Below are 143,015 nucleotides of genomic sequence, written 5' to 3'. Positions count from 1 at the left end.
AATCCCAACCCAACTTTATCATAAAGAGGTTTTTGACTAACAGCCAATAGTTGATTTAAATTTTCTGAACTTTGAGCAAAGGTGGCTAAGTCCTCTTTGAGTCTTTTTACCTCTTTGAGCAACTTCTCATTTTCTTTAAAACAGTTTAAAAATGCAACCACAGAATTCTGTTTTTCACGCCCTTTTATTTTAGCTTTCAACCGCTTGTTTTCCTCAACAAGATCAACAGCGGTTTCAGCTTCTCTCAATTTTTCTTTTAGAAAACCATTTTCAGCTTTAAGAATGGTGATTTATGATTCAAGATCTTGGTTCTCACTTAGGAAGCATCTAATATTTTCAGAAAGGTGATCTATCATGAGATGAAGATCTTCAGTGTCAGGGTTATGAAATACTACCTGTTCAACGTGATCTGCCATGAGACATAGTTGGGACTTGATTTCTGATTCTTCATATTCTTCTGAGTCATTTTCCAAGTCTTCCCAAGAAGCCATCAGTCCTTTCTTCTTTCCCTTCTTTGGCTTCTCCTCCTTCTTCAACTTAGGGTAATCGGATTTGAAATGCCCAGTCTCTTTGCAATTGTAGCATATCACCTTGCTGAAGTCTTTCTTTTGTTTCCTTGAGCTGCTTCCCTTGATTCTTTCCTTTAGTTTCACCATTTTTCTGAATTTTTCGACAAACAAAACAAATTCATTTTTAGAGGAATTATCACCAGATTCATCATCCAGGGGGTTCGAAACAGATGTAAGAGCTATTCCTTTTCTTTTTGAATCTTTTTTCAAATATGTGTTTTCAAAACCAAGTAAATTTACTCTCAAGTCATCATATATCATGGAATCAAGACCACTACTCTCAGATATAATTAATGCCTTAGTTTCCCACTCTTTTGTGAGACTTCTCAAAACTCACCTCACAAGCACAGATTCAGGATACGTGATCCCCATAGCATCCAAGCCAACAATGATGATGTTGAATCTTTCAAACATTTCATCTATTGATTCTCCTTCCTTCATTGAGAACATTTCATACTCTCTGTTCAGCATGTCTATCTTGGTCTTCTTTACTATGGTTGTTCCCTCATGAGTGATTTGAAGTTTGTTCCAGATTTTTCTTTGCCGTTGTGCATCGTGATACCCGTCGGTATTTCTCGAAACTGATTGCACAGTTGAGCAAGTTGATAGCCTTGGCGTTGAGCTCCACCTTTTTTCTGTCTTCTTCAATCCAACTGGCTTCGGGCTTGAGAGCGACTATTCCTTCAACACTTGTAGTGGTTGGAAATTGAGGACCTTCTAAGATTATCTTCCAGAGTCTGTAGTCTACTGCTTGCACAAAAATCTTCATTCTTTCCTTCCAATAAGTGTAGTTCTTTCCATTAAAGAGAGGAGGTCTATTACTTGACTGTCCTTCTGTCAGATTATAGGACACCAGGTTTGAGCCACTGTTCCCTACCATCTGGATCTTTTCTCCAAGCTGCAAAGCTTGATCTCTTTGAGACCAAGCTCTGATATCAATTGATGGTTATCAGTGGCTAAGAGAAAGGGGGTTGAATCTTAGCCCCTTTTTTGCTTAGTAACACTTGCTGCCTTTTGAACTAGCTTCAGGAGATATTTCTTATTTTTGTCTCATGCTTAGTTAAGAGACTTTTTCTTTTTGTCTCGTAACCAGCCAAGAGATATTTTTCAATTTTGTCTCCTTCAAACAGAATCAGAAATGGAATAAGAGAGAGAGAATCACACCAAGAAATATCCTGGTTCAGCTGCCAAGTGCAATGCAGCCTACATCCAGTCTCCATCACAACAATGATTGAATTTCACTATAATCATCTTGATTACAAACATCAATTCTCCCTAGGAATTACCCTTCCTATCCGGGACAAGTCCAGAATCTAACCCTAATCTTAAACTTGACTTGGTCACCTACCAAGCTTTCAACTGCTAAGCGCTAACCCAACTTGTAAGGGGATTCCCACATAATCATGAAACACAACATAGATGTACAAAGGACCTCTAAGGACATCTATGACTTTTTCTTTTAATTTTGTATACTCTGCCTTTTTTCACTCTGTGGCTTTTTCATACAAACATCACTGTTTGCCTTTTTCCATGAGACTCAAGACAGACAAAACTAAACAGAAAAATACAACATGAAAAATATTGAAGGAGAAGAACTTCTGTTAGCTTGGGTAACTATGAGAACTCTATGATTTACACTCTTTTCTCCTTGCTTCAATCCATGAATGTTCTCCCTTATTTATAGAAGGGGAAGCCTCCAAGGTTGAAACTGCTGAACCGAGCTAATCTTTTTCTTCTTCAAACCAAAAACCGGTTCAGCCAAAGAGAGGAGAGGGGAAACCGAATGCTAAAACCAACATGCAATTACCTATGTGTCATCCCTTCTCACCAAGCTCCATCAATCCGGGCCTTCCATCTTGACTTGCTCCCCAAGAAGGATTCCTAGCCCTTGATGAGTCCTTGATGCTTGACAGCTCCTCCTACTCTTATCTTCTGCCTCTTCCTCCACGTAGCTACAGTAGCTACCTCCTGTGGTGGTTGATCAAAAGTAGAGACAAACCATGCTTCCAAGGGATCTTCTTCTCTGACCGAGTTGGATCTCTTCCATTTTTAGGTATGGAGAGCTTGAGATTACTTCACCACATCTTACCTTTAGTGGCAAAGATCTCAGCCACACTATACTGTTGATTTTCTTTTTCTTGATGCCATCATCACAATGGCCTCTTCTTTGCAACTAGCTTCTTCTTTTTGCTTCTGATAGCTTGTTTTTTCTTCCATTTTTCTTGTGAAGTGACAACCAAATAGAGAAGAAAGAGAAGAGAGAGAATGCAGAAAAGATTTCAAAATGAATTAAGAAAGTGAATAACATTGAATTAAGTTTACACTCCCCATGCCTAGTAGCGTGTAGCTCATTAAGGGCAATCAAATCAATTCTATTTTCTCTTTCATGTTTCCAATGCTATTAATGCAAGTTAATTAAATTTTGAAATCCATCAAAAGAGGGGGTGTTATCCGTGGAAGCATGAAACTTTGCTTTCTTCCAATATTGGTTTCGGACCAAGCTTTGGTTGTAATACCCGGTCTAACCGAAATTAATTAAATAATAAGTTAAATAGGAACGAATATGTTTGGAAAATTTGGCAATTGAAATTTGATGATTTAAATATGATATTTGGATTCAGTGAATTTTTTCGAGTCAGAAAACATAGTTTTCTGCATAAAAGCGCGCAGTGGAATTTTGATCGGTAGTACCGGCTGAGACCTGTCTGGTACTGCAGCTGAAAAAATTGATTATGAGTAAATAAGATTAAGAAATGAGGAATTATAATTAGGGAAGGTAGAAATATTTAAAGTGCGATTTAGAGCACTAATCTTAAAGGTTTTGGCCCAAAATTGGGCCAACGGACAAAAATAAGTGAACTGGGCCTAAGTGGGCCCAAGATTCAACATATATAAACATTAGTTATGAGCATTTCAGCTCATTTTGCCCTAAAGAAGGGGTGTTGGGCGCTGAATTGAGAAGAGAGAAGAGAAGAGAGAAAACCTAACTCTCTTTGATCTTCAAACCACCATAACTTGAGCTACGGAGCTCCGATTGACGAGCTGTTTGCGACCACGCGTCGCTCTTCTCATCCTCTAAGAGAACTTACAATAATACAATGCCGCATTCTCCGAAGATTGAGGAACAAGAAGAGATCCAATTCTATCTAAGTTTTGTGGTGAGTATTTCATTCATATCTGCCCAGTTTTCAAAATTCCTTACTGTTACATGTTTTCGAGTAGTTAGTATTGAAATCTTGTGATTTTGGGTGTTTAGGGATACTCCAACATGGATTCTAAGTGGGTTCTACCCCTTCTTCATATGGGTTGAGGTAAGAAGTGCTCAAACCCTTGTGATTTGTCATTTTTATGAGCCCTAGGTTGATGTATGTATGTGAAATTGGTTATGTTAGTGTGTTTGGTGATTTTGATGCATAATTGGGAGGTTGGTGTTGCTTGTGGAGCTTTGGTGAGGCTTGGAGTTAAGGGTTGGTGGAGACTTCCATAGAAGAAGCTCAATTGGTTTGGCTACAAGAGGTATGGTTTAAGTTTCATTTAAGTACCGTGTGGTGTGATGAGAATTCCTAGGCTAGATGCCCCCTAGGATTAAGTTTGGATTATGTAAATGGTTGGTGCTAATATGCATAGTTGGTATGTAATGTGAATTAATGATTGGGTTGAGAATTATGTAGCCTTGTATGCTTGGTGTATTGAAAAATTGATGTATTGGGTAATGAGTATTGATTTGTGGTTTATGCATTTAAATTGTGAAATTGGGCCGGAGGCCGTGAATCTTGGGCCGGAGGCTGGAAAGAGGTAAGGAAGGTAAGTTGATGTGTGCATTGTATGATGACACAAGTGATTGGATGAATTTCAGATAATGAATATATGAATGATTGGGTTGGTTATTGAATAATAAGGTTTGAGGAGTTGAAGTGTGGAATTTGGTAATTTTGGGTGAAATTATATAGATGAGGTATGTTTGGTTTTGGTTGAGATATATTATGTGGTCATATATGTGATTATGATTATTGATGCCTCGATGGTATGATGATGCATGAGAGATATGTATGTTGTGATATACGCTTGAGGAATGATTAAGGTTGATTTGTGGGTGAAACCATGTGATAGTGAGTATGATATTAATTATGTATAATGATGATTGATTGGAAATAGTATTGTTGGAAATTGGGATGAGTAAGGATGTATGACATGTTAATGTGTTTGTAATTTAGCCATTTGTTTGAAATGGGTAAAAATGGTTATATGGCGATTTTGTGAATTGTGGTAAGGTGTTAATGCATGAGTTGAGGAGGCTTGATGTTGATTTTGGTATATTTTTATTAATTTCAAAAAGGGTCGAAATTGGCATGCTTTGGTTGATTTCGAAAAGATGGCTTGTTTTGTAAATGGCACTTTATGGTTTTGTATAAAAATATGGTTTTTGGGTATATTTTGACGAAACATAACTTGGATTTTGGATCCCCGTTTTGTGCCAAACTCGTTTAGAAATAAAATTGGATCCGGAATGTCCATGCCGTTTGAAGAACGGGCGAAAAACGATTTAAAATGAGAAAGTTATGTCCGTCAAAAGATTGGGGGTTCAATTTGTGAATACTGCAGCTTTTAACTTAGAAAATTTTTAGCAGAATGACCCTCCGCGTGTAGGCGCACTTGGCGCGTACGCGTCGTTCTTCGAGGAGGCACCATCCACGTGTGCGCGTCGATGCGCTGCACCCAATGCCGAGCCATTTTTCCTGAGAGTTGTGCCGGAGTTGTGCCAGTTTTGTGCGTGGGGGCACAAACGCACCCATGCGTACGCATGGCTGACGTGGGCGCGTCCCTTTGCTGTTTTTCCATCCACGCGTACGCGTGGGCGACGCATACGCGACGATTAACATTGTGGCCATCCACTCCACGCGCACACGTGGCCCTGTTTTCATGTCAAAGTTGATTTTTGAGTTTTAAAAGCCAAATCTCATACTTCTAAACCTCCGATCTCACCCCTTATGTATTAAATCATTATGATATGCCTAGCAATGAGAAAGGAGCTAGGGGATGTGGTAACTTGCGAATGAAGCAAGGAAAAAATTATGATCAATGATTATCAAAGATGATTATATGAGATATGGAGGATGACGGTGGAAGTACCGTGTATGCCATGAGCCGAAGGGCTATAAATATTGATAAATGGCTGGTTCTTGATTGAACCATGAGCCGGATGGCTGAGTTATTGCCGGGTTACGATAAAGCCATTATTGATTATGGCTGAGTATAAATGCATATATGATTAATGAATGAATGTGTTAAATGGATAATAATGGAAAATGTTGAAATGTGATGTGTGATCCCAGGTAGTAGGCAGTGGCGTTGTCCACTTGCTCCGGGTATGAGACGGGAAATGATGTTTATGGTAAATGAGTTTAATTATGGAGTTTTGAATGAATATATTTGTGATACTTGGGTAGTAGTAAGGGTGGTGGTTCATCCCGCTTGCTCCAGGTTAATGTTTGAGATTTGATAACAATGATGATTGCTTTTAAACTGAACAAATGTATGTTTTGAGATCCTGGGCAGAAGCAATGGTTGTGGTTCGTCCCACTTGCTCCAGGTCAGAGATTGTGATGCCTGGGTAGTAGCGGCAATAGTGGTGAATCCACTCGCTCCAGGTTGAGCTTTTAAACACCCGCTTGGGTAGTAGTCGCAGTAGTGGTTATTTCACTGGCTCTGGATTGAGCGGATAGTAGCAAGGAGGTTGTAGTTCAAACCTACTTGCTCCGCAAGGGGTGTTTTTGTCCAATGGTTAGCTACCAGGACATGTCGGGTTGGCTATATAACCGACAGATAATATCATCAGCCATAGGGCAGGCATACATCATTTGCATATGTTTGAATTGTTTGGGTTTGCCTATTTATTTTGAATTTCTACATCATATATGCTATGTTATCTGATTATGTGCTACTTGTTCTACTTGTACCTTATTTGTGTATTACTTGCCTGTATTGCTTGTGTTTGTACAACTGAGAGGCCCCTCATGCTGGTGTCGGTGGATGTTGAGGGCTGTTCTTGATGAGATGAATTGATGATGCGATTGCATGATGATGATGATGATGATCATTGAATGAGATAATTTGATCTCCCTGGGTAGACGCAGTGATGTGGTTTCACTAGCTCCAGGTGAGGGTATGATGTATTGATATAGAATTGCTGAGGTAGAACAACGAGTGATGGTTTTGCTTATGATTATGAGTCTGATTCGTGGAAGAGTCAGCGAGTTGGAAAACATGTGAAACATGAATTAGATTTAGCACTCCCTTACGACAGTTGCCTATTCATGGATTAGCGAGAACCTAGGATGGATAATTGGAGAAGAAGTTTAGGATGCTTAGTGAGTTTTATTGCAATACATTGTATTTATTTTGCACTTTTATCGTACTGGAAACCCATGGGCCCGGGGTTCTCATTCGGTATATATCTCTTGTTTTTCATATACAGGTCCAGATGCTCAGAAGTGAGTTGTGGGTCGTCTGAGAGACGGCGAAGATCCTTATTTTCTCTACTTTGTGTATTACTTAGAATCTCTCCACCTTTGTTTTGAAAATATTATATTATGTATTGAACTCTTTTGAACTTGCCTAGTTTCCTTTGGGAGAGATTAGGATATACTGTTGTCAACTACTTTCACACTGTACTCTAGCCGGCCTAAACTTCGCGGGTCGCGACTAGTGGCTATTTACTTATGTTATATATATATATATGTGTGTGTGTGTGTGTGTGTGTGTTATCTATCTCTTAATCTCCTTTATGCCTTGTCCGTATATCGCTTTCGGCTTCACAGTTATCTTTTTGTTGTCGAAACGTGAGTGATACGTTTTCGCAATTTTATTTATACTCTTTTCAGGCTTCTCGATTAATACTCTTTCCGAAATTACCTATATTTATATATTAAAAATCCACCTGAGAGTCGTACCACTGTAGTATCATTGACTTATGACTTGAGTATAAGGATTTGAATATTAGGGTGTTACATTGGTCTTTGTAGCAAAGATTTTAAATGGGCTTGTTTCAACAACATACTGGCCCAACTAACCAAGCATTGATTCAGCCATAATAATTAAAACATTTTTGTACCGAGGTTAAAGTTTAACTTCACATTGGGCTTGTTATTTTTTTTCTCGACCCAAAACAAAATCTGCAATCAACAAAATTATTAATTAGCAAATATGAATTAAAATTTAAATTAATAATTTTGTAATTAATTATTTTAATAATGTTTGATCATCATCAAATTAATTTGGAATTTTTCAAACTCATCAATAATTATAAATTTATTTCGTAATTTTATATTATATTTTTATTGGTTTTCATTCTGATATATTTTTCTTAACTTTTTTTATTTACAAATAATAAAAATAACAAATAAAAATATAGATTTGTACAATTATACTATGGTTTTTTTAAATAAATGAATTTAAATTCCTGAAATAATAAATTATAATCTAATTCGTATTAAATTTTAGTTGAATAAATAATTAAATATTTAAGAATTATATACAAATTATCAAATAAATATTTTAAAAAATATTTTAAATATAAAATAATTTAAATTTAATATTAATTTATATATTACCTAATCAATCTCTAAACAATATTAAAATATATTATATAGTATAATTAATTTATCTGTCTATGCATAACGCAAATCTCATTCTTGTAATATATAAATTTTTAAGTTTACTATAAACTTTTATATATCATACTAGATCTATTTTGTAATAAGATAGAGAATAGTGTAATTAGATGTCATAATTTTTTAAATTAATTATCTAATCATAAATTATATTATAGAATGAATCGTAATATATACTAGAAGTGTAGAACTAGAGTAAAGTATTATTTTTGTCCTCAACGTTTGGGCTAAGTCTTATTTATGTCCCTAACGTTTAAATCGTCCTATTTGTATCTCTAATATTTATAAAAATGATTCAATGTTATCCTACTATCAATCATACTAACAAATCAGATTGTATTTTTCAATTATTCTCACTTAGATGCATTCATTCTCAATTAGGTCTCACTTGGATGTATTCGATTTTAATATTATACCCACTATTTGTGTTTAGATTCAATTATGTCTCTAGAAAAGTGAATTATGTAAATATTGTAGGACTTAGTTTCAACTTTTGATGAGCTATTTTTCGAAGTGAATTATCGATTCTATCCTAAACATTTGTATTCTAACTTCAAGAAGAGATTTTTAAAACTCAAACTAAAGTGTTCATGATGTGTAATTGACGGCAGGATAACATTGAATCACTTTTACAAACGTTAGAGATACAAATAGAATGATTTAAACGTTAGAGATACAAATAAGATTTAGCCCAAACATTAGGGACAAAAATGATACTTTACTCTATAGAACTATTACTAGAACACTCCATTATATATGATCATACAAAAAAGCTAACAGTCATAATATGATTTAAATGGACAAATATGATAATCATTTAGAAGATTTTAATGGTAACAATAACATTTAAATCCCAATTATAATCATAAGTGTTAAGGCTAAATTTGATTCAAACTCGAAATCTATATTGATACCCCTCTGTTATTATGAGCTCACATCCATCCTTCATTTCCAAATTTGCTACGGCAAGAGACAATGCTTGGGAGGGTTCCACAACTTTTACTTGTCTCAGGGAAGTCAAAGACCACAGTTCGTCTGGGAGATCGTCCAATCTTTCACAGCATTTGATAAGCAGAGTTTGAAGGCATGGCATTGCACCATTGCCTAATTTCCAGTTGTCAACATTCAGCTTCTCCATCTCAAAAACCTGGAGCTGTGGGAAACTGTTTGCAGTGCAATTAATCTCAAAGGAATCATCAAATTTACCTGTTCCATACAATCTCAAAAGTCGGAGTGTAGTAAGATTACCAATGGCATTCATCCCATCATCATTCCTGATGCTAATGCCTGTCAACGTTAATTTTGTAATGCATGGTGGAAATGCAATATCAAACGTTGCAAGGTTAAAAGCTTCATCAACTTTTAAAGTGCTCAGATTCGACAAGTGCTGCAGGCTCTGTGACAAATCAATTGGCTTGCAACCGATCTGCCGTTCCCTGTCAAAGAAGAGTCGTAACTTGTTCAGATGAGTTAATTGTTGTAGGCTTGATAACATCTCATGCATGTCGTCTCTGAGGAACGGCAAGATGTTCAAACCCAACTTTCGTAGATTGGGAAACCTTCCTTTCTTTAACATGTCTGCAATCTGTTCAGTGAATGCAATGAAAGAGATGGTTTGAAGATTCAACATAACTTGATCATGTGCTTTTGAACCATAGTGGTCTTCTAGGAGGACCCATCCTGCTGTATTCAAATGCCTAAGTTGTTTAAGGTTCCATACTCCCTTAGGAAATACTATTGGAATCGGCACCCCACCTATGTCCAAAGTTTGTAAGTTTTCAAGTTTACATATAGAATCTGCAATGTGTTGAGGACTTATTGCTGTCATTATGTATATTCTTAGATACCTTAAATGGATAAATAAGCCCAAGTTGGAAGGGACTTTGCTGAAATAGTTGTACCCAAGATCTAATACCCGAACCAGTTTGAACGATTTGAAGAGCCATTTCTGCTCACCGGGGGTAAAATCACAATACCCTCTTGGGCCAAAGTGAAACAAAGAGCGGACACATGAATGGTCATCATTGCTTGAAGAAGCATAGCGATGCATGGGGCATTGGATAGAGAGCCTGCGTGGTTTTGATCTATCCAAAGTGTTAACATCTGAGCAAACTTCAAAAATCTTGTGCTCTTTGCCCTCAGAGATGCAAAGATCTCGAAGAAGATCATGGATGCGACATGCCTTCACATCTCCATTAAAGTCCACTCGCGATGCTTGAACCAAGCTACGATCAATGAGCTCATACAAGTAGTCTTCAGCAACATCCTCTGCATTTCTGGTCCCAGTTTGTTGAATAAATCCCTCAGCAACCCATTTTTGCAGCAATGGCCTTACACGTATCTCAAAATCTTCAGGGTAGATCCCGAAATACAGAAAGCACGGCTTTAGTTTTGTAGGCAAGTTGTCGTAGCTGAGTTTGAGTACAATGTCCTTGACTTGGGTCTTATCTTCTTGAGTAAGAAACCAGTTAACATGTCCCTCAACTTTGGACCATTCCTTGTGTGACTTCCCCTTCTTTGCAAGTAACCCTGCCAAAACAACAATGGAGAGTGGCAAACCGCCACAACTTTTGACCATCTGTTTTCCAAGTTGCTCTATATCAGAAGGACACTCTTCTCCTCGAAACACTCTCCTGGAAAAGAGTTCCCAACTTTCAACATCACCGAGGAACTGAAGGTAATAAGGAGGATATGGACTCGTATGGGATGCCACCTCTTTCAAACGGCTAGTAATGAGTATTTTACTACCGTTATTGTCGTTTGGAAAAACATCTTGTATCTCATCCCAATCTCGAGTATTCCAGAGGTCATCAAGGACTATCAGATACCTTTTCATGGACAAGAAATCTTGCACCTTGAGCTTTAGTTCATCCACACTCAAGCTAAAGAGGTCAATTCGCTTCATCTCATCAGGCATCAAAGACTTGATAAGGCCAATCAAAAGCTCCATAACTCTGCAATCATTTGAAACATAAACCCATGCACGACAATGGAAATATGACATCACCTCATCCGTGTTATAGACCTTTCGAGCAAGGGTGGTTTTGCCCAACCCACCCATACCGATGATGGACACAACGTTGCTTTGGGAACTCTCTTCCTTAAGCAGCTGGATCACTGCCTTCGATTCACCAACAAAACCAACTATACCATGTTCTTCCACAATTCTTCTCTTCTTGTGCATCAACAGAATCCTCTCCTCCTCTTCTCTTGTTGACGTCGATGATTCACTTTCTTGTGGGACGACATCGGTGAGCTTGATCTTGTTGTCTCTTATTTTATTGATAGTGGCTTCGATGCTGTCTATTTTCTCAGCCACATCCCGGAGCAACTTTGCATGTTCAAAACCATGGAGCATCCTCCCCAGCTTGGTTCGACGCTTGTGCATAGCCACGTTGACAACAAAGGTGTCGATGACATCCTCAGCCTCATGAGCGGCATCTCTGATCTGGCGAAGAGCTTCTTTGTCTATTCCGTTCTTGGTTTTGCCTTCAGATGTTTTGAGGAGCACGTTTATCATGCTGAGCTCACTGTGAAGGGATCTAACCTTGTCATCCACACCACAGAGCAGACTGGCTTCGCGTGCTAGCAATTGGAACAAGTTATCAAGGACAGGGGAAATCACAGTATCTGCATTATAAACAGATGGATTTGTGGTTAGAAACTGAACTGATGATGCTCAATGTGGGAAACTGATATTTGATGTTTGTTGAGGACATAAGAGTGTTAAGATTGGAGTTGGGAGAAACACAATAATGCATTCCATAATTGTTAGAAAAAGTATAGGTAATTAATAACATTCTTGAACAATGTGTGAACAATGTGAATTAATAGGGTTAAAAGAGTAAATTTAATGAGTAGCATTAAATTAGAGTATAATATACTTGTATTTGATTGGTGGTTGTTTATGTTGTTCAAGATAATCATTGTTCCCCTAGCACTGCTGTTTTTATATCTTTTGGAAAGTTGCATAGTTGCCTTCTTTGACTTCTCCTCATTGAGTCTGCATCAACTATGAAAAACGCTAAGGTGTATTATTGCATCTTCTAAGTCTAAATAGGATGCTATTTTCTATGAATTTCTATTGTAGTTGAGGACCTAGCTGAGAGCAATGCAGCAAGTTTGTTATGATTCAGTAGATGATGAGTAGATGTAAGTTGGTCTTGGAGGCTCAAGTCACATCAACTTATGCATTATCAAACACAAACACACCATTCAAGCAAGCTGTTTGTGAACTAAAAAGTATTTCACATGAACTTAGTAGTAACAAGTTTGACACAAATGATATATGTTAAAAATGTTCAAAAAACTTTGGCAGAACATAGTAGCAGTGAATATTGGGAATTTTACATTTCTAAATGCTTGAATATTTATAAATGCTTGAACATAACTCAGTATCAGTGTTAGTGCTGATATTAGTGCTTCATAGGTTGAACATAACTTAGCAGAAAAATGCACAATCATGAAGTTATAAATGGATAAATGAGATTACACATGCTGCAACATTTCTTTGGTTCTTTCATAACAATGCCCTGAAAATCAGTTTTTTCCATCTGTGATTCTGGAGAACCTTGTTTCTTCTATGAGGATACCTCTATCATAGAATATCTTGAGATATATATCAAGCTTGACAAGTACAAACAATTATTTCAACAATCACAATGTCACAATACTAAACCTATTCACAATGTGACAATGCCTCCTTTTTCTCTCTCTCTTCTGTGTTTCATGACTTTCGCCACTAGCTGTATTTTATTTTATTTTATTTTTTTTGTCTTCATCTTTATAATTTACATTAATAACTATGACAGTCTGAATTTTAAACTCAAGTATAGTAATAATAGATAGAATTTCTTGTATTTTTGTCATCATGTGTCATGTTAATATTATCATCATGTCAGTTTATACGTTAGATTGATTCAAATTTTGAATTGTAAATTCTAAATTTAATAATGATATTAATAAATTGGTGCCAAACTTTTTAAGGAAAAATGTTAATTTTCCTAATTATTTGGCTTTTTTTAGGATAAATTTTTAATTGGTGGTGTTAAATTTGTTTTAGTTAAGTATTATATTTTAGGGCTGTAGAAGCTACTAATACACAAAATTAATCTAATCATGTAAAAATTGATCCTGTTAAAATAACAGATTCAATTACTTCCTTGTCAAGATAGCTAATATAAGTGACTAATGGCCTGTAGTTTATGAGTAACTTTGTTTTTTTAATTTTTAACTTATAAAAGGTATAATATTAATGATTTAATGTCTGGTATAATTTTTAAAATTAAATTGTAGATTTTTAAAAAGTTATTTAAATACTTATAGAAAAGTTAAAAAATGACTTTTCTCGTAATAAATTTTTTTATTATATTTCTTTTAAAATAAATACTTTTAAAATTAAAGAATCAAATATAATAATTTATTTATAAACTATTTTTAATATAAGTATTTATTATTTAAATTTATTTTTTAAAAATAAGTTTAATTAAGCTGTTTACATAAATTATAACTAAATAAAAAACAAGTAGCTGAAGTGGAGGAATCGTCTGGATAGCACATAATGAAGAAGAAGAAGGTCGGTGAATTGGAGGCAAGTGGTTGAAAGGTTGGATTGAGCCACGATGACATGATTTTTGGAGATGCTGCCATAAAACATGATCTCTCTCCTTGACTCCTTCCTTGCAACAAACAACACATAATCTTAATTAATTATATATTACTACTATAATTTTTTAGATCATGGTTTTGAATTTTGTTCTTTACATTCGGTTGATTTGTTTAAACTGTGTCCTATAAGTAAGTATATATAAAGTTGAACAATTATAAATTAAATGCGAGGTTTCACTTCTATTATAATATATAAAAAATAAGAATAAAGTAATGTTATAAGAGGCTAAATTATTTATTTAAAAAATATTATTCGTACACTAAAATTAATTATTAAAATTAATCACTAATGTATTTGTATATAAATATATATAGTTTAATTTATTTTTAATATATATTTTATATTAGTTACTAATTTTAATGTACACATAATATAATGAAATAAGTATTATTTTGATCCCTAACATTGAGGGTTAAAATCGAAACCGTTCCCAACGTAATTTTGAATTTAAAATCATCCTTAACATATTTTTTTATTAAAATTGTCCTTTTTAATAAAATTTTTAATTTTATTCTTAAAATATCTTTACTTTAATTAAAAAAATGATAAAATAAAAAAAGGACAATTTACTCAAATAAATAAATAGGGTGAAAGCTTTACTCAAATACACAAAACAAAAATTCCTTACGTACATGTGCATTTTCACACTTCTATGTAAACCGTGGGAAGCTACCACGGTTTCTGATTTTAACATAAACCGTGGCAAGCTACCACGGATTATGGTGTTTGTGGTTTGTGTGTAAACCGTGGCAAACTCCAACGGTTTACGAAGAGAGAAAGCTAAGCGTAAACCGTGGCAAGCTCCCATGGTTTATGAAGAGTGCGATGTGAACGTAAACCGCTATGGGTTACCACGGTTTACGTGTGATGGTCTATAAATACATAATTCGCTGAAGCTTCTCAGGGATCATTTGTGACACAAGGCAAATTTGGGGGTTGTTGATTTGAGAGAATCTGTGGAAAGTAAAGAAGGTTGGAAAGAGGTTTAGTTGGTGGAGCATGGAGGATGAGGATCGCTTGTACCGACTAAATGGCGTCGCTCACGTGGCTGGATACATCGACGCTGAGGTTAGTTATTATTATTATTATTATTATTATTATTATTATTATTATTATTATTATTATTATTATTATTATTATTACTAGTTATATAAATATTGATATTATTATGGTTGTTGTTAGTAGAATTATTTTTTTACATTTAATTTTTGTTGTTATTCTGAGTGCATAGTATTAGTAGTTTTATTGTTATTATTATTATTGTTGTCCTCTTTTCTGATAATGGTAGTTATTATTGTTACTCTTAGATTTTGTTAGTATTGGACCGCTTATTATTATAATCACTGTTATTACTATAATTAGGGAATTAAGAAAAACAATGTGAGGCTTGTAATAATTTTTTATAAATTACATCTGATGTTATTAGTAATGGTCGTATGTTGAGGGATTTTGTTGCCCACATTTTGCAGCCTGCTAGGGTGATTAGCGGCGTTAGGAGATAACAAAATATGCCCTTACACGACCGGATTATACCCTACCTGGAGACGGCGGGATTGTATCATTTGGCTAGGCTGAACAGCCAGTGGTTCTAGGTTGATGAGCCTCTCCTTAGCGCATTTATTGAGCGGTGGCGTCCTGAGACGCACACCTTCCATATGCCCTTTGGTGAGTGCAGTATTACTTTGCAAGATGTGGCATATCAGCTGGGTTTGCCGATCGACGATGAGCCTGTCAGCGGGTGCCTGACTGAGTTTGAGAATCTAATGGAGCACGGTAGACCAGCATGGGTGTGGTTCCGTGAGTTATTTGGGGAGTTACCTCCGCAGAGTAAAGTAAAGCAGATGACAGTGTGCTACACATGGTTCTATGAGAGGTACCAGTTTCTCCCAACAGATGCTACTGATGAGACCGTGCGTATATACGCACGTGCTTATATTCTGATGCTATTGTTGTCTCAGCTGTTTGCGAACAAAAATGCAAATCGGGTCCTCCTTCGTTGGTTGCCTTATTTGGCATCGTTGGACGACTTGGGCAGATATAGCTGGGGTTCGGCTGCACTGGCCTGGTTGTATAGATGTCTTTGTTGTGGGACGAACAGAAACGTTGTTAACTTGGCCGGGCCGCTACAGCTTCTACAGTCTTGGATTTTCTGGAGGTTTTCCACGTTGAGGCCTAGTGGGTTTGATGTATTTGGGTTTCCTCTTGCCTCCAGGTACGGTTTATTATTTTGGTTCACAAATTTATCAACATTATGTGTTATTTCTAGTTATGACATGATTTCAATTAAAATTGTAGATGGGCTACGTTTCTGCCGAGGAACGATCCAGGGGATCAAAGATTAGTGTCTGCACGCCTTTCCTTGGATCGATTGCGTGTCCACGATGTGAGTTATTTAGTTATTGCTCTTAGTTTCAGTGGTTTATGTTAAGTATCGTGGTCTGACGAAACCCTTACTATTTCGATACAGTTTGTGTGGGAGCCTTATTCTTCTGCCGAGGTTGGTGCTGTTATTCACCCGGAGATACTAGCTGACGAGCACCATAGGCTATGGACGGCCGTCACTAGACTGATATATTTTGCTGCGATTGAGTGGCATCAGGTCGACCGGGTTATTCTACCGCAGTTTGGCGGTCTTCAGCATCTCCCTGAGCCAGCTCTGAACATAGATTGGCTACATGCGAAGGATGGCAGGGGTGGGGACAGGTGGTTCCCCACATATTATCGGGAGTGGCATAACTTCCTGGCATTATGCCCACGGTTAAAAACCACCGACATGTCAATATCCAAATTCGAATCAGTTTCTGGTCCTGGTCAGATACCACTGTGTTCGCGCCGGCGCTCCAACAAAGAGGCGAAGTAGTGGTATCTTTCTGTTCATTACGAATGACACGCTTCGCCTGCTCCCTCCCCGTGCCCACTAGCGCTCCTGTCCAGAGCGAAGAGAAGGCGAAAAAGTGCCGCCAAAGCAGCATGAGCAGGCTTCTATTGCTACGCAACAAAAGAGCTGGATAGCATTTTGCGACCACATGTTTGAATTTGTTGTTAAAAAGATCCCTTGTTATACGGGATCCGACGCATCCAGCGGAGCGAAGCAGCGTTCCCTTCTTTTCGGTGGCATCCTTCCGCGGCATTGGGAGAACCGGCTTCATTCAGTCATCTGGGTCGATCGAGTCCTTGATCCCGGTCCATCATCAGACTACCTGGAGTGGTGGGTGTGGCGCACAGATTCCTATCCTCAGATGTTGCATTTCAGGATCCTAGGCCGATTGTGTTGACTGAGGAGGCTCGTCACAGAGGGTCGTCGTAGGCACCTCCTAGAGTGCACGTTTACGACAGACCAGATAACAGGCGAGTAGATCGGCGTCAGCGTATAGGCACCCGTACCACGGATCAAGAGTGGTGAGAGCTGGCTGACCGTTTGGAGAAGGACATCCCTAGAGCTGATCATGGAGATGCGGCGGATTATCGTGTTCCTCGACGTAGAGGCAGACGACAGGCAGGGCGGGACGGCCGTGGAGGGGCTCGAGGTAGAGTACCTTCCGTTGATGATCAGGGTACTCAGCATGGTGTTGGTGAGGATGTAGTTGGTTCAGTCTCAGCTATGGATCAGCCGACCTACGATGTGGGTAGTAGCTCTCAGCTCTTTGGGAATGTCGCCCCACATGCGTTTGCTGGGTATACCACCGCGGCTGTTGGGATGGACATCGATGATCCTGTTACTGAGTCAGAGTTCTATAGGAATATAATAGACATGCTCATGGATGATGATGGGACCCATTATAGGCCACAGATGCCTGACGACCAGTCCCAGTTTGCTAATCCGCAGCCACAGACTGACGATGTTCTTCCTCAGTTGGCCGTTGACCCCAACGAGCCTGCAACATCTCTGACTGACCCATGGATCCCATTAGGAGGGACCCCAGCCTCAGCATTCAGCGGCGTTCCCGCACAGCCATCAGGACCAGCGGCAGAGCAGAGACCTAGGAGGGTGAGGCGTCCTCCATTGTGTGGCACCGGAGGTCACCTACTCGGTTAGTTCGACGATGATGACAGTGACACCATTGAGGATTCTGATTAGTTATGTCATATTGTCATGTCCGTAGGAACTATGTTAGTTTATGTTCTTCGCATGCTATTTAGCCTTATGTATTTCAGACTTCTGTAATTTATTATCTGCCATGTATTTGATAGTTAAAAAGGTTTGAGAATTTTCTAATATGTTATCTGCTATGTATTTGATAGTTTAAGCGGTTTGAGCTTCTATTATATACATGTATTCTGTCACAATTATCATGCGCAGTCTAAATGATACCACATTGATGCAATCAAACATCTAAAAATAAATGGTTTATGATAAAAAATTCCTCCTTCATAAACCGTGGGAGCTTGCAACGGTTTATGCTTAGCTTTCTCTCTTCGTAAACCGTTGGAGCTTGCCATGGTTTACACACAAACCACAAACACCATAATCCGTGGTAGCTTGCCACAGTTTATGTTAAAATCAGAAACCGTGGTAGCTTCCCACGGTTTACATAGAAATGTGAAAATGCACATGTACGTAAGGAATTTCTGTTTTGTGTATTTGAGTAAAGCTTTCACCCAATTTATTTATTTAGGTAAATTGCCCTAATAAAAAAAACGTGTTGGGGGGAGGGGGAAGGAAACGCTTTTTTTGGGGGTGGGGGGAGGGGGAGGAAATGCATTTTCTAGGCGAGCTTGATCGGGAGCGCCAGGCGCGTCTCGCCGCCGAGAACTCCAGGTCCAAACTTCAGGTGTCGTTCAACCGCCTGAAAGCGCTGGCGCAGGAGGCAATCAAGAAGCGCGACGAGTTCGCCAGGCATCGTGATGACGCCATTCGCGAGCGAGACAAGGCGCTGAGGAAAAACGACGCCGTTTCCTTGGAACTGGCAGAATCTAAGAAAGCAAAGGATGAGGTTGCAAAGTAGTTGGAAGAGGTTGCGAGGGAGAGGGATTCACTAAGATTGGAGATTGGGAATTCAAGGCACATGCTTGAGACTGGCATGCAGAAGATTTCCGCCAAGGTCAACAGCTTCAAGAATTTCGGGCCTAATGGGCTTCCACAGTCGTAGAAGTACACTGGCCTCGCAGCCGTGGCTTATGGTGTGATCAAGAGATCCAACGAGATCGTTGAAGAGCTCTTGAAACAGAACGATGCGACTTTGAAGTCTAGGAACGAGACTAGGGATCGGAGCAGATGGAGCAGCGGAATTACGAGATTGCCATTGAGGTTTCTCAGCTTGAAGCAACAATTAGTGGACTCAGGGATGAGGTTGCAAAGCAAGGTTCCTCTATGACTGCATCTGCTTCTGTGACTGCCTCTACTTCTGATTTTGATTTGTTGTTTTTTGATTTGGTTGTTGAATTTATTGAATTTGGGTTGATTTGTTGAATTTTTGATTTCTAATTTGTTGAATTTATGATTTTTGAATTTGTTGAATTTGTGTTAATTTTATTGATGTTATTTTTCTTTGTGATGGAGGTAAAGGTGATAGTGGTGGTGGTGGAAGTAAAGGTGGTGGTGGTGGAGGAGGTAAAGGTGCTGATGGTAGTGAATGGTATTTTTGTTCAGAAAAAATTAAAAGGACGATTTTAATACGAAAAAATACGTTAAGGATGATTTTAAACCCAAAATTACGTTAGAAATAGTTTCGATTCTGACCCTCAACGTTAAGGATCAAAACAATACTTATCCCTAATATAATTAATTTATTTATAACCTATAAAAGTTTATACCAATTCTCTATATAATAAGTTTTAGCTATCTACTTTTTCTAATGATCCTACATTAGTATTTTTAAATACACGGCAATATAGGAGATTAAAACTAAAAAACTTTTATCTATTATTATAATTCAAATATAAATTACTAATTAAATGTACTAAACATATACATTAAAAATATTATAATAATCATAATTATAAAAAATTTCAGTTACAAAACATAAATATTTAAATTTTATATTTTTTTTGTCTACTTATACATGTTGTATAAGATTTATACTACTTCACTATTTGATCTATTTATAAAATATATTGTATAATACTTGTTATATTTTAATTTATACTTTAATTTTATACCAATTACTAAAAATTTCTCCAAACAAATTTAAATTTGACACAACGTCTTCTAATTAAAAGTATATTCAAATATATTATAATCATAAATTTATTTCATAATTTTATATTATATTTTTAGTGCTTTTCATTCTGATATATTTTTCTTAACTTTTTTATTATTTACAAATGATAAAAATAATAATAAAGATGTAGATTTGTATAATTATAATATAATAAAAATTGTGGCTTTTTTTAAATAAATGAATTTAAATTTTTAAAATAATAAATTATAATCTAATTCGTATTAAATTTTAGTTGAATAAATAATTAAATATATAAGAATTATATACAAATTATCAAACAAATATTTTATAAAATATTTTTAACATAAAATAATTTAAATTTAACATTAATTTACATATTATCTAATCAATTTTTAAACAATACTAAAATATACTATATAGTATAATTAATTTATCTCCCTATACATAGCATAAATCTCATTCTAGTAATATATAAATTCTTAAGTTTACTATAAACTTTTATATATCAATACAAAATGTATTTTATAATAAGATAGAGAATAATATTAGATGTCATAATTTTTTAAATTAATTATCTAATCATAAATTATATTATAGAATGAAACATAATGTTATATACTAGAATATTACTATAACACTATATCATATATGGTGATTGAAAAAAGTGAATAGTCATAATATAATTTAAATGGACAAATATGATAATCATTTAGAAGATTTTAATGGTAACATAACATTTAAATACCAATTATAACGATAAGTGTTAAGGCTAAATTTGATTCAAACTCAATATCTATAGCACTCTGTTATTATGAGCTCACATCCATCCTTCATTTCCAAATTCGCTAGCGCATCACACCATGCTTGGGAGGGTGTCACAACTTCTATTCTTAATATATAAAAGTAGATACATAAATTTATCGAGTTAAGCCCCATTTTGATTTCTGAGATTGATGAGTTGCACTGATTTAATCCTCCAGATCCCAATTGCACTAAATTAGTCCCCCAAATCCAAAAAAATGCACCACATTAGTCCTTAGCCTATTTTTCGTCACCGGAGGACTAACGCCGTTAGTGACGTGGCCAAATATTGCCACGCTGGACACACTAACGGTTAGATGACATGGCTTAAAATTTGATTTGCTCCAATTTAGTTCTTATCCCTCTTTTAAAACCTAAATTCATCACATGACTTCATCATCTTCTTCTTCCCGTTTTTCTCTGGTTCTTTGTCTCCTACTCCCTTCTGAATTTACCATCATGATTGCAAGTGAGTGCCAGAGTTCCATGCGGTCCAACACAAGGAGTTCCAGTCGAAGTAGAGCATCGGGTATTCCAACAGTGGTGTGGGTATGGGTGCCGCCCTGTTCTTCGGTGGTCCACAACAGAGGCTAACCCTAACAAGCCATTCTTTGGGTTCCCTAACTACAATATTAATGGTAAGAGGTGATGTGATTTGTTTGTTTGGGCTGACATTGGAGAAGAAGACCTCAGAAGAAGAAGGATAATTTCTACTGTAGATGGTGACCAAGTTAGGGTGAATTTAGCTTGGAGAATTAGGACTTCTGATGGTTTCAGTGGCTAAGAGAAGGAGGGTTGAATCTTAGCCCCCTTTTTGCTTGCTAACACTTGTTGGACTTAGAGGAAACTTTTCTGTTTTTAGCTCGTCCCTAGCCACGAGACATTTTCATTTTGTCTCGTCATTTGACACGAGACATTTTCATCTGAACAGTAAGAACAGAATTGAAGTAGGAAGAGAGAGAGAAGATTACACCCAGCTATATCCTGGTTCAGCTGCTAAGTTCAGTGTAGCCTACATCCAATCTCCATCACAACAATGATGGAATTTCACTATAATCATCCAGATTACAAATTGTAAAGTGCTAACCCAACTTACAAGGGGATTCCCACAGAATCATGAAACACAACATAGACGTACAAAGGAACTCTAAGACATCTATGACTTTTTCTTTTAATTTTGCACTCTCTGCCTTTTTCCGCTCTATGGCTTTATACAAACCTCACTGTTTGCCTTTTTTCCATGAGACTCAAGACATGACAAAATTAAATAGAAAAATACTAAACAGAATACATTGAAGGAGAAGAGAAATCTGTTAGCTCAGGTAGCTCTGAGAACTCTGTGCCTTGCACTCTCAAATTTTCTCCTTGCTCCAAATAGTGGCTGTTCTCTATTTTTAAAGAAGAGGGAAGCCTCCACACTTGAAGCCAACACCCAAACCAACTTCTTCCTCCTTCAAGAAACAGAACCGGTTCGGCCACATAGAGAGAGAAGAGATAACCATGCTAAACCCAACATGCAATTACCTCTGGTTCTTTCTTGATCATCACTCTTCATCAATCCGAGCTCTCCATCCTTGACTTGCTCTCCAAGATGGATTTCTGGCCCTTGATGCTTCATGATGATGATGACTTCATCTGCTTCAATCTCTGCCTCAACCATCACTTCGCCACTCTAGCTACTTCCTGTGGTGGTTGAGCAGAATCAAAGACAAGCCATGCTTCAAGAATCTCCTTTGCTGGCCGAATCTTCATCCTCCATTTTTGGTATGGAGAGGCTAAGATATCATCACCATATCTTACCATATGTGATAAGAATCTCAGTCACTATATTTTTGTATTTTTCTTGTCATCATTAGCTTGATGGTCTTGATGCATGCAACTTCTTCTTTTTCTTGGTAGATGAACATAGCATCCATTATTTCCTGGACAAGGACCGAAAAAAGAAGAAAGAAAGAGATGAGAGAGAAGAGAGAATTTGAAGAAAAGCAATTCAAAGTGATTAAATAAGTTAATTGAACATAGCTTGCTTTTACTTCCCTGGGTGGCGTGTAATGTTAATGCCATCAATCATGTCAATGATACTCTCTCTCATATTTTCCATGCATTTATTAAATTTATTCTAATAAATTTGAAATCCATCATGATGAGAAAAGAAGTTCCGTTGGAAGCTATAGAACTATGCTTTCTATGCTTAGTGGATTCGGATCATGCATTGGGAATTCTTATCAAATGTGAAGTTGGGCTTAGTTGCAACAACAATTAATTTCTGGTCCAATAATAACATTTGCTTTCCTGATGAAATTTGGATCAAGCAAATGGATCTTTCCATCAAACTTAGTTTGGGTTAAGTGACATCAATTATGGTCCAAATAATAATTCAGCTTCACTTTGTTGGTTATAATCTTTGAAATCAAAGCTGAACAAAATTCATACTTGGGTTTTGCAACATTTCTTTTATTTTTATTCGGTCCAATTAAAAACTTGCATCACAAAATTATTAATTAACATATGTTAAATGAAGATTAAATTAATAATTTTACAATTAAATATTTTAATAATATTTTCTCATCACAAATATTAATTTAGAATTTTCCAAACTCATCAACTTCTTATATATATAATTTTCCAACCGCAACTCCAATCGATTCTTCTCACCACCTTTCGCTCACCTCACTTTTCCTTCTCTTCTTTTTCCCTTCTCAACTCCACAAGGTTCTTTTTTTTTTCCTTCTCTTTCAACATTTTTTCTAATTTCATGTGCAATTCAATTCAATACGAATCAAATTAGTCAAATTCTTATTAATTGGCAAATATATTAGTTATTTTTCTGCTTATTTATTATCTTTGTTGTCGTGTTTTTGCTTAAAGAAATCATTATATTGTGGTAAAGATTTGGAAATGGAGGATGTGAAGTTAGCTTCAGAATTGTTGGTGAGGGACCCTCTTCTGCTGGACAACAAGATTGCTGCAATTCGTTCTGCTGGTCCCCAAAAGCTTCAGGTGAAACTGAAACATTCATGTTCTTTTTATTTATTTTATTTATTTTTTAATGTTTTTTACTTGGTTGAACTTGAACCAAAAACTTGCATGTTGTATTATTGTATATTCCATACCTACTCGGTGTTTTACAAAATTGGCACCTGTGAAAAACTGGGTAAATTACATTAATCCCACGTGAGATTTGGTTATTAGGGTTTGATTCATAGGAATTCAGTAATGTTATACTTTAAGTTTTAAAAGAGAGATAAGGATTAAATTGGAGCAAATCAAATTTTAAGTCACATCATCTAATCATTAGTGTGTCTAGCGTTATAATATTTGGCCACGTCACTAACGGCGTCAGTCCTCCGGTGACGGAAAATAGGCTAAGGATTAACATAATGCATTTTTTTGAATCTGGAAGATTAATTTAGTGCAATCAGGATCTGGAGGACTAAATCAGTGCAACTCACCAATCTCAGGGACCAAAATGGGTCTTAACTCTAAGTTTATCCATATTATTTTTAAGATATTTCTTTTCTCCTACTAATGTCATGTCAACAATATCGTTTACTTGGCAAAATTTTAGAAACAACCACTCAATTCTTGCCAAATCAATTATTATTTTCAAATCAGCAAAAAAATAAAATATACAAATAAAAAAACTAAAAAATACAATACAATAAATTTGTAACCTACAAATACATTGAATTCATATCCCTATATTTATTATATTTTACCGTTATAAACAATACAATAAATTTATAACCCCAACAATTAATTTATTAATTTTTATAAAGTAACTCTATATACTTTTCATAATCTCATCTATTAAATTATTAGTTACTAACCCAATACTTATTTTAGGTTCAGAATTCAATTAAAGGTTTTAGATCAAAGTGTTATAACAACTTTTGTACTATTTGATGGCGAAGTAAAGAACTTATTGGGTACAACTGCTTTAAATCTAATAACATTTCAGAAAAATAATGGCATTGAAGCACCATTACATTAAGAGATTAAGGAGAAAGAAAACCATACAAATTCAAGACACATCTTCGGAAGAAGAACATACATACAAAGATGAAACAAACAACACAATAGAAAGTGCATCAAACTCAACAATTCATAAAGAACATGCTTTTACAAGAACCTACGATAAAAAGAAGAAAGCAACAACTCTAACAACAACCAATAAAAAAAAGGAGGACGAGCGCCACATAAGAAGACTAAATCAATCAGCTAAAACAAATGTAAAAATCAAACCACCAAATAAAAATGTCACTTTGTACAACTCCAACATCCAACTCTTTTATATTACAAATTATTTTAAATAAAACATCTTTTAAATTTAATTTTAATTTTAATTTACACGTATTTAATTTATTTCTACAAAATATAACAATTTTTAATATTTATTATATACTATCATTAATTTACCGCTCCGCGCATTGCGCGGGTGTTATTCTAGTTTGTAATAAAATAGAGAATAGTATCAGATGTCATAATTTTTTAAATTATTATCCAATCATAAATTATATTATAGAATGAAACATGTAATACTAGAACTATTACTAGAACAGTCTATCATATATGGTGATACAAAAACGTGAATAGTCATAATATAATTTAAATGGTCAAATAATATCATAATCATTTAGAAGATTTTAATGGTAACAATAACATTTAAATTATAATGATAAGTGTTAAGGCTAAATTTGATTGAAACTCAACATTTATACTACTTCTGGATTCTCTGATAGAGTAAAGTATCATTTTTGTTCCCAACGTTTGAGGTAAATCCTATTCGTTATTCTTAATGTTTAAATCGTCCTATTTATATCCCTAACGTTTGTAAAAGTGATTCAATGTTATCTTGCCATCAATTACGCATCATGAGCGCTTTAGTTTGAGTTTTAAAATTCTCTTCTTGAAGTTAGAATACAAATGTTTGGGATAAAATCGATGATCTACTCCGAAAAATAGCTCATCAAATGTTAAAACTAATTCTTACAACATTTACATAATTCACTTTTCTAGGGACATAATTGAATCTAAATATAAATAGTGGGTATAATATTAAAATCGAACACATCCAAGTGAGACTTAATTGAGAATGAATACATCCAAGTGAGAATAATTGAAAAATATAATCTGATTTGTTAGTATATTTGATAGTAGGATAACATTAAATTACTTTTATAAACGTTAAGGATACAAATAGGACATTAGGAATACAAATAGGACCGACCCAAAAAGTTGAAAACGTTGAAGACAGAATCCTTACTCTTCTTTGATATTATGAGCTCACATCCATCCTTTTCCAAATTTGCTAGCGCATCAGACAGTGCTTGGGAGGGTTCCACAACTTTTACTTGTCTCAGGGAAGTCAAAGACCACAGTTCATCTGGGAGATCGTCCAATCTTTCACAGCATTTGATAAGCAGAGTTTGAAGGCATGGCATTGCACCATTGCCTAATTTCCAGTTCTCAACATTCACCCACTCCATCTCAAAATCCTGGAGCTGTGAGAAACTGCCTGCACGGCAATTAATCTCAAAGGGATCATCAAATTTATATGCTCCATGCAATTTCAAAAGTCGGAGTGTAGTAAGATTACCAATGGCATTCACCCCATCATCATTCATGAAGCTAATGCCTGTCAACGTTAATTTTGTAATGCATGCAGGAAACGCAATATCACACGTTGCAAGGTCCAAAGCTCCATCAACTTTTAAAGTGCTCAGATTGGACAAGTGCTGCAGGCTTTGTAACAATTCAATTGCTTTGAGCCCGATGTGCCAATCCATGTACCCGTAGTCATTCTTCCGTCTAAAGGAAAGTTCCAACTTGTTCAAATGAGTTAATCGCCGAAGGGTTGATAACAACTCATGCACATTCTTTTTCTGGACCGAGTGGATGTGCAAACCCAACTTTCGTAGCTTGGGAAACCTTCCGTTCTCTATCATGCGTGCAATCTGACTATTGAATTTAATCAAAGAGATGGTTTGCAGATTCCACATGACTTGATCACCTGCTTTTGAACCATGGTAGCCTCGTAGGATGATGGTTCCACTACTCCTTAAATACCTAAGTTGTTTCAGGTTCCATACTCTCCTAGGGAGATATATTGGATACGGCATCCCATATATGTCCAAAGTTTGTAAATTTTCTAGTGTGCTTATAGAATCTGGAATGACTTGACCACTTTCTCCTCTTGCCAAATTTATTCTTACATACCTTAAATGGATAAATAAGCCCAAGTTGGAAGGGACTTTGAGGAAATAGTTTTTTCCAAGATCTAATACCCGAACCAATTTGAACAATTTAAAAAGCCATTTCATCTCATTGGGGGTAAAACCATACCTTGTTGGGTCAAGGCAAAACAAAGAGCGGACACATGAATGGTCATTCTTGCTTGAAGAAACATACCGATCCATGCCGCATTGGATAGAAAGCCTGCGAGGTTTTGATGTCTCCAAAATGTTACTATTTGTGCAAACCTCAAAAAGCTTGTCCTCTTTGCTCTCAGTTATGCAAAGATCACGAAGAAGATCATGGATGCGACATGCTTTCACATCTCCATTAACATTCACTCGCGATGCTTGAACCAAGCTCCGATCAATGAGCTCATACAAGTAATCTTCTGCAACATCCTCTACATCTCTGGTCCCTGTTTGTTGAATAAATCCCTCAGCAACCCATTTTTGCAGCAATGGCCTTACAGAGATCTCACAATCTTCAGGGTAGATCCCCAAATACAGAAAGCAGGGCTTTAGTCTCCTAGGCAAGTTGTGGTAGCTGAGTTTGAGTACAATGTCCCTAACTTGGGTCTCATCTCGAGTAAGATACCAATTGACATTTCCCACCACTCTGGACCATTCCCTCTGTGATTTCTCCTTTTTTTTCAGTAACCCTGCCAAAACAACAATGGAGAGTGGCAAACCACCACAACTTTTAACCATTTGTTTGCCAAGATGTTCTAGATCAGAAGGACACTCTTTTCCTTGAAACACTTTCCTGAAAAAGAGTTCCCAGCTTTCATCATCACCAAGGAATTGAAGGTAATAAGGAGGACATGAACTCATATGCAATGCAACCTCTTTCAAACGGCTAGTAATGAGTATTTTGCTACCATTATTGTCGTTTGGAAAAGCATCTTTTACATCATCCCAGTCTTGAGTCTTCCAGAGGTCATCAAGGACTATCAGATACCTTTTCATGGCCAAGAAATTCTTAACCATTGGCTTTAGCTTGTCCACACCCAAGCAGAGAGGTCACCTGGTTTCTTTGTTCCCTTTTGTTTCTTTCCCTTCCTTTTCCTCCTATGCTCCTTCTCAGCGTTAGGCATCAAACACATGATGAGGCCAAGCAAAAGCTCCTTGACATTGCAGTCATTTGAAACATAAACCCATGCACGACAATCGAAATATGACATCACCTCATCCGTGTTATAGACCTTTCGGGCAAGGGTGGTTTTGCCCAACCCACCCATGCCGATGATGGACACAACGTTGCTTTGGGAACTCTCTTCCTTAAGCAGCTGGATCACTGCCTTGGATTCACCAACAAAACCAACAACATCACGTTCCTCCACAACTCTTCTTCTCTCGTGCACCCTCTCCTCGTCCCTTGCTGATGATGTTTCACCTTCTTGTGGGACGACATCGGTGAGCGTGATCTTGTTGTCTCTTATATCATTGACAGTGGCTTTTATGTTGTCTATTTTCACAGCCACATCACGGAGCAACTTTGCATGTTCAAAACCATGGAGCATCTTCCCCAGCTTGGTTCGACGCTTGTGCATAGCCACGTTGACAACAAAGGTGTCGATGACGTCCTCAGCTTCATGAGCGGCATCTCTGATCTGACGAAGAACTTCTTTGTCTATTTTTTTCTTGGTTCTCCCTTCAGAGGTTTCAAGAAGCACGTTTATGATGCTGAGTTCACTTTGAAGGGATCTAACCCTGTCATCCACGCCACATAGCAGATTGGCTTCACGTGCTAGTAATTGGGACAAGTTATCAAGGACAAAGGAAATCCCAGTGTCTGCCATTAGCGGGGTGTGTATGTAAGAAATGGATTGCTTTGTGTTTAGAAACTGAATTGGTGACGGTTGATGCAGGAAATTGGTGTTTTGAGGGGATTAAAGAGTGAGGAGCGATCTAATAAAATCTTCTCTTAAAATCTTTATCACGATAAGATTGGAGTAAGTGGATGGACATTAACGTGAAATACAAAAATGCACTTGATAATAGGTTTCTTTGTGTTTTCACTCATTGAGTCTTCGTCAACTATGCAAAACGTTAAGGTGTATTATTGCATCTTCTAAGTCTAAATAGGATGCTATTCTCTATGAATTTCTTTAACCACTATAACCTTATCCTACGGTTTTGCTTGTGGTTGAGGACTTTTCTGAGGTTGAAATGGAATGGTGAACTCTTGTGTACCCTTCTTTCCTCTTTCTCTATAAAGTAAGATTACCAACAACAAATTGAAGTAACTATTCGAGCAGGATCATCGCACTTACTTTTCAGATGCATAATGCATTAAGTGAAAAATAAAACCAGCAAGTTTGTTAATCATTCAGTAACAAGTCCATAATCCACCTATTACATGAGTAGATGTAAGTTGGTCTGGGAAAGCCGAAAGTCATATTAAGTTGTGCATTATTAAACACAAACAACACCAATTAAGCAAGGTGTGTTAGTTTAACACGTATTAGTGTCCAACACTTAAAAATACCAAAAATAATTTATACCAAAATCAGCCACTGAATTCAACTTTCATGTATTTATATATAAATATATGTATTGTTTAACTCATTTTCAATATCTATTTTATATTTTAACATGTATTTTATAGTAGTACTGTTCGGTATACACCTAAAATTGTTGTAAAAATATTCGCATAGTACAAATTATACACACATTAATAGGGTTTGGAAACATCAAATAAAAAAAGTATTTCAAATTAACTTAGTAGTAACAAGTTTGACACCAATAATATATGTTAAAATTTTTTATTAAGAACAACTTTGGCAGGATCTAGTAGCAGTGAATGTTGGCAATTTTACTTATTTTTACATTTCTAAATTCTTGAATGGTGCATGCATATCAGTCATTCTAGCTTATAAATTCTCGAATACTATATAAATCATGAAAATGCATACTTATATCCTACGTAGATGTCCTATCATTTTTAAAACTTTAGTGCTTCTGCATGTTTGTGTCGGTGTCTATTGTCAGTATGTGTTAGCGCTGATATGAGTGCTTCACAGGTTGAACATAACTAAGCAGCAAAATGCATAATCATGAAGTCATAACTGGGATTTATATAGAGCATACACATGCAGCCAGGGTTCTTTAGCCCTGAAAATCAGTTGGCATCAAACTCAACTTGTTTTGCATCTGTGACTCTAGAGAACCTTGTTTTCTTCCATGAGGATACCTGTTGAATTTTTCAATAAAAACTAATCACACTACTACTAAGGATGAGAAGAAGCTAAGCAATGTCATTAATCAAAATTTATTAGATTGAAACCTTATCATAGAATATCTTGAGATATTTATCAAGCATGACAAGTACAAACAATTATTTCAATAATCACAAGGTCACAAATACTAATCCTATTAAAACTTTTGTAGTCATGTTATTATTTTAAATAAATTCACAATCTTGTATAAGAAAAATATATGCTGAAATTACTAAAATAGAGGTCCCATTTCAATTTAACAACTGTCCTAATGCGTGTAGATCTCTGCAACAATTTAAAAAGGAAGGAAGTTGCCATAATAATGCATCAGCACTGCCAGCATTTGTGCAAAGGATACAATGAAGGTAGCTTTTGGCTTCCCCATATCACTTGGCATTATTATTTAGAAAAATTGAAGCCGTGAATAACAATAGTTGTGCTTGTCCAGAATGGTCAAGTACATTAAATGCATGAAGAATTAATATTAGAAAAAATATAGGTAACCAACAACTCTTTTGAACAATGTGTGAACAATGTGAATTAATAGGGTTAAAAGAGTAAATTTAATTAATAACATTAAATTAGGGTGTAATGTATTTTCATTTGATTGGTAGTTGTTCATATTATTTAAAGAGGAAGGGAGGAAATGTGCAGAAGTAAATTATTTATGCTATATTGTGTATTTTAATAAGTATTATATTATTTAAATATTAATTAGATAATATGTAAATTAATATTAAATTAAAATATTTTATATTAAAAATATTTTGCAGAATATTTGTTTAAAAATGTGTATATAATTTTATATAATTATTCAACTAAAATATAATACAAATTGAAATTTAGTTTATTGTTTTAAGATTTTAAATTTATTTTTTTTAAAAAGGACATAAGTTATTTATAATTTTATATTAGAGTTATACAAAATTACATTTTTATTTTTTGTTTTCAATTTTAGATTTGCTTTAGTTGCTGTATTTTGTTTTCTTATATGGTTTTTTTTATTTGCAAATAACTAAAGAAAAATGAATGAATGCGAAAGAGAAACATAAAAAAATATTATATTAAATTTTGGATTAACTTTATAATCACCATATATTTGAATGCACTTAATAAGAAGATATGTCAAATTTAAATTTACTTAAAAAAGTTTGGTATTCAAATTTAATCCGATCCAAATTAAACGGCTTATTCAATCCAATTCAAATCGAAAACCGATTAAAATCGCACTAATTTGGATTTGATTGAATTTTTTTTTGCAAACCGCTGGATCGGATCGGATTTCGGATCTACTTTTCGAAACCGATCCAATCCAATCCAAACCGCACAATGCGCTAGAATATTATTATTTTATTATTATATTTACAATTATACTTATAGCATGTTCAATTTGTTATATATTTTTATATAATTCATGTATTATTATTATTTAATAAATATTTTATATTCAAAATATTATTTATTTATTTATTTTAACAAACTTATAATTTTATTTCTATTGTTATGTTATGGTTGCCTTTTTAAAATATTGTTGAGACTTATTATGTCATTGTTGATTATTTAAAATTTGATATTGAGACTTGTTATATGTATTTAGTTTTTTTAATTTACAAAACCGCAAATCCAATCCAATCCAAACTGCTTGAAATGGGATCGGATTGGATCAGATTTTTTTTAAAAGATCATCCAATTCAAATCGCACCGCAAGTAAAATTAGTGTTCGGTTCGGATGAATTTTTGACTCAAAACCGTCGCACTGCGAACACCCCACCCCTATTATGTAGTATGTATAAGTAGACTAAATAATTTAATAATGAGATAAGTTGGAGAATTTGAATATTTGTAACTGAAATTTTTTATAATTATTATTATTATGACATTTTTAATGTATGCTTATTGTATTTAAGTAGTATTTTATGTTTCAGTTGAATAATAATAGATAAGAATTTTTTGTTTTAAATTTTTTTATTAAAAGGTGATTAGTTGATTGATTGATTTTCATCTTTTGTCAAATTATTAGAATTACTGATATGACATTATTAGCCAGAAAAAAGATAGCTTAAATTTATTATGAAAAAAAGTTGATATCAACTATTGTAAATAGATAAATAGATTCATTTGTGTCATGAATGTTAATTAAATTCCTAAACTAAGTTATCGTCTTATATATGGAGAGTTTAATTGGAAGTGTTGCATTTACCCAATCTGTTTAGTTAGTTATATAAAGGTTTAATTACTCTACAGGTCCTATAGTTTCACCGAATTTTTAATTAGGTCCCTATACTTTTTTTTTTTTAATTGAGTCCCTGTACCTTTTTTTTTCAATTAAGTCCCTGCCGTCAGTGTAACGTTTGAGATAACAGAATATTCCTGATAAAAAAAGAATATTCTTAGCAATTAGCTATAGAGACTTGGTGAAGTAATTTGAATTTTTTCCTAATACCCAAATAATCCCTCGCATTTCACTCCTAAGTAAAAAAGAAACCCTAAGTTTCTCTCCTCTTCTCCGTCAACGGTGTGTGTCTGCGATCGAGTGCAACAGTTTGTCCACGGCGTGTGTGTCTGAGTCTCCTGCCTCTGTCGCCTTCCCTCTGCGCTGGGCCCTTGTGCGTTGTTGTTGTCAGAGGTCTTCTCTACGGTTTCTCCGACCCAGGCGTCTTCGTTCCGTCGCGGTGAAGGCCCTCGCCTGGAGTCACTGTGCCGCACCTTGCCGAACCTCCGACCACGCCTCTGTTCCATCTCCCTGCAGTCGAAGTTTCTGCATGTAAGTGACAAAGAAAAAAGCCTCATTTTTTCAGTATTAAAACTTGATATTTATGTGATTTTTTTTCAAAAAAAAAAAGGGCATTGTTTGACTGTTGTTGCTGTGATGGTGGTGCTTTAAATAGATTCTACTATTTTTATTAAATTGATTTTGCTGTCAATGGGAGATTTGTGAAAGTGTGATGTATGCTGATGGTTTCAAATTATGAAAGTCTGAACCTTTTTTTCAAATTATGTGATTGAATGGAGCTACTATGGCATTGGATGATGAATTCTGACAGATTCTAACAGTTGTGCTTGAGGTGCTGGATGATTCAGATTCCTCAATCAAAGAGCTTGCTCTTTCAATGCTTGTTGAAATGCTTAAAAATCAGATTTTTACCCCCTTTTATACACTCCACTTTGTTTCATTGTGCCCTTGCCTATATTGGTAAATGCAACCATACATATTTCTTTTATGGGTTTTTTGAAATATATAAGAGATTGTTCTATCTTTCTATTTATTCTTTTCAGAAAGATGCCATGGAAAGTTCAGTCGAAATTGTTATTGAAAAGCTGCTTAATGTAACAAAGGATAGAGTTCCTAAGGTATCCATCATTGTGATGTTCATGTTTGTCTTCTTGTTAATTCTTCTCCTAATTTAAGCAAATTTCGTCCTGTTTTCAGGTCTCAAATGAAGCAGAGCACTATCTTTGTCACTGGTAATGCTAATGGGACTGTCTTTGTCACTGGTAGCTTTGATAATCTTGCTAGGATATATATCTCTTGATACATACATCATACATGTCTGAATATGAAAATATCTCTTATTTCCTCTATCATATATTTGAATGCCATATTGTATAGGCTTTAATGGTCATCATATGCTAACAAGACAGCCTCAAAACTAAAATTTACTATAGAAATAACTTGTGAGGTATTTGATCGTTTTCCATTTATAAGAGTACTCATGAGTGTTTAGCTTTGCATATTAAGTAGCTTCAAAGAAGTTTACAATCAAGATGTTTAATGCTCACAGAGACAGAGGAAGAGAAAGAAAGAAAAGAACCCATAAAAAAAAAAGAGAGGGGGAAAGGGCTTTAGGTTTCCTTTAATTAAACCAATCATGTATTTAATGAAATGGATTTTCAGCTTTACAATTTGTTATCTAACTTCAAGGTTTCACAGGTCTGGAATGCTTGTAAACCAAGTGTGGATGATACTGAACAGCCAAATCACGAGATAGATGTGTTATATGAGCATGAAAATGATGTAAATTATGTGCAATTTAGGTTTGTATTGCTCCAATATCTGATATACTGGTTGATAGATGAAATTTTTGCGTGCTAATGCCCTTTGCTTCATTTTTTGCAGTGGATGTGCAGTAGCATCTCGGTTTTCCACATCTCGGCCTGTGCGTCACTTGGCATCAGTTGCAAGACAAAGATCATATCCAAGGGAGATGGAATATTTGTTTATGCTAGAGCAAGCAGCCTTTAGGAATTTTTTCAATATATTTGTTTTTGAGTTTTTATCAGCCAAATTGGTTCTCTTGTTTGAGGGATTATATAGAATTCAATTTTTGTAAACAATTTTAGTTATTATTCTATCAATGATTCTTGTTATCATATGTCATATGCAAGTTCTTTCATTACTTGAGTGATAAAAATTGAATTTTATATTATACTTATTACTACTATTTCTCTGTTTTCATTTTAACCATTACTTTTTTTGTATATTCTTAAGATAAGGTATTTTGAAAGTCAAAAAAATAAAGGGACGGTATTTTTAGTACAATTTGTATATAAATAAAAAAAATGATAGTGATAAAATAAAAGGGATTATAAAAATATTTTTTATGTCGTAGAATCATTAAATAGGGATTATAAGAATATCTTTTATTGAATATTTATATATTTTTTTAAATTTTCAATTAGGTCCCTATATTTTTTTCTTTTTAATTAGGTTCCTAGAGGTATACAAGTAATTTCATAATTTACTAACATTTTTTTAACGTTTAACGTTAACAAGGACTAAATTGAAAAAAAAAATGTATAGGGACCCAATTGAAAAGAAAAAAAGTATAGGGACTTAATTGAAAATTTGGTGAAACTATAGGGACATGAGTAATTAAACCTTATATAAATTAGCTTTGGTGAAGTCAGATAGCTTAGCTGTTTCGGAAAAATTTTGGGGAGGAATCAAGTGAGAGAACATAATATGAGAAGACATCACATCCAACTCAAAACTTTAATATGTCAAGTTAATGGGTCTCTCATTTTATAAACTCCTCACTCTTCCTTATTTTTTTTATGTGGGACTAATTTCAACACTTCTCACACTTGCAACACTAACAGAAATTGATGTTTGATGGTTGTTGAGGGAGTGGATCCTCTCCAATGAAAAAAAATTGGATGGTGTCAATTGTGATCTTTCACCTTTTATTATTCTCTCTTATATTTAATTTTGCCCCACTTATAAAGTTAATGGTAAAAAATCATATTGTATTTTTCCAAGTGTTAAAAAAATTGGAGAGAATCTATTTCGGTTGTTAAGGGATGATATAATACATTTTTTTCTCAAGATATTTATCACGATAAGATTGGAATTGGGATAAACACAATAATGCATTCGATAATTATTTTATTATTCAGGACAGCTGTTTTTGTATCTTTTGGAAAGTTGCATAGTTGGGTTCTTTGTCTTCTCCTCATTGACTCGGCGTCAACCATACAAAACGTTAAGGTGCATTATTGCATCTTCTAAGTCTAAATAGGATGCTATTTTCTATGAATTTCTATTGTAGTTGAGGACCTACCTAGAGCAATGCAGCAAGTTTGTTATCATTCGGTAGATGATGAGTAGATGTAAGTTGGTCTTGGAGGCTCAAGTCACATCAACTTATGCATTATCAAACACAAACACACCTATGGAAATAAGAATATTATATGGTGAAATTACTAAATAGAGGTCCCAATTCAGAAAGGAAGGAAGTTGCCATAATAATTCATTATGCAAAGGATACAATGAAGTTGGCTTTTGGCTTCCCATGTCACTTGCATTATTATTTACAACAATTGAAGCTGTGAATTCAATGGTTGTGATAGTACAAAATGACCAAGTACCTTAAATGCGTGAACAATTAAATTAATAATGCATATATTTTGATTCAAAATCTCAACAAGCTCTAGTTACTCTCTGATTATGGGCTACGTATATGGAGGAAAATATGATCACTTAAAGAAAAAAGAATATGAATGTATGCTGAAATTACAAAACAGAGGTCCTGTTTCATTTTTTTCCGGGTATTATTTCCTTTCCTTTTTTTTTTCCTCTTCTGTGTTTCATGACTTTCGCCACTAGCTTATTTTTTTGTTTGTCTTCATCTTTATAATTTACATTAATAACTATGACAGTCTGAATTTTAAACTCAAGTATAGTAATAATAGATAGAATTTCTTGTATTTTTGTCATCACGTGTCATGTTAATATTATCATCATGTCAGTTTATACGTCAAACTTGATTCAAATTTTAAATTCTAAATTCTAAATTTTAATAATGATATTAATAAATTGGTGCCAAACTTTTAAGGGAAAATGTTAATGTCCTAATTATTTGGCTGTTTTTTTAGGATAAATTCTTAAATGGTGTTAAATTTGTTATAGATAAGTATTATATTTTAGTGTTATAGAGACTACTAGTACACAAAATCAATCTAATCATGTAAAAACTGATCCTGTTAAAATAACAGATTCAGTTACTTCCTTGTCAAGATAGCTAACATAAGTGACTAAGTAAAAGGCAAATGGTTGAAGCGTTGAAGCTGAGGAATCCCCCGGACGGCACAGAAATGAAGAAGATGATGATGATGATTTTTTGCAAAAGAGGTGTTGGAGATGCTGCCATAAAACATGATCTCATCTCCTTCTGATTATTTATGCTTGCAACAACAACACATAATCTTAATCAGAAAGTATATATTACTACTAGTTACTACTATAATTTTTTAGATCATGGTTTTGAATTTTGTACTTTACATTCGGTTGATTTCTTTAAATTGCGTCCTATAAGTATATATAAAGTTGAATAATTACAAATTAAATGCGAGGCACCACTTCTATTATAATATATAAAAAATAAGAAATACAGTAATGCTATAAGAAGCTAATCTATTTATTTATAAAAATATTATTTATACACTAAAATCAACTACTAAAATTAAGCATCAATATATTTGTATATAAATATATATATGGTTTAATTTATTTTTAATATATATATTTATATTTTAACATATATTTTATATTAGTGACTGATTTTAGTGTATACATAATATCATTGATTTATTTATAATCTATAAAAGTTTATACGAATTATCTATACAATAAGTTTTAGCTATCTACTTTTTTTCTAATGATGCAACATGCCTACATCGGCACTCTTAAACACATGGCAATATAGGAGACTAAAACTAAAAAACTCTTACCTATTGTTATTATTATTTAAATATAAATGATTAATTGAATGCAATAAATATATACATTAAAAGTGTTATAATAATCATAATTATAAAAAAATTTAATTATAAAATATAAATATTTAAATTTTATATTTTTTGTCTACTTATATATGTTGTATAAGACTCGTATTACTTCACTATTTGATCTATTTATAAAGTATGTTGCATAATACTCTTATTTTATATTTTAATTTCATACCAATTACTTCACTATTTGATCTATTTATAAAGTATGTTGCATAATACTCTTTTTTTATATTTTAATTTCATACCAATTACTGAAAACTCCTCCAAACAAGTTTAAATTTGGCACAACATCTCTTAACTAAGTACATTCAAAATTTTAAATATATTATAATAATAAATTTATTTCATAATTTTATATTATATTTTAAGTATTTTTTTTCTGATCTATTTTTCTTAACTTTTTTTATTATTTGCAAACAATAAAAATAACAAATAAAGAAAAAATATAATAAAAAATATATATAAATTTAAATTCCTGAAGTAATAAATTTTAATCTAATTCGTATTAAATTTTAGTGGAATAAGTAATTAAATATATAAGAATTATATACAAATTACTAAATAAAAATTTTATAAAATATTTTTAATATAAAATAGTTTAAAAATTTAATATTAACGTATATATTATCTAATCAATCTCTAAACAATATTAAAATATATTATATAGTATAATTAATTTATCTCCCTATGCATATTGCAAATCTCATTCTAGTAATATATAAATTCTTAAGTTTACTATAAACTTTTATATATCAATACTGGATCTATTTTGTAATAAGATAGAGAATAGTATTGGATGTCATAATTTTTTAAATTAATTATCTAATCATAAATTATATTATAGAATGAAACATGTAATACTAGAACTATTACTAGAACACTCTGTCATATATGGTCATACAAAAAAGTTAATAGTCATAATATGATTTAAATGGAGAAATATGATAATCATTCAGAAGATTTTAATGGTAACAATAACATTTAAATACCAATTATAATGATAAGTGTTAAGGCCAAATTTGATGGAAACTCAACATCTCTACTACTTCTGGATACCACTATGTTATTATGAGCTCACATCCATCCTTCATTTCCAAATTTGCTAGCGCACGAGACAATGCTTGGGAGGGTTCCACAACTTTTACTTGTCTCAGGGAAGTCAAAGACCACAGTTCATCTGGGAGATGGTCCAATGTTTTACAGTATTCGATAAGCAAAGTTTGAAGGCATGGCATTGCACCATTGCCTAATTTCCAGTTGTCAACATGCATCACTTGCATCTCAAAAACCTGTAGCTGTGAGAAACTGCCTGCACTGCAATTAATCTCAAAGGGATCATCAAATTCATGTGTTCCATGCAATTTCAAACATCGGAGTGTAGTAAGATTACCAATGGCATTCACCCCATCAGCATTCATGAAGCTAATGTGTCTTAAGGTTAATTTTGTAATGCATGCAGGAAACGCAATATCACACGTTGCAAGGTCCAAAGCTCCATCAACTTTTAAAGTGCTCAGATTGAACAAGTGCTGCAGGCTTTGTAACAATTCAATTGCTTTGAGCCCGATGTGCCATTCCATGTGCTCGTACTTTGTAGGCCCTGGTCGCCGTCCATAATTCTTCTTTCTAAAGACAAGTGTCAACTTGTTGAGATGAGTTAATCGCCGTAGGGTTGATAACAACTCATGCACATTATTTTTGTCGACCCAGATGTGCAAACCCAACTTTCGTAGCTTCGGAAACCTTCCTTTCTCTATCATGCGTGCAATCTCACTATTGAATTTAATGGAATGAATGGTTTGAAGATTCCACATGACTTGATCACCTGCTTTTGAACCATGGTGGCCTCGTAGGATGATGGTTCCATTACTCTTCAAATGCCTAAGTTGTTTGAGGTTCCATACTCTCCTAGGGAGATATATTGGAGGATGCGCCGGCCCATATATGTCCAAAGTATGTAAATTTTCTAGTGTGTATATAGAATCTAGAATGACTTCACCACTTCTTATTCTTAAATACCTTAAATGGATACATAAGCCCAAGTTGGAAGGGACTTTGCTGCAATAGTTTTCCCCAAGATCTAATACCCGAACCAGTTTGAAGAATTTGAAAAGCCATTTCAATTCCTTGGGGGTAACATCATACCCTTTTGGGTCAAGGCAAAACAAAGAGCGGGCACATGAATGGTCATTGTTGCTTGAAGAAACGTAGCCATGCATGCCGCATTGGATAGAAAGCCTGCGTGGTTTTGATCTCTCCAGAATGTTACTATTTGTGCAAACCTCAAAAAGCTTGTCCTCTTTGCTCTCAGTTATGCAAAGATCACGAAGAAGATCATGGATGCGACATGCTTTCACATCTCCATTAACATTCACTCGTGATGCTTGAACCAAGCTACGATCAATGAGCTCATACAAGTAATCTTCTGCAACATCCTCTACATCTCTGGTCCCAGTTTGTTGAATAAATCCCTCAGCAACCCATTTTTGTAGCAATGGCCTTACAGAGATCTCACAATCTTCAGGGTAGATCCCCAAATACAGAAAGCAGGGCTTTAGTCTCCTAGGCAAGTTGTGGTAGCTGAGTTTGAGTACAATGTCCTTGACTTGGGTCTCATCTTGAGTAAGATACCAGTTGACATGTCCCACAACTTTGGACCATTCCTTGTATGACTTCCCCTTGTTTGCAAGTAACCCTGCCAAAACAACAATAGAGAGTGGCAAACCGCCACAACTTTTGACCATCTGTTTTCCAAGATCCTCTATATCAGAAGGACACTCATCTCCTCGAAACACTTTCCTAGAAAAGAGTTCCCAGCTTTCATCATCACCAAGGAATTGAAGGTAATAAGGAGGACATGGACTCGTATGGGATGCCACCTCTTTCAAACGGCTAGTAATTAGTATTTTGCTACCATTATTGTCGTTTGGAAAAGCATTTTGTACCTCATCCCAGTCTTGAGTATTCCAGAGGTCATCAAGGACTACCAGATACCTTTTCATAGTCAAGAAATTCCACACCATGAGCTTTAGTTCGTCCACATCCAAGCTAGAGAGGTCATCTGGTTTCTTTCTTCCCTTTTGTTTCTTTCCCTTCATTTTCCTCCTATGCTCGTTCTCAGCGTTAGGCATCAAACACATGATGAGGCCAAGCAAAAGCTTCTTGACATTGCAGTCATTTGAAACATAAACCCATGCCCGACATTTGAAATATGACTTTACCTGATCGCTGTTATAGACCTTTCGAGCAAGGGTGGTTTTGCCCAACCCACCCATACCGATGATGGACACAACGTTGCTTTGGGAACTCTCTTCCTTAATCAGCTGGATCACTGCCTTGGATTCACGAACAAAACCAACCACATCATGCTCCTCCACATTTCTTCTTCTCTTGTGCAGCAACAGCACCCTCTCCTCCTCCTCTCTTGCTGATGATGATTCACCTTCTTGTTGAAAGACATCGCTGAGCTTGATCTTGTTGTCTCTTATGTCATTGACAGTGGCTTTTATGCTGTCTATTTTCACAGCCACATCACGGAGCAACTTTCCATGTTCAAAACCACGGAGCATCTTCCCCAGCATGGTTCGACGTCTGTGCATAGCCACGTTGATAACAAAGGTGTCGATGACATCCTCAGCTTCGTGCGCAACATCTCTGATCTGACGAAGAACTTCTTTGTCAATATCTTTCTTGGTTTTCCCTTCAGATGTTTTGAGGAACACGTTTATGATGCTGAGGTCACTTTGAAGGGATCTAACCCTGTCATCCACGCCACATAGCAGATTGGCTTCACGTGCTAGCAATTGGGACAAGTTGTCCAGGACAAAGGAAATCACACTATCTGCCATTGGAACAGATTGATTGGTTGATGTAGGAAACTGATGTTTGGGAAAGACTCAAGAGTGAGGAGCGATCTAATAAAATCTTTTCTTAAAATCTTTGTCAAGTTAAGGTTGAATTAAGGAGAAAAAAGGTGATGAAGTGTGAATGGAAATTAAAGTGGAATGCAATAATGCAGTTGATTATTCCAGACAGCTTTATTGTACCTTTGTCTTCTCCTCAATCCTCATTGACTCTGCGTCAACTACGCAAAACGTTAAGCTATGATTGCACCTTCTACATTTAAATATCAGTGTTTTTTGTTTTTTTGGGATGATTGACACATTTAAAATAGATGATAGGGACCAATAATAAGAAATATTTTTTTCATAATTGCCACTTATTTAAAATAGTTGATATGACACAATGGAAAGTAACTATATGGCATAAGTTTATTTCATAATAATTTAGTATTAATTTTTATATAATAAAAATAGATAGATAGATAGAGGCTAATTTTTTTTTATATTGTTTAAATATATGTGTAATACGTTATTATTAGAAGATTGAGTGTTTTTTTTTTATATGGTGTTTTAGTCAAATCGGACGGTCCGATTTGTTTGAAGAGAAAAATAAATTACAAATCGGAGGGTCCGATTTGTTTGGAGAAAAAAATAAACTACAAATCGGATGGTCCGTTTTGTATTTTTTATTTTTTTATTTTTTAAAATAAAAATCGGACGGTCCGATTTCAACATTAAATTTTTTTTTTTCGAATTCACAAATCGGACCGTCCGATTTGTGATTGTTTGTTTGAAAAAAAAAATAAAACAAACAAATCGGTGCATCCGATTTGCACATCCCATACCAATGTAAAACACACTTCTGTTCACAGCTTCTTGTTATACACTTCTCTCTCTCCCACATAAAAAATAACAAGCGATAGATAGATTGTAAGATTGATTTATTTAAATTAACATCATAACAAGAAGAACAAATGGAAGTAAATGTGCGAGGATCATCGCACTTACTTTACTTTTCGCATTATATTTTATACACTACTATTATTTTATTTTATTTTTGGGGGGGGGGGGGGGTGGGTGAAATAATAGTACACTACTATTATAGTATATCTATTTATATGTATAAATAAACGAGCAAAATTAAGGATGAATTTTCAAGTGAACATTGAAAAGAACCATTCCATAGCAACACGCAGGATCGCAGGTAAATAATGAGTTCCTGGGATGCATAATGCATTAATAAATGTATCAAGAATTCATAATACATATGTTATTGATTCTGGCCCAAAATAAAAAAGAAAAGAAAATGAAAGTGAAAGAAAACTGGTTCAAACACAACAATCTCTGGTTCTGAATTCCATAAAAATAGGAATTACCCTCTCTGATTGTGAGCTCATGCCCAACCTTCATTTCCATATCTTTTAGTCTCATACACAATGCTTCAGAAGGTAGCTAAATATGCACTTGTCTTAGAGCAACCAAAGGCCACAAATTATTTGGGAATCATCTAAGGTTATTAATCACTACAACAAATTCTTTGGTCACCAAGTTTCTGCAGCAATTTTTTAACAATTCATAAAATTGTTCACATCATCTTAGTTAAATGTCAAATTCCCACCAATTTTCAACAATTCATAAACAATAGATTAAAAGTGCTGCAAAAAAGGTCATAAGAAATCTTGGCCGAAAAGTGATAACAATGAACTAAATAAAATGATCATGATACTTGATAGATAGATATAGCCAAGCTTCAAGTTCAATCCCACACAAACTGACTATTTATGCCATATAGACTCCATAAGATTGGTTGAAGACACCTACAAACTACTGAATCTAACCTATTTTACCTCAAGCAAGGACTATGAATACAACAAAAATAATAAAAAGCATGGCTGAGAGATTCAATTGTGTAACAACAATTTGAAAATTGGTTTATTTACCTAAAACCAAAACCAGCAACATAATTCAACTGTGTAACTAATAATGTTGTGATTATAATAGAGAAAAACTCAAGGACCAACAGAATTTATTATTTTTTATCAACATTTTTAGCCTTCAGGCCAATCTTTTTATTAGCAATCCAACAACTTACTTTTAGCCTACATTTTTAATTGTTAGTTAACTGCAGGTCAAAAATAATAAATTCTGCTAACCCTCTAACATTCTTCATTATATTAATATAACTATATAAGTCTCGGATCAAAACTTGCTAAGAAATTTGCATGGAGATTAAAGGGCTTCAATGGATAAGCCAATATGTATTGATAAAATTTTCAAAAGGCAAACATAACATACGCAGCTAAGGAAAGTTCCTTCTCCAAATTATATGGTCACTTGCAATATATTATATATATTTATATCCTAAAGACAGCAGTAACTATATCAATGGCAGTTTCGCATATTCAGTTACAAAAACCAAAGAATGATATAATAATTACAAGGATCCAGATAATGGTAATTAAGAAGTTTGCTTTTAATTTGTACGACATACGATAATGAGTACTCTAAACATAGTATTGAGTTTCAATCTAATCACTTGCAGAGGGAAAAAGAAACCTGTGCCTCCTTGCTAGCACAGATCCTCACTGCATCATGGATTTGGCAGATGGGGATTATCAAACACTTTTTAGGGATCTTTCACATTGGCCACTGGGAAAGATATTACGGATCCAGGCCTACATATTGAATTGGATACTAGTCTCACCCCAATATTGTATTATGCTTGAAATAGACAAGTTATGGATAACCATTTTTTGATGGTGAACAATAGGACGTGAATTTCTTCTTAACTCTGCCAAATGACTAAATAGTGGCCTCACGTACTAGAATCAAAGTGAGCCGTTCTGAGACCTGAATTCTTGTCTTTAAGCTTCAATTATTATTGCTGTGATTTCATAACAACAAAGCATACTGCCTGTGATCAAAGAAGAGGTGAAAACACCAAAAACGAGAACTACATTCAAGAAGCATCATCTCTTGAACTCAATTGATGCCTTCTGGTATCTCAGTTTATTTTATTTCCTTTCCCAGATAATCCAATGTCGTGTCCATTACATGGTTAGGAGGACACCCAGCATCCAACATCATTTTCAAGAACTTATACGCATCCTTCAACCGTCCTGCCTTGCTGTGAATTTCAATTAATGTATTATATGTGACAACATCAGGATTTATCCCACTGCTCTTCATTTGCTCGAAGAAGTTGTTCGCCCCATCAATTCGGCCTGCCTTTCCCAGAACATTGATAATTGTGTTATACATATCTACATCGAGATAGCCACCTTGCTTCAGCAGCCTATCAAGAACAGCACTGGCCAGATCTGCTCTTCCCATCCTTCCTAAACTTTGAATTATCATATTGTATGTTGCTATATCAGTTGGGCAAAGATTTTCTCCCATTTGGTTCAGGATAGCCAAAGCTTCAGTGAAATAACCCCTTTTGACAAAGGAGCTCATCATAGAATTAAAAGTGTAACACACAGGATCCACACCTGCATCAGTGAAAATTTCAAATAACTTGCAAGCCAAGCTCAACTTTCCCTTGTCCAAGAATATAGACAAGAAAGTATTCACCATATCAATATCAAAAGAATCTAGCCCCTTTTCTTGAACTCTTTGAGCATGAGAAGGAGTAAATAGCTGGGAAGTGCTAAGCGCGGACTCGGCCAATTTATCCAAGTGTGGGGATGATGACCACTCATCAAATTTGTTACCGGAACTCTCCTTGTCTTGAAAATCTGAACCGTGCTGTGAATCAAGGGTGACGTCCTGAGCATTAGTTATGAAGCTCAAGACGTCACTAAAGTCTCCTTTGGAAGGGAACATTGGCGAATAATCCTTTCTCTTGCTCTTTGGGTTCTTCAAAGAAGCCTCCATTCCAGCTTTCCACTTGAGAACACTAAGCACCAGATCACTCTCCCTCACATGCCTCATAAGCCTGTCCGTCCAATCCCAGCGACCATGTCTATGAATGCTAATCAAGAGCGATGTTATCGTAGTGAGATCAACAACAAAACCTCTGCTTTCCATCTCCTCCACCAATTGTAGTGCCTCCTCAAGTTGACCTTCTCGACAAAATTGCAGCACAATGATGCTGTAAGTAACCCCATCGACGAACTGGCCTTTCTTCTTGAGGTCGCAGAAGAGAGTATACGCGGCTTCAGGTCTCCCATTTTTAAGCAAGCCATCAACCAGAATGTTATATGTCCAGCAAGATGCCTTCGTGCCTTCTTCAACCATTTTCTCAAACAGTTGGCAGGCTTCTGTAACCTTCCTGGCCTTGAAGAGTCCATCAAGCATAGAATTATAAATAACAGGATCGGGGCGAAATCCATTTTTCTGCATCTCATTGAAAATCACGATGGCATCATGTACTCTGTAAGTCTTGGAACAACCTTGCACAAGGATCCTATAAGTGAACTTATCAGGTTCATGGCCAGATCCTTCTTTAAGCTCTTGAAACACTTTAAGTGCATCATTGACTCTGCCAACCTTACAAAGCACACTAATGAGACTGTTATAAGTGCACAAATCAGGTCCAACAGAAGAATAAGTGTGGCCGCGGGAACCATAATCCAGCAACTCCTCTTTCTCCTTCAGCTTCATCTCCTTGAAGAGGATCAAAGAAGCACCAAGATCACCCCAACAACCAAATGCATAGATGCAAATGTTGTAGCCCCAAGTATCAAAATAAAAACCTTTCTTCTCTCTAAGCCTATCAAAAACTTGTTTGAACTCCACCTTCATGCTTGCTTTCCTAAGAGAAACCAACAACTCATTGGCTGTATTGGAATCAAAACCATCAGCAGTAGAATCAAGAAGCTTGAAAAAGATGGACAAAGCCAGTGGGACTTGGTTCTTCCTAACGAGAGCAACGAGGACAGAGCTATAGATGTGAGGTTGCAGGTTGCTGCCAAGATCTTGCATGTAATCCAAGAGTTGTAGAGCCAAATCGAAGTTAGAAGAGAGGATGGACGCATCGAGGAGAAGCTTGAAGGAGTGGGAATCGAGAAGGAGGGAGTCTTGTTTGAGGGAGTGGAGGAGGGCCGGAACATGGTGGAGGTGGGCGGGGTGGGAGAGAGTGCAGAAGAGGGCAGAGTAGGCAGCGACGGAGGGCGGAAGGGAGGAAGAATGGGAACGAGACCAGAAGAAGAAATGAAGCTTGTTGGAAGGGTGGAGGGAGGGGTTGGACAGGACGTTGAGGATGATGGAATGTGTGAGTTTGAGAGAGGGAGAGAGGTTGCGAGTTCCTCCTGATTTGGAGAGGGCTTTGGTGATGGAGGCCACAATGAGAATGTCTCCCAGTTTTTTTGATGCACGGTTTCTTTGCCACCAATCCACCATGTCTCTGCCGCCTGCCGCCCCATTCAGAGTTACTCAATAAGGGTTGTTAGCGATGCGGTTTGGTTCAGTTTTTAGAGGAAAAGTCATCCAATCCAATTGTACATAAATATTCGATTCCATTTGGTTCAATGTTTTTAATATCAAACTGAAATATCAAAATAAAATAAAATAAGAAAAGAGAACACTAAACCAAAATTGAAATGAGAACACCAAACAACGAACTAAAATCAAATAATTAAAAAACCGCAACCACAAAAGTTAGAGAACAAATTCAAAATCAACAAAAATCAAGAATCAAGACCAGAACAGAAACTGGCAGTGAAAAATAGATGCAGACAAAATACAAGAACAAAAATCAAGAACAGAAACGAGCAATGAAAAATAGATGCAGTGAAAAATCAAGAACAGAATCAACTCAAGTACAGAACAGGAAAAAATAGAAGCAGTAAAAAAGCATAACAAAAATCAAGAATCAAGAATAGCAACCAAGAGAATACTAGAGAACTGCAGAAAATATGCCAACCAAGAATCAAGAACAAATTAAAAATCATAACAAAAATCAAGAACTGAAATAATTAGGAACAGACCAGAATTAACTCAAGAACAGGCTCCATTCTTGATGATGCAGACAGAGAGTGGCAGAGTGCAGTGGGGAGTGGAGGAAGACGCGGTGGCTGCCATAGAGGGAGACGCGCTGGACGACGACGGCTGGACGGGGCTCGACGCGACGACGGCGCAGGGGACGACAACACAGGGGCTCGACGCGACGGCACAGGGGAAGAAGACGCTGCTACCTGCTGGCTCGATAACGCAGCGAAAAATGGAAAGGAGTGAGGGCACTGGAGCCACTGGGGCTCGGCGGCGAAGACTGGAGGAGTGGAGGAGGGCTAGACAGTTTGGATGGAGACGCTAGAGATAATAATACGTAAGGGTATTTTTGTGATTTAGGGTTATTTACCCGTTTGATTTGGTTTAGTTCAAGGGTTTTTTTTATGGCAGAACCAAAAATCGAACCGAATTGAAGATAAACCGCCACTAATATGTAATGGATGAAAGCTCTATTTAAAAATTTATCGTTAACCAATTATTTGTAATAGAATTCGAATTACCTACACTTACTTAAATAAATCAACCGAACTTGATTTTAGTTGTTTTTAGCTCAAATGTATAATTGTATATATATCCCACACTTAAAATTGTATTACTCAATGAGAATTAGTCTTTCTCTTCATTATTTTCTTCCACATCTTCAATACATCTCTTCCAATTATTTTTATATATGCTTGCAACAAACAACACATAACCGTGGTTATTTATTAGTTACTGATTGCTACCATAATTTTCTAGATCATAGATTTGAACTTTGTTCTTCCGATAGAAAGTCGTTGATTTGTTATAATTATGGCATATAGTCATATACATAGTTGTCCTATCATTTTAAAACTTTAGTGCGTCTGCATGTTTGTGTTCGTGTCCATTGTCAGTATGTGTTAGTGCTGATATGAGTGCTTCACAGGTTGAACATAACTAAGAAGAAAAATGCATAATCATGAAGTCATACCTGGGATTTATATGGAGCATACACATGCAGCCAGAGTTCTTTGGCCCTTTCAAAACAATGCCCTGAAAATCAGTTGTCATCAAACTCAACGTGTTTCCCATCTGTGACTCTAGAGAACCTTGTTTCTTCCATGAGGATACCTGTTGAATTTTTGAATAAAAACTACTCACGGTACTGTCATTAATCTATACTACAATCAAAATTTACTAGATTGAAACCTTATCATAGAATATCTTGAGATATTTATCAAGCATGACAAGTACAAAGAATTATTTCAATAATCAAAAGGTCACAAATACTAACCCTACTATTAAACAGAGGTACTTTAGTCAAGGAAATTAAAACTTTTCTAGACATGTTATTACTTTAAATAAATTCACAATCTTGTATAAGAAAATTATATGCTGAAATTACTAAAATAAAGGTCCCATTTCAATTTAACAACTGTCCTAATACTTGTAGATCTCTGCAACAAATTGGAAAGGAAGGAAGTTTCCATAATAATGCATCAGCACTGCCAGCATTTGTGCAAAGGATACAATGAAGGTAGCATTTGGCTTCCCCATATAACTTGCATTATTGTTTAGGTTTGGTTTAGTAAAACTTTTATTTTTTAAAAATTGTAGTTTGGTAAATTAAATTAAAAATTATTTTTAAGTTTTAATAAGCATAAATAACAATAAGTATATTTGATAAAATAATTTTTAAAATTTAAAAATATTATAATAAATATTAATGTAAGAATTAAATTAATGTATGATGTTTTATTAGACTTTTTAATTTTGAAAAGTACAAGATAATTTTAAAATGTTTCTTTTAGATACTTTTAAAAATATTCTAACTTTAAAAAACTGCAAACACAAATATATGAGTTTTTTTTATTTACTAAATACAAAATGAGGTGTTTACTTTTAAAAAACATAAACACCTCTTCAAAAACTTTAACAAACCAAATTTTAGTACAATTGCAACTCGAAATAACAATACTTGTGCTTGTCCAATATGATCAAGTACATGAAACGCATGAAGAATTAATATTAACTGTATATATATTGATCCAAAATCTCAACAAGCTCTAATTTTTCGCTTTGAGCTCACCAACCTCTATCTCTTCCAAATTTCTTAGGAGAGGCAATGCTTCAGAAGGTCAAGGTAGTTTTGACGTTAAACTAAGAATTTCAGTGTGAAAAATCAAGCTGGTCTTTGTCCAATTCTGAAACAATTCGTTTGTGCCATAGATGTTGATTAAATTTCTAAACCAAATTATCATCTTTATGGAGAGTTTAATTGGAATTGTTGCATTTACCCATCTGTTTCGGACTACTAATTCTAAAATATAAATCATCAGTTCATTGTTTGAGGACTCAACTTGCTCTTGCCACTAGTGTTAGGTTAGGTTAGTTAGTTATATAAACTAGCTTTGGTGAAGTCAGATAGCTTAGCTGTTCTGTTTTCCAGTTACCATTGGTATATATCCCTTCAATCCTAGCTATGTATATCTCTTCAATTGAATTCAATTTCCATATTCAATCCTTCTGTGTATCCTGTAATTCTGCATTCTTTTCATTCATAGGCTTGGATCCTTCCGCACCAAACACTATTAAATGTGGTTGAAGGCTTCATCCTTTTCTAATTGGCAAGTTATTTTTAATTGAACCATTTTTTTTTTCTTTTCTACTATGAGTAATGGACAAATCAATGTAATTTTTTAGCACTAACCATTCTAATTATGTGCTCAATTATTCAACAAAAATTAGATTCGGCCATAATAAATAAATAGTTTTATCGACCAAGCTCACTCTTTTAGTCGTAGAATTATAAAATATCAAAAAAAAAAAAAAACTGATTTAAATCTCACTTGGTTAAATAACTCTGCAGCTGGACTCACCTGACTATCTTCTTCTTGTTCTTGGGGCATAGCAGAACATGTGAAAATGGCAGGAAGGCAGATGATGCCGAGATCCAAATCAAGAATCCTTCTCTTCGCACTCTCTCTCCTCGTCTTCTCTCTCCTTTTCTTCCTCTCCTCCTTCCAACAAGGCACCCGCCTTCCTCCCACCTCCCGCCACTCCCTCACCACCGCCACCACCGCCGAAACATCTTTCGTCGCCTCCCTCGACCACTTCCTCGCCAACAAATCCCCTTCCACTAAAGACGACACCGCTAGCCCCGATGCTGACGTCACCCCCCTCGACGACGCCGTTTCCCGCTCCGAAGCGGATCGCCTCTACTCCGATCCCTACTACCCGGTCGGACTTCCACTTAGGGTTTACGTCTACGACATGCCGAAAAAGTTCACCTACGATCTTCTCTGGCTCTTCCAGAATACATACAAAGACACCTCCAATCTCACCTCCAATGGCAGCCCCGTTCACCGTCTCATCGAACAGGTGAGGTAATCTCGAATTCAACAACGCCGTTATTGCTTCTTAATGTTCTCCGTTTTTGCCTTTTGTGATGTGTGGAAGTTTCTACTCGTGAATGCAGCATTCTATTGATTACTGGCTTTGGGCGGATCTGATTGCTCCTCCGTCGGAGAGGCTGTTGAGAAGCGTTGTTAGGGTCCACCGACAAGAGGAGGCTGATTTGTTCTACGTACCGTTCTTCACAACTATAAGCTTCTTCCTCATGGAGAAACAGCAATGCAAGGCGCTTTATAGGGTGTGAGTGCTCTTCCTGTCTCTTTTTTGTTAACAGTTATGTCAATAATTCGATATTAATAATAGTATTTAAGCTTCGTCTATGATATCAACATAAAGCATTGTAATATGGTGTAATCTGAACCATTTAGAAAGTGCCTCTTGTGTCTAATTTACTCTTGCCGCTGTGGTTGTAGGAAGCTTTGAAGTGGATGACTGATCAACCTGCATGGAAGCGCTCCGGTGGAAGAGATCACATACTTCCTATTCATCATCCTTGGTCTTTTAAGTCTGTTCGCAGATACGTGAAGAATGCCATATGGCTGTTGCCAGATATGGATTCCACTGGGAACTGGTTTGTATTCTGAGTTGCATGCCTGCGATTTTGTGAATATAATGATAGTATATTATTAGTTGCTGAGTATGGCATCCAGTGATCATTTTTACATTTTGCAGGTACAAGCCAGGACAGGTTTATCTCGAGAAGGACCTGATCCTTCCTTATGTTCCCAATGTTGAATTGTGTGATGCCAGATGTCTGTCGGAAACGAATCCAAAGAGAAGCACACTACTTTTCTTTCGTGGCCGTCTCAAAAGAAATGCGGTAAGAATGTTTTGCAATTGCTGATTTTGATTGACTAACAGGTCAAAACTTCAAAGTGGAAGTACTAATACACTATATGTAAATGATGCCAGTTGAAGTCTATAGATATACCTTTGTTCTGTTAGAGTTGTAATTATTGTCAACACCAAAGAATATATATTTTATTTGCATAATTTTTATTATGTAATATTGGATATTTCATTGAACTGGTTAATTCTATTTCTATGATATAAATGAAGGCCTCGTATTGCTTAGGGTTTGTTTGTTTGTTGTATGTCTTTTTATAGTTTGTGGGGGGCAGAGTTCCCTTATCACTTTCTTTCAATCTTAGTCATATGTGTCATTTAAACATTTTGAGGTTTAGCTACTTTGTGCCTTTCCCATTTCAGGGAGGAAAGATTCGCTCTAAACTTGGAGCTGAATTAAGTGGAGCTGATGATGTGGTTATACAGGAGGGAACAGCTGGAGAAGGAGGAAAAGAAGCAGCTCAAAATGGCATGCGCAAGTAATCTAAGTTCAGCACTTGAATATATGCAACCGCGATATTTGATTTGTTGTAATTATCTGCTTGCCTTCCATATTATCAGGTCTCTATTTTGCTTAAGCCCAGCTGGTGACACTCCATCCTCTGCTAGATTATTTGATGCTATTGTTAGTGGATGCATTCCAGTTATAGTGAGTGATGAGCTGGAGCTTCCTTTTGAAGGAATACTTGATTACAGGAAGGTGTGTGTCTGTGTGCATTTTTTGAAGTAATTTGAAGTGTTAAATTTGCAATAAAATTATTATGAAAGTTGTAGGCCAATCTTACAGCTTAGATAGCATTATTGTTGTAACTTTTTAACTGGATGCTTTGTGATCCATTTATAAATCTGTTGCATAGGGTGTTTACTGGAGCATATGGTTTCCTGAGAGCTTTTAACATTATACTTCCATACCAGATAATTAATATTGCCTACTTACATCAAGAGATTATTGTTGAGGAAAGAAATATCCAGATGGGAATATTGCCTTGAACCCTGGTCATTTTTCTTATTTCTTCCTGTGGTTTATGTTAAAAAGACCGATTTAGGCGGTAATCAAGGTGTGATTAGGTTAGGTTTATTCACTAGTTTTGTGTATCACTCCTTGAAATGGAGTACTGAATAGAATAAAAGATACACCGAGGGTGAGGAAAGGAACCCTAAAATTTCAGTTGGGTTTTGCTCCCATTGTGTCAAAGATAACAGATGCCCTGTGTTATACCCATCGGCATAACACTGAACAGAAACTAAAATCATAATCCAATCCCCAAGAGATTTTAGTGCAGGGAGGCACTTAAAGGTGCAAGCATTCTGTTGCAGCCAAGGGCACTAAAGAGTAGCACAGAAAGCACGTTGTCTCAGGATTTTGCTCCTTCATTTTACCAAAACCTCTAAGCACACCTAATGGAAGCTGCTTTAGGTTCACCTAGTGCTTTTCAAATACACCATAAAGTTGTTCCATAGAGAAGTATATGTCTTGCCATGCAGGCAATTGCCACTGTGATTTCTTGTGGATCTGGCTGCATTCTTGTATGCCAGCTTAACTGAATTGTAGCTTTATGTTTTATTTTTATTTTTGGTGGAAAGTGCTAAGAGGTTGACATTTTTGCCACACATGCAGATAGCCTTGTTTGTCTCTTCCGTTGATGCTGTGAAGCCAGGTTGGCTTCTAAACTTTTTGAAAGGCATTAGTGCTGCTCGTATAAAAGAAATGCAACAAAATCTTTCCAAGGTTTGTGTTCTGGGTTATGTCCAGTCTTTTGCTGCTGAAACCTTGCAAGAACTTTCTACTAATCACCCTGCATACTTGTTATTTTTCTAAAATTGATATTTAGTTCATTGTCTTGCTTTCCTATTTGGCATTAATTGCTTTTATTTTGTTTTCCAGTACTCAAGGCATTTCCTGTATTCTAGTCCAGCTCAACCATTGGGTCCTGAAGACTTGGTTTGGAGAATGGTTTGTTACTTTCTGTTTTGTCATTTTCCGATATGCTTGACCCTGAGTATTCCTAGACTGCTTTTTTTAGGAACTGAATGGCATTGTTCTCCTTTAACTATAGCATTGTTCTGTTTATGATGATGCTACAGATGGCTGGGAAGGTGGTGAACATCAAGCTTCATTCCCGAAGATCACAACGTGTAGTTCAAGGGTCTAGAAATGTTTGCACTTGTGAATGCAGACCTGGCAACGTCACTAATACCATTTCAATTGTCTCCTGATTCATTTTTTTTCTCCTTACATATGTAACACCTAAGCTTTTGTTTAATTTTTTCCGTGATTTTTTGCTACAATTTTTAGGCTATTTTATTGTACTTACAACTTTTACTGCAAAAGAAGAATTTTTAATTTACTGAAACACTGAAACAAGATGTATTACGGCCAGCTTTGGTTTGAACTAAAACAGCTTATAAAGATTGTAATTGCTCATCATCAACCAAGTTCATCGTGGTGGAAACATTAGTGGTAAATTTAAATTGATTGGAAAAATATGATTAAAAAATAAAAAAGAACTGAAGGGGAAGAAAATGGTATGATTGGGAGCTTAGCTTTTCTATTGACTATTGTCCCATGATTTACGTCTTTTATGCTGCGTTTGTTTGATGAGACACAGACACTAATACATAGACACGGTGGTACACGTCTATCGTTTGTTTGTTAAGACACAGATTTTTGAAGGACACGGTGACACACAAACATACATAAAATACATGTATTTGGTGTCCTTCAAAAAAGATGAGACACGGAGACACATTGATGAGACACAAATATTTACTCTTTTATCCTTAGTAATTTATTTTTGTCCTTATTCCATTGGTGATATATAAGGGTAAAATTGATATTTAGTTTATATTGTGTGTCTTGTCCAATATTACCAAACACAATAAAAAAATTTGTGTATCTTTGTGTATATGTCTCTTTGTGTATTTGTGTCTGTGTCCATGTATGTGAAAGACAATAAACAAACGCAGCCTTATTGTTCCTCAAATTGGTGCGCTGACAACTAAACTGTCTTGATGGAAAAAGGAAGTGGTGGTAACAACATCAAATTAAGACATCAAAATCGGCGAGATTGGTTCTGAATTGATAAAATAAAAAATATTCATGCCATATGATGGAGCAACGGACATAAGGAACCATCAGAATAATATACACAGCATATTCCTTACACTGATAGATCAGTTTAAAGTATTCAAGTTTTCCGTTAAATGGATCCCCATTCTACTTCTAAAACAGCAATAAAGAGAGAAACTTTCTTTCTGTGGCGTCGGTTATCTTCAATTTCAAATATCCTTCATTTGAAAGCATGTACACAAATTGCTTCTTAGAGACAAATCACAAAATAATAACGATAGAAGATAGTGTAGTAATTACTAATTAGAAAAGAAAAGATTGGATCCCATAAGAAGAGAAGGCTATATAATATTGTATTATGATGTTACTAGGAGTTACTGGGCACGTCGCTTATTCTATAATTATGTTATGGGAGGGTGAGGATATTGTTTAAAGGTTGAATTAAAAAAGAAGAGAGTTGAATTATGAAGAATGGTTTATAGACGAGACGGTGGTAGGCATGTTGAGATGTTCCAGCTTCGTCACAGCCGGCAACACTTTAACGTGTCACCAACAATTTTCATAATCATATACTATAAAAACTCTTCTTATTGTCTCATTCATTAACCATGAATAAAATATCATAATCATCTTACATTGTCAAATCCCCTATATTTATATTACTTGTTCAATGTCAAAATGTCTTCACATACTTTATATGTGGAATCACAATCCCTCTCAGATTCCATTCTTTTATCCACAACTGAAAAAGATAATAAATAAATAAATAAATAACTAGAGTTTTTATTAAGAATATACAAATTTATTAAAATAGAATTGAGGATAAGGTGCAGGCAATGGCCTTCCAATTCCATCATCAACCTTCAAGGCTTCAACCCCACCTCTCTCAAATCAAATAAAATTAGAATACAAGATATGGCATTTATTAAGAGAGAAGATATATTTAGCATATCGATAATGTTAGAAAGACTAATATAACATTTATAATTTCATACTCATAATATTCATAATTATATATTTATTCAATCATTATTTTTAGCCTATACATATATACACGTTTATTATCAAGAGAAGATATATTAGCATATATATGCATACGATTGTGATATGATCATGATGGGAGGGTAGTTCTTGTAGTTTAGTTGAGGACTAAGTACTTGTTGGTATCTCTGATTCTGAATAATAATGTGACAGTTGGAGACCATATAATCTAACACTCTTTCAAGCTTTCCAACACACTCTCTTCTCTTATAACATCACACACCACACATCTCAGTTTCTTGTTCCTTCAACAAACAGGTAATGCTTCTGCTTCTGCTTCATCACTTCATTGGCTCTTCCTTCTTTTTCCTACTTCAAGTAACAAACTTTCTTCACTGGGTTTTACTTTTTATATATTTATTTCTTGCAAGTGTAAAGAGTACCTGATTGATTGTCGTGACTGGAGGCGAGAAAGTGGTGATATTAATATTATTAATGATAATGGGAATGGGGAAAGATTTTCTTTTTTTCTTTTTTTAATTATAGTGGAAATCTTATTGAATTATTGATTTTGTGCTCTCTTTCTGCTTTTGTTTTTCCACTCTTTCTTCATAAAATAGTCCTCTGAGTTTGTTGGCTTGCTGAGAACTTGGAAGAGAAAGAGTTGGGATCTTATACTTGAGGTTTAGAGAACAAAATGCTCATAAACTATGCCTGCATTTGTGTGCATTAGATTCAGTTGCATGTGAATCTTTTGTTTTAAGGTTAGATTTTATTATATTGCTCTATTTTCATTGCTTTTTCTTTGCTTTAACAGAATGATGTAGAGGAATCACCACTTAAATTTTGATTACTAGAATACAGTAGAATTTTTCACATAATTTCAAAAAAGCTTGGAATGATTGACACTTAAATAATGCATCTTATTTACAATGTATAATTTCACTATAATCTGTGTTTCTATTGAGTGGAATTTAGATACAATGCTGATAAAGAAAGATCTGATTTTTGCTAAATTTCTGAACTGGGACATTAGGTTCAATCTGTCTTCAAAAATGGCGTCAAAACAATTTAAGGGTAGCAGATCATCTCTATCTGCAACTTCTGATGCACCTGAAAACCAGAAGCCTCCTTTACCTCCAACCATAACATTCGGCCGAAGAACTTCGTCGGGTCGTTACATCAGTTACTCTAGAGATGATCTTGACAGTGAGCTAGGAAACAATGACTTCATGAATTACACAGTGCATTTGCCACCAACCCCAGATAACCAACCTATGGATCCATCAATCTCGCAGAAAGTTGAGGAACAATATGTGTCGAATTCACTCTTCACAGGCGGATTCAACAGTGTGACCCAAGCACATCTTATGGAAAAGGTGATAGAATCCGAAGCAAACCATCCACAGATGGCTGGTGCAAAAGGATCTTCATGTGCAATACCTGGTTGTGATGCTAAGGTAATGAGCTATAATACAAAAAATAGTTACAATTTTACCCACATGCAGATATCTTCATCAAATATTCAATACTAGTATTTGTCTTTGTGCCACATAGGTGATGAGGGATGAACGTGGTGTTGATATTCTTCCATGTGAGTGTGATTTCAAGATATGTAGAGACTGCTACATAGATGCAGTGAAAATAGGTGGTGGTATGTGTCCAGGGTGCAAGGAACCATACAAGAACACAGAACTAGATGAAGTGGCAGTGGATAATGGAAGGCCTCTTCCACTTCCACCGCCGAACCGGGTGTCTAAGATGGAGAGGAGATTGTCATTGATGAAGTCAACAAAGTCAGCTCTGATGAGAAGCCAAACTGGTGATTTTGATCACAATAGGTGGCTCTTTGAAACAACAGGTACCTATGGCTATGGCAATGCTATATGGCCAAAGGAAGGGAATTTCGGAAATGGAAATGGAGATGACAATAGTGTTGCTGATCCTTCTGAGTTGATGAACAGACCTTGGAGACCACTTACAAGGAAACTCAAGATACCTGCTGCTATTCTGAGTCCATATCGGTACAAATTCAATTCTATCATTTTATTTGTTAACAAACATAAATGAACTTTTATGTTTTAATTTTTTTTTCCTATGTCATCTAACAAATTGCCATCTGCTGCATGGAATGTTGCAGTCTCATCATTTTTGTAAGATTGGCTGTGTTAGTACTATTCCTGATGTGGAGGGTGACACACCCAAATAAAGAGGCAATCTGGCTATGGGGAATGTCTGTGGTTTGTGAGATATGGTTTGCATTCTCTTGGCTTCTTGATCAGTTGCCAAAGCTATGTCCAGTGAATCGTTCCACCGATCTTAATGTTCTTAAGGAAAAATTTGAAACACCAACTCCTGACAATCCTACTGGAAAATCTGATCTTCCAGGCATAGATATTTTTGTCTCTACTGCAGATCCTGAAAAAGAACCACCTCTTGTAACTGCAAACACCATCTTGTCTATTCTTGCTACTGATTACCCTGTTGAGAAGCTTTCTTGCTATGTTTCCGACGATGGTGGAGCTCTTCTAACTTTTGAGGCAATGGCTGAAGCTGCTAGCTTTGCTAATGTATGGGTTCCTTTCTGCCGGAAACACGACATTGAGCCGAGAAATCCTGAATCATATTTCAACTTGAAGAGAGACCCTTACAAGAACAAAGTCAGGCCGGATTTCGTGAAGGACCGTAGGCGTGTGAAGCGCGAGTATGATGAGTTCAAAGTTAGGATCAATGGCCTGCCTGACTCAATTCGTCGCCGGTCCGATGCATTTCATGCAAGGGAAGAAATCAAGGCCATGAAACTTCAGAGACAGAACAGGGAAGATGAACCTGTGGAGCCTGTAAAGATTCCAAAAGCAACATGGATGGCTGATGGAACTCACTGGCCAGGAACTTGGTTGAATTCTGCACCTGAACACTCCAGGGGTGACCATGCTGGTATAATTCAGGTACTATAGGACTTGATTACAAATTTTTAGACTATAGGGTCTAATTAAACATTAACTAAAACTATATCTAATGATGATAATTAATGAGTGATAACTAGTAATCCATGCCTGATGAATGTAATTATGCAGATGATGTTGAAACCTCCAAGTGATGAACCTCTTCTAGGAACCAGTGACGATTCAAATCTCATTGACATGACCGATGTGGATATCCGTCTTCCCCTTCTTGTTTACGTTTCCAGAGAGAAACGTCCGGGCTATGATCACAACAAGAAAGCTGGAGCCATGAACGCCTTGGTTCGAGCCTCGGCAATCATGTCCAATGGACCTTTCATACTCAACCTTGACTGTGATCACTATGTCTATAACTCAAAGGCAATGAGGGAAGGTATGTGCTTCATGATGGATCGAGGAGGCGACCGCCTTTGCTATGTCCAGTTCCCACAACGGTTCGAGGGGATTGACCCCTCAGATAGATATGCCAATCACAATACTGTATTCTTTGATGTCAACATGAGAGCCCTTGATGGACTTCAAGGGCCAGTTTATGTAGGAACCGGTTGTCTATTCAGAAGGGTAGCCCTCTATGGTTTCGATCCACCTCGCTCCAAAGAACATAACTCGGCTTCAGGCTGCTGTAGTTGCTGCCTCGGCCGGAGGCGAAAGAAGAGCACCCCTGAAGAGAACAGAGCACTGAGAATGGGTGATTCTGATTATGATGAAGAAATGAACCTTTCCTTGTCCCCGAAGAAATTTGGAAACTCAACTTTCCTCATTGATTCAATTCCAGTGGCAGAGTTCCAAGGCAGGCCACTTGCTGACCACCCTGCAGTCAAGAATGGCCGTCCCCCGGGTGCTCTCACCGTCGCCCGGGAGCATCTCGACGCATCGACCGTGGCCGAGGCCATCAGTGTTATCTCCTGTTGGTATGAGGAGAAGACTGAATGGGGACACCGTGTAGGATGGATCTACGGATCAGTGACTGAGGATGTTGTCACCGGCTATAGGATGCACAACAGAGGATGGAAATCGGTTTACTGTGTGACAAAACGCGACGCATTCCGGGGAACTGCTCCGATCAACCTCACCGATAGACTCCATCAGGTTCTCCGGTGGGCTACTGGTTCAGTTGAAATATTCTTCTCAAGAAACAACGCCATTCTTGCAAGCTCAAGAATGAAGCTTCTTCAGCGAATTGCATACCTTAACGTCGGAATCTATCCCTTCACTTCCATATTCCTTATTGTCTACTGCTTTCTTCCGGCACTCTCCCTCTTCTCCGGCCAGTTCATCGTTCAGTCCCTCAGCGTCACGTTCCTTGTTTATCTCTTAACAATCACGGTTACTTTATGCATGCTTGCAATTCTGGAGATCAAGTGGTCCGGCATTGAGCTAGAAGAATGGTGGCGAAACGAACAGTTTTGGCTAATCGGCGGAACAAGCGCCCACCTGGCGGCGGTTCTACAAGGCCTGCTAAAAGTGATAGCAGGAATAGAGATCTCATTCACATTAACCTCCAAGTCCGGTGGCGACGACCTAGACGACGAGTTTGCCGATCTATACATTGTAAAATGGACATCACTGATGTTGCCACCAATCACCATAATGATGGTGAACTTGATAGCAATAGCGGTTGGTGTAAGCAGGACTATTTACAGTGCGATACCTCAATGGAGCAAGTTGCTAGGTGGAGTTTTCTTCAGCTTTTGGGTGTTGACTCATTTATACCCGTTTGCAAAAGGGTTGATGGGAAGAAGAGGGAGAACACCTACCATTGTTTTTGTGTGGTCTGGTCTTATTGCTATCACAATTTCACTCCTTTGGGTCGCTATTAATCCACCTCAAGGTTCCAACCAAATTGGTGGTTCCTTCCAGTTCCCATAGCTACATATACATTCTTTTTGTCACATCAATGTCTTCATTCTTTTTTTCACACTTTGAATTGTTTCAACTACTCAATGGTGAATTAAAACAGTGGACAATAACCCACATTACTTACCTGTCTGTGTGCTAGTGTGGACTTGATTTTCTTTATGACTTGGCTATGCATGCTTCCTTCAAATTCTATTGGCAACTTATTAGTATGCTTATATGCATTCTTATAAATTATAATACAAAACTAGGTGAAGTTAATTAATAAGAGCCTCTTTCAATTCCAACCAAATTAAGTGGCACTTTGGTTTTGATTTTTATAATATGAAGACCGTTAATCTACCAGTCCAGCCACATGCTTGAATCCCTTCGTAATTTCGTATGCTACCATCACCTAACAAACCAAATTACCAAAAACCCCTCCCCCTCTACGATGCTTATATATTACAACACGATTAATTTTTCTCCTTCATTGATTCTTCGTATCAACATATTACTCCTCAATTACTTTACCATTTTAATTAAAGTGTGTGTGATTCATTCAACAAAGATATTTGCTCGTACAAACGAAATCAGATTAACCCTGTTGCCATGCCACCATCATCAGAAACAACTTATTCCATTGATGCACAAAAAACCAACTTCAACCAAACTTACCAAACTACCCACATCTTTAAATCAAAATTACCAGACATACCCATCATCAATACTATTCCTCTCCACACTTATTCCTTTCAAAAGCTCCCCCAAGTCTTCCACCGCCCATGTCTCATCACTGGTGATGGCAAGACTTACACCTATGGTGATATCCACCGCGCTTCTAGAAGCTTTGCAGTGGGCCTCTTCAACCTTGGAATCCGCAAAGGTGACGTCATCATGATCCTACTCCCAAACTCTCCAGAATTCGTGTTCTCCTTTTGGGCTGCATCTATGCTTGGTGCAGTTTCCACCACTGCCAACCCTTCTTACACCTCCGTTGAAATCACAAAGCAGCTCAAAGCCTCCAAGGCCAAAATCGTCATTACACGTTCCATGCACGTGCACAAGCTCAAACAAGAAGAAGAAAACACATTTATAGTAAGCACATACCATATACATTTTTGTGTCAAACATTGATATTTTTTCATTTAAAATTGTCTTTTTACTTATAGTGTACCGTATTCCGTATTTATACTCGTATTTGTACACGTAGGTGATAACTGTAGACAATCCACCAGAGAACTGCATGAGTTACTCGGTGGTTTCCAGCATGGAAGGGAAGCTGCCGGAGGTGGATATCGACCCTGACGACATGGTGGCACTCCCATTTTCCTCCGGCACGACGGGGCTGCCGAAGGGTGTGGTTCTGACACACAGAAGTCTGATAACAAACGTGGCTCAACAAGTTGAGGGAGAGAACCCTAACTTGCACCTGAAGGAAGAGGATGTAGTGCTTTGCGTTCTACCATTGTTTCACATTTACGCACTACACTCGGTGATGTTGTGCTCTACGAGAGTAGGGTGTAGGGTGTTGCTTATGGAGAAGTTTGAGATGAGGGTGATGTTGGAGCTTGTGGAAAATGTTGATTAAAATTTTAAATCAACTTGCAGGACTAGAATCTTCATGAAACATGGTTAAAGAATTGAAGAAGAAAAGTTTGAGCTGAAAACAATAATCATCTATTTACTAGAAGATGTTGGAAGCTTGAAGATTTTTGAAGAACATTCAAGAGAGTAGTACATCTACAATATTCTACAACATTGAAGAAATTCAAAATCAAATTGAATTGAAATTAGAAGATTATAGAAACTACATGAATACAAGTTGAAAGATGATTCATGAAGCCAACTCATAAAATAGTAGTCATTACAAAATTGAGTTGTAATTCATAAATTATTATTTTAGTAGGAAGCATTGCCTATATAAAGGCATATATGCCTTATGTATTTTGTGTGTTCTATAATGAAATGTGTATGTTTTGAAATGTGAAAATTCTCTCCCTTGTTTTATGAGTGTTAGTGAGTTTGAGAGATGAAAAATATGATAGTGTTATTTATATGAGTGAGTGATCCTAGGGCCAATATAGTGTGGGTATTATACTTACATTTGGTATCAAAGCTGGTTAATCCAGCGCCTGTTGTTTGAGAGTTTGTGAGGTGTGAGAGAGTTCTCACATAATTGTTTATTTATAGAGTCAGTATGGCAAACACTTTCAATATTGTGTGGTTCGGTCCCAAATTAGATGGGAAACTCGATTATAGTTATTGGGAGACTTTGATGTCCACCCATTTGAAGGCCCAGAACCTGTGGAATTTCATTGAACCAGGTTTGCAAGAAGGAGCAGATGCTGCCCAACAAAGGAGAGATCAATTGGCGCTATCTCAAATTCATCAAGGAGTAGATTATACGGTGTTTGGCAAAATAGCAAATGCCAAAAGTGCAAAGGAAGCATGGAACACGTTGAAGCTGTCATACAAAGGCGTAGATAAAGCTCAGAAAGCAAAGCTACAGTCTTTAAGAAGAGAATATGAAAGGTACGAGATGTCTAGCTCAGAAACCGTTGAGCAATATTTTACTCGTGTTACAGATCTTGTCAATAAGATGAGAGTCTATGGAGAAGATATGCCCGATAGCAAAGTGGTGGAGAAAATTCTTCGCACCATGCCGATGAAGTATGACCATGTGGTGACTACGATACTAGAGTCCCACGATATGGATACTATGACGATTGCAGAGTTGCAAGGAACCATGGAAAGCCACATCAGTAGAATACTGGAGAAGTCAGAAAAATCAACTGAGGAAGCCCTGAAAAGCCGAGTGAATTTCAACAACGTTGCAGAATCAAACCGTACACAAGAAGGACGAGGTCGTGGTTTTAATTTTCAAAGTAGAGGCAGAGGAAGTTTTAGAGGTAGAGGTCGTGGCAATTACAACCAAGGAAGTTACAATAACTTTACACCACCTAATCAAGGAAGAGGTGGAATGAATTTCAGGCCTGTCAACCGAGGAAGAGGTCGAGGAAATTTTCATCAAGAAAGAACCAATTTCAACTGCTTTCATTGTGGAAAGTATGGACACAAAGCAGCAGATTGCAGATTCAAAGTGATGAATAATAATCAAGCACACGTTGCAGAAAATCAGCATCAAAATACTGATAACAATCCGGGTACTCAGACTTTATTTTTTACAAGTAATTCATGTGCTAAAGATGAAAATATATGGTACTTGGATAATGCTTGCAGTAATCATATGTCTGGTAGAAAGGAGTTATTTTCTTCATTAGATGATTCAGTTAAACTATTATTGAAGTTTGGTAATAGTACAAAGATCCCTATTGAAGGAAAAGGGCACATACCAATTAGATTGAAAGATGGTTCTCTGAGTTATATTTCTGATGTTTTCTATGCTCCTGAACTTGATTACAATTTACTGAGTATGGGGCAATTATCTGAGAAGGGATATAAGATGATAACTTATCATGGATATTGTACTGTATTTGACAACAACGGAAGGTTCATAGATAAAGCAAAGATGACCTTAAACAGAATGTTTCCGTTAAAAATTCAACATGTTAATCCCTCTTGCATGAGTTCTGTGATACTTGATGATAACTGGTTGTGGCATATGCAGTTTGGGCACTTTCATTTTTCTGGCCTAAACTACCTGTCAAGAAAAGGACTTGTTTCTGGCCTACCACGGATTCATATTCCCAATTGTATTTGTGAGATTTGTCAACTGGGAAAGAAGCACAGAGATCCATTCCCTACAGGAAAGTCATGGAGAGCTAGAAGATTACTTGAAATTGTGCATTCAGATCTCTGTTCTGTAGAAGTTCCAAGTAATGGTGGTAGCAGGTACTTTATCACTTTTATTGATGATTTTAGTAGATATACATGGGTATACTTTCTGAAGCAGAAATCAGAAGCATGTGATGTCTTTAAGACATTCAAGGCGTTTGTCGAAAAACAAAGTGGCTGTAAAATCAAAATTCTCAAAACAGACAGAGGAACAGAATATCTTACATGTTCAGAATACTTTAAGCAACACGGAATTCAACACCAACTAACAACTAGATACACTCCTCAACAAAATGGAGTTGCTGAAAGAAAGAATAGAACCATCATGGATATGGTCAGATGCATGCTCAAGTCAAAACAAGTGCCTAAAGAGTTTTGGGCAGAAGCAGTCGCAACAGCAGTTCATATTTTAAACAGGTGTCCAACAAAAAGTGTTCGTGATAAAACTCCAGAGGAAGCTTGGAGTGGAAAGCGGCCTTCCATTCATCATTTCAGAGTCTTTGGGTGTATTGCTTATGCCCACGTACCAGATCAATTAAGGAAGAAGTTAGATGACAAAGGCGAGAAGTGTATCTTTATTGGCTATAGCACAGACTCAAAAGCATACAAGTTGTACAATCCAGAAACAAAGAAAGTAATCATCAGCAGAGACGTGACGTTCGACGAGAAAGACATGTGGAACTGGGACACAAAGACAGAAAAACATCCGATTGTAATTTCAAATACATGTGATGATGAAGAAGAAAGACAACCAGATGCAACCGAACAACCTGAATCATCTAGAAGACCTCAAAGAGAGCGGAGACTACCTGCTAGATTAGCAGATTATGAAGTTGGCAATGACAACAATCCGTCTGATGAAGAAATCATAAATTTTGCTCTATTTTCAGATTGTGAGCCGTTGAACTTTGAAGAAGCCTTTAAAGACAACAATTGGAAGAAAGCAATGGATGAGGAGATTCATGCCATTGAAAAGAATGACACATGGGAGCTGACAGATTTACCAACAAATAAGAAGCCGATTGGAGTAAAGTGGGTTTACAAGACTAAGTACAAACCCAGTGGTGAAGTTGATCGTTTCAAAGCAAGATTAGTTGCAAAAGGATATAAACAAAAACCAGTGATCGAGTATTGTCCAACTGAAGAACAAGTTGCTGATATATTTATAAAGCCATTGAAGATCGAGTTATTTTACAAATTGAAGAAGATGCTTAATTCTGCAAGTTTGATTTAAGGGAGGCAATGTTGATTAAAATTTTAAATCAACTTGCAGGACTAGAATCTTCATGAAACATGGTTAAAGAATTGAAGAAGAAAAGTTTGAGTTGAAAACAATAATCATCTATTTACTAGAAGATGTTGGAAGCTTGAAGATTTTTGAAGAACATTCAAGAGAGTAGTACATCTACAATATTCTACAACATTGAAGAAATTCAAAATCAAATTGAATTGAAATTAGAAGATTATAGAAACTACATGAATACAAGTTGAAAGATGATTCATGAAGCCAACTCATAAAATAGTAGTCATTACAAAATTGAGTTGTAATTCATAAATTATTATTTTAGTAGGAAGCATTGCCTATATAAAGGCATATATGCCTTATGTATTTTGTGTGTTCTATAATGAAATGTGTATATTTTGAAATGTGAAAATTCTCTCCCTTGTTTTATGAGTGTTAGTGAGTTTGAGAGATGAAAAATATGATAGTGTCATTTATATGAGTGAGTGATCCTAGGGCCAATATAGTGTGGGTATTATACTTACAGAAAAGCACAGGGTTTCGGTTTTGATGGCAGTACCGGCGTTGGTGGCGGCACTTTCAAAGAACCCCGCGGTGGAGGAGTATGACCTTAGGTCCATGCGGATGGTGATGTCCGGAGGTGCCCCACTTGCAGAGGATATTGAGGAGGCTTTTCATAGTAGATTGCCTCAAGCAATCCTTCGACAGGTACACAAATAATATCACACTCATATTGTGCTGATATATTTTTGGGGAACTATGTATAAAGACGGTTAAAACCTTTTTTTTAGGATATTTTTTAATAGTTAAAATTTAATATACATAATTGATTAAATTATATTATTTATGTTAAAATTAAGTTAAATAAATTAATTTAATTAAAAAATAGTGGATTAAATTTTAAATTAATTTAAATTAATAATATTTTTTATAAAAAATAGTTATAATATTTTTATTTTAAAAAATAATTAAAATATTTATATTATATATTAATTTTTTAAAATTTTAAATTTTAGTCTTTTTTTCTGTAGGATAGAATTTAGAGTTTTTAATATATATATAGATATAGATAGATAGATAGAGGAGTGTTTTAGTTATTTTTTATAATAAGTATATTATAATTATTTTTTAGGGTAAAAAACGTAAATAAGCTAAAGAGAGAACAATTTTACACAAATAAGTCAAAGTAAAATTTGATTTATCAATCAACCAAAGCACATTTTTATGTAGTTCGAACCAATATGGTTCGAACTCACTTTCCACGTAATTCAAACCAATTTGGTTTGAACTCTAACTTCATAATTCGAACCAATTAGGTTCGAATTACACTCCTCAAGTAATTCGAACCAGTTTGGTTCGAATTACACAGACTATATTTCGTACTAGGCTGGTTCGAATTAGTGAGGACCAGACCTGTATATATATGGTGTGAACGTGAGTTGCTATCATTAGAGGGGGGTAAGATGGCTAGTGAGGAAAGTTTCGTAGTGTTGGTTCACCACAGAGGATCCATTAAGAGGAAAACTCGTTCCAATGTGAAGTTCACTGATAAGGATCCTCTCTGTATTATCGTCATGCCTACGACGAGGTATGAGGACCTTGTTAGCTCTGTACTGCTGAAACTTGGTCTAGAAGGTGTGAAACGGGTTAAGAAGTTTTTTTTATCGAATTCCAATCACGGTGCTCCATGAAACTGTAAAGTACGATTGTTTCACGATCGGGAGTGATGAGGACTTGCAGGTCATGTTACATTGTCGCCAACAGTTTCCAGAGGTGAGGACACCAGAATTGTTGGCAAAGTTGGTTGACGCGGTCTCCAGATCGGGGGGTTCGAACCGGAATACCACCACTTTAGGCATGGTAGCCGGTTCTAGCTCCAGACCTGCCATTGCATCTTCCTCCGTCCCTGAAGAAATAGTCACCAAGTAATTCAAACTAACATGGTTCGAATTACTCAGAATTCGTTCCACACAGCAATTTAAGTTACGAACATAGTTTCCGCATCATGTCTTAATAAAACTCATACAGTTATTTATTCCGGTGTGCATTAGACATACATTTCGTTTAAAACTGCGGAGACAGAACATATTCATTAACTAAAATCCCATTCAAAGTACATCGCATTAACGTTAACAAATTCTATCAGTCACCAACTACAAGTAAGAAAACCGATAATAGTGGAATCTAAACGCGAAATTGAAATAAAAAAAGTACCAAAGCCACCAATACACCTAATCATGTCCCCGTATGTGCTCTGCTCCTCCGAGTTGTGGGCAACTCCGACGTGTGTGGCCGGGCTGCCGACAAAGCCCACATCTCTTTGGCCGGTTCGGATCTGCCTCGTCGATATTGGTCCATATCCGAGTGGACCTCGAACGACCCTCTCTCGCACGCCTCTTATTGGGGTCAGGGATGACAGTCGGCCCGTCATATGGTGGCCAGAAACTCTCCGGAATGGGAGGTGTGAAACCCATCCAATACACACTGAAGACCGAACTAAGACGATACACCTGGTGGACGTAAGGCTCCCATGTAAGCCGTGAGTAGGCACAGCTTGCCAGTGCGTGGCGACACGGGAAATGAAGTGTCTGGAAGTATCCGCAGTCACATGTGTGAGATGCAAGCGAGACTCTGTAGCTACCCAGTGAGAAAGAACCAGTCAGATTTGTCTCTGCGACGGTGAACTCGGAGTTATCCCTGTCGTAAACAGTAACCGTGAAGCACCTAGCCGTTTTCAAGTTGGCCTCTATACACTTCACCAAGTGCTGACTAAATTGTTGTCCGGTTCCCATCTGCGCCTCAGCCTCTCTCCTCTTGCGAACAAATAATTCAGCCAACCTTCCGCATGTTGCCTTCACTAGCGAGCACACAGGAAGGTTTCTGACACCCTTGAGGATCGAGTTCACACACTCAGATATATTTGTCGTCATGTGTCCGAATCTACGCCCCTCATCACAATGCTGTGTCCACAACGAATACTCAATCCGGTTCGCCCAGTCCTCACCTCTGGAAACTGCAATGAAACATGGCCTGCAAGTCCTCATCACTCCCGATCATGAAACAATCGTACTTTACGGTTTCCTGGAGCACCGTGATTGGAATTCGATAAAAAAACTTCTTAACCCGTTTCACACCTTCTAGACCAAGTTTCAGCAGTACAGAGCTAACAAGGTCCTCATACCTCGTCGTAGGCCTGACGATAATACAGAGAGGATCCTTATCAGTGAACTTCACACCGGAACGAGTTTTCCTCTTAATGGATCCTCTGTGGTGAACCAACACTACGAAACTCTCCTCACTAGCCATCTTACCCCCTCTAATGATAGCAACTCACGTTCACACCATATATATACAGGTCTGGTCCTCACTAATTCGAACCAGCCTAGTACGAAATATGGTATGTGTAATTCGAACCAAGCTGGTTCGAATTACTTGAGGAGTGTAATTCGAACCTAATAGGTTTGAATTATGAAGTAAGAGTTCGAACCAAATTGGTTCGAATTATGTGATTATGGGTTACAATGTGTAATTCGAATCTATTTGGTTCGAATTGCGTGGAAAGTATGGTTCGAACTACATAAAAATGTGCTTTGGTTGATTGATGAATCAGATTTTGCTTTGGCTTATTTGTGTCAAATTGTTCTCTCCTTGGCTTGTTTACGTTTTTTACCCTATTTTTTATAAAAAATATTAATTTAAACTGATTCAAAATTTAATTTATTATTTTTTTGGTTAAATTGATTTGTCTGATATAATTTTAACAAAAATAATATAATTTAATCGATTATATATGTTAGATTTTAATTATTAAAAATATATTTAAAAAAGATATTTTTGACGTCTTTTTCTCTTTAAAAAAATGTTTTTGAATTTTTTTTATCAATAAACAACTATTTTTTATAACTATTGCTAAGAAAAATACATTATTAAAATATAAAAAGAAATATCATTTTAATTTTAACAATATTTAAACAGCCATTATAATATAGACACCATAATATTAAGTAATTTAATTAAATGTGTTAAATTATCGATCAAAAAATTTTTAACCATTATTTTTATATAAAATAATCATCTCATAATTTATTATGATAAAATAAGATGCGACTCTTTTTCTAAATTATAAATATATCTTTACAGGCTTTAGGAATGACAGAATCAGGACCCGTAATATCAATGTCACTAAGTTTTGCAAAGAATCCAATGACAACCAAGTTAAGGTCATGCGACACTGTTATTAGAAATGTGGAGTTGAAGATCATTGATCTTTTGACTGGCTCTTCTCTCCCTTATAATACTTCGGGTGAGATTTGCATTTGAGGTCAACAGATTATGAAAGGTATATATATTACTGTAGAAATTAATTTACGTATATAGTTATCCTGTAAAATTAATAGTTGATAATTATTAAATAATTTGATATATTTGACTAAATTATCATCTAATATTTTTCAATTAACTATCTATTTTACGTAAAAGACAATTACATATGAATTTTCAACATGTATTATTGTTGTAAATATTACATTGTATATATATCATAAAATTAGTCATTGAGAGGCTTTAAGTGCCCTCTTAGTTGATTTTGTATTTGATGTTACTTACCACTTATATTTGTAGTTATTCATATAAAAATGTTTTTAAGGTTTAAGATATAAATATGTATGGTACATTTTTAATTATACTTTTACCTAATTTACAATAGATAGAAAAAAACACCAAACAACAATATTTGGATTTTGTTGTTAGAGAAACTTTTTCATAAAGCATGTTTTATATATATTATCTTTTTAATATGTTCTTAATTTCATTTTTTGTTAATGTATGATACTTTATCATAAAATTATTATTAATGTAATATATTGTGTAGGATACTTGAATGATGAGAGGGCCACAGCAGAAGCTATTGATGAAGAGGGTTGGCTTCATACCGGTGATATTGGTTATGTAGATGATGATGATGAGATTTTCATTGTTGATAGACTCAAGGAACTCATCAAATTTAAAGGCTTCCAGGTATATATGTATATATTCTTAATTTAATTTGACTCTTACACATTTTTATTACTGGATTTTCACCGTAAATATGTAAGATACTTAAGTTATTCTTTTATTTTCAAAACAAATATAATACAATCCATGTTGATTTAATTTCCAAAATATAATATAATGTGATTAAATTAATTGGCGGTTTGATTTTGAGAACTAATGTAATTTTTAAATTATTTTTTTATCTTAAAAAAATAATTAATAATTAATATCATGATAATTATGCTTATTACTTTAATTTTATCATATACAATATTAGGTGGCTCCGGCAGAACTTGAAGGAATTCTCATGAGCCACCCTTCCATTGAAGACGCAGCTGTTGTCCCGTAATACATATATCTCTTTGAAATTAATTAAGCTATCTATTAGTTAATAATAGTAATTATTATTGAGTAATAATAAGTAATTAAATGGTTTAATTTGTTGCACACACATGCATATATAGGCAAAAAGATGATGTAGCGGGTGAAGTTCCAGTTGCTTTTGTGGTGAGGTCATCAAATGATCCTATTACTGAAGATGCTATAAAGGACTTTATAGCTAAACAGGTAAATTATATAATATATATGATTTATACTTAATTAATTTAATTAATTGTATTTTATAAGAAGATAATTAATTAATAAGACAACGCATGACATTTTTTAATTTAATTTAATTTGTGTACAGGTAGTGTTTTACAAGAAGCTACATAGAGTAATTTTCATTGACGTAATTCCAAAATCTTCAATCGGCAAGATACTAAGAAAAGAACTCAAAGCAATCCTATCTAATTAGTTATTTGGCTTCATTTGTTTTTTTAGATAATAATAGCAATATTTTATTCAATGGAAGAATGATGATGATGATTCTTCATATAATTTTATTCGTTATAATAGATTATATTCAACATTATATGATTATTTTAAATCAATTTAAGTCCAATAATTAATTTAATTTTTTGTTTAAATAAATATTAAAAATTTAAATTTTATCTAGTTACATAATAATTTATTGATCAAGGATAAAGTTTTAAATAATGTTAAAATGTTATTCGCTGTTATTAATCCACCTCCATGTTCCAACCAAATTGGTGGTTCATTCAGTTCCCATAGCTACGTATACATTCTTTGTCATATCAATCTCTTTATTTTTTTTTCCATTTTAAATTATTTCAATTACTAAATATCTATTGGCGATGCATCATTTCCTTCCTTCAAATGCCATTGGCAACTTCTCCTACATCACAAAATTACCGTCCTTCTATTTATTCATTTATAATATATTAAAAAAAAATTAAATTTTAAAATTATCTTTAAATATTTAAAATCTCTTTTTCGATAGTATAACCTTTATTTTTATATTATATTATATTATTTTATATATAGTTAGACAAAAAAAAAATTCTAGTAAAGAAAGAAAATGAGAAAAGGAGAAAGCGTTCAAGGGTGAAACACCGTGAGAAACATGGTCATACCATCGAAAGAGATAAGGGGAAGAGCGTGGGAAAGCGTAAGAGGGTTTGCATCAAGTGTGAATGAGAGATCAAGTAAGGATAACCTTAGTTCTAGGGTGACTTCTAAAATTTCTTTCGGTGACAAGGTTATTGGTTCTACGGTAGCCTCAGGGATAAACCGGGCTGAAACTCTAGATGAAGATTCCAAGGCAGTGGTCACCAAAAAATAAGGAGATCCTATGTCTCCGAGAATTTGCTTCTCTGAAGAGGCTAAAAACATCTTCTCTGAACCATACAAGGAGACAATTGTGATTAAGGTTTTTGGAAAAAACAGCCATGTTTCACAAACTAAAAGGGGGTATGGAGGATAACCGGTAAATATGAAATCTTGGATGTGGGTTTTGGGTACTTCCTCGTTAAATTTGATCGCATGGACGATCGAGAGAAGGTTTTACTAGGGGGCCATGGATGATCTTCGGTCACTATATTGCCGTTAAGCCATGGACACCAGATTTCAAAACCTTGTGAGAACACTTTTGGGGAGACTATGGTTTGGATTCGAATTGCTGGTTTGAGCATATGGTACTATCAGGATAAAGCCATGACTAGAATTACTTCTGCTGTGGGGAGACTAGTCAGGTGGATCTGGCTACTAAGTCGGCAGAGCGGAAAAAATTTGCTTGGACTTGCGTGCAAATTAATCTTGGTTTGCCGGTGGTCCGAAATGTGATTGTCAATGAGTTTGAGTATAAGGTGGAGTATGAATGCTTACACCTTATTTGTGACAAGTGTAATTGTTTCGGGTATCCAGCAACTGACTGCAAAATGACCCTGATAGAGTCAGAAAGGGTGGATCGAAAGGAAACATCAGTGACCGAGACGACGGCCCGGGTGGTGCAGCCAAAAGAAGCCTCAAAGGAAAAAAATTTTGAATTTAGATGCAATTCCGAAGATTCAGAAATTGAGAAGGAATTGGGTGATACATTGCATGGGAAGGAAATGGGGTCCTAGCATTTTGAAAATGAGGCTGGCTAGACCAAAGTCAGCAGTAAAAGGAGAGGAAAATTGAGCCAATCAAACAAAGCCCAACAAACCTCTAAAGACAAAGTGTCGGTGCACTCAAATCAGAAATTGGATCAGAACTGTGACTTTGGGCTATGTATGAGAGGAGCCGAATTAGGGGTGAAGACCGGGTCGGTTGGCGGATCTCAAGCACGCATGGCGTCTTCCAAACAGCAAGGGGTGAAGGGCAAAGCTATCCCCGTTGCGGTGCCGACTTTCACTGGCATTATAAAAAATGGACACAAGAGGTTGCGCCTTCTTCTTTGCAGAATTCACCATCGACTCCAAACTGCCTTGACGACACCAGCAAGCAGCAAATCAGCGAATTGGAAGGGTTGTCAGTGGAGGGACACAGATAAACCGGGCAACAACCGGGTAAGGACAAGCAAGTCTCAAGGGGATATGATGGTGGATCTTCATCATCTCGTTAGGGACTTTGGTTGAGGTTGGTCCTTTTTACAGTACAATTGTTTTATGGATTATTTATATTTAAGCTTTCTATTTTGGAATATTAGAGGGGCCTTTAAAAAATTGGCCCGAGTTCATAGTAAAGAATTAGTGAATAAATTTCACCATACTTTTTTCATTCTATTTGAAACCCATATTCCTTTCAAGAGGATAAAATCTTTTTGGAATAATCTAGGTTACCAGGGTGTTGGTATTGTTGAGGCTAATGGTCATAGTGGGGTATCTGGGTTCTATGTTCTAATTCAAATATTTCTGTGAGAGTATTGGATGTAGTTGATCAATGTATCAGTTTTGAAATTACTATGGGCAATACTTCTAGTTACAGCAGTGCGGTGTATGCTAATTCGCATATACATCGGCGTAAAGAACTGAGGGGTGACTTAACAAGGATTGCTAATATGATCCACGGACCTTGGATTGTGTTAGGGGACTTTAATGATGTGCTGTTGCAGAGTGAAGTTAGAGGGGGCAGTTTAGACTTGCTAGAGCAGAACAATTTGTGGAAACATTGGAGGATCATGGGCTGTTTGATATGGGGGCTATTGGGAGAAGATTCACTTGGTACAGGAAGATTAAAGGTGGAGTGCAGGTGGCTAAGAAGCTTGATAGAGCAGTCATCAATCAGGACTGATGACTAATATTTTCGGAGGCTTATACTGAGGTGCTGGCGCGCCTTCACTCTGATCATTGCCCATTATTCACTAGACGCAAGATGGCAAAGAGGGCTATCAAGGGCCATCGTCCATTCAGATTCCAGGCTGCATGGATGACTCATCCTCTTTTTAGGAATGTTGTTCATACAACTTGGAATAAAGGAGCTCCGGATGTGGTCAAATGTTTGTTGGAGGTTCAAAAAGATGCAACTAGCTTCAATAAAAAAGTTTCGGCAATATTTTTGTTAAGAAAAGGGAGCTAGAGAGGCTTTTGAATGACGTTCAGATTACTCTTGAGAGTCAGGAGGATCAACAGCTTAGGATCAAAGAGAAAATTTTGCATTAGGAACTGAATGATGTCCTTCTTCAATAAGAGCTGTTGTGGTATCAAAAATCTAGAGAACAATGGGTGCGATGTGGAGACAGAAATACAAAATTTTTTCATCTGCAGATGGTTATCAGGCGAAAGAGGAACAAAATTTATGGGTTATTTTTGGAGGATGGGTCTTGGGCCACAGAGACTTCGACTATAGAAATGGCGGCAAATTCTTTCTTTCAAAAACTGTTTTCTACAAGGGAGGATATTGACCTAGACGCCATGGGACATTTTCCTTGCCCGTCTCTTAGTACTGAGGTTTGTTAAAAGCTAGTGGAACCAGTGACGTCTGAAGAGGTTAAAAGAGCTGTGATGACCATGAGTTCTTTTAAAGCCCCAAGGTCAGATGGATTTCAAGCAATTTTCTACAAAGAGTTCTGCGACTCTCTTAGCAATGATGTGTGTGGACTAGTCAAGCAAGCCTTTGAGGGTGAGCCAATGATTGCGGCTATTTTCGATACTCTCATTGTTTTAATTCCTAAAGTGAAAGTTCCCTCTTCCTTACGGGAGTTTTGGCCTATTAGTTTATGTAATGTAATTTATAAAATTGTCACAAAGGTTCTAGTTAATAGGTCTAGACCTTTTCTGTCAGAGATCATTAGTCCTTTGCAAGGAGGGTTCATTACAGGAAGAGGAACCACAGAGAATATTATCATTGCTCAAGAGATTATGCACTTCATGAGGAACACCAAGTCTCAAAAAGGGACCATGGCGTTCAAGATTGATTTGGAAAAAGCTTATAACAGAGTAGACTGGCGTTTTTTGGAAGCGACTTTGGTTTGGTTTAGGTTTCCAAAGGCTACCATTAATCTTATATTGAATTGTGTGACTTCCTCTTCGTTGGCAGTTTTGTGGAATGGGAACAGGCTCCAAAATTTCATGCCAAAGAGAGGGTTGAGGCAAGGAGATCCCATGTCTCCTTATCTATTTGTACTCTATATGGAAATACTTGCCTGCTTTATCTCTCATAAAGTTTTTCAAGGTTTGTGGAACCCGGTAGCAGTTTCTAGGAACGGACCACGACTCTCTCATTTGATGTTTGCAGATGATCTTTTGCTTTTCTGTAAGGTATCAAAAGTTCAAGTAATAGAGGTTATGCATTGCCTGGACTTGTTTTCTAGAGTTCCAGGTTTAAAGGTAAATCTTCATAAGTCAAAGGCCGAGTGTTCCAAGAAGGTGTCATAGAAGAGAAAAGAGGTTCTCCCAGGGGTCTCTAACATCCGTTTTTGCAATGATTTGGGTAAATACCTGCGAATTAACATCGGTCATGCAAGAGCTTCCAAGAAGACGGCTCAGGAGGTTATTGAAAAAATTTCGAGGAAGCTCTCCAGTTGGAAAGGATGCCTGCTGAATAAGGCAGGGAGGCTTTGTCTTGTTAAATCGGTTATGGCCTCTATCCCGGTTTATGAAATACAATTTTCTCTTCTCCCAAAGTATCCATGTAATAAAATTGATTCCTTGATGAGACAGTTCTTGTGAAAAGGTCAAGCGACCGGCAAAGGACTGCCTCTGGTTAGGTGGGAGATCGCCATAACTCCTAAAAGGGCAGGAGGATTGGGTATTAGGGATACTACCTGTGCTAATATGGAGCTTCTGGGAAAGTTGGTATCAGATTGTCTAAATAATAGTGAAAAGTTGTGGGTGCAGGTTCTGAAGCATAAATATCTCAAGAATCAGTCTGGTATGAACGAAAATAGTAGAAATTCTTCATCGGCTACCTGGAAGAACATTTTTAGTGCCTATGAGCATCTCAAGGAAGGACTTCATTGAAATATTGGTAATGTCCACAAATTAGTTTGGTATGATGAGTGGACTCCTTTTGGTAAGCTTTGCAACTTTGTTCCTTATGTACATATTTCTGAATCAGATTTCATAGTGGCTGACTTGTGGAAAGGGGTGTCTTGAGAGGTTGATAGTCTTACCACGCCTATTCCGTATGAGATTAAGTAGTTTATTTGTAGTCTGAGATATCCTAGATCGACTGAGTTGGAGCCACAGTGGGAGTGGTGGCCTGCAGCAACAAAAAAGTATAGTGCAAGGGAGGGTTATAGATGGTTATTAAAGAAAACATTAAATTGGAATGTCAATAGTAACTGGAACTGGTTGTGCAATACAAACATTCCGGAGAAGTTCAAATTTACTATGTGGCTTGGCTTATATGATGCTCTACCAACTGAGACCTTTCGATTCAAGCGGCATTTAGCTTCTTCAGATATGTGTAAGAGATGTAACAAGGCGCAGGAGACTATAGAGCATTGCCTTAGAGACTCTGAATGATCAAAAGCAATTTGGCATATGTTGGATCCTAGTATCTTGGACTCGACGGCGGGTACTGCTCTTGAAGAGTGGTTTCGGAAGGCCTTGGCTAACAATGAGGCGTCTTTTGGTGCAGGGTTTTGGTGAGTATGGAGACATAGGTGCAATGATATATTCAATACTGATAACCCTTGGACAGACCACAAGGTTGTTGCCTTGGCTAGAATTACCGTCAAGGACTTACAGGTTTACAGGAATCGAAACAATGCCTTTAGGTCTCTCCGAAATTGCCTGTGTTGGAAACCACCGGTAGGCAATAATTTTAAAGTTAATTGTGATGCAAGCTTGTATCTAGATTCAAATTTAGCGGAATTTGGGTGTATTATTAGAGATTCTAAAGGAGATTGGATCTCGGGTTGCTCTGGAAGCGTTCCCCCTGGTCTATCATCAGATGTGAATTATTTGCTGCTTTGAGAGGGCTGGTTTTAGCATGAAATTGTGGTTTGAGGGATATATGTGAAACGGATTGCCTTGACATTATGCCCATCATGCATGAGCTTACAAGTGGGTATTCATCTGAAGTAACAGATTTGGTTCACAAGATTCAGGAGCTTTCATCTCGTCCTTGGCTTGTTCACGTTGAGTGTGTGTCCCGAAAAAGCAAATAGAACTGCAGATTGGATGGCTAGATATGATGCCAAGAGTAACTCTAATCATGTTATTTGGTATGAACCTTGTGCTGATCTCTAGCAAATCATCTGATCGGATATAGGATAATGTTTACTTTATTTCTTTCCATATTTAGACACAATATATATATATATATATATATATATATATATATATATATATATTGTTATTGTCATATTCTTCTAATATTTATTTTTTTAATTTTTGTTAATATTATTTTATTTTAATTATAATTAATTTATAAATTTATTTCATTCTCTTGTATAAAGTTCATGTCTTTTTTATTTTTCTTTAAAAATTTAGTATTTAATTTTATCTTTTTTATATTTTTATTCTTTATTTGTATACTGGTTGTTTTATATACTCCAATGTTGTTGTCAAGGTCTCCCTCACTTTAATGGCACCGCTTTGAGCAATCAATGAGTTCTCGTAGTTTAGAACTCTCTTATGGACTTTGAAATTCAATTCAAATTAAATATATATATTAAAATCATTAATTCTAAACTAATTTTTGGAAATTTCCAGCTCGAATCGGTTATTTAGCTCAAACTCGGGTTTTGGCTAAATTCAGTTTCCGGCACTAATTTAATAAATCAATTATCCTCGAATCGGATCGTATTTAGGGATGTTAATGAAGCGAGATGAAAGATGCCTTTTTACTCTTCATCTTCGTCTCTAGAATTAATCTTCGTTCTCGCCCCATTCTTTATCATGGAAAATAATTATCCCCATTTTCATTTCTCGCATTTCTTGCATTCCTGCAGGGTCCTATTTTTCATCTCTCTATATTTAATATTCATATAGAAATTATAATAAAAAACACCAAAACACAAACTATAAATATTATTACAAACACACAAACATATCTTATCCAAAATTATAAGTCCAGAAATATAACATAACAAATTATAGTACATAAAATAAAATCTTAAACAATAGGTTAGGATTTTTCAATAAGTGAAATTACTAAAAGAACTCCAATATTAAAAATAAAGTAAGGATTATTAAGTAAGTTAAAAAATTCGGAGAATTATCGGGGATGGAGCGGGGATCCCCGCTCGGGTCCCGCGCCCATACCGGAAAAATTTCGCTCTCCATCCCATCCCCACGGAAAAATTCTCCACTATTAGGGTCCAATTCGGAGTGGTTTCTGCAGGGATCCCTCCTGAAAATTTTTGACACCCCTAATCGTATTTACATATCCGCAGTAAATATTCGCATTTGATTCGAAAACTGCAGATACGATTTGATCCACACATTGATCGGATCGGATAGGATCCGATCCGCACCCTTTACGGATCGGATCGCGGATATCTATTCTACATCCGCATATTCAATTCACAGATCCGCACAATAATAATTAAAAAAAATAAATATATATATGTTTGGTATTATATTTACTTGTTTGTATGTTTTAATTAGTAATTATTATTCATATATTGTATTATTTTATTTTTGTTATTTAAAAAGTTTGATTAAAATTATTTTAGGAATAAATAAACTTAAAAATGTGAAAGAAATATTTTTATTGAATTTTTTACATAGAAATATGATTAAAAAAAATATTCAATTATGCAAATATATCCGATATTCAATATCCAATATTCAATCATGTACAAATTAAATCGGATCTAACACTAAAAAATACGAATATCATATCCAATAAAAATTATGCAGATCGAATCAAATTTTGGACTATATCCAATTCAATCTGATTTGCGTACACAGGGTCCGAGATCATCAACAACATGTGACATTTAATATATTTTTATCATTGTTGGAGTAGCCGCTATTTTTCATATATTTTTATCATAGGGTGTGCTCATTATTCTACGACGTTGTCAAGTCAAAGAAGCAAGATTTTATTTATTTATTTTTTCTAGAAGGAGATCAGACTAAGCTTAATCTTTACAAATGTGTTGAAATATAAATACTCTATTTTGAGTATTTTCACGTATAAATATAGGCGGCTGGCTACATTATAGGGATAGCTACGCGTACGTTATAAGGTTTTTAATTTTTTACTACATACATTAAGTTATTTACGCGTGGTTAACTGGTTAAGTGGTTTAGTGTATTGATAAAAAATATATATATTTTTATTTTTAGTGTTAATAACTATACCACCTGTATATAAAAATAGTTATTAAATTCATTATTTATATAAAATAATTATTGAAATACACATTAAAAATATATAAAATAAGATATATATTTATACACAAATGTATAAAAAATTTGGTTACACATAATATTTTATAATTTTAAATGGTTAGATTATAATTTTCAAAACTTATTATTTAAACAGTCTTTACTAAATAGGTAGTATTGTATTTCTTGTTAATTAAAGAAATTTTAATTTTTTATTTGTTATATTTTATTTCAATAATTTAAATTTAGAATTTAAAATTTAAAATTTAAAATTTAATATATTTATATTTTATATTTTTGATAACAAATTAATTTTCAAAAAATACTGTAATTTTACTCTCTTTTTTTTAGCGTATTAACAATCATCGTTTTTTAAAATACATATGAAGATACTTTTTAAATTTATTAATATAGAATTTTTCGAGTTATATACAAATTTTTCTTATACTTAAAATAATATTTAAGGAATAAGGAATATTCATACTGCATGAAGCATATGTGTAAGACTTCAAAGTCAATGATGTAACTTCCTACAATATATCTAAAGGATACAATGTACTGTTGTTATCATCTACTTTAGGAAAATGTTCGTATATATGCCGGTGTCTTTGAAATATATAACTTTACCCATTTAGATATAATAATAAAAAAAATATAAAGTTTAGATTTAACGAATGAAACACACATGATGACATGAACATGCAGACTGAGCGGTGAACATGCAACCGATTTTTCCTTTAACAAGTTTTTTATGATTGAAGTGGTCAGCTTGTCATTGTTGATAAATTTTAAAAGCCATTTTTTCCAATAGCCATATGTGATATGTCTTGGTTGAGCTGCACCCTGCACTAGATAGTATTATTTTTTTTTTCTTTCTTTTTTTTTTGAACGAGTCTCACAACAATAATTATGAATTTTTTATTTTAATAAATAAATTAATTATAATAATTATTGAAATAAATAATTTAAAAAATATTTACTAAAATAAATATCATTCTCTTATTTCTGTAAACGAGATAATTTTGCATGTATCTCTGTTTACAATGTAAATAAGATATATGTATTTATAAATAATTAAATATAATTTTTAAAAATAATAAAAAATATTAATAATTTAAATTAGATCAAACTCTTAAAAATAAAATGTTTCAAATAATAGAAAAAGTCCATTTTAAATAACAATGATTGACTCTTGTTCATTAATAAAAATCATCCAACTAATCAATCCATCTTCCTTGAATTTTTTTGGGATAAGATTATTTAAATTATATTTTAAATTGGACAAATGTATTTTTATATTCTCAAATTTAATAAATAAGCCAAAATCAATGTAATTTTTTGATACGATATTATATTAAGAAATAAAAAAACTAAATAAAAATAAGAGAGAATATAATAAAAACGTCTAGAATTAGAATAAAAATTAAAAATTTTAATTACATCATATATGCTCATATTATTATATTATATTTTTATTTATAATATAATTATTTAATTAAACTATAGACTCAATATTAATTCTAATATTTTTAAAAAAATAAAAAAAGTAAGTATTAATGCCTTTATAGGTGTCTTTTAGTTGGATCTCTTCTCTTCTATTAGGTATGCTAGCTAGTTAATCCTCTTACATATGCATTCAACTTAGACCCAAAAAGAAAAGATAAATAAATAAGGAAGAGCAATAACCTAGCCAAAACATTTAGCGGCTTATTTTAATCTTTTTAATTAATAAGATGGATATTTTAAGAATTTAACTCCTCACTAAACAACAAAAATAACATGAGTAACTTATTCTTACATGACATGCCATATTTCATTGAAGTAGCGCGGAATACTGAATAATTTTCCAATATTTTATGACCGTTTGCTTGTTTCCGAGCAATACACAAGCCATTTGGTTCGTATAATGGTAAAGAAAAAATAATTATTAATTATTAATATATTAAATTTATAAATATTTTTTACAGCCTGCAATGTTGAGCCACCGGTAATCCTCCTAACAAGACAAATCCAGTTGAAAACCAGGAATTTTTTGTGATTTTATTTCGAGTAAAATAAACTTTGCCAGTGATTTAGGTCTCACTCTACCAAGTTGGTAAGTCAAAGAAGCAAGATTATTTTTCTTAAAGGAGATCAGACTAAGCCTAGTCATTACTAATGTGTATATTGAAATATAAATATTTTATTGTTTTATTATATTTATATCTATTAAAATTATTTACATGTTAAAAATAATTATATGGAATGCATGTACTCCTACACGTAGATGCGTCAAAATTTTTGACCCAATGGAACCTAACGAACTGTACTCCTCTTACAGTTACACGTAGATGCTTTGCTGCGTGTAGGGATTTTCATGTCTCCATCGTCCATGAGTTCATAAATTTCTACTTTTAAAGCATATAGTCAAAAAACTACCTATTAGTAAGGAAGGTGGGATTTTTTATTTTAATAAATAAAATAAATATAATAATTATTGAATTAAATAATTTTAAAAATTATTATTGAAATTCGTCAGTCTCTCTTATCTCGTTTACATTGTAAATGAGATAATTTTATACGTATCTCGTTTACAATGTAAAAGAGATAAAGTTCGGCGACGACTATATATATAACTCGTTGACAGTATTTTATCGAATTTTTCAACCACTTTCTTCTCTCTTTTATCTCTTTCTGACCATATAATGGATAAATACGACGATGGCGCATGCAGCTGATAATGACGGAGACATCAACAGGCTGAACGAGATTTTATATTACGCCGGGGCAACCGACTTTGCAATTAGTTCTGTTATGTTGAATTTTATACAATCCCATATAAATATATGTGTGTATGTAGCCATAGTTAGGATAGTCGTCAAGAACTAAAATATAATTTGTATAGTTAGAAATAGGTCACCTGATAAAAATTGGAACTCTCTTTTATTTCACTTGTGTTAAGTTGTTATTACATAATTATTAGTTTGAAACTTTATTTTATTTCTTTTAATTTCATCAAATTTATAATTAGATTTTTATATTTTTTAATTTAATTATTATACTACTTTTAATTTTATAATTAGATTTTTTATATCAAATATATTAAAACTAATAGAATAATATTTTTCTCAAAAATATATAACTAAATATCTAATTATGTTCTTAATTATAAATATCTATAATTTATAAAAAAATATTTATTTAACATTAATTTTTTTAATGATGAAAAGATATAATTACAAAAATTAAAACAGTGTAAGAATTTAATAAAAAAATATAGAAACTTATTTAAAATTTTAGTGATATTATAAGGACTATTAAACTTCAAAGAACCAATAAAAATTTTAAAATTATTTATTGATAATTGTGAACATATATTTTTTTTCAGAGGTCTCGCTTTCTACTATCCCGACGAGTGAGCGAGTCATACCCTTTCTCCACCCGACGTCATCATCTCGTATCTAAGGGAGGCTGGATTCGGTGACATTGTGATCTCAGGGATTTCACATTCAACAATTCCCTGATTACGACATTCGTGGAGCGATGGCTTCCGGATACCCACACGTTTCATCTCTCATGGAGTGAGGCCACTATCACCCTACAAGACATGGCGTACCACCTAGGACTACATGCCCACGGGAACCCTGTTGGGGATGCTTCCGTGACTTCGGTAAGTGGTACCACACGGAGACGTGGCAGTTGGTGGAACGGCTGCTGGATGCCAGGCCTTCAGCGACTCCACAGCAGGCGGCACAGAGAAAGGAATCGTTCAGATTGAAGCTCGTATGGCTGCGGGATTGTGTTTGCCAGATACCTCGGATGGACAACCCAGAGACCCTCAGAAAGTACGCTAGATGCTACATCATGTTACCAATCAGAGGATATCTGATGACGGATAAGTCGAACAACTTGGTCCACCTGCGTTGGTTCCCACTTCTTGAAGACTTTGGGCGGTGTCTAGCGTTGTCTTGGGGCTCGGCCATGCTGGCCTGGACATACCAGTCACTGTGCTCGGCGGCACACCGAGGCGTCACAACGCTGTTGATGTCCTAGATATACCAGAGATTTCTTCAGTGGTGTCCACCGGAGCGAGCAATCTACATGTATCATATGGCTGTGAGGTAACAACTGTTTATGTCTTTATTTAGTTATCAACTTGTAACTTCTTACGACCTTTTGCATAATGAACTGCTTTTATTCTTTTGATTGGTGTCAGGTTGGTTGGACTGCAGCAGCAGAGCAGAGATCAACATAAGGCTAGGGTCCTGCGATGGAGAGTATCGATCGACAAGTTACGATTCGATGAGGTTAGTATCATGTTTGACACCACCACATTTTTATTTTAGTGTTTTATGTTGCATTTGTTTATAAAGGCTAATTATTAGTTATATCATGGTTCTCTCAGTTTGTATAGAGGTCGTACGATGACCCTGCTCTGCAGGCTCTGTATCCTCATTGGTTCGTTGAGGAGGAAGAGTGGGGAACATGGATGTCAGTCATCCCTGTTAGCTTGTTTGCTTCAATGTTGTGCAGTTTTACCAGGTTGATCGGGTAAGGCGGCAGTTCAATGAGGAGCAGTAGGAGCCTGACACTCCAGTCAACCTTGACAGGTATTGCTGAAGTCTTATTTATCTTTTCTTTTCTAAGTTTAGAGTTAAATTATTACAATCAACAGATGTGCCCCCAGTCAACTCTGTCATACTAGTTACTTATCTTTATTTTTTTCTGACAGGCTCCTGACATCTACCGTCCGGGGTGAGGATGTGTGGTGGCCTGACAGACATCACGATTGGTACGACGGATGGTGTAGTCGTTTTGATCCAGGCCACAGGATCTCCATTCTGCACATGTTTGACACCAGGCCGACTCAGGAGTATTATTAAAATTGGTGGCGTGGGACTTGCCGTGGTAGGCACCTGTCAGGCAAGGAGGTTTTGGAGGATCTGAGGCTCATCAAGTTACCCGCCGACGTACAGTCCACTGCCAGACAATCGAGGGACGATCTCCACCTTTTCCAGGGCGTGTCGGGTCGGTGTAGGCGTGCGAGGGAGGTTAGGACGGATACTCGATGATCTGCTCGAATGGATAAGGGTGCTAAAGATCGCAGACCAGGCGAAGGGGTTAGAAGGGAGAGGGTCAGGCAAAACATAGCGCACAGCTGCCTCGACGGACGTCTTCGATACAAACTCTTCGTCATCACCCTCTTAGAAGAATTATTGTCGCCACTATTGACAACGTACTCTTTGTCAGAGTCTTCCTCACCCATCTCCATGTCCTCTGATCCACAGGAATAGCGACATGAGTGGGTGGTGGTGCGAGAGGTCAGTCGTCCTATACATATATTGAGTGTACAGAACCACCACAATCAACATCTCCAACCTCGACAGAAAGCTCCATCACTTGCTCTGCCATGATTTTTCCATAAATTTCTTGCATGAGTCGAACATGCTCGTCCCCTATAAGACGAAATAGTCGAAATTGGAATATTCTATTACCTGCCAGCAACCTATACCCCCACCCTTCTGACCTTCCTTGTTTCTGTGCCACCAAGGTTGCTTAATATCAAACTCTTCAACTTGGACAACGAACTCACATGCTGAGTGTGCAACAGAATTGGATTCTCACACCCAAATATCACCACATTGTCGCCATTTCTCATTCGAGAATTGGGGTAAACATACACAACTATGTATACGCTATTGCTGGCCATTGTTACCTTCTTTTTGTGAGAAAACGAGACAGAAAAAGATATGAAATGAATGTAGAGAATGTCAAGGGTTATACATCCTTTTATAGCTGCTGAAAAATTATCTCACTGTATCTCATTTACACTGTGGACGAGATAAGCTTCCACGCATCTCATTTATACTGTAAACGAGATACGAATAAAATTATCTTGTTCACAGTGTAAACGAGATAAGAGAAGTTGACGAATTTCAATAATAACTTTTAAAATTATTTAATTAAGTAATTATTACATTTATTTTATTTATTAAAATAAAAAATTTAGGAAAAGTTTCCCATTAAAGTTTAAAAATTATTTAGTAGTATATAATAGTATTATTTATTTGTTTTATTAAATTATTAAATTTATCTCTATTATATTAAATAAATATAAAAATTATTTTATTAGATTTTACTCTATATATATATAAAATTATTGTGTTAATTAAATTATTGATGTCACAACTAATTTATTAAGAGAAAAAAATTCTACTCACTTTTTTTAAGAGATATTAAAATAACATTTCTTTCTTCTTTATTTGTAAAATATGCACTCATATCTCTTATAACGTTAAAAAAAATTTTCTTTAATCAATTTTAAATTTTTTGGTTAACTAATGTTAGTTTTATCTATTTTTAAAAAAAAATAAATTAATTTTTACAAAATTACTCTTTAGCAAAAATTTCATTTTTTTTGTGATTAAATTTTATATACTAAAGTACTCTTTACCAAATTATTTTTTTACTGATTAAATTGTATTTTTATTGAAATATTATTTTAAAAAAATTTTAATGATTAAATTTTTTTTAAGATATCCTTCAATAATTTTTAATTATTAAATTGTAATTTTACCAAAGTTTTTGTTAACGATTATTTTTGTACTTTATTATTAATTTTGTGATGTCAATATATATTATTTTAATTTTAAATTAAAAAAATATTACCACTGTTAATATATATGATAATTAATATTAATAAATAATTTGTTTCATATAATTATTAAAAATTATTAACAATTTTATCAAAATTTAAAAATAAGTTGTGATGGATAAATCCCAAATTTAAAAAATTATCCTCTCATTCCTTCACATCTTTACAAAACAAATTTTTTAATAATTAAAATATTATTAAAGAATATCTTAGGATAAAATAATTTAATCATTAAATTTTTTTTAAAACATTTTGAAAAAAATTCAATTTAATCAATAGAAAAATAATTTTTTAAAGGATATTTTAGTATAAAAAATTTAATCACAAAAAATTAAATTTTTATTATAGAATATTTTTGTAAAACATAATTTATTTTTTCTTAAAAAATGGCAAAATTAATGTTAGTTAACACAAAAAATTTTAAATGAATTAAAGAGGAAGTTTTTTAAAAATTATAAAAGAAAGAAAATGAACATTTTACAAATAGAAAAGAAAAGACTAAAGAGTATCATTTTAACATTTCTCAATAGAGAGAAAAGTGAAATTTTCTCATTTATTTAACTTAATTATTACTTTATTAGAATTTTTTAAGTTAATATATTTTATCAAATATATAGTTAATATACAAACAACTTTAATATTGAGTTACATTTTTGTATACCTTGATTAATTATTTTTAGTATTTGATAATGAGAAAGTGATTTAGTCACTTCAATTTTATTTACTAGAATTTTTTCAATTTTATTAGATGTATGTGCATGCAATCTAAATATCAGTAATTGAACTTAAATGGAATTTGTGTGTGTGTTCTTTTTTAAATTGTTTGCAACTAAACTAATAAAAAAAATGTTTATTTGTTGGTTTTTTTTCTTTTAAAATTAACTTTAATTTTGAAAATCACCTATAGTTGAAAGAACTACTCTCTATTATGAATACTATAATAAAGAGTCAATTTTATAAATATATAAAAGATAATTTTTTAATACTTATTTAATAATACATATAAAAAGAGAAAGAGATTATATTTTCCTAAAAAAAATTAGTAAAATAAAAAAATAAAGTTCTACTAATCAAATTTTAATGAAAGATAACAAACTCACGGTATCATAACTCAATACTGATTGAGAATAGCCAATTTGAATTCCAACCAAATTAGTCACGAAAAGAAGATTCTTAGATGCCAACGAAATTAAGTATTAGTGCCTGCTCTTGACTTCTGATATATATATATATATATATATATATATATATATATATATATATAAAATGTGAAGATCATTAATTTTTTGTATCTACCGGTCCACGTGCATGCATGTGATATGCTACCACCATCTGACAAGCCAAATTACCAAAAACCCTTCCCCTCGATTCCTTATAAATTTCAAGCAAGCTACAACCAAATATTTCATTACATACAACACAATCACTAAAGTGTGTCTGGTAACAAACAAAATTGGTCGTACAAACGAAATAAGTAGATACCATGGCACCATCATTAGTAGCAACTTATTCCGTTGATCCAAAAAAAACCAACTTCATCAACCAAAGTTACCAAACTACCCACATCTTCAGATCAAAATTACCAGACATACCTATCAACAATACCATTCCCCTCCACACTTATTCGTTTCAAAAACTCCCCCAAGTCTCCAACCGCCCCTGTCTCATCACCAGCGATGGCAAGGAGTACACCTATGCTGATGTCCACCGCGCTTCTAGAAGCTTGGCCATGGGCCTTTTCAACCTTGGAATCCGCAAAGGTGACATCATAATGATCCTACTCCCAAACTCTCCGGAATTCGTGTTCTCCTTTTGGGCTGCTTCTATGCTGGGCGCAGCTTCAACCCTTGCCAATCCTTCTTACACATCTCTTGAAATCACGAAGCAGCTCAAAGCCACCAAGGCCAAAATCGTCATCACACATGCCATGCACGTGCACAAGCTCAAACAAGAACAAGAAGAAGGAAACACATTTATAGTAATACTTATACCATATACATTATTTTTGTATCAACATATTATTATCTTTTTTCATTTAAAATTGTGGTGTTTTTGTATTTATACAATATAGGTGATAACTGTGGACAAGCCACCAGAGAAGTGCATGAGTTTCTCGACGGTTTCCAGAAATGAAGGAAAGCTGCCAGAGGTGGATATTAACCCTGACGACATGGTGACACTGCCATTTTCCTCCGGCACGACGGGGTTATCAAAGGGTGTGGTTCTAACACACCGGAGTCTGATAACAAACGTGGCTCAGCAGGTGGAGGGAGAGAACCCTAACTTGCACCTGAAGGAAGAGGATGTAGTGCTTTGTGTGTTACCCTTGTTTCACATTTACGCACTACACTGTGTGATGTTATGTTCTATGAGAGTAGGGTGTAGGGTTTGCTTATGGAGAAGTTTGAGATGAGGGCGATGTTGGAACTTGTGGAGAAGCAGAGGGTTTCAGTAGTGATGGCAGTGCCGCCGTTGGTGGTGGCACTGTCAAAGAACCCTGCGGTGGAGGAGTATGACCTTAGCTCCATCAGGATGGTGATGTCTGGAGGTGCCCCGCTTGCAACTGACATTGAGGAGGCTTTTCATAGTAGGTTGGCTCGAGCAATCCTTCGACAGGTACACAAATAATACGAGGCCAGAGACTCTGATACTAAAATTTTAATTTTAATTTTTTAAATTTTAGTATTTTAGTATTTAAAAAAAAATAAAGACTAAAGATTAAAATTTTTAAGAATGAAAACTGAAATTTTAATTATATTTTATATTTAAAATATTTTAATTTTAATTAATTAATTTTTTATTTTTAATTTTTGTGTAAATTAAATTAAAATTTTATTTTTATTTTAATATTTGTCTTTCATTTTACACTAAATATAATATTAATATTTATTTTAATTTTTATGTCTCTGTCTCTATCTCTAAATCTCAAACTCTTTTTCAAACACTATCTTAAGGTCATTAGGATTATATTATGGTGACTACTATAGTTATAGTATTTTAAAAAATATTTTTCTGTGATACACAATGAATTTTTGTAAATATTGCTAAAAAAGCATAATCAAAATATAAGAAAAAATATGATTTTAATTTTAATATTTATATAACTACTATAATTACTTTAATATAGACATATTAAAATTTATTATAATATTAAATAGTTTAATTAAATATGTAAAATTATCGATATAAAAATACTATATATGAACAATATATATTAGATCCAGAGATTGGTAGATAAATAATATTAGGTTCAGAAATTGGTACTAAAAATTTTTAAAATTTTAGTATTTTAGTATTTTTAAAAAATAAGGATATAAGAGATTAAAATTTTTTGGAACGAAGACTGAAATTTTAATAACATTTTATGCTTAAATTATTTTTATTTTAATTAATTAATTTTAAATTTAATTTTTGTACAAATTAAATTAGAATTTTATTTTTATTTCAGTTTCTTACTTCTATTTTATATCAAACACAATACTGATACTTATTTTAATTTCTGTCATTTAGTCTTTATTTCTCAATCTCAATTTTTCAATCTCTATTTCTCTTTCAAACACTACTTTAAGGTCATTATGATTATATTATAATGACTACTATAGTTATAGTATTTTAAAAAATATTGATAAAGTTAAAAAATATTTTTTTTTTCTGATAAACAACGACTTTTTATAAGTATTGCTAAAAAAATATAATTAAATTATAAAAAAAATATGATTTTAATTTTAATATTTATATAACCACCATAACTATTGTAATATAGACATATTAAATTTATTATAATATTAAGTAATTTAATCAAATATGTAAACTTATCGATATAAAAATTTTTAATTATCATTTTCATATAAAAATATCTTTATGTAAATAGTCTTTTTTTACAAATATGTCTTTACAGGCTTTAGGAATGACAGAATCAGGACCAGTGATATCAATGTCATTAAGTTTTGCAAAGCATCCAATGACAACTAAATTAGGATCATGCGGTACTGTCATCAGAAATGCAGAGATGAAAATCATTGACCCTCTAACAGGCTCTTCTCTCTCTTATAATACTCCGGGTGAAATTTGTATTCGAGGTGAACAGATTATGAAAGGTATATATCATGATAAAAATTTACGTGTAATTATTTTTATGTAAAAGGTATATATTATTGTAAAAATTACTTTGGAACTATCAAAAAATTAGTCATTCTGAATAAATATATTTGTAATTAATCCGTCATTTTTTTCAGTTAAATTTGGTTCAACTTGTTTAGCCTATATTTTAAACATGTTTAATTTTAGAGACAAAATTTATCTGTTTAAAGTTTAAACAGATATATAGACTAGTTCGATGAGTTTAATCCATTTTAACATTTCTAAAATCAGATAAAAAAATAAAAGTGTAATGTATACTTATTTTTTTCCTCATACAATATTTTACAAGAAAAATATAATAATAAAAATATATAATTATAAAAAATTAATATATATGAATAATAAAAAATAAAAAAGTTATATTTCTTAATATTTTTGTTAAAAATAATAAATTAATATATTAATTCAGTATTTTAAAATATAATGTTTAAATTTGTTTCTCAACATAATTTTAATGTCTCAATATTTATATCTTAATGTTTCATACTTAAAAACAAACGCAATTTAAAGACTTTTTTAACTGATTTTCTATTTAACACTGCAACTTATATTTTGGTGATTTCTTGGATACCTCAAATATAAATAGGTATTATTAATTTAAAATATATCAAATCATTTAATTGTACTCAATATATTTTGATCCATATTTTTTATTTATTATTTAAAGATATTTTTATAGGATAAATTATTAAAATTACTTTGATTTTTGAAAACATGATAAAAATATCTTTTACTTTTTTAATTGATGATAAAAATTTCTTTTTCTAAGGACAAAAATATTTGTAAATATTTTAAAATGTGACAAAAATATTCAATATTAAATATTTATTCTCTAAAAATATTTTAGCATTGGATTTTGATTTTTTTTTTACAAACATAATTAAAAAATTGAGATATTTTTATCTTTAATATTTAGTAATTTTACTCTTGGTAGATATTTTGCAATATTTTTCAATGGCCAAAGATTTAAAAAAAAAAATAAAAAAATTAGAGATTAAATTTTAATATAATTTTATTTATTTTATAAATAATTATTCAAATATTCATACACAATCTTAAATCAAATGAATAAATGATTTATCAAATACAAAAAATATTTGTCACTTATAAAAATATAATATTCTTTCTCTCTATCTCCCTCCAATATATTTTGAAATATCAGCTTGTTCCTTTTTTATTTTTCCAAAAATCGAACCAATATATTAAAACAGATTGGATACTAATTTTCTTATTTTTACAATTTCACAATATTTAAAGATATAGTATATAGAAGAATGAAGAACACCAAACAACAATATTTGGATTTAATTATTTTTAGAGAAACTCTTTTATAAATTGAACGGCAAGTTACTATCTTTTTGAATTATATATATGTTCTTAATTTCATGTTTTTTTCATTAACACATGATACTTTATGATTAAACAATTAATGTAACAAATATATTGTGTATGATATCTGAATAATGAGAAGGCGACAGCAGAAGCAATTGATGAAGAGGGTTGGCTTCATACCGGTGATATTGGGTATGTGGATGATGATGATGAACTTTTCGTTGTTGATAGACTCAAGGAGCTCATCAAATTCAAAGGCTTTCAGGTTTATATTCTTAATTAATCTACATATTTTTATTAATGGATTTTCATTTTAAATACGATACTATCATTTTCAAAACAAATATAATGCAATCCACGCGTTGATTTAATTTCTAAAATAATATAACATGATTAAAGCATTTTTAGTAACACCAATTGGCGATTTGATTTTGATAACTACTGTAATCTTTTTTAAAAATATTTTATTTAGTCTCAAAAGCTAAATATAATTAATAAATTAATATCATGGTAATTATGCTTATTATTATTCCTTTAATTTTATCATATACAATATTAGGTAGCTCCGGTAGAACTTGAAGTCCTTCTTATGAGCCACCCTTCCATTGAAGATGCAGCTATTGTCCCGTAAGTATATATAATTATATATAGGTTTAATTATTCTTTTAGTCTTTAAAATTTCGTAAAATTTTTAATTAGGTTTCTTATTTTTTAATTTAATTCTTGCACTAAATTTTTTTAACTAAATTTCTATATTTTTTTTTATTTGAATCTTTGTATTAATTTTTTTTAGTTAAGTTCCTATACAATTAAACCAATTATGAGGGACCTAATTAAAAAAAATTCATGCAGAGACCAAATTAAAAAAATATAAAAATCTAATTAAAAATTTTTTTAATTATAAGATTAACAAAATAATTAAACTTTATATATATATATATATATATATATATATCATTGAAATTAATTAAGCTAGCTATTAGCTATATATATATCATTGAAATTAATTAAGCTAGCTATTAGCTAATAATAATAATAATAATAATAATAATAATAAATTTATTATTATTATTATTATTATTATTATTATTATTATTATTATTATTGAGTAATAATAAGTAATTAAATGTTTTGTTGCACACACATGCATATATAGGCAAAAAGATGATGTAGCTGGTGAAGTACCAGTTGCTTTTGTGGTGAAGTCATCAAATGACCCTATTACTGAAGATGCTGTAAAGGACTTTATAGCTAATCAGGTAAATTATATAATATATATGATGTATATTAATTAATTGTATTTGATAAAAAGATAATTAATTAATAAGACAATGCATGACATTTTTTAATTTAATTTGTGTGAACAGGTAGTATTTTACAAGAGGCTACATAGAGTAATTTTCATTGACGCAATCCCAAAATCTTCAATCGGCAAGATATTAAGAAAAGAACTCAAAGCAAAGCTCGCTAGCTACCATTAAATTCGCTGCATTTAGTTTGTTTCTTATTCTATATACAAAGTCAATGATGATGTCAATGTGTCTTTGTATGTTTTATCCCTATGATGGATTGAAGACTATGATTATTATTATTATAATAAATTAATCGAGTGATCACACATTTAATTACTTAGATAAGTACCGAGAGTCTAAATTTCCATCTCATATATATAGTAAATTATTAATCAATAATACACCTTTAAATAATATCCATTAAAATACAGATAAAGTATTAAATTAGTGTTTTACGTTTAGACGTAATCCTATTTTAATTTTTAAAATTTAAAATATTCTATTTAAATTAAAAAAATTATTTAGTTTTAATATAGTTCAACTGTGAGATCAAAATTAAATAATTAACGAAAAAATGTCTTATATGACAGCAATACAAAAATAAAGTCGATAATATAGAGAACAAGTACAAGCTCTAGAGACACAAAATCAACTATAGATGCATTAATATATTTATTTATCATTCTTCTTACAATTTAAATAAAATATTTTTTATATAACTAAAAAGAATGATAAATAAATGTATTGATGCATTTACGGTTCATTTTGTGCCTCTGGAACTTATACTTGTTTTCCAAATTATCGACCTTATTATTCTTATACTGCTGCTATGTAGGATATTCCGTTAATTATTTAACTTTTATCTCACAATAGAATTACATTGAAGTTAAATAAAATTTTTTTGGATTCAAATATATCACTTTTGTTGGGCCACCATGAGGAGCTTTTGACCATCGGAAAGATTTCGGGGAGGAATCAAGTGAGAGAATATAAGATGAGAAGACACCACATCCAACTCAAAACCCATCTTATGTTCTCTCACTTGATTCCTCCCCGAAATTTTTTCGGTACGGTGTCCCAACAAGTGGTATCAGAGCCAATAGTTAATCGGACTGGTTTTAACTTTTAAGGGGTATTCAAGGTAAAGCATCAAAAGTTTTTCTGTCAAAGGTGGTCCCGGCAGCGTATCCCACGGTATTTTACAACGATGTGATAGATGAATACTCATATGTGGTGGAGGAGCTACAGGGGAGTTGATGCTTGATGTGGAGACTCACACTTGAAGGGGAGATTGTTAATGTTACAAGTGTGAAGTGTGTGAAATTAGTCTCACATTGAAAAAAATAAGAAAGATTGAGGAATTTATAAGATGAGAGACACATTAATTTGACCTCTTAAAGTTTTGAGTTGGATGTAGTGTCTTCTCATCTTATGTTCTCAACAACCTTAACAGAATTACGCCTAAACGTAAAAGACCAATTTAATACTTTATCCTCAAAATATTATGCATTTGGTTTATAATATTTGTCATGTAAATTGGTTAATTCCTCTATAAATTTTGACTAACCTTTCTTTTTTTTAAAGAAAAGAAAAAGGAAATTGAGTAACCTAAATATCAAGGATTGGTTATAAAATTATTTAAAAATATCTTTATTAATAACTAATTATTATGTTTATAGTTCATAATCGTTTATTATTTCCTAATTTATTATGTTTATATATTCTTCATGAAACAAAAAAATTAATTAATTAAAATGTGGTAAAACAAAGATAGACATTTGCTTATAAAAAAAATTATTGTGTTATCTAAAAAACAGATATGGATGTATCTGTCTTATTTTAATTGCACTTTGGCTTGTTGAACTCATCACAATTGTTAAGGGCCATTTTTCTCTTAACGAGTGAAGGAAAGGGTATTTTATTGGTTACTCCAATTAATATACTAATTAACTAAATGTTAACTTTCACCTTTCATTTATTTCAAGATATCATAATTTGCTCAACTAAGTAATTAATTAAGTTTATATTTCCATTCATGTAAACTCCTATAAATCTTATTTAATTAGAACAAAAAACTTAATTAGAACAAAAAATGACTAAGCCAGCAGAGTCACTTTTTTTCACTCTCTTGTTCACAATTTCATTGCTGATGCATGCTCAGTCTTGTTACAAACAGGAATATATTAGTACAAGCTATTTTCAATTTAGTGTATACAATAATTAGCAATAAATGCAAAAATCATAAAGTATTATATGTAGATGTAGATGTATATTGTGAATTGATAATGTTAAAGAAAAAAAAGTCAGAATTTCTTTTATTTAACATAATAATTAATAAATATTAAATAAAATAAGTTATAATTGATTTTAGCTAATTTTTTTGTTATTAAATAATTTTTATTGTATATACAGGGAAAAAGAAATAATAATTGGGATAAATTCTCCACACAATCATGATATCATTTAAAAGTTTGTTTCTCTAATATAATTTTAGATTAGATATTTTGATTTTTAATAAATTTATATTATTCTAAAGATCTATAAAAATTATTTTCGTCAAATAGATTGATCACTTTATCAATATCAATAAAATTTTTAATATACATGAAAAAATAAATTTCTAATCGATTTTATTATAAAATAATTAGATAAAAAATATCATTGTAAGATAAATTATTATCTTCAAAAAAAGAATCAATCCCAAAACTTTTATGGTAACAAAGAGAAAAAATTTTATATCTAAATTTTTTTAAGAACCAAGTTGGGTGCTTACACTAAAAATTATTATAAGATGCTATATATATATATATATATATATATATATATATATATATATATATATATATATATATATATTCATAGTTATGATACAAATATTCCACAAGCTTTCATTATTCAATATATTGTTATTGAGGAAGTTTAGAACTTGAAAATTGTGATTGTAGCGTTGATGCAGCAAAGGAGTCATTGATTTACAGTTATGGAAGAAGCTTTAATGGGTTTGCAGCTATGTTATCTGAAGAAGAAGCTGCCATGGCAAGTTTCTCAAGTAGAGGCTCCTTATATATGCATGTCTTGGACATAGCCTTTCAGTGGTGCTAAGTTTGCTGATGATAACCAGATTCCTTGTTGTTGGGAATAAGACACAATTCCCCCTTGAGAAAACACCTTTGACAGAGAAATAAAATAGACACAATCACAACACAAGAATTTAACGTGGAAACTCCAATTACCGGAGAAAAAACCACGGCCGTTGTCAAATGACAACCAGAGAATATCACTATGTGAAAATTGTTACAACACATAGACTTCTTTCTCTCACCGGCACCCCAGTACACCCACACTCTTTCAAAGCAAATATCTAACTACACCTCACAACACTCTCTAATCAAAGAGTACAGAGGAAAAGAAAAATCAGATACAAGCTTAAAGTGTTTCTGACTGGTGCAAAAACAAATGGAGAACTTAGCCTCATATTTATAGCCTAGGCCACCCACTCCATTTGCTATCCTAAGCAATGTGGGACTAATTCAACCAAATCCTAACAATCTCCACCTTGATTGAAATAGTCACACATCTTCAGCTTCCATTGTCAACACCGACAATTCTTTGCTGCCATTGTCTATACCGACAATCATAGTTCAGAGAACTATCATACTCCACCATGAAAGTATACTCACTTGGAATTAGACCACTCCAAGCATTTCGCCTTGGTACAGATCGAAACCTTGCTGAAAATTCATGGTGCAACTTCCAAATTGGCTTTTCCTGGAAGTTCTTCAGCCATCGACCTAACTCCGCCACACACCTTGCATCTCAACGCCAACCAATGCCCGTGTGCAATTGTGGACCTGATTGCCACAACTCATCCTTATCCATGGCAGTGCGGTAATACCATGAGGATACTTCTTGTCTTCTAGAGAACATCATCTTCTCTCATAGAGAGAGCAACCAGAGATCTTCTCCTTCAACGCCTTGTGCAAACCTGATTGTATCAACACATCCTTGACTTGTATTTGCCACAAGCCAAAATTGATTCTTCCATCAAAATTTTCTATTTCAAGCTTCACAGCACTTGAATATCCTGACATTGTTGCAACCGTATACTGGAATAGTATAACTCAACTGTAGACCGTGCACTAGGAAGGGTCCCCAGGAAAGAGAGGTGGGTCACAATGGACACACTTAAATACCAAGTCTTTCCTTAGCCAGAACCTTTTCCAAACTGCACTCTCACAGAGTCACACTGCCTTCCAGCAACAACAACAGCAACCAAAGATCAACCTCAAGCCACAGGGCAAAATTCTTTTCTGATGTGGAAGGTCAGACTAGGCTGCAACCACAGAGCATACTAAGAATAAATCCCACCGAACCGAAGCTCTGATACCACTTGTTGGGAATAAGACACAATACTTGTTAACACACCAAAAAAATATTCATAGCATTTCGAATTATGTGACTTTGTGTTCTTATATATGGATATATGAAAACGCAACAGAATTTCTTGAAATAATTACTCTTATAGCAAAATATTATAATACTATATTTATTTACGTACCCTACATATTTTGTTTAACAATATATGCTTAGCATTAATACAATAATATTCACATATATGAATACTAATATAATATTGATTTAACATATGATTATTAATATATAGTATTTAGGATTAATACAATAATATCCTACATATAATTAAAAATATGAATATAAATATTAATATATAATATTGATTTAAAATATATACTAACATTCAACATTCACTAAATTAATATTAATGTCATATTTTTTAAATTAATAATAATCTATCATTTCTAGATTATTACATAAGACATGTCATATTTTTAAATTTAATAATAATATATAATTCTCAAATTATTACACAGTAAAGATAACAATCAACAATAAAAAATATTAAAAATTATTTACATGCTAAATTTATTTTTATATTACTAATATATATTTTTCTGTATTTTACATTCTAATATTAACATTTAAACATTATTTTAATTTTAATATTACTAATTACATTGTCTTAACATTAATATTTAAAATGATTTAAAATATTAATAACTTAAAAAAACAATACCAACAGTTTAACAAAATAATAACTTACATGTTGAAAATAATTTAAATCTGCAACAGTATTCTTTTGAACAAATTAAATCTCACACCATTTTTTTCAAATAATTAATGGACACTCACTCTTTTTTTAGATTCTCACCTATAATGACCCTAATTTTCAACTCACTACACTTCTACTACTACTATAAACCACTACCACTGCTCTAATTTCAGTAGTGATTTTGGAAAAAGAATTTTATAGAAGGTGACCAAATGGAGAACAGTTATTTTATGCATGAAAGAGACAAAGCTACAGGAGATCAGAGCAGCATGGAAGTCGAGCCTTGGACGTGTGTCGCCACTTCAACATCTCACCATTATCGAAAAAAAACTTGTTAGTATCTCCCCATTGCCGAAAAAATTACCCTCCTTCTGTTTATTCATTTATAATATATTAAAAGAAAAATTGTTAAATTTTAAAATTATCTTTAAATATTTGAAATCTCTTTATTTTGTCATAAAAATTAAAATTCTTTTTAATAGTATAACCTTCTATTTTTATATTATATTATTATTCTCATGTTCTCTTGATATTTATTTTTTCTTTAACTTTTTCTTAATATATATTATTTCATTTTAATTATAATTGATTTATAAATTTATTTTATTCTCTCGCATAAAGTTCATGTCTTTTTTTTAATTAGTATTTAATTTTATATTTTTTATATTTTGTATTTTTTATTTTTATATTGGTTATTTTATATACTTCAATGTTGTTGTCAAGGTTCCCCTCACTTTAATGGCACCGCCATGAGTAGTGATGACTGATGAGTCAGAACTCTCCTTTGGACTTTGAAATTCGATTAACTTAAAAAATATATTAAAATCTTTAATTTTAGAATCGATGAGATATATTTTAAATTTATTTTTTAATTAATTTTTTATTACACTAATTTAACAAAAAATAAAATAAACACATTTAAAAAGATTTAATATTTTTTAATTTAAAATAAAAATTTTAAAAATAATTTAAGTAAAAATAAAATAATAAAAAATAAATTATTTATTATTTTAAATGTGTTTTAAATATAATTAAAAAATTATACAGTAAATTAAATCATTTCTTTAAAAAGCATCATTAAAAAATTATAAATAATTATTTATTTTTAAAATAAACATCACTAAAAAATAAATATGACAGGGGTAGGATTAATTGTCTATTATTTTTTATTTTTTTATTTTTTTTTTGTTTTTATTTTTTAACCGTTGTTGACTATTAGAATTAGTATCAATAAATTTAACCATATTTAACAAAAATAAATAAATAAATAAATAATTTTATAAAATCAGATACATATAAGAAGATAATGATTTGTATTTAATTGGTTTGAGATTTTTTTCTAAAAAAAATGTGTTTTTAATGTTTAAAGATAAAATAATTAACAAGAACTTAATAGTGTAAAAAGTTCAAAAATATAAAAAAATTTAGGGATATAAAAATTAAACTAAATTTCAATTGATACGATTTTTTAAAAAATCGAAAAATTAGTGATTAAAAAATTATTATAATTAAATGATTAGATTTAAAGGTTATTTAAAGAATTATATTTTAAAAGATGAATAGTATTTTTTAAATTAAATCCAATTAACAACTAGTTTACTTAAAAAATAGGAATGTTTTTTAATTAAGAAATAATTAAATAATATTATTTAAATTAAAAGATCGACAAAAGGCTAAATTTTAAAGGATATGTAGTATTTTTTTATAACAGTCCTACTACATATCCAAATCTTTTTACCAACCAAGTCCAATTAAGTTAATCATAATCAAACAAAATCTAAACCACGTCATTCTTATTCGCATTTCTTTTTCTTCTTCTTCGCGTTTCTCCTCTTTCTCTTTTTTTTTTTTGTGTTTTTTCTCCTTTTTCTTCGTATTCCTTTTTCTTCGCGTGTTTCATCCCTATTGTTTTTCTTTTATTGCTTCTGTTGTTATTGCATTCTTTTTTCCTTATCCTCTTCTTATTGATTTTGTAATATTATATATTTTTTGAGTGATTTTTTTATTCTTATTAAGAGGATAAAATAAGAAGAAAAAAATAAACAAGAAAAGAAGAACATGATAACGATAATGATAAAGAAGGAGAAGGAAGAGACGTTTTGAGTTATGAAGAATTCATCAGAAAATAACACCAAAATTTTTTAATCATTACACAAAAGCTTCTCAAATTTGATACCTTAATTTTTTAATTGTGACACAATTTTTTAAGATGATTATCATTAAGAAATTTCACTACATTGAGGATTATCATTAAGTAATTTTAGTGTATTATAGATTTAATTTCGGTGCATTCTGAATCTAAATTATATACACTTTTGGTTTGAGCTTATTTTTAGAATGTACCTCAATTAATTCTGAAATTAAATCCAGAATCCACCTCAATTAACTTAGAAATACACCAAAATTACATAATGCACCAAAATAAAACAAGAAGAATTATAAGAAAATGAAATAAGAAGAAAAAAAAGCAGCAGAATATTAAGAGAAAATAGAATTTTAAATTATACAGAACTTATTAAAATAAAAATACACCGAAATTTTTTAACAATAACACATAAATTTTTTAGTTTTTAAACCGAAATTTTGCTACAAATACACAAAAATATTTTCTTTAATGTTGCATGTATTTACTTCTTCTTTTTTTCCTTATTTCTTTTCTTTCTTTTAGTTGAATGAATGTAGGTTCATTATTTTTCTAGTAATTTTGCAGCATTATGTATTTTTTCTTCTTCTTTGTTTGATTTTTTGTTTTTGTTCTTGTTAAGAAAATAAAACAAGAAGAAACTTGAGAAGGTAAAACAAGATGGAAAAGATGAATAAAAAAAGATGATAACGATGATGAAAAAGAAGAAGCAGAATATGAGGAGGAAGAAGATGAAGAATTTTCAATTATGGATAACTTAATTAACAGATTATAAATACACCGAAATTTTTTAATAATAATAAATAATTTTTTTAGTTTTTACACAAAATTTTATTACAAAAACATAAAATTATCTTCTTTAATGTTATATTTTTTTCTTTTTATTTTTTTATTTTTTCTGTTATACATCTAAGAAGAAAACGATGATGATAATATATAATGATAATGATGATGAAAGAGGATCATGAGAAGAAAAAGAAAAGAGGAGATCGAAAAAATAAAAATAAGAAAAAAAAAAGGAGAAAAAGATGGAGGTGGTAGTAGTAATAATAACGATAAAAGAAGGAAGAGAATAAATTTCAATGAAAAAAGAAAGAAGAAGAGAAGGTGATGTAGTGACCACAATAATAAAATAAAAAAATAACGAAAAAAATACAGTATTAAAAGTGAAAAAAACGCACATAAATTTAAAATATTTAAAAAAATAGGAGTGAAGAAGAAAAAAAATGCGCATTTATGTATGTAAATGATTTTGGTCGTAGAGATTTATTCTTTTTCTAATTTTAAACTAATTTTTGGAAAATTTAAACATAAACCGGATATTTAGCTCAAACTCGGGTTTTGGCTAAATTCAGTTTCCCGACACTAATTTAATAAACCAATTATCACCAGACCATCATCAACATGTTAACATGGGACATTAATAATTTTCCCATTGTCCAGCACAAATTTTAGGCGCCGCCATTTATCATATATTTTTATCAATGGAGTAGCCGCCATTTTTCATATATTTTTATCATAGGGTGTGCTCATTCTGCGATCAGACTAATAAGCTTAATCTTTACTAATGTATCGAAATATAAATATTTTCACCAATAAACATGGGCGGCTGGCTACATTATAGGGATAGCTACGTACGTTAAGTTTTTTTTTTTTTAAACTATATACATAAGTTATTTAGGCATTGTTTAGTGTATTGATAAAAAAATTATATATATTTATTTTTTAATAATAACTATACTATATATATAAAAAGTAATTATAAAATTAATTACTTATATAAAATAATTTTTAAAATATAAATACACATTAAAAATATATAAAAATAAGAATATATATTTATACACAATATATAATAATTTTTTGTTACACATAATATTTTATAGTTTTAAATACTTAGATTATATTTTTCAAACTTCGTCCTTTAAGGACTCTTTACAAAGTAGATAGTATTGCACTTCTTGTTAATTAAAGAAATGAAATTTTAATTTTTTTTTTTTTTGAAAGTGGAGCTCAACACTTGAAGTGGAGCAATACAAAACGGAAAATAGGATAAAAAAACAAGCATCAACACAACAGAAACTTATATCCCCATGTTATCTCTGGCATTGCCATCAACAACCAAAGGGATTTGCATCTAGCCACTCTTTGTAGTTCAGAGAGTATATGTCAACAATCTCCTCCACTCTTTTACTCCTGTTCTGAAATAGTCTTCTATTTCTTTCCAACCACAAATTCCAGATAATCGCGCAGAAGCTAATCATCCATGCCTTACGATCCGCCTTTCTAGCTGTGACCTCAGTCCAACTTAGGAAATGTTCCTTCAACGAGCCCGGACAAGACCATAATCTACCAGCATAAGATAGCCATGCGCACCAAATCTGCCAAGAAAAGCTACATCCTAGAAGCAAGTGGTGACTAGACTCAACACAATTATTGCATAATACACATAAGGTATCTTGTTGGTTAATAACTCCAAGTCGACTCAGTCTCTCCTTCGTACTGATTCTGTCAGTCAATGCAAACCAAACAAACACCTCCACTCTTGGTGGCACGAGTCCTTTCCAAATAGTACTTGTAAAGCTATAGCTTGAGATCTCCTCCGGGACCATGTCCGCATGCATTACCTGCACAAATGAGTTAGTTGTAAAAACACCTTGTTTATCATATTTCCACACAATTTTGTCCTGTCTGTCAGATGCAAGTCTAACCAGCCTTAACTCATCAAGTAGCTGGTTCACAAGATCCAACTCCGATTGGAACAATTGTCGGCGCCACTGGAAGTTCCATATCCACTCTAACCCATCCCAAAACCCACAATCCCCTACCACTGATCCTATTTGGTTTGAAACAGAGTAGAGTCTAGGAAATCGATCTTTCAACAACCCTCCAAGCAGCCAGGCGTCCTCTCAGAAACGAGTTTCTCTTCCATCTCCAACCTCCATAGACAACCCATCAATTATCTTCCGCCTCAGTTCTTGACTCTTGAACTGTAACTGACAAATATCCCTCCATGCCCCCCCCCCCCCCGCACTGGTAATTCTTGGATGGACAAAGGCACAGTTGGATTTAGATTGTTACAGGAACAGACCACCTTCTTCCACAACGGACATTCTTCCTTAGAAAATCGCCACCACCATTTAAAAAGGAGAGCTGTGTTCCGGATCATAGCATCTCCAATTCCTAGGCCTCCTAGCCTTTTAGGAGCCTTTACCACCTCCCACTTGACCATAGCCATACCATTCCTCCTATCCTCCGTACTCCATAGGAATCTTCTCTGTAATGAGATCAACTTCTCCGCTATCGCCTTAGGCATCTTATATAAGCTCAGATAATACACCGGGAGACTATTCAGCACAGATTTGATCAGCACCAACTTTCCAGCTTTGTTGAGGACCTTGGCTTTCCAGAGGCTAAGCTTTTCCTCCACTTTGTCTATAATTGGCTTCCAAGTCTTAACCAACTTCGGATTTGCTCCAAGCGGGATTCCCAGGTATTTTACTGGAAGAGTTGCTTCATTACACCCCAACACCCTGCACATACGCCGTACCCATAGCTCATCACAGTTAATAGGAATCAAACTAGATTTGTCAAAATTGATACTTAAGCCCGACATCAACTCAAAGCACCGTAGTAACCTCTTGTAGTTTTTAATGGTTTCTTCCTCAGGTGGGCAAAACAAAACCGTATCATCTGCAAACTGAAGATGTGACAGCTGGATAAGATCCCTCCCAACCAACAGCGGCGATATACGACCGTTCCCAACGGCCTCTGCTATCATCCTGTGCAAGACATCCACAACAAGAACAAATAAAAAGGGGGACAGAGGATCACCTTGTCTTAATCCCCTTTCCATCTTGAATGGCTTAGAAGGCGATCCATTTATCAGCACTGACATAGAACACGTGCTAATGCATTCCATAACCCAGCCCCTCCACCTTTCTCGAAACCCCATCTTTTGCAAAACAAGATCCACAAAGCTCCACTTCACCCTATCATATGCTTTCTGAAAATCTAACTTAACAATTGCCGCTTCCTTTTTCCTTAGTTTGAACCACTGGACAGTTTCACACGCTATCAGGGCCCCATCATGGATCTTCCGACCTTTGACAAAAGCAGTCTGTGTCTCGCCCACTAGACCTGGCATAACTCCCCGCATTCTCCTAACCAATAGCTTCGAGATCACTTTATACACACACCCCACCATGCTGATCGGCCGCAAATCTTTGATTTCTTTGGCTCCAATAAACTTGGGGGCCAGTGCCACCCAGGTAACATTAGCATCTGCCGGTAACTTGGAGGATTGGAAAAAGTCCAATACCGCTGCCGTGAATTCAGCACCTATTTCATCCCAGCACTTCTTTATGAAGTTCATGTTGTATCCATCGCATCCTGGAGCCTTGGAGGAGTCACAATCCCACACTGCCTCCCTAATCTCCTGAGGTGTTGGTTGTAGCTCTAACGCCAAAGCATCTTCCTCACAGATCACATTCACCAGACCATCTCTGAAACCTATCCTGGGCGACCTCTCTTGATGATATAAGTTTTTGTAAAAATCGTTGATGGCAACCTTAATCCTAGCTTGATTCCTTATCAGTCGTCCATTAATTTTTAATTTTTTATTTATTATATTTTAATTTAATAATTTAAATTTAAGATCTAAAATTCAAAATTTAGTATATTTTTAATTTTAATAATAAATTAATTTTTAAAAGTATTGTATTCCTTACTTTTTTTTCCGGGGTGAATTGTTTTCTAAAATACATATGAAGATACTTTTTAAATTTATTAATATATAATTTTTATAGTTGATATACAAATATTTCTTATACTTAAAATAATAAATAAGGAATAACTCAATGGTGTAACTTTCTACAATATCTCTAAAAGATACAATGTACTGTTGTTATGATGGTTTGTTTGTTTCCGAGCAATATACAAACCAAATGGTTTATAATGGTATACAAAAAATAATTAATAATATTATTAATATATTAAATTTTAAATATTTCCGCCAGTAATCCTCCATTTTTAGGGTGTTCATAGATCATATTCGATCCGTAAATTCACGGTGTTTATCCGAATCCAATCCGAAAATTGCGGATATGAATTTGATTCGCAAGATTTTTAGTCGAATCGGATTCACACACTAATCGGATCGAATTGCGGATTTTATGTTGTTACGATTCGTATATCCGTGTATCCGTAAAAATAAAGAAATAAATAACTAAATATTTTTTTATATTTTATTTCAATTAATAATTATCATATATGTTATATTATTTTAATTTATTATTTAAGAAAAATATGTTTAATATTATTTTAAGATCTAGTAAACATATTTAAAAGAATAGAAAAAATAAATTTTATTAATATTTTTTAATAAAAATTTTTTTAAAATTTTTTATATTTTGCGGATATATTCGATATCTGATTCGATCCGTAAATGTACAGATCAAATCGGATCCAACTTTAAAACTGCGAGTATTGAATCAAATCCAATCCGATAATTTTAATGCAGATCAGATCAAAATTTTGATCATATCCAATCTAATTCGATACGTGTTTACTCCTATTATTGACCAAACAACCCAGTTGAGAACCAGGGCTTTTTTGTGATTTTATTTCGACTAAAATAAACTTGGCTAGCGATAAGCCAGTAACTTAGGGCTGACTCTATGAAGTTAGTAAGTCAAAGAAGCAAGAATATTTTTCTTAAAGGAGTTCACACCAAGCCTAGTCATTACTAATGTTTTAAAATATTAATATTTTACTGTTTATTTTATTATATCTATCAAAATTGTTTTAAATGTTAAAAATAATTATACCAAATACATTTTTATATTTTGTACTTGTCACTTTTTCATATTTATCGAAGTTACAAATTTCAAAAAAATGTTTTTAGGAAGGTAGTTTCACAATAAACTTGAAAGTCCAAATGTTTTGACCCGATGGGACCTAATAATTAACTCTACTCCTACATGTTGTCTGTAGATGCGTTACGGCGTGTACGGATTTTCATCGTGTCTCCATCGTGATTTGTTCATAAATTTCTACTTATAAAACAAATCGAATTACATGTAAATCAAAATTAAAATCAATTATTAAAGTTAATTATCAAAATTAAAAATATTAATAATCAACTTAACAGAAAAATATTAATAATAAAAAAATATTGATCTAATATTCTAATCACTTTAATTTTATTTATTAGAGTTTTTTCAATAATTTAATTTGACACTTAAATAATCAATTTGATAACTTTTATTATATGTATGTGCAACTAAATATCAATAATAATTGAACTTAAATAAAATTTGTATTTTTTTTATTGTTTAAAATAAGAAATAAAATGTTTATTTATTATGGTCTTTTTCCTTTTGAAATCAAATCTGATTTTGAAAATCGCATGTAGTTAAAATAAGGCAAATTTCTGGTTTATCTTTAAACGCTCCTTACTAAATATGGAGTGCTGCATATCTTATAAATTTGTTAAATCTAAACTCTTTATTTATTATATTTTATTTAAATGGTCTGAATTTAAAAAAATAACCTGTTAATCAGGTTAATCATTTTTTTATAAGTTTTAGATTTTTTTTGTAAGTTTTAGATATTGAACTGAAGTTCAAAATAAAAAAAATAATATATAAATATTAAAAACATGTCTGTAAAAAAAAGTTATTGGACTTTAGAATTAAAAAAATAATATATAAAAAATAAGTTAAAAATTCATGTACTAAATCTAAAAAAAGTTATATTAAAATCTTAAAAAAATAATATTAAATATATATTATGTATATAATATTAAAATTTAAATAAATTTTGTTTTGTGTGAAATAAAATTATATTATTAAATATAAACACAATGCTAAAAAAATTTGTGTTATATATATATATATATATATATATATATATATATATATATTATGTATATAATATTAAAATTTAAATATTTTTTATGTGAAATAAAATTATAATATTAAATATAAACACAATGATAAAAGATTTTGTATTATATAAATTTAATTAAAAAAATATATACAACGTAAAAAGCAAATAAACATATAATAATTTTATTTTGTGCGAAACAAAAATTTATATAAAAAAATATTTATATAATTTTTTATTAACACTTTTTTTGTTTAAATATGTTATTTTACTATATTTATAATATATTATTTGAGATAATTATATTATTTTAGTTAATATATATTATTTAAAATTTATTATTTTATATTAAGAATATTATTAAAAATATATTATTAGTTTTTCTTAAAATAACATTTTTTTTTGTTCAAATACTATGACAACAAAAAATTTTATGTAACTGCGTCAATTCAATAAATATTATATAAATTTATTTTTATATTACATGTAAAATAAATAATTAATGTTTAAAAAAGTTAATAAAAAAAGAATTTTTTTTTCTTACTAACTCTTAAGTGAAGATAGAGAGATTATGTCATTTGAACTATAGTTTGTTGGCAAAGAAAAAGATACTCTTAATTATATATTAAATGGAATAATTATTTATTAAACTCATTCTTATACAAATAATTTTTTTTTAGTTTTGTATCTGTAATATTTTATACCAGTTAGCTTCAAAATTTAATTATATTTTGAATAAATTAATAAAAAATGATACAAATAATTGTTTAAATACAATTGTATTTTAATTTTTCGTTCTATTACCTACACGTTGAGAATAATTTAAAATAAAAGAAAATAAACTTGTTGTAACAGCAGCAACAGAAATTTGATGGTAGCAATTTTTTGGACTTTGTCAAAATTCGTGACTAGCCAGAACAATAGTGGAAGCACTTGCGAGCAAATAATACAGTGAAAATACTTGAATGCACCACATCGACAATACTAGAGTAATGGAGGAATTCGATCAAATTTTTCTGAGTACTTTTGTGGTGTAAAAGTCGTCCTGTCCTATGTTAAGTGAGGGAATGAATTTTTTTGTTAGTGTCGATTTGTTTGTTCAGCCCATGATAAAAAAACAATAATAAATAAATTTAATTTACCTGATAACTTTTGATAATAAATTAATTTTTAAAGAGTGTTGCACTCCCTACTTTACCTGGAGTGTACTAATACTACAAATATTATAAAAAGAGCCAATTATTTTGTAATTATATGAAAAATTCAAAATAAATTTTTTTATTAAATAATTATTTAGTAATACTTACAAAAAGAGAAAGAGATTATGTTTTCTTTAAAAAAAAGTACAATAAAAAAATAAAGTTCTAATCAAATGTACAAGAAGATAACAAACTCACATATCATGATTCAACAATGATTGAGAATAGCCACCACTTTCAATTATATTCCAACCAAATTAGTCACAAAACTAAAGATTCCAACCAAAAATTATTAGTGGCTGCTTTTGGCTTTTGATTCCATGCAGCAACCTGTCCACATGCATGCATCTGATGATATGCTATATACCACCACCAGAGAAGCCAAATTACCAAAAACCCCTTCCCGTTTATTCCTTATAAATTTGAAGCAAGCTAGCTACAACCAAAATATCTCATTACATACAACACATACAATCACTAAGCTAGTGCGTGTCTGTGTGTGTGAGATATAACAAACAAAATTGGTCGTACAAACGAAATAAGTAGATACCATGGCACCATCATTAGTAGCAACTTATTCCGTTGATCCAAAAAAAACCAACTTCATCAACCAAAGTTACCAAACTACCCACATCTTCAGATCAAAATTACCAGACATACCTATCAACAATACCATTCCCCTCCACACTTATTCGTTTCAAAAACTCCCCCAAGTCTCCAACCGCCCCTGTCTCATCACCAGCGATGGCAAGGAGTACACCTATGCTGATGTCCACCGCGCTTCTAGAAGCTTGGCCATGGGCCTTTTCAACCTTGGAATCCGCAAAGGTGACATCATAATGATCCTACTCCCAAACTCTCCGGAATTCGTGTTCTCCTTTTGGGCTGCTTCTATGCTGGGCGCAGCTTCAACCCTTGCCAATCCTTCTTACACATCTCTTGAAATCACGAAGCAGCTCAAAGCCACCAAGGCCAAAATCGTCATCACACATGCCATGCACGTGCACAAGCTCAAACAAGAACAAGAAGAAGGAAACACATTTATAGTAATACTTATACCATATACATTATTTTTGTATCAACATATTATTATCTTTTTTCATTTAAAATTGTGGTGTTTTTGTATTTATACAATATAGGTGATAACTGTGGACAAGCCACCAGAGAAGTGCATGAGTTTCTCGACGGTTTCCAGAAATGAAGGAAAGCTGCCAGAGGTGGATATTAACCCTGACGACATGGTGACACTGCCATTTTCCTCCGGCACGACGGGGTTATCAAAGGGTGTGGTTCTAACACACCGGAGTCTGATAACAAACGTGGCTCAGCAGGTGGAGGGAGAGAACCCTAACTTGCACCTGAAGGAAGAGGATGTAGTGCTTTGTGTGTTACCCTTGTTTCACATTTACGCACTACACTGTGTGATGTTATGTTCTATGAGAGTAGGGTGTAGGGTTTGCTTATGGAGAAGTTTGAGATGAGGGCGATGTTGGAACTTGTGGAGAAGCAGAGGGTTTCAGTAGTGATGGCAGTGCCGCCGTTGGTGGTGGCACTGTCAAAGAACCCTGCGGTGGAGGAGTATGACCTTAGCTCCATCAGGATGGTGATGTCTGGAGGTGCCTCTCTTGCAAATGACATCGAGGAGGCTTTCCATAGTAGGTTGGCTCGAGCAATCCTTCGACAGGTACACAAATAATATTAGAGTCGTTTTAGTATGATTATATATTTATATTACAGTGATTTGATAATTATAGTATTTTAAAAAATAATATTAAAATTAAAATAAAGTTTTTTTTATTGATAAACAATGATTTTTAATAAATATTGTTAAGAAAAAATGTTATCAAAATATAAGAAATATAACTTTAATTTTAATAATACTTGCATCGTTATCATAATTACTTAAATATAAGCATATTAGAATCTATCATAATATTAAATAATTTAATTACATATATAAAATTATCGATTTAGACATTTTTAATTATTATTTTTATATAAAAATATTTTTAAATAAATAGTTGTTTTATAATTTATCATTATAAAATAAGATGGGACTCTTTTTTTTAAATATGAATATGTCTTTTCAGGCTCTAGGAATGACAGAATCTGGACCTGTGATATCAATGTCATTAAGTTTTGCAAAGTATTCGATGACAACTAAATCAGGGTCGTGTGGCAGTGTCATTAGAAATGCAGAAATGAAGATCATTGACCCTCTAACTGGCTCTTCTCTCCCTCGTAATATATCGGGTGAAATTTGCATCCGAGGTCAACAGATCATGAAAGGTATATATTATTGTAAAAATGATTTTTTGTATATTAAAAAATTAGTCATCTAAACAAAAATATATTCAATTCACATCATCAAATCAATTTTACAATTAATCAAACTTAACTTATACTTATGACATAGAAAATGAAAACATGATATAAAAGAGAATAATTATGCTATGTTAGATATATATTAAAATTTGTCACTAAAACTAATTAGTATAAAATAAACATGAAAAATATAAATTACAATTGTGCTTAATTTCATGTTTTTTTCACTAACACGTGATACTTTATGATTAAACAATTAATGTAACAAATATATATTGTGTAGGATACCTGAATAATGAGAAGGCGACAGCAGAAGCAATTGATAAAGAGGGATGGCTTCATACAGGTGATATTGGGTATGTGGATGATGATGATGAGCTTTTCGTTGTTGATAGACTCAAGGAGCTCATCAAATTCAAAGGCTTTCAGGTAGCTCCTGTAGAACTTGAAGTCCTTCTTATGACCCACCCTTCCATTCAAGATGCAGCTGTTGTCCCGTAAGTATATATATGTATCATCATTGAAATTAATTAAGCTAGCTATTAGCTATTAATAATAATTATTAAATGGTTTGTTGCACATACATGCATATATAGGCAAAAAGATGATGTAGCTGGTGAAGTACCAGTTGCTTTTGTGGTGAGGTCATCAAATGATCCTATTACTGAGGATGCTATAAAGGACTTTATAGCTAAACAGGTAATTTATATAATATATATATTTATACTTAATTAATTTAGTTGTATTTGATAAGAAGATAATTAATTAATAAGATAATGCATGACATATTTTAATTTAATTTGTTGTGAACAGGTAGTATTTTACAAGAGGCTACATAGAGTAATTTTCATTGACGCAATCCCAAAATCTTCAATCGGCAAGATATTAAGAAAAGAACTCAAAGCAAAGCTTGCTAGCTACCATTAGCTAATTTGCTGCATTTAATTTGTTTCTTATTCCATATGCAAAGTCGATGATGATGTCAATGTGTCTTTGTATGTTTTATTCCCTATGATGGATTGAAGATTATATGATTATTATAAGAAGTTGATCGATCAACATATTTAATTGTTTAAATAAATACTGAGAGTTTAAATTTTTGTCATATATATATAGTAAATTATTGGTCAATAATACACTTTTAAATAATATCCATTAAAATATACAATTGGTTTATAATATTTGTCATGTAAATCGGTTAATTCCTCTATAAATTTTGACTAAACTTTCTTTTTTTAAAAGAAAGAAAAAAAGCAATTGAGTAACCTAAATATCAAGGATTGGTTATAAAATTATTTAAAAATATCGCTATTAATAACTAATTTATTATGTTTATATTTCATTGTTTATTATTCCCTGCCTAATTTATTATGTTTATATATTCTTCATGAAACAAAAAGGATTAATTAATTAAAATGTGGTAAAACACTAAAACATGCAGATATACATTTGCTGGCTTTTTTATTTATATATGCATGAGAAAATTATTTATTTCCAAAATACGCATGAATTGAAAGTGTTCTCAAAATGAGCAGTTTCATTTCAAGGCACACATCCTCCAAAAGAAATTACTCACTATTTTAGCCCTGGTACACGCGAGACCACATCTCAACTCCACCAACCACTAAATGGAGCTCCCATTCCCATATAAGCCTTATTTGCCTTAGGAACATCACACTATTTCCAAGTTTATTCTATTTGAGTACATTCTCACAGCCATCGGGTTACATTTCTTTTATCTTTCACTGTGTTATCATTTTTGTACATTTTTTATTTTTAACCCAAATTGTCTCTAACTCATGTATTCAATCGTGTTCCTTTATTTATTTATTTATTTTTTATATTCTGTAAAGATTATTAAATCATGAATTATAACTCTTTAAAATTTTGTATGTAAAATATAAATCAATATTTTGATGCGATTAAATTTTGATACGATTTTTTTGTAAATATGATTAGAAAAATGAGATATTTTTATCTTTAAAATTTGATTTTTTTTGTTAAGTATATCTTTTTTATCAACAACTAATAATACTTTTATAAAAAAAAATAAAAATAAAAATTTTATCAATTTTGTGTATATTTTTTAAATAATTATATAAATATTCCTATAAAATTTTGAATCAAATACATAAACAATTTGTCCAATACAAAAAACGTTTGTCACTTATTTAAAAATAATATCCTTTTGAGTATTTTTATTATATTTTTAAATAATTTAAAAATATTTTTATTAATAACCATTTTTATCAACACTAGGATAATTCTAGTATATTTTGTGATTTACCCATAAAATTAACACATATCTAATCTTTTACTATTAACGGTGTAGCTTTGGGATTTTCTTCTAATCAGTAGTGGATTAATGGATTTTTTTTCCGTCCCTCTTGTCCTCTTCTTCAACTCATAAGTCATAACATACAACATTTGTACCTTCCTAACATATATATATTGTTATCTCTTCATGGTTTATGGGTATTTTTAAGGGTAAATTCTCTGGTATGGACGGGAACAAACATCCATATGTATGGATCCGACGTGGCATGGAGTATATGTTGTGACTCCTGGCTTCGTTCTTCTGTGGACTGTGCACTTAAAAGTCTAGCAGCGCAGGTTGTAGCAGATGATTATCAGAGTGTGTCGGCTGTTTACATTCAAAAAGTTAATGTGAGTGTGAGATTATGGGATTTTTGGGAAGTGGGCTGAAATTGTTTGGGTTTCTTAATTGTTTTTAGGCTTTTTCAGGTTCATGAGATTTTTCTGTTTCTCATAACAGTCAAAGAAGAATGATAACCAAGTTGGGTTGGTCTAGTGGTTAGCTCACTAGTCCGCTTAAGCAAGTGTTGGGAGTTTGAATCCCGCCTTGTGCATGCAGCAACCCATTGGCCAGCGGCAAATCCTTAAATGGAGCTCAGTACCGCAGCAGATTAGTCCTTGACCTGCCGGGTTGGGAGATACCGTGGAAAACCAAAAAAAAAAGAATGATATGGAAGTTGAAGGGGAAAAAAAAGGACTCGCCAAAAAAAAGGCTGACAAAAGCACGTGATGATCCAGGTAAAGATCGAAACAGAAAATAGGATGGATATGAAGTTTTGGATGGAAGAGAATTAATGGAGTCTCTGGCACGCACAGTAATGAGTTCTTCCATTTTGCGTGCACCAAGACTAAAATGGTGACTAATTTCATTTCGTGAATGCTTGACGTGAAATGGAGCTGTGCATCTTGAGAACACTTTCGATTCATGCACATTTTGGAAATAAGCGTATATAAATAAAAAGGTGGGTACTCCCATGAAGATATTATAATTATTTTCATGTGATGATTTTTCTTTTTGACCCTTAGATGATGGAGTGTAGGGTTAGATTTTGATATGTTATAAAAGTGTTGTTTTTATTTAAAGTGTGGCCAAATCAATAAATCACACTTTTATACAAAGCATCTTCATAAAAAGATGTTTTTTGCATCTTCATTTGAGTAGCTCCCAAATAAAAAAGCCGACATTTTTATAAAGAAAAATAGTGGATGTATCTGTCTTATTTTAATTGCACTTTAGCTTGTTGAGCTCATCACAATTGTTAAGGGCCATTTTTCTCTTAGTGAGTGAAGGAAAGGGTATTTTGTTGGTTAATCCAATTAATATACAATTAACTGAATGTTAACTTTCACCTTTCAGTTATTTCAAGAGATTATAATTTGCTCAACTAAGTAATTAAGTTTATATTCCATTAATGTAAACTCCTATAAATCTTTATTTAATTTCAGTTTTGAGAAAAGAAAGGCAAAAACTTAATTAGAACAAAAAATGACTAAGCCAGAATCACCTTTTTTCACTCTCTTGTTCACAATTTCATTGCTGATGCATGCTCAGTCTTCTTACAAACAGGTATATTAGTACAAGCTATTTTCAATTTAGTGTATACAATAATTAACAATAAATGCAACAATCATAAAGTGCTGTATGTATATGCAGATGTATATTGTGTATATGGGGGAGAAGAACAATAATAACTGGGATGAATTCTCCACACAATCATTGCATCATTCCATGCTATTAGAGGTTCATGAAAGGTTATAAAATTTTCTTATGTACCTATCAATAATTAATAAATTTAAAAGTTTGTTTCCCTAATATAATTTTAGATTAGATATTTTGATTTTTAATAAATTTATATTATTCTAAAAGTTTATGAGAATTATTTTCGTCAAATAAATTGGTCACTTCATCAGTATTAATAAAATTTTTAATATACATGGACAAATAAATTTTTAATCAATTTTGTTATAAAATAATTAGATAAAAAATATCATTGTAAGATAAACTAGTCTTCGAAGAAAGAATTAATCTGAAAACTTTTATATTAATAAAAAGACAAAATTTTATATCTAAATTTTTTTAAGAACCAAGTTGGGTGCTTACACTAAAAGTTATTATAAGATGCTATATTTATAATTATGATACAAATATTCCAAAAGCTTTCATTATTCAATATATTGTTATTGAGAAAGTTTAGCACTTGAAAATTGTGATTGTAGCATTGATGCAGCAAAGGAGTCATTGATTTACAGTTATGGAAGAAGCTTTAATGGATTTGCAGCTATGCTATCTGAAGAAGAAGCTGCCATAATTTCTGGTAAACTTGTCATTAAATTTAAGAATTAAGACAGAAAATGCATACAAGCTTACTCATTGATTTACTAAAAAAAAAATGATTTACTAATATCATATTTTATGTGTAGATATGGAAGAGGTAGTGTCAGTTTTTCCAAACCTAGGATTGGAGCTTCAAACAACAAGATCATGGGATTTCATGGGATTCACTGATGATGCATCCAAGCTTACACCTCCTTTTGATGGAAGAAACATCATCATTGGAATGTTTGACACAGGTCAACAACTCAATATTCCTTCTATTTCAAAGTATACTAATTTGTTACATTGACTAATCAAATCGATTTGAAACAGAAATAGTAGTACTAATAAGATTATTCCATTTGGATTGTGTCATGAACTTGAAGGAATTTGGCCTGAATCCGAAAGCTTTAATGATGAAGGACTAGGTCCACCACCTAAAAAATGGAGAGGAAAGTGCCAAACAGAACATAACTTCACCTGCAATAAGTATTAAGCACTTTTCTTCATTTTGGTTTTCTAAGATAACATTGGAGTTTGAACAATCAAATTGTGACAAACTGAAAAATGAATGTGAAATGCTGACAGTAAGATCATTGGAGCCCGGTATTATCAAAGCTTTGGTCTTGAAGAGCAATTTAAATCAGCAAGAGATGAATCTGGCCATGGAAGCCATGCTGCATCGGTGGCGGCCGGAAGAGAGGTTGTGGGAGCCAATTACTTTGGGCTAGCTAAGGGAACTGCAAAGGGTGGAGCACCTAATGCCAGAATTGCTGTTTACAAAGTGTGTTGGAACATGGCATGCTATGCTGCAGATATCTTAGCTGCTTTTGATGATGCAATTGCAGATGGGGTCGACATTATATCGGCCTCATTCGCAGGATACTTGCAGTCGAGGTTCTTGTTCAATCCAGTAGCAATTAGATCCTTTCATGCTGTGAAGAATGGAATTTTAACCATAGCAGCTGCTGGTAATCAAGGTCCACAAAGAGGAGGTTTAGCTAATCACCCTCCTTGGATACTAACTGTTGCAGCTAGCACCATTTACAGAAAATTTGTGACACCTTTGGTTCTAGGAAATGGAGATGTAACCACAGTAAGTAATTCTTCTTTTTGTTTGTTGTATGATAACAAATTTCTCAACTATTTTTGTATTTTTGTCTTGAGACAATTATCAAACACTCTTGTTTCATTTTGATTACTATTATTTGCATATTGTGATGGTGAATGCCCTTTTTGAAAATCTAAATATTGATGTATATTTTAGAAGAGATTTCAGTTATGGAATAAATGCATTATTAGTTATGAAACTATGCAGGCAAATTCTATCAATACTTACAATGTTAAGAATATATCATATCCTTTGATTTTGGGAGGAGATGCTACAAACTTTTCAGCCAATTACATTCCCAGAGAGTCAAGTCTATGCTTCCCTGGCTCCTTAAATTCAGAGAAAGTTAAAGGAAAAATTGTCCTCTGCGAAAACAGTGAGGGTGGCGCCGGAGTCCAAATGGCAACCGGAGCAGGGGTCATAGCCCCAAATCGACCACAACAGAACTATGCTGAGAATTACCTCTTCCAAACAGCAAGTATCAGTAACAAGGAGATCTCAAAAGTATCACAATACATCAAATCCTCTAAGTAAAATCATACCATTCTTATATTCTATATAAAACTTTGGCATAAAATGAATTTACAATAGTACTAATTATTCAGGTTAGTTTATGCAGTAAACCAAAGGCAAACATAATGTTTAGTGAGACCATGGAGGACAAGGATGCTCCTTATGTAGCAAGTTTCTCAAGTAGAGGCCCCAACATTTTTAATCATGACATTCTCAAGGTATGTAATCATAAAATGGATCACTATATATCTATTTAAAGAAACTCCATGTATTTGGATAATTTAATACCTATGATATGTTAATTTCTCAAATGTAACACTTTATTCAAATTGACAGTTATTTCAATGTTTGATTTGACAGCCTGATCTTTGTGCTCCTGGGGTAAATATTCTTGGAGCATGGTCTCCTATTGCATCACCTTCCATGTTTATTGGAACTGAAGATTTTAGAAGTGTTGAATACAATATTATCTCTGGAACTTCAGTGTCTTGCCCCCATGTTACTGGCGCTGCGGCTTATGTTAAGGCCACTCACCCAACCTGGTCCCCTGCAGCTATCAAGTCTGCACTCATGACCACAGGTATCATCGCCTCATCGATTCCTCGCTTATTTACACACGGATCACTTGTCAAAATGATTATATTCAATGTGTTCTTGAATATAATGCAGCAAATCCTATGGACCCCAAAATGCATGAGTATGAGAAGGAATTTGCATATGGTTCTGGCCATGTTAAACCACTTTATGCAGTGGATCCTGGCCTAGTTTTTAATGCTACTAAAGAAGATTACAGTGACTTCTTCTGCAAGGAAGGTCCTAGAAATGGTTGTAAAAGCACCAAAGCATTGAAACCATGGGATCTAAACTACCCTTCATTGTCACTAGCAGTGAAAGATGGGAATGCAATCAAGGGCAATTTCGTCAGGGCAGTTACAAATGTTGGCATGCCAAAATCAACCTATGATGTTATCATTGATGTGCCACGTATTCTCAAAGTCAAGGTGGAACCATCAACTCTTGCATTTTCTAAAGTTGGAGAAGAAAAATTCTTCTTTGTGGAAGTCACAGGGCCAAAGATATCACAGGTTCCAATAATCTCAGGTTCTATAACTTGGGTTCATTTGAATCATATAGTTAGAATTCCAATTGTAGTTTACACTATCCTTCCATGCATGGAATTCAGAAATTCATCATTAAATCAGCACCTTAATTGAGCAAGAAAATCATATCATGTACTATATATTAACCAAATAAGATGGCCACTAGGCCAAGTATATTGTATATTTAAGAAATATAGTCTCCATCGAAGAAGTTTAGCTATGTCAATGTAAAATAATTCTTGTTTGGTGTATCTATCTATCTATCTATCTATCTATATATAGAAGGTGATTCTAGTATGATTATGTTTCGGTGACTATTGTGACTATGATGTTTTATAACAATACTTTTTAAAAAGTGTTGCTTAAAAAAACTGTTACCAAAATATAAAAAGAAAGTGTGAATTTAATTTTAACAATACTTACATGGTGACTTCTCTGGTGGCACAGCATGGGGTGGTTTACCATGACCAAATTTTAACTTACGAATGGTGTCTTTACACGTAACATAAGGAAAGTAGTATGTTAATGTAAAATGCGGTAACTTACACAAATGGTATTTTAAAAAATTTATTTAATAACTATTGTTTGTAACATGGGTTTAGGTTTTGGTATGAAAAAAAAGAATAAAACAAAAACTTTAGATTGTCCAAAAAAATTTACACAGGCTTTTTTTATATAAAACCCAATAATATCAAAATGGAGCAGACAAGAAAGAAAAAAAAGTAACATATAGGGCTTATTAATTTAATTAACGTAAAAAACAAAGATAAGGTTAAGTTAAAAAAATACAACAAAGGCAATTCATAATTAACATATTAATGGATTAGTTAATTATAGCCTTTATTAATTTAAAACTCTTAGAATTTGAGTTATATTTTTCAAATTAAATAGACGTGATAAAAAATGTTGGACTAAAAATTAAAATTAAAATTTAATTTAACAGATATTAAAATACTGGCATATTACATTTCAAAAAAATTAGAACACATTATAAGCATTAATTTTAACTAATATTAGCGGCTCGTTGATAGTTATTAACGACTTTTCTACAATTTTAGGTATAATTTTTTTTAAATATTTATTTAAATAATTAATTTTTTTTCAATAGTTATACAAGATAGATAAATTAAAGGAACAAAAGTTTATAAATGATTAATAGAATTAGTATGTTTAATTTTAAGTGAATTTTTTACTCATCATATTACCGAATTATATCATTTTAGCTAACTAAATTTTATCTTTTTAATTAACTCAAATGTATTTAACCAAATTTTAATTTATCATTTTGTTAAGAATTTTAATTTATAGTAATTGTAATATAAGTAACAGAAATACGTTAATTATAAATTACGTTTGTTGTATTTTTTAATTTAACCTTATCTTTTTTCAAACTTAAATAAGTCCTATACGTTGATTAAATTTACACCTTCTAACTCTTTTTTTCTTTTTTATTGTCTGCTCTATTTTAATATTTTTGAGTTTTATATAAAAAAGGCTGTGTAATTTTTTTTGGACAATCTAAAGTTTTTGTTTTATTCTTTTTTTTTTCAAACCAAAACCTAAATCCATGTTACAAACTATAATTATTAAATGGCAAATTTCCTAAAATACCATTGCGTTAAGAAGATACCACTTTTCTTATGCTACGTGTAAAGACACCATTCGCAGGTCAAAACTTGGCCATGGTAAGCCACTTTATACTGTGCCACCAGAGAAGTCAACTATATGCTATGGTAATTATGGTAGCTACACAACTTTTACAATATTTAAAAAAATTTTGTTAAAATTAAAGTAACCCTTTTTCAATAAGTAAAAAATATTACAAAAATATAAAAAAAAGCGTCACTAAGTTCTAGTAACACTTTTAAGTGTTGTTAAATTAAAATCGTATAGGCATGATATAGTTACCATAATAATAACCACCGTATATTTATAATATGACGTAGTGTACTTTCGGAATAAAGAAAATATTTCTTATTTTCAGCCATTAATTTCTCTTCGCTCCATAATTTGTGCATACCGAAACTAGTCACTAGAATTTTCAATCGAAAATATTGCTTATGCTTTGACCTATGGACTTTGAACACATTGCTGCTGAAGAAATGCCGAGTAAGATGTGGGACTTAGACAAAAAGGACTATGTCCACAAAAGTTATGCAAAAATAACATTTTTCCCTATGTTTTTGTTTCCATTTTACATTAAGTTACAAGCATTTATTTTAGATCATTACACTAGTAAGTAGTAACCTCTAACACATATCACTTTCTACCTTTGATTGTTCATGTAATGGACTTGGTAAGTTTTGTGATGCTGCTGCTTCTTCTTTTGACTTGCACCACTCTTTATTCTCTCCATCATCTAAATGTAAGAAGAAGCAAAGCAAACTATAAGCTTCCTCCAGGACCTTCTCCTCTTCCCATCATTGGAAACCTACATGAACTTGGAAATAAACCCCACCATTCTTCAGCCATTCTTGCAAAGATTCATGGCCCCATAATGACTTTGAAGTTGGGACAATTAACCACCATAGTGATCTCTTCAGCTGAAATGGCCAAAATGGTGCTCCAAACCTATGATCAGTTCTTATCGAATCGCACCGTTCCGGAGGCAGCAAGAATTCACAATCACCATATTCATAGCATTGCCTTCATGCCTATGACACCTCTTTGGAGATCCCTTAGGAAGATATGCAACAATCAGTTATTCGCCAACAAGACTATTGACGCGAGGCAAGACTTGCGTCGCAAGAAAGTGCAAGAACTCCTTGGGGAGATCCATCAAAGTAGCCAAATTGGAGAAGGAGTGGATGTTGGAGAAGCAGCTTTCAAGACTACAATAAATTTATTGTCCAACACAATTTTTTCAATGGATTTGGTTCAATCTTCAGGTTCTGCTGCACGGTTCAAGGATTTAGTTGCCAATATCACCAAAGAGAGTGGAAAACCAAACTTGGCTGATTATTTTCCAGCCTTGAGAATGGTTGATCCACAAAGAATTAAAGCACACAATGCCATTTATGCTGGGAAGTTATTGGATATCTTCCATGACTTGATTTACCAAAGGAAGAAGTTGATACTGAAAACAGGTTCTGACACCAATAAGGACATGTTAGAAGCTCTTCTTAACATTTCTCAAGAGAATAGCAAAGAGATGGACAAAATAAATATTGAACATTTAATGCTGGTATAAGCTCTCTTCTCATACTTTCTTTACTCAATTCAACTACAGCTATATCATATATGAATGTTGATTTTAGAATTTATTTTCTTACTTGGTGACTTGGATTTTCATTGCTAGACCTTATTTGTTGCTGGAACAGATACAATCACATCTACATTAGAATGGGCAATGACTGAATTACTCAGCAATCCAAACACTATGAGAAAGGCTAAAAGGGAGCTTGAAGAAACAATTGGAAAGGGAAACCAAGTTGAGGAATCAGACATAGCAAGATTACCATATTTACAAGCAATATTGAAAGAGACATTTCGTTTGCACCCTTCAGTGCCTTTTTTGATCCCAAGAAAAGCTGACACTGATGTAGAAATCAATGGCTATACCATACCAAAAGGTTCACAAGTGCTAATCAATGTTTATGCTATTGGAAGGGATTCAAATGTATGGAAGAATGACACAAATTTGTTCTCACCAGAGAGGTTCTTGGGATTAGAAACTGATGTTAGAGGGAGGCATTTTGAGTTGATACCATTTGGTGCTGGTAGAAGAATATGTCCTGGTTTAACATATGCTATGAGGATTTTGTTCTTGATGTTAGGTTCACTGGTTAATTGTTTTGATTGGAAGCTTGAAAATGATTCAAAAGCTGAGGATATTGATAAGGAAGAAGAATTTGGAATAACATTAAGAAAGTGTAAACCCCTTAGATCCATTCCAATCAAAGTAAATAACTAATCTCTTTACCTTGAAGGAAATTAAAACTTTGTTGTGTTTGCACTTTCCTATATCCTTTCATATAATGATGCTGACAAAGAGCTTTGATTATAATATTTTTCTTGTTAAGTGGATATGTACTTTTTGAGGCTTTAATATTTGGGTGAAAATCTTAAGTACTATATTTGAGGATTGTACCTCCACATGAATGTCAGCAATAGAACACTTAAAAGCAAGAAACAAAATGAACAATAAAAGAAGTGATTATAAGAACTATTTCTCCATGGCCAAGTGTGGTAGAACATGTCAACTTAGATACTAAGTAACATGTGGTTAGGTTCAAAAGTGATTATGATTCGCAAAATTTCATTCATTTCCACATGAAAAATGAAAAAAAAGGTTAAAATATTAATTAAGAAATTATTTGTAAGATCACAAGAGAAATAAAGTCTTAAATTGGGATATTTTTAAATAAAGATTTAATAGTTTCAAAATTCAAATCATTTTTCACATAAAAATGTATTAGTAAAATTCTTTTAGTCTTCTATTAACATGTGATACTCTGTATTCCAGTTTAGTATAATGATTTTGTTAGTGTTGCAAGTGTGAGGAATGTTGAAGTTAGTCCCACATCAAAGAAAGCAAGGAAGAGTGAGGAGTTTATAAGATAAGAGACCCATTAATTTGACACCTTAAGGTTTTGAGTTAGATGTGGTGTCTTCTTATCTTATGTTTTCTCACTTGATTCCTCTTCGGTTGACACACGGTGAAATTTACCCTTGGAGAAGGAGAAATAATTAAAGTAAATTAAATTTAATAATAATTATAATAATTAATTATTTATTTAATTAATAATTTATATTAATTATTTATATAATAATCAATATTAAATATTATTTATATTTATATTATTATATTAAATTAGCCGTTGTAAAACTAGCCGTTGTAAAATTAGCTGTTGCAAAACTAGCCGTTATTATGTTACCGTTATTATTAATAAATTAATATTTTGTTACTCTATATATACCACTTAGATACACTTCTATTCTCACATTATCTACTACTCTTCTTTATCTTCTTCCAAGTTTACGAAATTAAAGTTCTGCTACTATTATTTTTTGTTCGAAAAAATGGATCCAAACCAACTCAACTCTTTCTTCAATTACTTACAAAACTTTCCTCAAATTCCAAATACCCAACAATCTCAAACCTCAAACTCTCAAGTTCCAAATCAAAACTTGACACTACCAAATTCATTTCAAAATCCAAATCCACAAAATCTTTCTAATTTTAATTTTCAAGCTCCTTATAATAATCAGTTTCCTATATTCCAAGCGCAAAATCAAAATTCACAAACACCCCATTTTCCATTTTCGTCCATATTTAACCCCTCTATCGGAAATGTTACTCCAACTTCCTTGCCGTTTCCAACTCAATTCAGTGCATCAAGACATAACTCATCTGGTGTTGGTGGCTCTTCTAACCCATCATCTCAGACTCCTATACAATCTAGTCTAAATTCGCAATATTCAGATTTTGCCAACCCTCGTAAATTAAATGCTATCGACCTTAATGATGATGATATTGAAGATCGGAGGCAAGATAGCATTCAACACTGGCATTGGAAAGAGGATGAGATGCTGATCAGTTGATGGTTAAATGTTTCAACTGACCCACGGTGAAATTTACCGTTGGAGAAGGAGAGATGAGTTCCCTCACGGAAGCCAAGGCAGAAAAGTCCCTCTGAGCAGGGACTCAAACATAACCCATGGCAAGTTACCTTTTAAATAAATATATATAAAATTATAATTAAATAAATAATTATATTAAATAATTAAATTATAATAAATAATTATATTAAATAATTATTTAAATAATTATATTAAATAATTAAAACTAGCCGTTGTAAAATTAGCTGTTGCAAAACTAGCCGTTATTATGTTACCGTTATTATTAATAAATTAATATTTTGTTACTCTATATATACCACTTAGATACACTTCTATTCTCACACTATCTACTACTCTTCTTTATCTTCTTCCAAGTTTACGAAATTAAAGTTCTGCTACTATTATTTTTTGTTCGAAAAAATGGATCCAAACCAACTCAACTCTTTCTTCAATTACTTACAAAACTTTCCTCAAATTCCAAATACCCAACAATCTCAAACCTCAAACTCTCAAGTTCCAAATCAAAACTTGACACTACCAAATTCATTTCAAAATCCAAATCCACAAAATCTTTCTAATTTTAATTTTCAAGCTCCTTATAATAATCAGTTTCCTATATTCCAAGCGCAAAATCAAAATTCACAAACACCCCATTTTCCATTTTCGTCCATATTTAACCCCTCTATCGGAAATGTTACTCCAACTTCCTTGCCGTTTCCAACTCAATTCAGTGCATCAAGACATAACTCATCTGGTGTTGGTGGCTCTTCTAACCCATCCTCTCAGACTCCTATACAATCTAGTCCAAATTCGCAATATTCAGATTTTGCCAACCCTCGTAGATTAAATGCTATCGACCTTAATGATGATGATATTGAAGATCGGAGGCAAGATAGTATTCAACACTGGCATTGGAAAGAGGATGAGATGTTGATCAGTTGATGGTTAAATGTTTCAACTGACCCACGGTGAAATTTACCGTTGGAGAAGGAGAGATGAGTTCCCTCACGGAAGCCAAGGCAGAAAAGTCCCTCTGAGCAGGGACTCAAACATAACCCATGGCAAGTTACCTTTTAAATAAATATATATAAAATTATAATTAAATAAATAATTATATTAAATAATAAAATTATAATAAATAATTATATTAAATAATTATTTAAATAATTATATTAAATAATTAAAACTAGCCGTTGTAAAATTAGCTGTTGCAAAACTAGCCGTTATTATGTTACCGTTATTATTAATAAATTAATATTTTGTTACTCTATATATACCACTTAGATACACTTCTATTCTCACACTATCTACTACTCTTCTTTATCTTCTTCCAAGTTTACGAAATTAAAGTTCTGCTACTATTATTTTTTGTTCGAAAAAATGGATCCAAACCAACTCAACTCTTTCTTCAATTACTTACAAAACTTTCCTCAAATTCCAAATACCCAACAATCTCAAACCTCAAACTCTCAAGTTCCAAATCAAAACTTGACACTACCAAATTCATTTCAAAATCCAAATCCACAAAATCTTTCTAATTTTAATTTTCAAGCTCCTTATAATAATCAGTTTCCTATATTCCAAGCGCAAAATAAAAATTCACAAACACCCCATTTTCCATTTTCGTCCATATTTAACCCCTCTATCGGAAATGTTACTCCAACTTCCTTGCCGTTTCCAACTCAATTCAGTGCATCAAGACATAACTCATCTGGTGTTGGTGGCTCTTCTAACCCATCCTCTCAGACTCCTATACAATCTAGTCCAAATTCGCAATATTCAGATTTTGCCAACCCTCGTAGATTAAATGCTATCGACCTTAATGATGATGATATTGAAGATCGGAGGCAAGATAGTATTCAACACTGGCATTGGAAAGAGGATGAGATGCTGATCAGTTGATGGTTAAATGTTTCAACTGACCCACGGTGAAATTTACCGTTGGAGAAGGAGAGATGAGTTCCCTCACGGAAGCCAAGGCAGAAAAGTCCCTCTGAGCAGGGACTCAAACATAACCCATGGCAAGTTACCTTTTAAATAAATATATATAAAATTATAATTAAATAAATAATTATATTAAATAATTAAATTATAATAAATAATTATATTAAATAATTATTTAAATAATTATATTAAATAATTAAAACTAGCCGTTGTAAAATTAGCTGTTGCAAAACTAGCCGTTATTATGTTACCGTTATTATTAATAAATTAATATTTTGTTACTCTATATATACCACTTAGATACACTTCTATTCTCACACTATCTACTACTCTTCTTTATCTTCTTCCAAGTTTACGAAATTAAAGTTCTGCTACTATTATTTTTTGTTCGAAAAAATGGATCCAAACCAACTCAACTCTTTCTTCAATTACTTACAAAACTTTCCTCAAATTCCAAATACCCAACAATCTCAAACCTCAAACTCTCAAGTTCCAAATCAAAACTTGACACTACCAAATTCATTTCAAAATCCAAATCCACAAAATCTTTCTAATTTTAATTTTCAAGCTCCTTATAATAATCAGTTTCCTATATTCCAAGCGCAAAATCAAAATTCACAAACACCCCATTTTCCATTTTCGTCCATATTTAACCCCTCTATCGGAAATGTTACTCCAACTTCCTTGCCGTTTCCAACTCAATTCAGTGCATCAAGACATAACTCATCTGGTGTTGGTGGCTCTTCTAACCCATCATCTCAGACTCCTATACAATCTAGTCTAAATTCGCAATATTCAGATTTTGCCAACCCTCGTAGATTAAATGCTATCGACCTTAATGATGATGATATTGAAGATCGGAGGCAAGATAGCATTCAACACTGGCATTGGAAAGAGGATGAGATGCTGATCAGTTGATGGTTAAATGTTTCAACTGACCCACGGTGAAATTTACCGTTGGAGAAGGAGAGATGAGTTCCCTCACGGAAGCCAAGGCAGAAAAGTCCCTCTGAGCAGGGACTCAAACATAACCCATGGCAAGTTACCTTTTAAATAAATATATATAAAATTATAATTAAATAAATAATTATATTAAATAATTAAATTATAATAAATAATTATATTAAATAATTATTTAAATAATTATATTAAATAATTAAAACTAGCCGTTGTAAAATTAGCTGTTGCAAAACTAGCCGTTATTATGTTACCGTTATTATTAATAAATTAATATTTTGTTACTCTATATATACCACTTAGATACACTTCTATTCTCACACTATCTACTACTCTTCTTTATCTTCTTCCAAGTTTACGAAATTAAAGTTCTGCTACTATTATTTTTTGTTCGAAAAAATGGATCCAAACCAACTCAACTCTTTCTTCAATTACTTACAAAACTTTCCTCAAATTCCAAATACCCAACAATCTCAAACCTCAAACTCTCAAGTTCCAAATCAAAACTTGACACTACCAAATTCATTTCAAAATCCAAATCCACAAAATCTTTCTAATTTTAATTTTCAAGCTCCTTATAATAATCAGTTTCCTATATTCCAAGCGCAAAATCAAAATTCACAAACACCCCATTTTCCATTTTCGTCCATATTTAACCCCTCTATCGAAAATGTTACTCCAACTTCCTTGCCGTTTCCAACTCAATTCAGTGCATCAAGACATAACTCATCTGGTGTTGGTGGCTCTTCTAACCCATCCTCTCAGACTCCTATACAATCTAGTCCAAATTCGCAATATTCAGATTTTGCCAACCCTCGTAGATTAAATGCTATCGACCTTAATGATGATGATATTGAAGATCGGAGGCAAGATAGTATTCAACACTGGCATTGGAAAGAGGATGAGATGTTGATCAGTTGATGGTTAAATGTTTCAACTGACCCACGGTGAAATTTACCGTTGGAGAAGGAGAGATGAGTTCCCTCACGGAAGCCAAGGCAGAAAAGTCCCTCTGAGCAGGGACTCAAACATAACCCATGGCAAGTTACCTTTTAAATAAATATATATAAAATTATAATTAAATAAATAATTATATTAAATAATAAAATTATAATAAATAATTATATTAAATAATTATTTAAATAATTATATTAAATAATTAAAACTAGCCGTTGTAAAATTAGCTGTTGCAAAACTAGCCGTTATTATGTTACCGTTATTATTAATAAATTAATATTTTGTTACTCTATATATACCACTTAGATACACTTCTATTCTCACACTATCTACTACTCTTCTTTATCTTCTTCCAAGTTTACGAAATTAAAGTTCTGCTACTATTATTTTTTGTTCGAAAAAATGGATCCAAACCAACTCAACTCTTTCTTCAATTACTTACAAAACTTTCCTCAAATTCCAAATACCCAACAATCTCAAACCTCAAACTCTCAAGTTCCAAATCAAAACTTGACACTACCAATTTCATTTCAAAATCCAAATCCACAAAATCTTTCTAATTTTAATTTTCAAGCTCCTTATAATAATCAGTTTCCTATATTCCAAGCGCAAAATCAAAATTCACAAACACCCCATTTTTCATTTTCGTCCATATTTAACCCCTCTATCGGAAATGTTACTCTAACTTCCTTGCCGTTTCCAACTCAATTCAGTGCATCAAGACATAACTCATCTGGTATTGGTGGCTCTTCTAACCCATCCTCTCAGACTCCTATACAATCTAGTCCAAATTCGCAATATTCAGATTTTGCCAACCCTCGTAGATTAAATGCTATCGACCTTAATGATGATGATATTGAAGATCGGAGGCAAGATAGTATTCAACACTGGCATTGGAAAGAGGATGAGATGCTGATCAGTTGATGGTTAAATGTTTCAACTGACCCACGGTGAAATTTACCGTTGGAGAAGGAGAGATGAGTTCCCTCACGGAAGCCAAGGCAGAAAAGTCCCTCTGAGCAGGGACTCAAACATAACCCATGGCAAGTTACCTTTTAAATAAATATATATAAAATTATAATTAAATAAATAATTATATTAAATAATAAAATTATAATAAATAATTATATTAAATAATTATTTAAATAATTATATTAAATAATTAAAACTAGCCGTTGTAAAATTAGCTGTTGCAAAACTAGCCGTTATTATGTTACCGTTATTATTAATAAATTAATATTTTGTTACTCTATATATACCACTTAGATACACTTCTATTCTCACACTATCTACTACTCTTCTTTATCTTCTTCCAAGTTTACGAAATTAAAGTTCTGCTACTATTATTTTTTGTTCAAAAAAATGGATCCAAACCAACTCAACTCTTTCTTCAATTACTTACAAAACTTTCCTCAAATTCCAAATACCCAACAATCTCAAACCTCAAACTCTCAAGTTCCAAATCAAAACTTGACACTACCAAATTCATTTCAAAATCCAAATCCACAAAATCTTTCTAATTTTAATTTTCAAGCTCCTTATAATAATCAGTTTCCTATATTCCAAGCGCAAAATAAAAATTCACAAACACCCCATTTTCCATTTTCGTCCATATTTAACCCCTCTATCGGAAATGTTACTCCAACTTCCTTGCCGTTTCCAACTCAATTCAGTGCATCAAGACATAACTCATCTGGTGTTGGTGGCTCTTCTAACCCATCCTCTCAGACTCCTATACAATCTAGTCCAAATTCGCAATATTCAGATTTTGCCAACCCTCGTAGATTAAATGCTATCGACCTTAATGATGATGATATTGAAGATCGGAGGCAAGATAGTATTCAACACTGGCATTGGAAAGAGGATGAGATGCTGATCAGTTGATGGTTAAATGTTTCAACTGACCCACGGTGAAATTTACCGTTGGAGAAGGAGAGATGAGTTCCCTCACGGAAGCCAAGGCAGAAAAGTCCCTCTGAGCAGGGACTCAAACATAACCCATGGCAAGTTACCTTTTAAATAAATATATATAAAATTATAATTAAATAAATAATTATATTAAATAATTAAATTATAATAAATAATTATATTAAATAATTAAATAAAATTAAATTTAATAATAATTATAATAGTTAATTAAATTAAATAATTATAATTTTATTTAATTAATAAATTATATTAATTATTTAAATAATAATTTAATTAAGTAATTAAATTATAATTAATTTATTAATAATTATAATAATTAATTAGATTAAATAATTAATTATTTATTTAATTAATAATTTATATTAATTATTTATATAATAATCAATATTAAATATTATTTATATTTATATTATTATATTAAATTAGCCGTTGTAAAACTAGCCGTTGTAAAATTAGCTGTTGCAAAACTAGCCGTTATTATGTTACCGTTATTATTAATAAATTAATATTTTGTTACTCTATATATACCACTTAGATACACTCCTATTCTCACACTATCTACTACTCTTCTTTATCTTCTTCCAAGTTTACGAAATCAAAATTTTGCTACTATTATTTTTTGTTCGAAAAAATGGATCCAAACTAACTCAACTCTTTCTTCAATTACTTACAAAACTTTCCTCAAATTTCAAATACCCAACAATCTCAAACCTCAAACTCTCAAGTTCCAAATCAAAACTTGACACTACCAAATTCATTTCAAAATCCAAATCCACAAAATCTTTCTAATTTTAATTTTCAAACTCCTTATAATAATCAGTTTCCTATATTCCAAGCGCAAAATCAAAATTCACAAACACCCCATTTTCTATTTTCGTCCATATTTAACCCCTCTATCGGAAATGTTACTCCAACTTCCTTGCCGTTTCCAACTCAATTCAGTGCATCAAGACATAACTCATCTGGTGTTGGTGGCTCTTCTAACCCATCCTCTCAGACTCCTATACAATCTAGTCCAAATTCGCAATATTCAGATTTTGCCAACCCTCGTGGATTAAATCTATCGACCTTAATGATGATGATATTGAAGATCGGAGGCAAGATAGTATTCAACACTGGCATTGGAAAGAGGATGAGATGCTGATCAGTGGATGGTTAAATGTTTCAACTGACCCTGTAGTTGGTACCGATCAAAAGGGGAAAACATTTTGGAGTCGAATTCATAGCTACTGTGTAGAATTTTGCACCGACATGACAAGGGGGTAGTTGCATGTAAGAAATGATGGTATAAGATCAACAAGGCTGTTGCACAATTTGCTAGTTGCTACAATCAAGTTAGTCGAAACATAAGGAGTGGTTCGAACGCTGATGATATAAAGGAGTTGGCTTATAAACTTTATTCCACAAATTATGGTCAAAAGTTCCCTTTTGAGAGACATTGGAATATGCTTCGGTTGGAGCAAAAATGGAGAAGCCAACTACCTACACAGAGTGGTGGCTCAAAGAGAACCAAGGTTAGTGCAACTGGAGCATACTCATCCTCATCAAACCCAGAAACACCGTTGGCTGACGAACCCGGTGTGGACTCTCCCGTTCGCCCACAAAGATCAAAGAAGAGCAAGCGAAGAGATAAGGGAAAATCACAGATGTATGATATGATTGTTGGGAAAAGAAAAAGCTTGTCAACATAATGAGAGCTTGTATTATATTGCATAATATGATTGTTGAGGATGAAAGAGACAGCTATGCAGGAAATTTTGCTCAAGGCTTAGAGTATGATGATGTTGAAAATGACTTATCACAACCTCAGCTGGGAGAGGAAGATTTTGCACCATACCATCAATTTCTCCAAAGAAATGCCCAACTTCGAAATAGGCAGCAGCATAGACAATTGAATGAAGACTTGATTGAACATATATGGCAATTTCACAATGCTTGTCGTCAACTATAGAGTTTAATTATGTTTTTCTTTGTATTAAGTAATTTTACAAATTAGTGTAACCCCGAATTATCTATTGTGTATTATTGTTATATATGAATTTATTTAATATTAATATCTTTTAATAGTGAATTATTTTAAATTTAAATATTTAAATTACATTATTAAAAAAAATTAATTACATTAATTACAAGTATTTTAATTAATTAATTAAGTGGGACCACAACAGGGATTAAAGTTAGTTCCTCCTAATGGAGAAGAGAGAGATGCTTTGAGTTCCTATTTATTGTTTATGACGTAAAAACTGATGTGGAGTTACTTTTTATGACAGGTGGACCATAAACAGGAATTGGGATGAGTTTTCTACTGGAGATGGTCTAATTCAACTAAATTCAAACATATTTTATATGAGATGACAATATATAATTTATTTTTTATAAAGGACATTAGTGGAATATTTATTTTTAATATACTTAGTTATCTTTTCAATGAAAGTTCTTTGACCATTTTCAAAATCGTTATAATAAATCAGAATACAAAGTATCACATGTTAGGAGAAAAAGCTTACCAACACATTTTTATATTCGAAGAATGTTTTTTCACTTAAACATCATTAAATCTTTTTTTTAATATATGAAAAGAAGGAAGTAGTGATTACTTAATTTGGTAAAAGAAAATTTACCATTTATTTGTTTAACTATATGGCATTATAGTTTTGTAAAATAATACATGTATAATAAAGGAAGCCATAATTAAGATTGTAAGCAAGTCTCACAACTATATAGGTGATTTTATTTGTGACTAATTAAAATTTTCTTTTTTGTGCGTGTTCAAAAATAACATTTTTTTGTAGAATTTTACAATAAATGAATCCAACCAAAATTAACAGTTTAATAGATTTTAATTATTTAAATGTTAGTTGGTGAATTTTTTTTCTTTTGTTCAATTAGGTCTTGTAACATGTTTAAGGTTTGTTAAGCCGTTTCCGGGTCGGATCCCCAAATCGAAACCGAATCCTTACCCGCCACTCCGTGTTTGCTGTGCAAGAAAAGCAAAAACTCGGAAACCCTACCAAAACCCCTGAAATGAAAAACCGAAAGCTCTCTTCTTTTTTCATTCCCATGGAAGCTAACACTTAAAAACCTCATCTTTTTGTGTTAAACCTTCTTCCCCCTTTTTGCTTTTCATTCTCATTTTCCGAATTATCGAACAAAATGGCGAAAACAACCTATGCGGCGGGTTTGTTGTCAGCCATAGCAGCCGCAGCTGGTTTCTCTCAAAACCACACTGCTTCTTATGCTGATGGCCCTTTTAACTTTCCCTTCACCAACCTTCCCCAACAACCGCCACAACCGCCTCCTCCTTCCGATGGAAAATCGCCGCCGGAGGCGCCGCCGCCGCAGCCTAAGGTTCGAAATGACCATCCTAGGACCACTTCTGCTGGGTTTGATCCTGAGGCTCTGGAGAGAGGTGTCAAGGCACTCAAGGAGATTTCCTCATCTCCCCATGGCAAAAAGGTTCGGACTTTGCACTGGGGGTGTTTGTTATAATGCCCTTTTTTTTAATTTTAATCTGGCTTTTATGTAGTTGTTTATGTAATTGATATGTTGTGTTTTTTGTCTTTAAAAAAAGGTTTTTGATGTTATAAAAAAACAAGAGGAGACAAAGCAAGCTGAATTGGCTGCAAAGGTGGCAGAGTTTAAGGAAATGAAAGCACAACACGAAATTGTAAGTTGATCATCGTGACGTGTTCTAGTTTACTTTATTTTAATTGGAATGATTAATGTTTAGGTATAGTAAACTGAAGCTGTCTGTGATAGTTGAATATTCATGTTTAATCTTTTGCTTTGTCCTTTGTTTTGTGTGTATTTTGTTATTTGCTTGTATCGCAGGAGAGACAAAGGATTATATATGATGAACAAAAAAAGCTATCCCAGCATCAAGCACAAACTAAATCCCAGATTGCTAAATATGAGGATGAATTGGCAAGGAAGAGGATGCAGGTATTAAACCTTCTGAAATTCGGGGAATTTATATGTGTTTATTTTATGTGGTGATGCAGTGTTTCTCATTATTTTATTGTTATTGTCAGGCAGAAAATGAGTACCAGAGAGCTAGGAATCAAGAGTTAGTAAAAATGCAAGAAGAATCATCAATCAGACAGGAGCAAGCTCGACGTGCAACAGAAGAACAGATTCAAGCACAACGGAGGCAAACTGAAAGAGAGAAGGCTGAGATCGAACGTGAAACAATCAGAGTAAGGGCTATGGCAGAAGCGGAAGGAAGAGCACATGAAGCAAAGCTAGCTGAAGAGGTCAACAGGCGAATGCTAGTAGATCGTGCTAATGCAGAGCGAGAAAAATGGGTCGCTGCCATCAATACTACTTTTGAACATATTGGAGGTACATTTCCCCCAGATGCATGAATGTCTCTGTGCATTTGTGGTTTTAGATTTATAGACTACTTATAACCCTGAACATGAACACTTGATATATCTTCCGCAGGGGGATTGAAAGCCATTCTAACAGATCAAAACAAGTTGGTTGTAGCAGTTGGTGGAGTGACTGCCCTCGCAGCTGGGGTCTACACAACGAGGTATAGATCATTCAGCAAACTTGGAATGTGCAATTAATTCCTCATAAATTTAAGGATCCCTTTTAGGATTTCTTAGAAGCTTACAGTTGGCATGGCATGCATTTCACGTCTGTTTCCATCTGCTCAATTATGTTCGTATTGGTTATTAGTAAAATTTCTTTACCATGCTCCTTTGTTTTATTCTTTTTCTAAAACTCAACCTAAACTGGTCAATCTGTCTCACCGAATGGTTGACTGATGGATTTTGGCCTTGGTTTCATGTGCCAATTGTCAGTTACCACTTATCAATATATTAGCTAAGAACGAAAAAACTCCCGAATATTATTATTTTACTGATGAAAGATGAATCTTTTTCTCTGCTTCAATGTTGTAAGGCCAAAACTTGACATGTGAAGCATAAGTACTATGGTATGTATTTCAGCTAAAGGTTTTCCTCTGTGGATGCATTTGGTACTATACCGTTTCTGTGTGTAGTTACAGATATTTTTACCTTCATCAGGAAGTTTGAAGTTTGACTTGGGAGCTTTAGAAACATGTTTAAATATCTCTTTATATTAGATATAATACTCACACAAATGCAGAAATACTTAGAACTGGTGTAGGTCTTAAATTAATACCTTTGTGATATTGCACAGCCTTCACTTTTAGATATCATCAACCTTAAGTACTTCTATTTTTATTTTTTTTTCCCACTTTCCACATCAATGGATTCCTTCTTTCTCATAGTAACTTGTAACGTACTGTCATCTGCATGCTAGGTCTTAGTAATATTCATAATGACTTAAGATATGATTTTTTAAGTTGCTGTCACTGAAGTAATGGCTTGTGCTGGTCATTCTTGTTCAATACAGGGAAGGTGCACGGGTTATTTGGGGATATGTGGATAGAATTTTGGGACAACCATCATTGATCCGAGAGTCATCCAGAGGGAAATACCCTTGGTCTGGTGTGTTTTCCCGGGCCATGAGCTCCCTGTCTCGTCGTAGTGATGCAACTTCGAAAAATGGAAATGGTTTTGGTGATGTAATTTTGCATCCTTCACTTCAAAAACGGATTGAGCAGCTGTCGTCTGCAACGGCAAATACAAAAGCACATCAAGCACCATTCAGAAACATGCTTTTCTATGGCCCTCCAGGAACTGGGAAGACAATGGCTGCTAGAGAATTGGCTCGTAAATCTGTATGATATTTTACTCGTAACTATATTTGTCATCCTATTGAAGTGTTAAATATCATCTACTTTTCTCATCCATAGGTCACAAGAAATAAGTTGACTTTCTGTGCTCATTATTTTATCCCCTGGAATTCTTTCCTTTTGAATTAATTGTGGTTTTCTGTTTCTCTTTCAATTTTATGTAGGGGTTAGATTATGCATTGATGACTGGAGGAGATGTTGCTCCACTGGGATCACAGGCTGTAACAAAAATACACCAGTTGTTTGATTGGGCTAAGAAATCAAAAAAGGGTTTATTGCTTTTCATTGACGAAGCCGATGCATTTCTGTGCGAGTAAGCAATGCTGCTTCCAACTTCAATTAATTATTTTTCCTAATGTCTATAGCCACATAAATGTGTCCAGTTTGCAAGAGAATACTGTTTTTGTCTTTCTTTTTTTAAGTGAGCAGAAGATTTGGTAGAGGGAGATTATTAGTTATTATCATTGTTTTCCTGACAATTGTTTGCACTCAATCAACTTTGCAGGCGGAACAAGACCTATATGAGTGAAGCACAAAGAAGTGCACTAAATGCTCTTCTCTTCCGAACTGGTGACCAGTCTAAAGACATAGTCCTTGCACTTGCCACAAATCGACCAGGTGATCTTGATTCAGCTGTGGCAGATCGAATTGATGAGGTCTTGGAATTCCCCTTACCTGGGGAAGGAGAGCGCTTTAAACTTCTTAAGCTCTATTTGGACAAGTACATAGCCCAAGCCGGATCGAGGAAGTCGGGTTCAATTCAAAGCTTGTTCAAAGGAAACCCGCAAAAGATAGAAATTAAAGGATTGACTGATGATATCATAAAGGAAGCGGCAGCTAAAACCGAAGGATTTTCTGGAAGGGAGATAGCAAAACTGATGGCAAGTGTTCAAGCTGCTGTATATGGGAGCGAGAACTGTGTGCTTGACCCAAGCCTGTTCCGCGAAGTGGTAGATTACAAAGTTGCGGAGCATCAACAGAGAAGAAAGTTGGCAGGTGCTGATAAAGCTAGTGCTTGAGAGGATGTTCATTATCTTAGATTGTGCCATGAACCCTTCTATTGTTGGTATAAGCCTTAGTTTGTATGCAAATTTTAGCTCACATAACGGGGGTTGACCCGCCATTTTATTCATTGATTATCCCCAACGACAAGAGGGAGATTTTGGAATTTGAGTGTAGTCGAGTTTAATTTTACCGACTGATAATTATTCTTAATAGTTCGTATCCAACTTTAACTACTTCCGATATTGTTCTCTCCTGGTCCTGGCTATGGATAATAAATGGAGGTTGCATACAGCCCTTGATGCTTGAGTTTTATTTCTTGAAAATATTATGACTTGCCATTTACGTAGTGATCACACTATTTGCATACATTTGGGGATGAAGGATCAACAAACTAATCCATATTTGCATCATAAAATTTCAAGACTTATATCATCGGAGTTACAAATTCAATAGTGGAATTTTGCATTTTTTGTTTGTTCATATAATTATAAGGTAATAAATTCAGAACTATTGTGATGAGACCTAATTCTTTCATATTCCTACAGCTATGTGAATAATGGCATGAAGATCTCTTACAAACTTTTTTAACCCACCATAGTAGCTTTTCCCAACCTAGGAATCACGAGATGAAAAATTGATCACTGAATGAAAATGTACGTCCATTCTTAAGCAAATTAAATAGCTCTGCAAATCACAAAGTGACAGCATCCCATCACTACTAGCAGATAGTGACATGAACAACCTTGTATTTTTTTTATTTAACATATTGTAACAAAGAAGTATCCTTGTAGCATTTAGTCGGGAAACATTTTACCAGCATAAAAAATATTGTTCAGCAGCAACCACCAAAATACAGACCAGAATACTTGTAGACAGCATTTTCCTAATGATGATGATCCTGATAATAACGTAGGCCACAATATTTGCAAATAGCTGGCTCGTCCTTATCAAGGCATATGTACTCAATTGGGTGCCCAAGTGCAGGATTAGTATCTAATACAACATACAGCAACACCCAAATTAGTTCTTATAAAGATGTTAAAAGTAAAACTTTAAAGTTTATATATCTTTCTATAAATCTTTTACAAGTTGGACGGGATAACTAAATTTTGCAAAAATTGTACCTCCTTCACAAGCAACTATCCTATCTTCAACCTTGATAGGTGGAACTTCATTAATCAGCTCCATTGGAGATTTCTTGCTTGTATCCTATTAAAGAAGAAACAAGCATGAGTTTAACAAACGCCCTTCTATAAGCAGGAATGAGTTAAGATTCTGGCACATGAAGGAGTGAAGGACCAACTCATTCAAGTTAAACTTAAAACACAATAAGTTAAAGCTGCTGAAAAGACAATGTGACCTGTTTACTAAGAAAGTAATTCAGATTTTCCAATATTCAAATTGCAAACTCTTCCACATATAATCTAGAAATCCTGTAACATAGCAAAATTTTGAACCAGTGACTTACTAATTTATTTTTCACGTTCTCCCCCTATATGCAAACATCTAGATAGAGACATATAGTATCGAATGCATACTGTGTAATTCATCGAAACTTTTGCTTCACCTCTTCTATTATAGAATTAGGTTAAACAATGTACATATTCCAAAATAAACAGCAGTTTATATTACAAATATATTTATCAACGAGATTTTCATTTCTAGCAATGGAAGTGGAAGAAAAAAGAAATAAGTGTTCTCTTTTATCACGATCTTCCACACACTTTGAAACAACACCCTCATCTATCATTATGTCTACAGAGTAATCCAAGAAATAAAAACCACAATTTGGAAGATCATTTCACGAAATTGTAATGTGAATCCAATAACTGGAACTAAATTCCTATTAGAAATAGCTAACGAACGAATACAAGTGAATAACCTAATTAGATTCCAAAACCAGGCACAACCTAAAAATGATTATTCTTATTCCAATTAAATGGAAACGTAACATTTGGATCTCGCGAACAATGGCGTTAAGACGGAAACGGTTACCTGCATCCACTTGGCGGTGTGCTCACTGATTTGAGTGCTCACAAGGCTCAACCTCCTCGTGCCCGTCGCCGACGACGCGAGCTTCGACGATTTCATGAGGCCTCTCAACAAACTCGATGCCATTTCACAAACCCTAAATTGAATCAAATATCAGAAAAATGCGACTGAAAATTGAGGATTTTGATTCAGCTTCAGCAAGATGAATCAAAGTGTGGGTATTCGCAGCTTGTCGAATTGAAGAAACCCACACCCCGTACCTCACAAAACGATGGCCGTCGGAGAAAGTGCTCTAATTGGGCCTCGTTAACCATTCCAATGGGCCGGCCCATATTTTATTGGTCCCAATAAACTGTTAAGATCCACCAAAGATGATGATAGTATGATACCCATTACATTTGAAAACCAATAAAAAAAATGATAACCCATTACAATTGACAAAAATTCTGTAAAAGTAAAATTTATCAACATGACTAATTAACTTGGATTGTTTGACGATGGAAACTCAGGTGAAGTCGACTTCACGTGAAGTTGATATCTGAGAGCCGTTAGATGATTTGATTGATTTGACTAAATTTTTATCTAATAGTTCTCATGTATCAACTTCACGTGAAGTCGACTTTACTTGAATTTTCACCTTGTTTGACTGATCAACTCATATATAATTAATCAAGTGTCAATAATTCGAATCTTACCCAGTCAGAGGCCCTCTTTGGAGGATTCTGTGGCAAACAAAAACTTTAAAACTAAATATATCTTTTTTTGTTGGTCCGAATTGTAGATATTTTTGAAATACGAAGTAATGCAGAAAGTATTTCTCCATGAAGAGTGAGTATCATGTGAAGTTAAGCTGCCCTTGCCTTGTTCAGTTCGAGCATCATGAGTTGTATAAGATCGATGGCTAATAATCCAATTGATGCCTTGTTCATACCCTGGCCCAACGATAAAGGCCCAGGACCAAATAAAAGGCCTAATCTGAAGGATTAAGCCTAGCTAAGTACCGACCTTCACATAAGAAGTCGGTATCAACCACGACTTGGTCTGAAGAAGTCGGATGTGAGATTAGCTGGCAGATAAATACTCATTCGAATGAGTAACCGCCCCTGAAATCTCTCTAACCACTTCATAAAGCCATATCTTAACCTCCCCAAAGATAATGGGGGCGGTTAACACCCTAAAGATACGGCACTACTCCAACGGTGGTTATTGGCTCACCACTATAAATACACTGACACCCCTCAGGTATCTCTAAGCCCAATACTCTCTAGACCTGCTTACACTCTTGCTAACTTAGGCATCGGAGTGTCTTTGCAGGTACCACCCCCTTTTCCTCACACGAGCAAGGCGAACGGAGGCCCCCGAGGTGCAGACCCACGCGAAGGCTCCCTCTTTCAAGTGATTGGGCCAATCAACACCCTCCAATCCATTAATCTCCGGTTACCCACCGTAACATTGGCGCCGTTGCCGGGGACCCGAGAGATCATCCATCGATGGCGGACACATCCCACGAAGAAGGCCATGTGGAAACAGATTCCGAACAAGAGAATCTGGACATGAGTAATAACGATGCGGATCTAGCCCTACACCAGGAAGTTAATAATCAACACAGAGAAGGCACATCCGGAGTAAAGAACCCGAAGGTAAATTCCTCAGATGGGCGCGAATCAGAAAAAGGCGTACCATCCCACGTAGCTGAATTAAAGGGATTAGTACACAGCCGCCTGAAACAACTAGAGCAAGAGCGGGAGAAACAAAAGGAAACTGAAAAGTACCTCAAAGAGGAGATGGAACGGCGAAAGGAGTTAGAAAGAAAACTCCTACAGCTAGAATCTTCCCTCAAGAATCACAACTCCCGCGACGAACAAGAAGAACAACTCTTGGGCGGAGACGATCCTTTCAGCGAGGACATAATGAGGGCAAAAGTTCCGAGAAACTTTAAAAGCCCTGATATGGACCTCTACGATGGAACCACGGACCCAAAGCATCACCTAAGCAACTTCAAAAGTCGGATGTATCTAGCTGATGCTTCCGACGCTACTCGATGCAAAGCTTTCCCGACCACTTTGTCGAAAGCAGCAATGAAGTGGTTCGATAGCCTTCCCCCGAGATCGATCACTGGCTTTGAAGACCTCTCAAGGAAGTTTTTGATGAGGTTCTCAATTCAGAAAGACAAGGTAAAACATGCACCGAGCCTCCTGGGAATAAAACAGGAGGTCGGAGAGTCTTTACGAGCCTATATGGAAAGGTTCAACAAAGCATGTTTGGAGATCCAAGACCTGCCCACAGAGGCAGTCATAATGGGGCTAGTCAATGGGCTCAGAGAAGGTCCCTTCTCACAGTCCATATCTAAAAGGCACCCCGTCTCTCTAAGTGATGTACAAGAAAGGGCTGAAAAGTACATCAATATGGAAGAGAATGCCAAATTAAGGGACCTGAGTTGGCGACCTGGACCCCCTCCCTCAACTAAAGAGAGGGAAAGGGAAGCCAAGAAAAAGGAAGAACTCGGTCTCGAGAGGCCCAGAAAATATCACTCTTATACTCCTCTCAAAACTTCTATAGTGGATGTATACAGAGAGATTTGCCACACCGAAAAGCTGCCACCCCCTAGACCCATTAAAAATAAAAAAGGGGGGGAGTCGCAGCGATTATTGCGAGTACCATAAAATATATGGTCACTCCACTAACGACTGTTACGACCTTAAGAATGTGATAGAAAAGCTGGCTAGAGAAGGTCGGCTTGATAGATATCTCATGGAAAGGTCGGACAGTCACGGAAAGAGAAAGCGAGATGATATGGATAGAAGAGATCCACCACCACAAACCCCAGAGAGGCATATCCATATGATCTCAGGAGGATTTGCGGGAGGAGGACTCACCAAATCTTCTCGCAAGAGGCATCTCAAAAGAGTCTACCAAGTCGGGGAAGAATCACCCGACCTCCCTACTATTTCGTTCACAAAAGAAGATGGGCAAGGGATAATCCCTGGACACGATGATCCAGTGGTAATAACTATGATCCTAGCAAATGCCCATCTCCACAGAACCCTAGTGGACCAAGGAAGCTCGGCGGACATTCTCTTCAAACCTGCTTTCGACAAGCTAGGGTTAGATGAGAAAGAATTGAGAGCCTACCCCGACACCCTATATGGATTAGGGAGCACGCCAATAAAACCACTAGGATTTTTACCCCTCCACACCACTTTTGGAAAAAGGGAAAAATCAAAGACTCTGAGTATAGACTTCATAGTCATTGATGAAGGGTCAGCCTATAATGCCTTAATTGGCAAGACTACCCTTAATCGGCTCGGAGCAGTGGTATCCACTCCCCACCTCTGCATGAAATTTCCGACCTCAGCGGGAATAGCAACGGTGAGAGGAGACCAAAAATTGGCGAGGAAGTGCTACAATGAAAGCCTAAATCTGAGAGGAAAGGGCAAAGAAGTCCACGCCATAGAACTCGGCGACGCAAGGGCCAGAGAAGAGCTGCAACCTCAACCGGGAGGAAAAACCGAGGAGATTCAAATCGGTGGGGAGGAAGGAAAAAACACTTACATAGGAGCCAACCTAGGGGAAACCCTAAAACAAAGGCTGGCTGAACTCCTTAGTGCTAATTCCGACCTCTTCGCATGGAAGGCTTCCGACATGCCCGGAATTGATCCCGAGCTCATGTCCCACAAGCTCTCGGTTTACCCAGGGTCCCGACCTATACAACAAAGAAGACGCAAGCTCGGCACGGAACGAGCCCTAATAGTAGAAGAGCAAGTACAGGCGCTCCTGGAAGCCGGCTTTATTCGAGAGGTCAAATACCCAACATGGCTAGCTAATGTAGTGCTAGTCAAGAAACAGAATGGTAAATGGAGAATGTGCGTCGACTATACCGACTTAAATAAGGCATGTCCTAAGGACCCTTATCCCTTGCCAAGTATTGATACCCTGGTGGACTCCAGCTCGGGGTATCAATACTTATCATTCATGGACGCCTACTCGGGATATAACCAAATCCCGATGTACGAACCCGATCAGGAGAAAACATCATTCATCACACCCAGAGCCAACTATTGCTACGTGGTCATGCCATTCGGATTAAAGAATGCAGGAGCCACATATCAAAGGTTGATGAACAAAGTGTTTTCTCCCCACCTGGGGAGCCTAATGGAAGTATACGTCGACGACATGCTAGTAAAAACCAAGGATGAAGTCGACCTCTTATCCGACCTCTCACAAGTCTTTGACACCATAAGGTTGCACGGGATGAGACTAAATCCTGCAAAGTGCGCCTTCGCGGTTGAAGCAGGAAAATTTCTAGGATTTATGCTAACACAAAGAGGGATTGAGGCCAATCCCGACAAATGCAGAGCCATCCTAGAAATGAAAAGTCCGACTTGTTTGAGAGAGGTTCAGCAGCTCAATGGCCGACTTGCCGCCCTCTCCAGATTTTTGGCAGGATCAGCAATAAAATCCCTTCCACTATTTTCCTTATTAAAGAAGGGATGCCCATTTGAGTGGACTCCGGAATGCGAGGAAGCGTTCCAAGAGTTCAAAAACTTTTTAAGCCAACCTCCTATCCTCACCCGACCAACACCAGGAAAGGACCTCGTTCTGTACTTGTCTGTAGCAAACGGGGCTGTCTCGTCGGCCCTGATAAAAGAAGACGAGGTCGGACAACACCCAGTCTACTTCATCAGTAAGGTCCTGCAAGGCCCTGAACTAAGGTACCACAAACTAGAAAAGTTTGTCTACTCCTTAGTAATAGCCTCACGAAGGCTACGACCTTACTTTCAAGCACACACAATCAGAGTCCGTACGAACCAACCCATGAAGCAAATCCTCCAAAAGACGGATGTTGCAGGGAGAATGGTTCAATGGGCGATAGAGCTCTCCGAGT

General features: G+C 33.8%; 9 protein-coding genes, 1 long non-coding RNA gene and 5 pseudogenes across 15 annotated transcripts; 10 read left to right on the top strand and 5 right to left on the bottom strand.

The window, feature by feature from the left end:
- Positions 1 to 8,830: 8,830 nt before the first annotated feature.
- Positions 8,831 to 12,164, bottom strand: LOC112789313 (disease resistance protein RPP13-like). 3 transcript variants are annotated; one of them, XR_011879505.1, is made up of 3 exons: positions 10,087 to 12,164; positions 9,488 to 9,994; positions 8,831 to 9,402 (listed from the first exon to the last, which is right to left on the bottom strand). XR_011879505.1 is itself a non-coding variant. In XM_072232329.1 (2 exons), exons 1-2 carry the CDS (start codon positions 11,757 to 11,759, stop codon positions 9,365 to 9,367), a joined length of 2,310 nt encoding a protein of 769 aa, XP_072088430.1. In that variant the 5' UTR covers positions 11,760 to 12,160; the 3' UTR covers positions 8,831 to 9,364. The 3 variants fall into 3 exon arrangements, 2 of the variants coding, with proteins under 2 accessions (XP_072088430.1, XP_072088429.1); XM_072232329.1 differs by having other exon boundaries at positions 9,488 to 12,160; XM_072232328.1 differs by having other exon boundaries at positions 8,831 to 12,154.
- A 3,398-nt stretch (positions 12,165 to 15,562) lies between these two features.
- Positions 15,563 to 16,767, top strand: LOC140182943 (serine/threonine-protein phosphatase 7 long form homolog). Its single transcript, XM_072230923.1, has 3 exons — positions 15,563 to 16,119; positions 16,203 to 16,290; positions 16,375 to 16,767. Exons 1-3 carry the CDS (start codon positions 15,563 to 15,565, stop codon positions 16,765 to 16,767), a joined length of 1,038 nt encoding a protein of 345 aa, XP_072087024.1.
- Positions 16,768 to 25,949: 9,182 nt separating this feature from the next.
- On the bottom strand, positions 25,950 to 29,304 carry LOC112789312 (disease resistance protein RPP13-like; annotated as a pseudogene).
- A 3,383-nt stretch (positions 29,305 to 32,687) lies between these two features.
- LOC112789311 (uncharacterized) lies at positions 32,688 to 34,655 on the top strand. The gene is made up of 5 exons (XR_003196235.3): positions 32,688 to 33,048; positions 33,561 to 33,635; positions 33,715 to 33,749; positions 34,216 to 34,319; positions 34,402 to 34,655. It is a non-coding gene; the product is annotated as an uncharacterized lncRNA (long non-coding RNA).
- A 3,788-nt stretch (positions 34,656 to 38,443) lies between these two features.
- On the bottom strand, positions 38,444 to 41,774 carry LOC112789310 (putative disease resistance RPP13-like protein 3). The gene has a single exon (XM_025831153.3). It carries the CDS (start codon positions 41,420 to 41,422, stop codon positions 38,633 to 38,635), a length of 2,790 nt encoding a protein of 929 aa, XP_025686938.1. The 5' UTR covers positions 41,423 to 41,774; the 3' UTR covers positions 38,444 to 38,632.
- A 2,497-nt stretch (positions 41,775 to 44,271) lies between these two features.
- On the bottom strand, positions 44,272 to 47,686 carry LOC112789309 (pentatricopeptide repeat-containing protein At4g01570-like; annotated as a pseudogene).
- A 2,450-nt stretch (positions 47,687 to 50,136) lies between these two features.
- LOC112789308 (probable arabinosyltransferase ARAD1) lies at positions 50,137 to 54,017 on the top strand. Its single transcript, XM_025831152.3, has 9 exons — positions 50,137 to 50,710; positions 50,808 to 50,981; positions 51,157 to 51,314; positions 51,416 to 51,563; positions 51,953 to 52,068; positions 52,151 to 52,289; positions 53,208 to 53,318; positions 53,475 to 53,543; positions 53,675 to 54,017. Exons 1-9 carry the CDS (start codon positions 50,255 to 50,257, stop codon positions 53,804 to 53,806), a joined length of 1,503 nt encoding a protein of 500 aa, XP_025686937.1. The 5' UTR covers positions 50,137 to 50,254; the 3' UTR covers positions 53,807 to 54,017.
- Positions 54,018 to 55,847: 1,830 nt separating this feature from the next.
- Positions 55,848 to 60,585, top strand: LOC112789304 (cellulose synthase-like protein D2). Of its 3 annotated transcripts, none has more exons than XM_025831150.3 (5): positions 55,848 to 55,958; positions 56,677 to 57,100; positions 57,198 to 57,664; positions 57,781 to 58,588; positions 58,718 to 60,585. In XM_025831150.3, the coding sequence occupies exons 2-5, from the start codon at positions 56,696 to 56,698 to the stop codon at positions 60,470 to 60,472; spliced, it is 3,435 nt and encodes a 1,144-aa protein (XP_025686935.1). In that variant the 5' UTR covers positions 55,848 to 55,958; positions 56,677 to 56,695; the 3' UTR covers positions 60,473 to 60,585. The 3 variants fall into 3 exon arrangements, with proteins under 3 accessions (XP_025686935.1, XP_072088428.1, XP_072088427.1); XM_072232327.1 differs by having other exon boundaries at positions 55,942 to 56,018; XM_072232326.1 differs by lacking the exon at positions 55,848 to 55,958 and having other exon boundaries at positions 56,520 to 57,100.
- A 342-nt stretch (positions 60,586 to 60,927) lies between these two features.
- Positions 60,928 to 71,314, top strand: LOC112789305 (4-coumarate--CoA ligase 2-like; annotated as a pseudogene).
- Positions 71,315 to 87,660: 16,346 nt separating this feature from the next.
- Positions 87,661 to 93,364, top strand: LOC112789303 (4-coumarate--CoA ligase 2-like; annotated as a pseudogene).
- A 15,448-nt stretch (positions 93,365 to 108,812) lies between these two features.
- On the top strand, positions 108,813 to 111,783 carry LOC112789302 (4-coumarate--CoA ligase 2-like; annotated as a pseudogene).
- A 2,646-nt stretch (positions 111,784 to 114,429) lies between these two features.
- LOC112789301 (subtilisin-like protease SBT4.3) lies at positions 114,430 to 118,353 on the top strand. 2 transcript variants are annotated; one of them, XM_025831148.3, is made up of 10 exons: positions 114,430 to 114,585; positions 114,673 to 114,770; positions 115,236 to 115,333; positions 115,440 to 115,589; positions 115,719 to 115,821; positions 115,921 to 116,428; positions 116,651 to 116,973; positions 117,063 to 117,174; positions 117,317 to 117,536; positions 117,626 to 118,353. In XM_025831148.3, the coding sequence occupies exons 1-10, from the start codon at positions 114,505 to 114,507 to the stop codon at positions 118,168 to 118,170; spliced, it is 2,238 nt and encodes a 745-aa protein (XP_025686933.1). In that variant the 5' UTR covers positions 114,430 to 114,504; the 3' UTR covers positions 118,171 to 118,353. The 2 variants fall into 2 exon arrangements, with proteins under 2 accessions (XP_025686933.1, XP_025686932.1); XM_025831147.3 differs by having other exon boundaries at positions 117,054 to 117,174.
- Positions 118,354 to 120,662: 2,309 nt separating this feature from the next.
- Positions 120,663 to 121,969, top strand: LOC112772510 (geraniol 8-hydroxylase-like). The gene is made up of 2 exons (XM_025817477.2): positions 120,663 to 121,240; positions 121,355 to 121,969. Exons 1-2 carry the CDS (start codon positions 120,707 to 120,709, stop codon positions 121,967 to 121,969), a joined length of 1,149 nt encoding a protein of 382 aa, XP_025673262.2. The 5' UTR covers positions 120,663 to 120,706.
- A 10,372-nt stretch (positions 121,970 to 132,341) lies between these two features.
- Positions 132,342 to 136,429, top strand: LOC112789296 (uncharacterized). The gene is made up of 8 exons (XM_025831141.3): positions 132,342 to 132,861; positions 132,977 to 133,072; positions 133,237 to 133,347; positions 133,437 to 133,746; positions 133,849 to 133,939; positions 134,791 to 135,118; positions 135,298 to 135,446; positions 135,639 to 136,429. The coding sequence occupies exons 1-8, from the start codon at positions 132,559 to 132,561 to the stop codon at positions 136,150 to 136,152; spliced, it is 1,902 nt and encodes a 633-aa protein (XP_025686926.1). The 5' UTR covers positions 132,342 to 132,558; the 3' UTR covers positions 136,153 to 136,429.
- Positions 136,430 to 136,867: 438 nt separating this feature from the next.
- LOC112789300 (NADH dehydrogenase [ubiquinone] iron-sulfur protein 6, mitochondrial) lies at positions 136,868 to 138,438 on the bottom strand. Its single transcript, XM_025831145.2, has 3 exons — positions 138,134 to 138,438; positions 137,263 to 137,347; positions 136,868 to 137,131 (listed from the first exon to the last, which is right to left on the bottom strand). The coding sequence occupies exons 1-3, from the start codon at positions 138,254 to 138,256 to the stop codon at positions 137,022 to 137,024; spliced, it is 318 nt and encodes a 105-aa protein (XP_025686930.1). The 5' UTR covers positions 138,257 to 138,438; the 3' UTR covers positions 136,868 to 137,021.
- Between the last annotated feature and the right edge of the window lie 4,577 nt (positions 138,439 to 143,015).

Source organism: Arachis hypogaea, chromosome 3 (assembly GCF_003086295.3).
Source record: "Arachis hypogaea cultivar Tifrunner chromosome 3, arahy.Tifrunner.gnm2.J5K5, whole genome shotgun sequence".
Lineage (NCBI taxonomy): Eukaryota > Viridiplantae > Streptophyta > Magnoliopsida > Fabales > Fabaceae > Arachis > Arachis hypogaea.
Note: the sequence above shows the minus strand (reverse complement) of the source record. Positions and strands in the feature narration are given on the sequence as shown.

Coding starts and splice junctions, on each gene's coding strand:
- LOC112789301 (XM_025831147.3), top strand. CDS start 114,505: ATGACTAAGCCAGAATCACCTTTTTTCACTCTCTTGTTCACAATTTCA. Junction 114,586..114,672: donor CTCAGTCTTCTTACAAACAG/GTATATTAGTAC, acceptor ATGTATATGCAG/ATGTATATTGTGTATATGGG. Junction 116,429..116,650: donor GAAATGGAGATGTAACCACA/GTAAGTAATTCT, acceptor GAAACTATGCAG/GCAAATTCTATCAATACTTA.
- LOC112789310 (XM_025831153.3), bottom strand. CDS start 41,422: ATGGCAGATAGTGTGATTTCCTTTGTCCTGGACAACTTGTCCCAATTG.
- LOC112789296 (XM_025831141.3), top strand. CDS start 132,559: ATGGCGAAAACAACCTATGCGGCGGGTTTGTTGTCAGCCATAGCAGCC. Junction 133,073..133,236: donor TGAAAGCACAACACGAAATT/GTAAGTTGATCA, acceptor CTTGTATCGCAG/GAGAGACAAAGGATTATATA. Junction 133,348..133,436: donor TGGCAAGGAAGAGGATGCAG/GTATTAAACCTT, acceptor TGTTATTGTCAG/GCAGAAAATGAGTACCAGAG.
- LOC112789313 (XM_072232328.1), bottom strand. CDS start 11,759: ATGATAAACGTGCTCCTCAAAACATCTGAAGGCAAAACCAAGAACGGA.
- LOC140182943 (XM_072230923.1), top strand. CDS start 15,563: ATGCCCTTTGGTGAGTGCAGTATTACTTTGCAAGATGTGGCATATCAG. Junction 16,120..16,202: donor GGGTTTCCTCTTGCCTCCAG/GTACGGTTTATT, acceptor TTAAAATTGTAG/ATGGGCTACGTTTCTGCCGA. Junction 16,291..16,374: donor ATCGATTGCGTGTCCACGAT/GTGAGTTATTTA, acceptor ATTTCGATACAG/TTTGTGTGGGAGCCTTATTC.
- LOC112789300 (XM_025831145.2), bottom strand. CDS start 138,256: ATGGCATCGAGTTTGTTGAGAGGCCTCATGAAATCGTCGAAGCTCGCG. Junction 137,348..138,133: donor ACACCGCCAAGTGGATGCAG/GTAACCGTTTCC, acceptor CTTCTTTAATAG/GATACAAGCAAGAAATCTCC. Junction 137,132..137,262: donor GATAGTTGCTTGTGAAGGAG/GTACAATTTTTG, acceptor ATGTTGTATTAG/ATACTAATCCTGCACTTGGG.
- LOC112789304 (XM_072232326.1), top strand. CDS start 56,573: ATGTATAATTTCACTATAATCTGTGTTTCTATTGAGTGGAATTTAGAT. Junction 57,665..57,780: donor GCTATTCTGAGTCCATATCG/GTACAAATTCAA, acceptor GGAATGTTGCAG/TCTCATCATTTTTGTAAGAT. Junction 58,589..58,717: donor ACCATGCTGGTATAATTCAG/GTACTATAGGAC, acceptor GTAATTATGCAG/ATGATGTTGAAACCTCCAAG.
- LOC112772510 (XM_025817477.2), top strand. CDS start 120,707: ATGCCTATGACACCTCTTTGGAGATCCCTTAGGAAGATATGCAACAAT. Junction 121,241..121,354: donor ATATTGAACATTTAATGCTG/GTATAAGCTCTC, acceptor TTTCATTGCTAG/ACCTTATTTGTTGCTGGAAC.
- LOC112789308 (XM_025831152.3), top strand. CDS start 50,255: ATGGCAGGAAGGCAGATGATGCCGAGATCCAAATCAAGAATCCTTCTC. Junction 52,069..52,150: donor GCTCAAAATGGCATGCGCAA/GTAATCTAAGTT, acceptor CCATATTATCAG/GTCTCTATTTTGCTTAAGCC. Junction 53,319..53,474: donor TGCAACAAAATCTTTCCAAG/GTTTGTGTTCTG, acceptor TTTGTTTTCCAG/TACTCAAGGCATTTCCTGTA.